Genomic DNA, 102,355 nt, shown 5'->3' on the forward strand with positions numbered 1-102,355 from the left:
TAAAGTAGTCAGAGTGATCTTTTAAAAATTTAGATCAAGTCACTCTAGCACTTAAAACCCTTCATTATATGCTTCCATCACACTTGGAAAACAAGAAAATCCAGGCCCTTATTAAGCCTACATGGCACTCAGCAGTTGCTAATTTGAATGTCTACTACCTATGAACTGATGACCACAAGCCCATTAAAGGGGGATGGGAGGGAGCAGGAGAGCATAAATGCCCTATGTTGAAATCAATTGTTATCACTCAGGATGAAGTTTTTTTAATTTTCAAGAGAAATTGCAAGTCAAGATTGTTTTTGTTTTTAATGAAATCTCAAAAAAACCATGTAGGCTGAATGTGATCCATGGGCCCCCACTTTGTGACCTATCTTCTAACTTCATCTGCTACATTCTCCGCCTTTATTCTCCATGTCCCGGTTCTCAGTGGCTAACTTTCTATTCCTCAAACATGCCATTTCAGGACCTGTACCTTGCAGTTCCCTCTGCTTGGAACCTGACTTCAAATAGCATGGCAGGGGGCCTGCCCAGTGGCATAGTGGTTAAGTTCCCGCACTCTGCTTTGGTGGCCCAGGGTTCGCAGGTTCGGATCCCAGGCAGGGACCTACGCACTGCTTATCAAGCCACACTGTGGCAGGCGTCCCACATATAAAGTAGAGGAAGATGGGCATGGATGTTAGCCCAGGGCCAATCTTCCCCAGCAAAAAAGAGGAGAATTGGCAACAGATGTTAGCTCAGGGCTAATCTTCCTCACACACACGCAAAACAATAGCATGGGGGCAGCCCCGTGGCTTAGCGGTTAAGTGTGCCCTCTCCGCTACTGGCGGCCCCGGTTCGGATCCCGGGCTTGTACGGACGCACTGCTTGTCCAGCCGTGCTGAGGCAGTGTCCCACATACAGCAACTAGAAGGATGTGCAACTATGACATACAACTATCTACTGGGGCTTTGGGGAGAAAAAGGGGAAGAAAAAGGAGGATTGGCAATAGATGTTAGCTCAGGGCCAGTCTTCCTCAGCAAAAAGAGGAGGATTGGCATGGATGTTAGCTCAGGGCTGATGTTCCTCACAAAAAAAAAAAATAGCATGGCAGTCTTCTACTCATCATTCAAGTCTCAGCCCTAATGTCCCTTTCTCAATGACAAAGCCCCACCTCCTGTCACTCTATCACATTATTCTGTGAATTCATTAAACTTATCACTATCTTAAATTAGCTTGTTTGTTTGTACATAAAGTATGTCTCTCCCCACCAGAATGTGAACTCCACAAGGGCAGGGAGCTTGCCTGTCTTGTTCACAGCTTAAAATAATTCCAGGCACATAACAGAGCTCAGTAAATATCTGTCAAATGAATAACAACAAAATAATGAGAAGTTGCTTGGAAAAGTGGTAAAAAGATCAAGCTGTCTCATGGAAGTCAGAACTAGAACAAAAGTCAGTTCTGAGGCTTAAAGGGCTAAGAAATCTTTCCCTGTGTCTCCCTTTGGCACATGAAGCCCTTACCCCTTTTGAGAGCAGCAGCGCAAGGAGGTATACACGACAGCCTACAGAGTGTAATGGGCCACCTCTGCATTAGCAGCTGATAATCCTTGATGGCACCAAACAAGCAAAGAGGGAGGTCCGTATGTCAGCGGGGGCTAGTGGGCAGCCCTGATTGCCTAGAGGCCTCTTAAGTGGAGAAAAGGAGGAATAAAGTGATTTGGTAGCAGAGTAAGATCCAAGAGTCAGAAAGTACACATTGCCTCCCAGCTGCACTCAGCCCTCAGTCCCCTTCTCTGCCATCACCATTTCGTTCAGTTCACTCCGCCTGTCACGTGGCAGTCAGAACTACTTCAGAGTGAGTCTTTGCACTCAGCCATCCTTCACTGAAAGCACTCCCAGTCTCTCAGAGGAGGAAAGGAGCTCCATCTGGCTGCACCTCCATCTTGCTAACAGCATTTGGTGGGTTTCAAGCACACTTGCGAGCCAGCGGTCACCTTTGAGGGAGTTCGAAGGACCACACTGATTGGGTAGTTGATGGTGGTGGTGATTGTTGTTTTCGTCGTGTGTGTGTGTGTTCTTTGTTGGCTTGTTATTCTGCCAAATTTGGTTATAAGAGACTATCGACCAAGCCAGGTTGTCAGGTTACTGTTAATAATAGCTACCGTTTATTGGATTCCTACCAGGTGTCTGGCGCTATGCTAGGGCTTCACATCACCATCTCTAATCCTCACAACAACCCTGTAAGGTATATAATATCTTCATTTTACAATTAAAGAAACAGACGCTCAGAAGTGAAGGAACTTGCTCAAGGCAATAATCCTAAAGTCCCTACTATTACCGTGCATTATTATTTAACATTACCTTATATTTGCATAGTGAGAGTATTGTTTACTCACCAACCTTCAAATCAGTTTTCTTCAAGCCTTAATATCCCCTAGAGAAGTAAAACAACTATTATCACTTCCATTTTAGACGTCTAATGACTTGTCCAAGATCACTTGGCAAGTTAATTGCTAAAGTAAGACTAGATGTAACTTGATTCCCAGTCCAATATTCTACTATTTAAGAACGAAATGTGGGAAATGGAAGAGGATCCCCCAAAATAGCAAGAATTAAGATTAGCGAAGTTTACTGTCAAGGTTAAGGAAACTTGGTGCTGTTCAGAGAACTTGACTGGGTTGGGAAGCCATATTTTTTGAAGTTTGTTATCAGATTCTCTCCACACTGCCCTGCCTTACCCCCATTTCACCAGCAATAAATTTTACTCCTTAGTGGTCTCTGATGAGAACAATGATGATGACTTCAGTTCCCAGATAGTCCAACTGGGAAACAACAGTTACACCGTGCCCTGTGGTCCACCACTTTTCAACTATGTGACCTTGGATAAATCACTTCACCCTTAGTTTCCTCAACGACAAACAAGGAGGGTGATAGTTTCTACCTTCTGGGATTACTGAGAGGATTAAATGAGTTAAATGCATGTAAATGCTTTTAGTGCAGACACTCAAATAGTACTAGTTGAATAAATGAAGACATGGCCTTACCTTCAAGAAAACTACCATCTGGTTGTATTGTAAACAGTATAAGAAATTGGGCAGGACCCAACTATTTATCAAACTACAGTCATGTGCTGCATAACAACACTGCGGTCAACGAGGGGCGGCATATGTGACAGTGGTCCCATAAGATTAGTACCAGATAGCCTAGGTGTGTAGTAGGCTATATCATATAGGTTTGTGTAAGTACACTCTATAATGTTCCCATGACGACGAAATCTCCTAAAGATGCATTTCTCAGAGCGTATCCCCATCGTTAAGTGATGCATGACTGTACTGGTGTAGGCAGTGGAAAGAGGGCTAATCAAAAGTCTAGGGCCACGGGACGGCCCCGTGGCTTAGTGGTTAAGTGCGCGCACTCCGCTGCTGGCGGCCTGGGTTCGGATCCCGGGCGCGCAGCCATGCATCGCTTCTCCGGCCATGCTGAGGCCGCATCCCACATACAGCAACTAGAAGGATGTGCAGCTATGACATACAACTATCTACTGGGGCTTTGGGGGAAAAATAAATAAATAAATAAAATTATAAAAAAAAAAAAAGTCTAGGGCCTGACTTCTCCCACTCACTAGCTATGTGGTATCCTCTTAGTCAGTTTACTCCCCAAGCCTTAGTTTTACCTCTCTAGGTATTATACTGTCTGGGTACTCCCTAAGGACCCTCCCACCTCTGTCTATCACTGTGATATTGTAATTTCTAATAAGAAATATGTATTTTGGCCTTCCTCCAGTTTCTGGCACAGAGCTCCTAAAACCCTTGGAATTTCCTGATTAGAGCGATAAGAGTGATAAATGTCTCATTTGTTATTCACAACTACACCAGAGTTTAAGTTAATAAGGTGACTTTTGGTAACCCCCTAAGGATGAGTGCTGGTTGCCAGGGGAACCAACCATGTGATCAGAGAGTTAGAACTTTCAGCTCCACCCACCCCCCCACCTGTGGGGAGGGGAGTGGAGGGGGCTGGAGCTTGAGTTCAATCACTAATGGCCAATGATCTAATCAATCACGCCTATGTGATGAAGTCTCCGTAAAAACTGGAAAGGATGGGGTTTGAGAGCTTCCAGGTTGATGAACACGTGGAGGTGCTGGGAGGGTGGCATGCCCAGAGGGGGCATGGAAGCTCTGCAACCCTTCCCACATACCTTGCCCTATGCATCTCTTCCATCTGGCTGTTCCTCAGCTATAGCCTTTTATAATAAACCAGTAATCTAGTAAGTAAACTGTTCTTGAGTTCTGTGAACTGCTCTAGCAAATTAATCGAACCCAAGGAGGGGGTCACGGGAAGCTCTGATCTATAGCCGGTGGGTCAGAAGCACAGGTAACAACCTGGACTGGCAATTGGCGTCTGAAGTGGTGGGGGGTGTGGGCAGTCTTGTGGGACTGAGGCTTTAACCTGTGGGATCTGATGCTACCTCCAGGTAGATAGTGTCAGAATTGAATTAAATTGTAGGACACCCAGCTGGTGTCACAGAATTGCTTGATGTGGAAAACCCACATCTGGTGTCAGAAGTTAAGTAGTATTCAGAGAGCATTGTGTGCAATGTAAATGGAAACAAAAGAGTTTTTTTCCTTTACAATCACCAAGACCAAGACAGGAGCTGAAGGCAGAGAGGGAGAGCACAGTGGGCTGCATGGTTAGAAGGCTTCAGTAAGAGGGTTTGGGTGGAAGCTCCCAGAGAAAGAGAGAGGAGGGGTAGGGGCTCTCCTAGTATAAAGGAAATGGCATGAGAAACAAAAGAGGAAGGCAGTGTTCAACACTGTCTTCAACCTCTGCCACCATACCAAAGCCAGAAAACCAACTGTCATCAATGACGCCTACCAACCAGCCCAGAGTCCAGTGGAGGAGACAGAACTTAGGTTTGCTTCCCAAACAGACTCATCTCTTTATAAAATAAATTTCCCCTTTGAAAATTATTAACTTGCCTCCTAAAAAGCATGACCACCAGGACTTCACACTAGAAAATACCACCTAGAAGTTCAAGGAAGACTTTGAGGCTCCCTCACTCCATTATCTGTGACCTCAACCCTCTTCTCAACCCTGCCCCCAAAGTCCTTGTCTCTGTGCCCTAGACCAGCTATTCCCAGAGGCACATTTGACTCAGCTCCTCTCAGCTCTATCCTACCCCAACCTGGCAGCTGCAGTACAAAGATATTCAAAGGAGAGGCCAAGAAATCCCTCTGGTTAAGAACCAATCTCCACAGCTTTATTGAGAATGAAGAACCATGAGCTGATTTGAATTATTACATCTTCCTACAGCTGTTCCCTTTAAATATTTATCCTGGCAAACACCACTATCATTTTTTACAACTTATTTTATTTTTATTTTATTTATTTATTTTTTTTGTGAGGAAGATCAGCCCTGAGCTAACATCCGTGCTAATCCTCCTCTTTTTGCTGAGGAAGACTGGCTCTGAGCTAACATCTATTGCCAATCCTCCTCCTTTTTTCCCCCAAAGCCCCAGTAGATAGTTGTATGTCATGGCTGCACAACCTTCTAGTTGCTGTGTGTGGGACGTGGCCTCAGCATGGCTGGAGAAGCGGTGCGTTGGTGCGCGCCCGGGATCCGAACCCGGGCCACCAGTAATGGAGCACATGCACTTAACCGCTAAGCCACAGGGCCAGCCCCAACTTATTTTAATTGTGTGACTATTAAGCAAACCAAACCGTAAAATCGGCTCTTGGTGCTGAGATTTATGTGATTCAAAGACCAGCGCTTATTAAAAAAGGAATCCACTGAGCTCAAACTAGCCTCACGAGTGCCCTGCACTGTCTCTAGGAAGGTGTGAAGTCTTTTCTCTGTTCCCGCCAGTGGCTGCCAAGCTTCCAGTGAGTAGCATAAAATCCGAACAGAATCCACCCATTTCCCTGTGATTTTTTTTTCCTTCTTCTTAACAATCCTAATGAGTCTAAACTGGAAGTCAAGGATGCTACAGTCTTAAAGGGAGTGGCAGAAGCTCTGAGAGGCTCACAAACACATCAGTGGCTGGAGGATTTAGGATCAAGGTCTGAGGGAAAGACTTAATCGTGGGACTTTGAATAACTGGGAACAGGCAGGAGGTATCCTGCTTATTCGTCACCAAGATAGTTCTTGATTTGGATCATGGAACTATTTTGAGACTCCAATAGATGCTCTCCCTCCAAAAATGCACTTACACACAAATATTTATATAAAATTTCAGGGAGTTCAAGGACACCCGTGAGCCCATCCACAGATTCCCTAGGGATCCAGAAACCCCAGGTTACTTCTTACTACTTTCACTGTTACCACCCAAATTGCCCACATTTCTCCCCTATATTTTTACAGTAGCTATCCTAACTCATCTCTCAGTTTCTCTACACAGCAGCCAGAGTGATAACCATCCTGTTAAAACCTAAGTCAGATATGTTACTTCTCTGCTCAGTACAATCCACTAGTTTCCCATTTCACCTGCAGTAAAAGCCAACATCTTGACTGTGGTTTACAAGGCCCTACAGGATCTGTCTCCAGACACCCTGCTGACCTCATCCCCAGCTCCTCTCAACCTTAACTCCTGCTGCTCCAGCCACACCCAGCTCCTTGCTCATCTCCCAACACGACAGACTTCCTGGCCTCTGGACCTTTGCCCGCTGCTCTCTCTACCCTAGAACTCCACGTGGCTCTCCTTCAAGTCTTTACTCAGTTGTCACCTTGTTGGTGAGGCCTTCCTGACCACTGTATTGAACACTGCAACCCCCACCCCGCCCTCCCTGGCACCTCCTATCCTCCTCCTCTGCTTTCTTTTTCTCCGTAGCACCATCATCACCTTACACACCATGCATTTTACTTACTGTTTATTATCTGTCTCCCACACTAACCTGTTAGCCCCACAAGGGCAGGGATTTTTTGTCTGCTTTGTTTCACTGCTGCATTCTGTTCCTGGCACAGTGCCTACATAGGGCAGGCACTCATAAATACTGCACTGATTGATGACTCACTGAATGGATAAACTGCAGTGGTAAGGATGTATCCAGGCTGGGGAGTGGAGGGGAATATACATTTACTGAAATTCCTCTAAATGCCAAGCAGTTTGCAAGTTAATATAAGCCATCTCATTTAACCGTCACACACAATCCTAAGAGGTATTTTTATCCCCATTTCACCATGAAAACTGAGGGCCAGAGAAGTTAAGAAAACAGAAGAAGGTTACACAGTCAGGGGTGGAATATAATTCAAACCTAAGTCCATGTGATTTCAAAGCCCTGCTATTCCCACCACCCGTTACCTCATTTTCCTCGGCAGCAGTTCCCAGTTCTCTAAGGAAACGCAACTGCCAACTTTCACACCCAGTTACATTTTACAGTGGGAGGCCTGAGTCAAAGAGATCATTAGAGGTTCCTTGGAGCTCGAATCAAGCAAAACAAACAGCGAGAGCCTGAGTCCTTTTGCATATTTACATCAAACATTGTCAAAGATACAATGTAATGAACACCCTTCTGAGGGAGCTTATCACTTTGAGAGTTTCATTCATTCATTCCATTCACTTATGGGTTTCATTCATTTATTCATAAATATTTGCTGAGTGCCTACCATCTGCCCAGTGCTGTTCTGGGCACTGAGGATAAAAAGATGCATAAGGCACAGATGTCACCCTCCACAAACAGCTCTGAAGTCTAGGGCAGTGCTGTCCAATAAAAAAAGCACAATGTGAGCCAAGTATGCAGTTTTATATTTTCTAGTCACCACATTTTTAAAAAAGTAAACAGTTGAAATTAATTTTAATAATATATTTTTATCAAACCCAACACCTCCAAAATATCAACTTCCACATGTAACATAAGTATATGTTAATGAGATATTTTACAGTGTTTTTTTTGTTTGGCAACACATCTTCAAAATCAGTGTGTATTTTACACCTCTAGCACATCTCAATTCAGACTAGCCACACTTCAAGAAAGCCACACGTGGTTCGTGATGACAGCGCAGGGCTGGGTAAAAAGACAGATACAGTCAAGAGGATTTTCAAAACAACGTAGTAAATGCCGTGATAGAGATATGTTCAGTATCGCTCAACTGCCAGAGTTAGGACTTGACCCTCCAGTGACCTTCCAATCCCAAAGACCTTGTCCATTCTGTGGCACATTAAAAACTTTCCTCACTTCACACAGGGGGACTGTGGTTGGCCGCAACCAACCAAACTTAATATATTCAAAACAAAACTCATCCTTTTACCCCAAATACATCCTCCTCCTCCCCTCTCATTTTCCTATTTCAGTTGAAGCCACCATTATCTACCTGCTCGCTCAAATCATCCTCATCTCATCTCTAAATGAGCATTTTATCAAGAAGATAATTTAACTAAATGCTTATCAAAAAATGCACCTTCCTCTCCACCCCAAATAACAGAGCTTGTCTAGGCCACTTTCATCTCTCACGTGGCTCACTACAAGAACCTTCTCCCACCCCACCCAGTTTTATTGAGATATAATTGACAGACACCACTATGCAGTATGAGTTTAAGATGTGCAGCATTATGGTCTGAGTTACATATATTGTGAAATGATTACCGCAGCAAGTTTAGTTAGCATCCATCACCTCCTACAGATACAATACAAAGAAAAAGCAAAAAATTTTTTCCTTAAAAATATGGAATGCTTCACGAATTTGCAGTCATCCTTGCGCAGAAGCCATGCTACTCTCTGTATCTTTCTAATTTTAGTATCTGTGCTCCTGCAGGAGCACCAAGAACCTTTTAATTGATTCCCTTGCCTCTCCCCGGTCTAGCTTCAACAGTAGTTACTATTCCATAAGGCCCTTCATGGCTCTCCATCCCCTCCACATTAAAGGCCAAGTTCTTTTTCACATAGCACAGAATTCCCTCCAGGATCTGATCTTTGCTTACCTAACACTGTCCAATTGTTTGCCTTTCCTAGACCCTGAACAAGTTCACTTACCTTCTCTGAGCCTGCTATTCTTTTGTAAAAATAGCCATCCTAATCTCTACACAATCAAGGGGTTACTCTCCCCATCATTCCTTTACACTTTATATCTCTCTATCCAGTACCTCTTTTCAATTCAATCATATTTACTGAATATTTACTATGAGCTGGGCACTGCGCGGGACACAAGGCAGAGGGATTACAGAAAAATAGATTGAATGACGCGGTCTTTGCCTTCCCCGTGCTTATTACAATGTAGTTTCTCAATCAGTATCTTTAAGGACTAGATAATCTCTAACGTTATGAGCAAATCAGAGGACCCTCAGAAGCTCAAGCCGGGCTGCGTCGCCGGGCGCCACCACGTCCCCGCAACTCCACGGCGATCGCAGATAAGCAACCACCCCCACGCTCCCAGACCCAGCCCACAGGCTCACTCCGCCCCACCGGACCACAGCCCACGTGGCAGGCGAGGGGCGGGGAGAAGCGTGGCGCGGCGGGGGGTGGGGGTGTGTGTGGGGGGGGGGGGGTGGCCTGGACCTTTGCGCCTGCGCGCTGCGCCAGCTCTAGGACCCGGATTTAAAGAGACAGGCGCTACAACCGTCGTGGCTGCGCGCGGCCTGCGGGCGGCGGGTCAGAGGCCTGCGGTGTGCGCCGGAGCCAGGAAAGCAGGTGAGGGGCGGCGCGGCGGGACCGGGCAGCGGGGAGAGAGGCGGCCGGGGATCCGGGGCTCGGCGCGGCCCGGAGCCGCTCCTCGGTTCCTCCCCCGCCCGCGGAGCCCCGGGCACACCCTCCGTGACGTGGCGGCCCCCCGGGAGCCCACGGGGGTTGGCTCGCCGCTCCCCGGGACCCCCACGGGCCGCGCAGGGAGGGTGCCCCCGCCCACCGCTCGGGCCGCGCCGGAGTCGGGGCGCTTCGGGAGGCGTTCGGGAGCCTTTACCTTCCCGCCGCGTCCCGTTCCCCGGCCCCGGGCTGTGTCCTCGGCCCCCGGCCGGCCCGAAGCGAGGGACGCGCTTCCCCGCCTCCCTAGCGGCCAGTAACGCTGCCCACTCCGCCGAAAGCGGTCAGGCCCTCCAGGAAAGGCGGCCGCCGGGCTGTCACTTCCCGGCCCGGCGCGGCTCGCCGGGCCTGCGTTCAGGCCTCAGCGGTTCCTAGAACTCGCCTCCCTTTGAGGAAATGCAGACCGCAGCCGTTGGGGGTTGTGGGACAGATGGTTTCCTCAAAGCAGCGTTGTGCCTCCGCGCCCCAGCGCCTCCCGGGCCGGCCTGCGGAGGGTGGGGCGCCGCGAGGGCGCTCCGCTCGGCTCCTAGGATCACGGGGGCGGGTGGCTCCTCCGAGGAAGGTGTGGAGACCTGAAGTGTTCTGAGCTCCCCTTACGGGCCTGCCATACTCGCACCTACCTCACCTCTCTGGTTCTTGAACTTCTGCGGGTTATAGAACCCCTTTGTGAATTTCATGAAAACCATGGACCTTGTCTCCGAAAAAATGTACATATATGAATGTGCACATTTTGTATGCGTTCTCAGGGAGTCAGAGCCCCCCCACCAGCCCATCATCCATGGATTCATTTTAATTTTCCCAGCCATCCGTGAGGTAGGTATTATTTTCCGTTTTAGAAATAAGAAAACTGAGACTCGGAGGGGGTAATGTAGTCCCTACACTGGACGGTCACCCTTGCACTCCCATCGGTGATTCCCATCCACGCGCTCTCCTCTGCATGGTGTTGCGCTGCAGTAGATAAAGCCTGCTTTTCGTTGTAACCCAGTAGCGATTTCACGACAAAGCGGTGTGCATGCTGAGAATAATTTCCAGTATATTTCAATTTGGAACTGTGAAGATACTTTGGAAAATATAAGAAGGTGAGGGGAGACCATGCAGATATGATCCCTATTTCCATTTGGGTTGATTTATCAGTTTCTTTGATTCTTGCCATCCAGTTACTTCAGCATTCCCTGATTCAAGGTGCTGAATTATAAACAGGCTAATTGCACATAGGGAGCCTCTGCTTAAAGGATAGCTGCTTCACTGATTATAATAGGAGCCAGTATTTACTGAGCTCCTGTGTGTGCGCAGCTCTGTTCTAAGGGCTTTACCCTTAGAATGACAACCCCTTGAGTTAGGTACTAATATCATCCACATTTTACAGTTGAGGAAACTGAGGAACAGAGAGGTTAAGTAACCTACCAAGGTCACGTAGCTAATGAGCTAGTATTTGAACCCAAGCAGTCTGTTCTAGGCTCTGTTTAGTTGCTTCTCAAAATAGGGCTTCTGATTAAGTCACAAATCTATATAGTGGCTTATTTATTTTCTGAGGATGGCATGTATGTTATACTTCACGTTAAAAACTTCATGAACATAATGTCATTTTTATTGGTGATTAAAAAGAAACTTCAGGATCTTGTAATACTTAAGGATCATCATCCATTATGATTATCAGATATTGCTGATGGCTGGAGAAAAGCTTTTACGTTATTTGGATTCTCTTGATTGTGATTTACTAGATATACATGTGTACATTAGATCATTGAACATTCTTTTTGCAAACTGAATTTCCCTGTATCGGAACTCTTCTTCATCCTGTAGGCAATAAATCTTTAATACTTTGGTATGCGTTTGATTAGTCAGCATGGACTGTATTAGGACTTTGACCTTTGAGAAAATTGGAAGCCTAGCTCCTTGTTTGTATCTCACCTTTTCTGACTCACCCTTTCATGCAGCTGTATGACTTTGGCTTTCAAGATCCTCTTCCCACCAACCCTCCGAGCACTCAGCCGAAAAGAACTGTGCCTAATCCGAGAACAACATCACTGGCCTGACATCAGACAATTCAGCCATTGGTCGAAAACAGATCTGCTTCATGGGCGCTGCTTCCTCCAGAGAAGAAAGCCATTTCTGTCATTTCAGGAAGGCAGTCTAAGACCGCGTGCCACCTGCCTTGTTTACTTGCCAAGGTTGCATGTGGGACTCTGCAGTGGCCCCTGTGAGATGGCTGAGCAACGGTTCTGTGTGGACTATGCCAAGCGTGGCACAGCTGGCTGCAAAAAATGCAAGGAAAAGATTGTGAAGGGGGTGTGCCGAATCGGCAAAGTAGTACCCAATCCCTTCTCAGATTCCGGGGGTGATATGAAAGAGTGGTACCACATTAAATGCATGTTTGAGAAACTGGAGCGGGCCCGGGCCACCACGAAAAAAATTGAGGACCTCACGGAGCTGGAAGGTTGGGAAGAACTGGAAGATAATGAGAAGGAACAGATAAGCCAGCACATTGCAGGTGGGGTAGAGAACACTTTCTCATCTTAAGTGCTGAGAGAAAAAGGGATAAGGAGAGTCGAGGCCAATTTTTTTTCTTTCTTGTTTTTTTTTTGTTTAACTTTTTATTTGGAAATAATTTTAAACTCACAGAAGAGTTGTAAGAATAAAAATAATACAAAGAATGCTCATATTCCCTTTACCCAGATTTACCTATTGTTAACATTTTCTCTCTTTGCTTTGTCTTTTGTGTTCATGTGCACTCTGTTACTCTCCCCTTTCACACAGAGGTTTTTTTTCCTGAACCATTTGAGAGTAGGTTGCATACATCATGGCCCTTTGCCTTTAAATAGTAAATGTACATATCTTAAGAATAAGAATATTCTAGGGGGCTGGCCCTGTGGCGCAAGCGGTTAAGTGTGCACGCTCCGCTGCGGCGGCCCTGGGTTCGCCGGTTCGGATCCCGGGCGCGCACCAAGGCACTGCTTGGCAAGCCATGCTGTAGCGGCGTCCCATATAAAGTAGAGGAAGATGGGCACGGATGTTAGCCCAGGGCCAGTCTTCCTCAGCAAAAAAAGAGGAGGATTGGTGGATGTTAACACAGGGCTGATCTCCTTACAAAAAGAAAAAAAAAAGAATAGGAATATTCTCTTACATGACTATAATACAGCTATCAACTTCAGTAAATTTATCCTTGATGTAATACTTTAATCTACCATCTGTATTCCAGTTTGGTCAATTGATAAAATAATATTTTTTACAGCTTTTTTCCCCCTCCAGTATAGAATCCCAATCTAGAATCAGGTATTGCGTTTAGTTGTCATATCTTTTTGGCCTGCTTTGATCTGGAACATTTCCATAGTCTTTCTTTTTCTTTTATGACATTGACATTTTTGGAGACTCGAGTACCTACCACCACCCCCTTTAATCTATCAATTTATTATCTGTATGGACTCATAGATTACTAGTTTTTCTTGGTGGCTTATAATTTTACTGTACTTTATTAATTTGGTACTTAATTGTCCCATATTTGGCCAGTTGGGAGCCCTTTTAAGCTGGTTTATCTGTCCTGGATGCCCTCATCACTTTTTTTAAAAATGTGTTAAAAGTACCTCCTTACTTTCTGGCATAATAGTCTGCTCTTAGGTTTACCTTGTATGTATCCTACCCTAGCCCTAGAATCAGCCATTTCTCTGAAGGATCCTAGTTCCTGTTAATGGAGAATGGCATTAGAAACCAAAATCTGGATGCTGCGTTTCCTTTTTGCCATGAGGTGTCTTTACTTTTAAGCCCTTTCAGCAGATAGAACTAGAAAATACGTAACAGATACATAATAGTTCACATGTATGCATAGTTTAGAAATCTTACACTGATACTTTCAAATCCAGTTAGTCCTTTATGACCTTTAGTGTCCTCATCTTTAAAGTAATATTTGTATCTTTGATTAAGTATGGTCTGGTCACTGTAGGAGGGCTCTAACAGTGGTTCTAAAATTGGGCATCTATCCTTGTTCTTTGAGAGGAAAAAAGACTTCCAGGAGAGAAAACTACTTCTGTATTCCTTTCTCAAGCTCCCTATTCTGCCCTGCCCTGCCTTAGCCAATGGCCTCAGCCTTTGTTACTTTTTGTCCTGTCTCATTCAAGGAAGAGAAATAGAAGGTAGAGTTAAACTGTCAAATAACTCAGTAGCTGGAAGTGTTCCTTCCTGTGCCAAACTGACATGCTCTGTTATCCATCTTCATTTTACTTTCTTATTCATCTATAAATTGGGGCTAATTCTATGGAGCTGAGGTCCCCAAGTTTTATCTATTGAGATGTGATTTCTGATTTCCTCCAGATAATCTGGAAATTATTATATGTGGGATAAGAGGTAGAGAGTTAAATGAAAATTTCAGTTACTAATAGAATAAAAGGGTAACTGGGTCTTTTGTCCCCAGAACACCTGACCTCCCAATAGTCTGTTACCTGCTACCTTCACTCAAAAAGACTGGCCAGCCAGCAGCCAGCAGCCAGCCTTGGGGGTAATGCCATGGTGGTAACTTGCCAAGCAGGGCTGTAAGAGCAGTTGGTAGATTCTTTGGAAGCTTTCTCAGAGATCTTTCACTGAAGGATATGTTCCCTTCTTTTGGGGTCCTACAGATCTGTCTTCTAAGGCAGCAAGCACACCAAAGAAGAAAGCTGTTGTCCAGGCTAAGCTGACAGCCACTGGCCAGGTGACATCTCCAGTGAAAGGTGCCTCATTTGTCACCAATACCAATCCCCGGAAATTTTCTGGCTTTTCAGGTAAGATAGGTTAGGGCTACTTTAGCTGTTACAGTCTTCCTTTTAATTTGGTAGGCTATTTGGGACTCTGGCTAAGAGTGAGGATGCTGTGCTACCTAGTCTCATTAATAATTTGCTTCCATCTGAGCAGAGATGTATGGCTAATTCTCAACACTCCACTTGTATAGGATTTCTTTGTGTACTTTAATCTCTGTTGCGGCAAAAAGATGTTTCTTTTGTCAAGACTTTTCCCCCTTGAAGTAGTTACCTGGGTCAGACAGAGATTGTTATAACCTGCCCTTTACTTCGTTGTTTTTTTGTTAATGAAAGAGTTTTGAGAAATTGCATCCCTAAACTTGCCCAACTGGAGATGAGAGTAAGAAGAAGGGAGATGTCATGCGTGGCCTAATGTAACAGATAGCATTGAGCCAGAGCCTTTTACTATGTAGTTTCATTTGTTCTTCCTTTATCCTTAGGAAGTATTTTATTGGGCCCATTTTATGAATGAGAAAGCTGATGTTCAGGTTCACTATGGGGTTAGTATTTACACTGAAGTCTAACAACTCTGACATCTGTGCACTTTTACCCTACACCCTGCTACCTCTTTTATTTGGAGACATTCTTGTGACTGACTCAGGTAGAAAAAAAGAAAGCTAAAACACATGGACTCAGAAGTTGTTTGGAGAGGTAGCTTTATGTGAGTGAAAGAAGCCTAGACTTGAGGTCAGAAGACCTGGGTCGTGGTTCCCGCACTGTCGCCTGACAGCTTGCTCGGGGAAGCAAGTCCCTTCGCCTCTGGCCTCATCTGTGAAGTGGGAGTGGCAATACCTGCCCCGTTTGCCCCACACTGTTCTCACGAGGACTAAAGGATCTAAGGTCGCAAAAACGGTGTCTGACTCTATGGGATTTTTATTATTTTAAAACTCTGAAGTTTGTTTTTTGTTTAATGGTAGGCCAAAGATAAAAACACAGGAGAGTGCAGGTGACAAAAAGGACAGCGTGTTTCTGGAAGGGACTTTGGGAGGAGTCGAGAGAAACAGGGTGTTCTCATTCTCGCGACCTGCTGAACATCGATGCTTTGGAGATTTTGCCCCCTAAAATCCTCTTTAGACTTCAGGTCCGAAATGAGGATGGGTTTATAATTTACAAAGCCCAGACAAGAAGCTTATAGCAGCAGCCTACTTGTAACGGCTCTGCTACAAGCTTGCAGAATGAAATTTGCTTTGGAAATGGTCACAAGGAGGTAAGAGGGGATCTCTCAAGAGTTGTACAGTTATTTTGGAGTGTCTGGAGGAAAGCTCTGCTCATTGACCACCTTTTATTTTGACAGAAAAGAGAGTGGTGATGGAGGCGGGTGGGAGTGGCGAGAGGCTGGGAATGTCTTCGCTTCTCAGGCTTTTGTCTCCTCATCAGTAAGAAGAGATTGAACTGGATAATCTTGGAGGTCTCTTCCAGCTCCTGCAATCTGCGATAGCTGTGATTTCACATTGACTAACATGTCCCTTGACTTCTTGTCTCTTCCTCAATCCAATTTGTCAGGGGTCAGCTTTACAATTGCTCTGAGATCCTCCTGATCACTCCTGGCATGAAGGCAGCCTTTGTTCTTCTGTGCAGCACTCATATAAAGACATGCACATCAGCTGATCTCCTGCTTTGATGTGAGGCCACTGTTTCTTTACCATTAATTGCCGTGAGATTTGGAGAAATTACTTGACCTCCATTTCTTTACCTGGAAGATGGGTATAATGATATCTACCCTAAAGGACTATTTTGAGAGATTAAGTGAAGCTACATATAGAGCACCAGCAGAGTGTCTAATTTCCCTTTCTTCCTTCTCAGCAAGGCAAAATGTATCATCTCTGCTATTTCTCTCTCCTTTTTCCTCTGTCCAACAGCCAAGCCCAACAACTCTGGGGAAGCCCGCTCAAGCCCTACCCGTAAGACAAGTCTGTCCTCAAGCAAATGTGACCCCAAGCACAAGGATTGTCTGCTACGCGAGTTTCGGAAGTTGTGTGCCATGGTGGCTGAAAATCCTAGCTACAACACAAAGACCCAGATCATCCAGGACTTCCTTCAGAAAGGCTCAGCAGGAGGTGGGGCCTAGAGCATCCTGGATGGGCTTTTCCTCTGCAGAGTTCAGAGCCATGGCCAGCTTCATGGGCATGTGAACTATACAGTTGAGCAGGGCCCCATGCTTGGTTTAATGCTTTTCTATTGCTGTCTTGAAATTCTTAATTTTTTTTTTTTTTTTTTGTGAGAAGGATCAGCCCTGAGCTAACATCTGCCAATCCTCCTCTTTTTGCTGAGGAAGACTGGCCCTGAGCTAGCATCCATGCCCATCTTCCTCCACTTTATGTGGGACGCCGCCACAGCATGGCCTGACAAGCGGTGCATCAGTGCGTGCCCGGGATCCGAACCTGGGCTGCCAGCAGTGGAGCACGAGCACTTAACCGCTATGCCACGGGGGCGGCCCCTGAAATTCTTAATTTTGAACAAAGAGCCCTACATTTTCATTTTGTGCTGGGCCCTGCAAAGTATGTAGCCAGTTCTGCTCAGAGCATATTGGCATCTTTCTTCCTCTGCCCTTATTCTGTCCCCAGGAGGCCAGAAGAACCTATCCCATTTGACCAACAGGAAAATTCACTATCCTGCATGTTTGATTAGGTTTTTGTAAACCACAGGCACGGCTTGGAATAGAATCTTCCCATTCTTGTTTCTTTCATTCATCTAACGGATCATCATTGGCATCTGTAATGTGCTCATCACTAGGGACACTGAAGTGCAAGTCAGGGCTCTGCCCTGCAGGAGTTCCTCCAGGGACTAAAGGGGAGGCAGACACATAAACTACCAACCACCAAATGCTGTGACCTGTACTATAGTGAAATGCACAGGGTACTGTGGCAGCAGAGGTAGCGATGGAGATGTCTTTTGGTTCCTTGAGTTTATGTGTTTATTTGTTTAAGCTCCATTTCTGAAGAAAGGTTCCTTCCTTCTGTCTTCAGATGGTTTCCACGGTGACGTGTACCTAACAGTGAAGCTGCTGCTGCCAGGTGTTATTAAGAGTGTTTACAACTTGAATGATAAGCAGATTGTGAAGCTTTTCAGCCGCATTTTTAACTGCAACCCAGATGATATGGCACGAGACCTAGAGCAGGTCAGAGGAAGGAGAGGGTGGGTGGCATTCCAGGTGGGGTTCTGCCAAGCCAAGCACCTGTAACCTCTTTTCTCTGGTTGGGGCATATACTGTTTTAGGAGACTGAAACCCCTTTGAGCAAGCTTCTGTTATGAGAGGAGCTGATATGTGAGTCTTTAGCTGTAAGTTTCACCAGGTTCTGAGGACTGAGATCATACTACTGCTGAGCCACGAGAGGCCTAGATCTTGAGGGTCAGGATTTGAGACTTCCTGCTGTCTCTCCTGGGACTGTCATCCTGGATCCTATTTTTTCTTGCTCTTCTTTTTCCCCTGTAACTTGGTAAGCCCCTATAATGGGCTTACCATTCAGCTTTGGTTTGTTCCTAACTCTGGCCTTGGCACCATGGAAAGTTTCTATCCAAGCACCCCCGTTATCTGATGACCATATTGGTCTCTTAGTTTAAATTCTAACAGGAATCCAGTTGGCTCAGCCCTGGATTAGTTCTTGGGTCATTTTTCAGCTAAGGCAGGTGACCAGATCCTATGCCACATGGAGGTGCCCTTTCCAGGAACTGTGGGTGGGATAGGTTCTCTAAGAAGTGAGGTCGATATGTGTGAGCGATGGTTAAAATCTCTGATTCACCTTTAGCCCTGGGAGCCTGGGGGATACCCTTGGCCACTCGGGTTTCTGCAGTGGCATTTTGGTTTTTGGAGACAGGGTGACGTGTCAGAGACAATCAGAGTCTTCTTTGAGCAGAGCAAGTCTTTCCCCCCAGCTGCCAAGAGCCTCCTTACCATCCAAGAGGTGGATGAATTCCTCCTGCGGCTCTCCAGGCTCACCAAGGAGGATGAGCAGCAACAGGCCCTGCAGGACATCGCCTCCAGGTCAGGGAGCTGCCCAATGGGGTGGGGCCTGGGGAGATGGAATCAATAGGGAAGGAAGGTTTAGGGGTTCAGAGATCGTCAAAGACCAAGTCGAATGTGCCTCATGCTCCTAGGTGTACAGCCAATGACCTTAAGTGCATCATCAGGTTGATCAAACATGATCTGAAGATGAACTCAGGTGCAAAACATGTGTAAGTACCAGCTCCTCTGACAGACTAAGTGGCCAGCTTCCTTTGTTGCCTGCTGGTGTCAGGACTTTAGAGTCCTGACCTGGGTTTGAATCCTGATTCTACCCTCTTCCTTGCTGTGGGACCCATCACTTGACCTAGCTCAGCCTCCATTTTCTCATGTGTAAAATGGAGATAAGAGTACCTTTCTCACAGTGCTGTTAGGATTGAAAGTATGGAATATGTTCAGTAAGTATAGTGTGAGTCTTTTGCCCACTCCAGCCCCGTCTTTGCTAAGGTGGCATCCATGCAGGCACAGTATCGCAAAAGAGCTGAGTTTTCCAAGAGGTTTTTTTTCTGTGGAAGTCTTTAGACAGTAAGACATAACCCCTCCCCTATATATTGGGATCCCCCCTCTCTCTAGAAAACAGACTGCTATCCAAAGCAATAAGGTCAAAAGCAGTGGTTTTTGTTTCCTTGCTCCTGTCTGCCTCGGCAGGTTAGATGCTCTTGACCCTAATGCCTATGAAGCCTTCAAAGCTTCACGCAACCTGCAGGACGTGGTGGAGCGGGTCCTCCACAATGAGCAGGAGGTGGAGAAGGAGCCCGGCCAGAGACGAGCTCTGAGTGTCCAGGCCTCACTGATGACCCCGGTGCAGCCCATGCTGGTAAGGATGCTGCTCTGGCCCTGCTTTCTGCTCCTTTCCAAGTATCCTATTCCGTGTGAGATCTGATAGGGTACAAAGGCAATAGATAGCCCTTGCAAGTTGACTGGAGGAGTTTGGGGAAGGAAGAGTGGCGATGCAGAGGGGTGTTCTCAATGGGGAAGAGAAGACAAAGGAGAAGCCAGCATGATCTAGTGGGAATACCTGAACAGGCCCAGCTCTGCCACCAACATGCTGTGAAATCTTGGATGAGTTACTTAGCCTCTCTGGGTCTTTAGTTTCCTTGTGCGAATGACATGTGAAACCCTTGGAAGCATATACCTAGAATGGTTCATCTGTCTTCTGTCCTGAAGATGGGGGTATATTATGTAACCCCTGAGGTTCTGCGACCTGCTCCAGAGTAGCTCTGAGAGTGGCAGAGCCAGGCTTCCTATGACAGGGTGACTTGGGCTTCCTTTTCTTCTGGAAAGAGGAATCTTAAGGAATGAGGACCAGCCTTGACAGAGATCTTCTTGGGCCTCTGTTCATGAATCCCATTTCCTGAGAAATGGATTTCCTTCCTGACATCAGTTTTCCTGTGCAACAAGACCCTCCACGGATGTTGCCATGCCTACTGTGAGAGCCTTTGGGTTGTTCCAGTGGTGTGCAGTGCTTTTTATGAAACTGTCTTGTGTGTTACACCCAAGCCTTGGTTTAGGGTTCTGTGTTTGGGATAGGGAAGTGTTCTCTCCCTCCTAGGAATGTGGGACAGCCAGCACCAAAATAGTGAGATCTCCATCCCAGGGACAGGACCCTGGTCACCTGTAGGAGTGACCTTTCTGACTTTTATAAAAATTCTTTCTGGAGTCTCTTCTACAACCTGTCATTTGACGAGTGGCATTTATATAGTTTAGTGGCTACTCACACAGGCTTTGGAGTTGGGCCTAGATTCAAACCTCATTCCTGCCATTTACTACCTATGTAACCTTAAGTACTTAATCTCTTTGAACTTGAGTTTTCTCATCCATAAAATGAAAACAGTATCTATCATGTAAGATACCACATCGAGGATGAAATGAAATTGTGTATATAATCTGACACACATAAATACCCCCAAAATGGTAGTCATTGTTGTTTGAGTCAGGATGGCACAGGTACGTGAATAAGCACTCCCGTGTCGTGTCTTGTCCTAGGGATCCCTGATCACTGCCACTCTGCCAGCCTCACTGTCACCTGCACTCTTGAATCTTACCTCTACATACCTCCTGTGCTGAGATAACTGATAGGTTTAGTAAGACAGAGGCCCTGCAAGATCCTAAATTATTGACCAAAAAAATGAAATGCTGTGTCCGTGAAATTTTATCTGCTCTACAATGAATTGCATTTATATTCCTCAAAATGCGAGTTCCTACATCAACTCCGGTGATGCTTTTATTGTCAGAGTATGACACTGCACAGCCTTTCCCATTTCCCTCACCTCTTCAACAGCCTGCCCTGAGGGTATGCTCTGGCAGTCAGTCCCTGGGACCTGGGCTCTTGGGCTGTCTCTGCTGAGCAGCCCCTCATTGGAAGAGCGCCTGTAAGTCTCCAGGCTTTTCTTTCCCCACCCCAAGGCCGAGGCCTGCAAGTCCATTGAGTATGCGATGAAGAAGTGTCCTAACGGCATGTTCTCTGAGATCAAGTATGATGGGGAGCGAGTCCAGGTGCATAAGAACGGGAACCACTTCAGCTATTTCAGCCGCAGTCTCAAGCCCGTCCTGCCTCACAAGGTATAGGTCCTTTCCTTTCTGCTGGGACTGTCTTTTCTTTCCTGCCTCTAAGAATCTCAGGGTCAGAGTTCCATAACCATTCCAGCTTTGGTACACAATAGGGTTTGTTTTGTATTTGTTGAATGGATGAATGAATTCATTTATTCATTTTTGGAGTCTTCTAATAATGAGGGGCTGCTCAGTAGGGACAGCCCAAGAGCCCAGGCTTGGGTTAATCAGCACGGAGCCCCAAGGACAGGGAAGCATCACTGGTGAGTGACCTACAGTGCTTGTCTTTTGCGTTTCCATGTCCTGTGTGCCCCCCCCGCCCGAGCTAAATTACGACTCATGTACAAAGGACTGTTGAGCTGTCAGTCATGAATTTGTTCAACAAATATTTATCAAGCATAGTCTGACAAGCAGTGCATAGTCTGTAATAGGCACTGTTCTAGGTAGTGGACATACAGCAGTAAAAAAATGGACAAAAATTCTGGCCCTCTGGAAGCTTACATTCTGATGTAAACAAAATCCCATGGAGCCATCTGGGAACCCAGACTCCTGCCCTTAATCAGGGAGCATTGAGAACCTCACTCCTAAGCCCTTCTCAGCTCTCAGGGCCTCTGAGCCTTTAGGGGTGTCTTCAGGGAAAAGCAGCTGGAACATCTGGCTCCAGTAGCTTGTGAGGAGATAGACTTCCTGTCCTTGCTACCCCTTCTTTCCTAGCTCAGACTCCATTTTTCAGAGCCCCAGGGGCGAAGGGGGTGTGTTATATGGCTCACATGCTTACCTCAGCCTTGCCTTCCTGCTGGAGCGCGGAGCAGTCAGGCCATTTGTTTCAGGTGTTCCAGAGAACTAAGCAGTGGCCTCCCCGTGGAGCGTTAGTGCAGGCTCACTTGCTCTGTGGGGCATAGTGAAACTGCCGAGGGACCTCTCCTGTTACCCAGGAAGAAGTTTGAGCACAGCTTTCCAGAACTAGAGCCCTTTCCCTGCTCTCCCTTACCCAAGTTTCATCCATCCCTGGGCTCCCCTGTGCTTTTGGTTCGGTGGAGTGGGATGGATGTGCAGGCCTTTCCTGTCCCACTTCAAGCTTCATAGCTAATGATGGCCTGTGTGCCCTGCCCGGGGGAGGACTTGGACCATAGTCATGCTATCTGGACCTCATTGCTGGCGTCACTTGACGGGGGCTACCATGGGTTACAGTGGGACTTCTCCCTATCTGAAACTGTCAGAGACTAGGGCTCTGCCTTTTTCAGGAAAACAATCCAATTCCAAACCTCTTTTCTTACTCATTCTGAAGATGACTGTGAGTTCAGAGCTCCCACTCAGAGAAGACGCTCCTCGTGTTTCCTTGCTGCTCCTGAGTGGGTTCATTTTTTCCTTTCCATTTTTTATACCACCAGTCTGTGCTCCCCCACAAATCTCTGCCTGCCTGCCTTTTCTCCCTCCCTTCCATGTTTGTCTACCCCACTTCTTCCCCCACATTCTATCTGTTTCTTCCTTTTTCTTCCAAACTCTCCTTCTCTGCAGCCCATATAAGGTGACTCAGCATGGGCCGACCTCTTCCTGGGTCCGGACAGAGGTCCTGAAACATACCCTATTCCTCTTGTCTCGGTAGCTGACAAGGTCTATGTTTTGCACATTAGCTGGGCTTCCACATGTTGGTGTTCTCTGTGCCTTCTGGGGCCTGGGTTTTGCTTTCCGTGGCCCTGCTTTAAGTTTCTCCTCCCTCACCTAAGTGACCCTTTTGCCTCCAGGTGGCCCACTTTAAGGACCACATCCCCCAGGCTTTCCCTGGAGGCCACAGCATGATCTTGGACTCTGAGGTGCTCCTGATTGACAACAAGACAGGCAAACCACTGCCCTTTGGGACTCTGGGAGTGCACAAGGTACTGGCTCAGGGCCAAATGTGCAAGAAAGAGTATGCTGTGTGCATGTATGTGTATGTGCTATTGGTCTGAATGGGGAGGACTATATCTGGTACTTAGGGTTGGGCTTCTTCTTCGTTTCTAAACTTTCTGAATTTAGCCCTGAGTTTCGATGTGTTTTGTTTTTGTTTTCTTGCATTAAAAGGAGCTGGTATTGGGAACTTATAATTGGGTTGGTTTCCATTCAGGACCATCTGCTCAGTGCTCTATGGCCCATGGGCTTCAAAGCACAAATAGGACTTTTCTGTCAGGTGCTTCAGAGGGTCTCCAGAGGTGGACTGGTAATCCCCATTTTTCACGCCCACTTATTTTTGTCCCTCATGTACCTACTACCTCATTTTCCCTTACAGAAAGCTGCCTTCCAGGATGCTAATGTCTGCCTGTTTGTTTTTGATTGTATCTACTTCAATGATGTCAGCTTGATGGACAGGTGAGGAATCTATTTTCGGTTCCTGGGTGGGGAGGTGGAGGGTTCAGATTGGAAAGGAGGGAGGGGAAGGGGCTGGAGCATATGCCTCTTTGTGCCCAGGAGCTGGGCAGCGGCAGGAGGAAGCTGAGAGGTAGCATACTTGCCATGCAGTCAACTCCCCATTCAGTGTTAAAAAGAGGCGATGTGTGGACTAGATCTCATCTCTGAGAGCCTGAGTCACAGAGGAAACCCAAACCCCCAGGGAAGTTTCTCTGCTACAGCAAAATGGACTGTTGACAAGAAATAGACTGTGAGCAAAGTAAGGTTTCAGTTTATTTCTCCAACAGTACCCACAGGGACACACAGGCAGATGGTTTTCAGCTTAGAGGTTTTGCTTTCAGAAGAGGCCGACAACAGGAAACTCATGATTGTAGGGGAACTGTGGGTGGGACCGTTTTAGGGAGAACTAGCAGGCTTGACTTAGCTGCATCCAAATTCTTGGGCCCGAGAAACCAGTATTGGCCCCTCCACACTTAGAAATGTATCCCTGCCCCCATCCTTCCCACACCAGCCCTCATCCTTGAGTGTGGAAGGGGAAGGAAATTGAAGGGACAAAAAATTGTTGCGGGTAGGAGTTGGGATTTGGGCTTCAGGTCCTGAAGCGTGTCAGCCTGCTGACCCAAGAACCAGCCAGCCTTGGGCCTGGGGTGAGGCAGGGTGCAGGGGATGAAAAAGAGAGTCAGAGTCGTTTTTCAAGTGGGACCAGAATTTATACAATCTGGTTGGGCCAGAGGCCAGTTCTTCCATGGCTCAATGACGTAGAAACAGGAACTACAATGATGACATAGCTCTATACCACAGCTCACAATTGTCCATCCTTGGTCACGATGGAGCCCTTGACAGGCAGAACTGTTAGACACGAGAGCTTTAAACCATGGCAAACACTCTCATGAAGCAGCAGTTTATCATTGTGTCTCTTCCCTCCTCAGAACTTCTAATGGGGCTGGGAGGATCCTGGCCTGACCTCAGCTCTCCTGTCCTGTCCCCCGTAGGCCTCTGTGTGAGCGGCGGAAGTTTCTTCATGATAACATGGTTGAAATTCCCAACCGGATCATGTTCTCAGAAATGAAGCGAGTCATGGTGAGCAAAGACCCCACCATGCTAGGCAGCATCCTAGTGGTCTGAAAGCAGGGTAGAGAATCCCTTGGGTCAGGTGTGACTGGGAGAATGAGTCTTAATTATTTTCTCATGGGGGCTGCAGGTGTGATGTTGTCTACTAGTCTCCACCTAGAAGGGCAGGGCATGAGACAGCTTCCTAAGTGGACTCCCTGTGTCTCAAAGCCACAGCAGCTCTCTGGTTGGGAAGGTCCCTGTTTTGCAACCCTATTGTTCCTTATATTCAGGTGGGCACTTTACTAGTGTGCCAAAAGGAACAACCTACACCTCACTCCCACAGCACCCTCTCTATTCTCACACCAACCTCAATATCTCTCTTGTTATCCCTCAGAAAGCTTCAGACTTGGCCGACATGATAAACCGGGTGATCCGAGAGGGCTTGGAAGGGCTGGTGCTGAAGGACGTGAAGGTAAAACAGTCACATCCTTTGCTTTCTCCTGTAGACTCTAAGCTGTTCCCCTGAGCCTTTCCAGCCCTGGCCAGGAGATGGCGGTGGCGGTCTAAGGTGGTTGTGGGTGGGTGCAGAGGGGCGCCTCTCCAGGGTTTGGACAGGTCTGTTCTGGATCAGAAGATAGGTTTGTGTATGTCTCCTTAGTGCCTGGAGTCTAAGGGCTCTTCCCCAGAGCGGGCTGGGCACTGTGACAGATCCGATATGTTATGCTAAGAGGTAAATCCCACCCTCATGGAGTTTTCATTCTAGTTCGTGGTCTCTCTCGTTTCCCCTTAGGGTACATATGAGCCTGGAAAGCGGCATTGGCTGAAAGTGAAGAAAGACTATTTGAATGAGGGGGCCATGGCTGACACAGCTGACCTGGTGGTCCTTGGGGCCTTCTATGGGCAAGGGAGCAAAGGTCAGGGTGACATCTGGCCCCTGGGATGGTATTTCTTTGAGAAGTTCCACTCGGGGTACAGACTGGGCTTTTTATTGGCTTGATTTGCCAGCATGGCCAGTCATGGCTTCCAAAGTTCTGGGTTCTGGGGCCCCAGCTGGCCCATGTCATCTCAGGCAGGGACATCTGAGAGCTACAGACTTGGGCAGGGGAGAGGTCAGGCAAGAATACCCTGTACTAGCCTGGCACAAAGAAGTTCACCTCCAACTGTTTCTTCAGGGCCTGGCAGCTTTTTTCTTAGGGAAAATCAGAATTTCCTGACTGGAGGGGAAGTTGGGTTCTGAGGAACCAGTACTTTTGGGCAGTCTGCTATGCCAGGCACTATTTAATTCTTTTTACTACTCACCAGAGCCCAACAAGTTTATGCGTGATTATCCGTAATTTACTGAAGAGGAAATTGTTATACAGCTAGTAAGAGGTAGATCCAAGAGGTGGACTCTGGCACTTTGATGCCAAGGCCCAGGCCCTTTCCCCTCCAGCAGGCTGCCTCTCACTGGGCACGTGGGGCTCGCAGACTTGGCTCCCTCCACCCACAACTTAGCCCATCCCCCCTCCCAGGTGGCATGATGTCCATCTTCCTCATGGGCTGCTATGACCCAAGCAGCCAGAAGTGGTGCACAGTCACCAAGTGTTCAGGAGGCCATGATGACGCGACACTTGCCCGCCTGCAGAAGGAACTGGACATGGTGAAGATCAGCAAGGTGAGGAAGGGTCCTAGTTGGCCCTGGCCTCTGGACTGGCCATCATTACTGAGACGCAGCACTTGGGACTGCAGGTATCATTTATCTGTCTCCACAGAAAGGAGAGCTGCTGCTTGGCCATGGGAGCACTATTAGGCCTTCAAAGTCTCTGAGTACCTACCTTGTGGAAACTGGCCTGCGTGCCCTCTAGACCACACCCTCTCTGCGCAGGGAGGCTCCCATTGCGTTAGGCTGCCTTTTGTGATAAGTCATCTCTTGTCACAAGCCCATGACCAAGAGGGGGTCTAAGTCTTGTTTTGGCTTGGAAACAGCCCAGGACAACATCTTTTCTCCTCCAGGATCCCAGCAAGATACCCAGCTGGCTGAAAATCAATAAGATCTACTATCCTGACTTCATCGTCCCAGACCCAAAGGTATCAGCCCGGTGGCCTGGGGTCCTCCAGCCCACAGAATGAGCTTGTGAATTCTCTAGTGACACAGAGATGTCAACTCAGCCTCACTGACAGTCCACTCAGGCATGGGGATCTGGACTGTTCAGCCAAGTGACAGGCACAGGGACGGCCAGTCAACACTGAGGAATCATCCTCAATAGCAAGAGGAAGAGATTACCCATCCCCTAGTCACAGAAGGTCTGCTCTAGAAGTGACCAAGAAGGCCTAATCCCCTCTTGGACTGACAAGAGAAATGGAGGCCCAGAGAAGGGACTTCCCTAAGGTCACATAGCATCAGTAGCCACAGTGGGACTAGAACCCATCTCCCACCTGTTAGCCAGTGCTTTTTTGGTTTTAAGTGTTCTGTATTGCCTCTAACTGGTTGGGAGATGTTTTCTTCTCAACCAGTAAGTGACCTGACTTACTCCTGACAGAAAGCTGCCGTGTGGGAGATCACAGGGGCTGAATTCTCCAAATCTGAGGCTCACACTGCCGATGGGATCTCCATCCGATTCCCTCGCTGCACCCGAATCCGTGAAGATAAGGACTGGAAATCTGCCACTAACCTCCCCCAACTCAAGGTGCCAGCTCTTAGGCAGCATGTGTGTCCTGTATCCCACTGTCCCAGCCTTGGAACCTTGGGCCTCTGGCCTTTTCTCATGTCCTGTGTCTTCTCCTTCCTCCCATTCCGCTGAGACAGGGCAAAGCAGGCAGTCAGAAAGGGAGACCAAGCTGTTGGCGGGCCAGGCACTAGGCCTCCGCCCACATCTCCAAGTAGGGAACCCTGCCTTCATCAGCCCACTGGGCAGCCCTGGGTCCTGCTGAGGACTTGGCCCCAGGCTACAGTCTCTGTGTTGCTGATAAGAACTGGGGAACAGAAGAGTGATTTGCACCAATTACTCAAGAAATAGGGCTGAAGTTTAGAAAAGCACCAAGGAAGCCAGCTTCTTTTCCCTGCTATTTATCTTTCTCCCCTTTGTTCCCCAGGGCCACATGTGCCTGAAACATTCCACACAGAGCATCTCTGAGGCCAGTGGCTGGGATGATACCACCTGACCTTCTCCCTCCCCCCTCCTCAGGAACTGTACCAACTGTCCAAGGAGAGGGCTGACTTCACTGTAGTGGCTGGAGATGAGGGGAGCTCCACTATAGGGGGCAGCAACGGAGAGAATGAGGGCACCTCGGGGCCTGCTGTGTCTTGCAAGGCCCCCCGAGCGTCCCCTAAGCAGCCGTCCACCAGTGCCAAGAAGGCAGGAGGGAAGCTGAGTAGCCCCAACAGCAAAGGCGGTAAGGAGAAGGGAGGGGCTGGGGTGATGAAGAGGGTGGTGTGAGGGCAGAGATGGAAGGACAGGGACCCATTCTCCGATTCCAGCTCTGAGCTCATGTGATTCTGTCCACCGCAGCTGACAGTGACTGCATTCCTGTTGCATGTCCAGCCATGGAACAGAAGCTGTTCTGGGCACTCTCCATCTGCTCAGTAAACGACAGGACCTGGGATAGCCACTCTGTTCCAGGGATAAGCCACCTCTGAGCTCAAGGGCTTAGCTTACAGCTCTTCCCTCCCATCTCACCCATGCTCATAGCAGACGAAGGGCCTGGCCCTTTGCTGCCCTGACTTCAGGGACCGTTATCAGCTCCCCTTACCCTCTTCTTAGTTTTTATCCTGAGCTCTCTCCTGCAGGCAGCAAGCTGACTGCAAAGCCATCCCCTGTGAAAGCGGGAGAGAAGCTGGTTACAGAGTCTTCTCCCGTGAAAACGGGGGAGAAGCGGAAGGCTCCCGATGAGACCCCATGCCAAACAAAGGTGAGGGTAAGAATGGCAGTGCACCAGGGGGCCGCTTTGGGCCTCACATTCGCAACCCTCTGCACATGAACTTTGAGAGATGAAGCAAGGTGTTTTTGGGACTAATGGCCAAACCCCCTCCCCGCCTGCAGCTGCTCCTCTGTCGTGGGCAGGGCCAGCAGTGCCGCTGCTCCATCCGGTGCCTTCTTGTTGCCTTGCAGAGGCGGCTGGCCAGTGAGCAGAGAGGAAGGAGAGCTGTGCCAGCAGGCAGGCGATAGAACAGCCCAGCCTAGCCAAGAGGCTGCAGGGACCCACCCGGCTGTTGGTCCCAAGTCACAAATTACATTAAAGGGGAGAAAGCCCAATCTGGGTGTGGGAGTGCAGCAGTGTGAGTTTGTGCACAGGGCGGGGCAGGGCCAGCCAGCCAGGATGGGGAGAGGGCACTGGCTTGGTGACTGTCCTCCCACCTGAGGAACCTTTTCCCTTTGTACTCCTTTGTCACTCTTTGGTTTGACAAGAGCTATCGAGCACTTACTGAGGCTAGTAACTGGGCTCAACCCTGGGGGGAGCTGATGACCCAAAGGGCAGATAGACAAACATTTGATCACTATACGATGTGACTGCACCACCCCACACCCCACCCCCAGCCAAGAGTAAGCCCAGAAGTCTGGCAACTCAAACCCTGAACCCAGTCCCCAGCAGACCTGTGGAACCTTACCCATCTTTTCCCTAAAGCCCTTGAATTCATCCACAGTAACGAGCAGGGCTCTTGGCTCCCCAAGTCTAGCTCCTTGTGCAGGTAGACTGCTTGATCCAGCAACATCACTGAATCTGAGAGCCACTGGCCCTGCCTGCCAGCCACTGGATGATCCTTAGAGACACATACTTTTCCCTTCTCCAGGTCCCTGATGTCAGGACCCATCTGTGCTCCCTCCTTTTCCTCCAGGCAGGGATGGAGGGATGTCAGTGCTGCGTAATCTGGAGTGCTTGGAGGAAGAGGGTTTTGATGCCTGTGCCTTTTCTCCAGTAAACTCTGCTTGTGTCCTGACCATTAGGCTCTCTCTGTCTCCGGCTCTTGTTCTAACTTCCATACCCTCTGGCCTGTGCTCATCGGGGTGGAGACCCATCTCCCCCAGCACAGGTCCGGCCCTACTTGTGACCCCTGTGCATTTGCAGGTGCTGCTGGACATCTTCACTGGGGTGCGGCTCTACCTGCCGCCCTCCACACCAGACTTCAGCCGTCTCAGACGCTACTTTGTGGCATTTGATGGGGACCTGGTGCAGGAATTTGACATGGCTTCAGCCACACATGTGCTGGGTAGCAGGGACAAGAACCCTGAGGCCCAGCAGGTCTCCCCGGAATGGATTTGGGCATGTATCCGGAAACGGAGACTGGTAGCTCCCTGCTAGGACTGCCACCTTCCCTCTCCCTCATGCCTTACTCTTTCCTACCACACTGCTGTACTGGGCTCTGGCTGGGACAGGCAGGCGAGGGGCAGAACAGGGTGGGGATGGGCTTTCTTCTCCAAGCAGTGCATCTTCCCAAACCCACCAGCCGTGCATGGTCTCTTCCCGACCAGGAGTTAGTTGCAGTGGGTGCCACCAATCAAGTCACTTTCTCCTGCTGGTTTCCATAGATCTTTCAGATCTGGGTGCTGGTTTTTCCGTCTTTAAAAAGCTTTTTTTTTTAATAAATAAAATATCTTGCAGTTATTTCTGTCCTTTTCCCCCCAACACCTCCGAAAATTTCCCTAGCAATTAAGCAGAGAAATCTTGGCTGTTGAACTGTCCATAAAGCCATTCCTGATGGCAATCACCTCTCCCTCCTTGCCTGCCCCTTTTGCTTCCAGGCTCATTTTAAAGTTGTATTTAAAAGACTGCTCTCAGAAATGCCTCTTATAGTTGGCAAAACTTGTATTCAGCCTGGCCTGTTTTGCCAGGAATGAAGCCTCATTTGAAAGAAGAAAAAATTAATTTTATGACTTAATTCTCCATGTTGTTCTCCTATTACAGAGTGTGGGTCCCAGTTTAAAGGGAGGGAACCAGGATCAGGTAGGAAAATGGGGCCTCTATGAAGAAAAGGGAGGTTGTTTGGGCTATTTCTCTGTGGGATACAGGGCTCCAGGAGGCTCTGCCTCCCCAAAATCGGAAACAAGACTGCTCTTTAAGAGAAAAACCCGCCTGAGAACAAATCTATACAATCTGCTTACAAAGAACAGCTCCTGTGCCACCGAGGCTGATCTATTTAAATAAAAGGAAAACAATTTAGTATAGACGAGTGCTTGTTCCATAGAACTTTCTGCGGCAATGGAAATATCCTGTAAATCCTCAGTGGCTGCTTTGAACTAGCCACATTCAGCTGTTGAGCACTTGAAATGTGTCTAACACAACGGAGGAACTGAAGTTTTCGTTTTAATTCAACTTTAAATGGTCACATGTGGCTAGTGACTACCACATTGGACAGTGTGGGTGTAGACAGACCTGGTTCAAATCTGAGCCCTGAAACTTAAGAGCTGTAACCTTAGCAAGTTGTTTAACATCTGAGCTTCCATTCTTCCAAGAGGAATGGGGATAGGAATTGCACCTGAATCACAGAGTTGCTGTAAAGAATAAATGAACTCAAGATACCTTCTATGAAGCACTTAGCACAGAGCTGGCACAGAGTTATCTAGAGTTGGGAAAATCAACATTGGCATGCATGGCCAGACCCTACCCAGGAGGAGGGCGCCCTGGCTTCTAATTTCAGAACTCTTGTCAGACCCCTTCCACAGCCTCACGTCTGCACGTTACAGCTTACGTTGTGGGCTGAGAGCACACTTGTCAGGTTGCCATCTGGTTCTAGACTGGCTTCCGTGTTCTTAGTTCTGCTGACTCCTGAGGGTCAGTTCTCTTTTTCTCTTAGTCACAAATCAGCAGGCTTGTTTGTCCTTCCTCTGTGAGTTAGGTTAATGCGATTCAGCCTCTGGAACATACTTGAGTGGGCCTATAAGATTGAGGACCACTACCTCCCCCAGCCCTCCTCCAGGGTGCTCAACTAAGGTAATACTCTGCTGGGAGGCTGCTTGCCAGTCAGCTTGGAGGCCAACTTGAACCTCACTGAACTGAGTTTCCACCTGCTGGATAAAATGTGTTGGGAGGAAGGTGCAGGAGGGGGAAGTACTGCCCTGACTAGCCCAGGACATTGGGTGTTTTCAGATAGGCACCATTCAGTCTGGCTTCAGTATCAAGAATAAGACACTCTTTATTCTGTGTCCTGTGGAGACAAAAGCTGCTGCTCCTCTGAGCACTGACCTACATAAATTTTCATCCCCGTCTCCAGCCTCCCCAGGCCAAGCAACTGGACAGGGCGGCAGAACAAGGCTCTCCCCTTGGGATTCTGCCACTGACACTGCCCTTGGGCCCAGCTGATCTAGACTCAGCCCCACCGGCCTTTACTGGCCGCTTACACTCAGGGTGCACCCTCACAGCAAAGCGGCCCTGCCAGCTGCAGGGCATCATCTCAGTAATGAGCTTGGCCCTTTGGCCCTTCCCTGTCTTGCTGGGTGTCATCTCCAATTCACTGTTGAAGGTGTTTTGTCTGTTTCCTTCCAGTCTTTCTGACACACGGTTTTCTGTGCAGCTGAGATTATACTGTATATACGGTTTTGTATCCTTGCATGTATTTCCACAGACCCTAAGCAACATCATCTTAAACCTCCCCAGAATGTTGGAGGCCCTCCTTTGGGTCTTTGTTTACATGCTGCTGGTTGGCAGCAGACAAGAGGTCATCCTGGGCGCTCAATGGGTCAGCCACCCTGAACAATGAGGACAAAGTGCTGTGGCTCAGCCTCGAGCCTTTACGCACTTTAGGCAAGATTCCTTCCTCTTCTCTTCTCAGTCACAGGCAGATCTGCACATAACCTAGTTTTCCCAAAGGCTGCCTTCTTGGGAGCCCCCTCCCCTGGGCACCTGGTCAGAAAGGTATATACAGGCCTGTGCACACACAGCAGTATGCCCATGAGGATGGGCCAACCTCTGAGCCATACTCCAGCTACCCCAGCTGTATCCAAAAGCTACCATCCATCTCCCAGGGTCACCCAAAGACTTAACTGGGCACACTGGCTGTCCTCAGATCCCTCTCTACCCACATCCTTAAGGCCCATCTCTACCAAATCAGCATCAATGTCTGAACTCACTTGGTACTTCTTCCTATTTGGTCATAGGATTGGTCCTTTTTCTACCCAGCTCCCATCCTCTTCTAGGCAGTTCCATACTAGTTGTGAGATCTTGAACACGTCACTCCACCACCAAGCTTCAGGTTCTTTGTCTGTTGAACAGGGATATCTTGATCAAGGCCACAGAGCCCAAGCATGTTCAAAAAGAATGCAGTCTTGAGCAGGCCTGTGTGCTCATGGCCTGGGATTAGCCTGTGGTTTATCACCTCCTTAACTATCAGACCTCTGGCATCCTCACACCAGATCGGACAGGCATCTATATTGAAACTTTATTACAAAATTATAAAGCAGAGCTCTGTAACAAAAAATACACATTTGGGTTTGCTTTAACACCCAAGTAAGTCTGAAAGAATCTTAATATAAGCCACATGAAGTAACACATTCACATCCAAAAGATTTCAACAAATTTATACAATATGTATTGAGCACTGATTTCTGTACAGTTTATTCTTATTTGCATCCAACTAGTCCAATGTATTCTGAACCAGTCAGCTCCCCAAGTCTTTGAAAACAAGTCTCAACTGAAATCTCAGAACAATCACAGCAAGAGCCATGGAATAATTGGAAGAATTAGATGTTTCCATGATAATTAAGACCAAGGATCCAGGAGGGGCGGGAGGGAGCAGTCAAGGATAAAAATCACGTTTTCTATAAGGTTAGATAGTAATTGAAATGGAATTTTGGAATTCTCAACTTTTATTTGGTGTAATAATAAAGAAAATACAAAAAAAAAAATGAGGGTTGTTTGACACCTTTTTTCCTAAATGGAAACCTTCACCAAAAGAGGTTAGAAGACCTAAGGGCAAGTTCTTTCTCTAAAATGAGTGAGTGACATCAGTTCTAATTCTTACTGACGTTACTAACCAACCATCAGGATGTTATTTTTTAACTTATGTCTAGGAGAGAAATTGGGAGATAGGGAGAGGTAAGGCCTCAACAGAGAAAGCAAGTTTTAAGTAGGGAGAGAGCCAGCTTCTGCCCTGAAGTTACTGTTAGATCTTAACTGAGTTGCATATATATAGACCTGCCTCACAGTGGAATCAAGGAGTAGCTGAATCCTTTGCAAACGGGCAGGCATTGTAAACTATAGTATTTACTGTCCAGCAGAAAGGTGAAACATGATGTCTTCACAGGGAAATCTCGTTTTCCCCAATTCCTACAAAGGCTGTGGCCCAGAATCAAATCATCCAGGACTTGGTATAATGTCGAGGTAAGTGGCCCAGTGTTCAGCTGACGACTACTTTATGAAATTATTCCATTCTCCTAAAGGGGATTAGTGGTTCATAATGGAGGGAAAGCATAAGTATGTCTGTACCAATAAATAGGTCCCCTTAGAGGTTTCCTACTGGTTTCCAAAGTCATGATTGGTTCTTCTAGTCTGAGATCTTGGCGGGGGTGGGGGGGGGGGGTGGAACTCTGCCAAGGCCCTCAGGTGTTTAGGGTTTGCATAGTTCATCTATTTTGGTAATGGCAGCACACACAGCTCTTCTGATAGCCATGTATGTTTGTGCTTGGCTAAGCTTCTCCAGCAAACCTTTAAGCCCTTTGGCTCTTCCAGTGGTGTAAAGACCCTAAGAGGGGTCAAGAATGTCACCTACTCATTGTATGGTCCTTGCTAAAGGGCCTAGAGAATGCTCCTTCCTGACGTGCCCCCAAATCAGCAGGCTGAGAAAGGAAATGGGAGTAGGGAGTCCCCACCAACCTGGGAAATTAAGACTTCCAGCTGTCTGCTCAAGAGCTGAATGTAGCCTCATTCAGTACCTTCTAATACCTCTTAGCTGCTCTGTCTTACGTGTTTGGTCCCCAGGAACTTCATGAGAAGTCTGGCTACAGAAGAGCAAGGCTCTTTGCCTAAGTCTCTATAGCTTCAGTGAGACCATGTTTAAAACCTCTGTGGAAAAGAGAGGGCCTTCATTCTCAGGGGAGAGTGGTTTAAGACTTCTGTCTGTTGGAGAAGTCAAAGTTAAACAGAAAGCACTGCTTCCACCCAACACTTTCCCTTTTTCTCATAAACTAAAATCAATGATGGCACAAGTGAGGCCCCAAAAGCAGCAGCAGAGATGCTCCATGCACCATGTCTCACACACAGAGACCGGAGTTTCCCAGCAGTCTGGGACCAGACGCTTCTCTTGGCTCCCAAGGTCAGGTCAGGAAACTGATAGCTTCTAATCCCAGCACTTAAGGAAGCAACTCTTAACGACTTTGAAATTTTTCAATAGCATTTGTGCTTCACTTCTTACCAGAGAGAGGCTTACTGGTCCAAATTCTGTCCTAAGGAGGATCACTATTGGTCTGGTAAGCTAACATCTTTTTGGTCTGAAGAAACAAACGGATTTTAGGCAATGTAGCAAGACACTTGAGCAAAGGGAGGTTAAAGCACAGGAAGCCAGAGAGACCAGAAATAAACGGAGGTGTGCTGGGGAGGAAGAGAACCATTTCTATCAGGCCTTCTGATAGGTGAAACAGAGGCAAGCAGCTCGGGGGGTAGGTGGGGTACAGGAGGAAGGCTGAAACTGTGTTCAGGTTCTCAGAGTAAGAAAGATACGGTCCAAATTCTGGAAAGTCCTCTCTTCATCAATTACCATCATCACCCCAAGATCATTGAAACAGACTTGCCCATGCAATCTGTACCACTTCCCACTGGCCCCGGGCTCTGCCAGCCAAGAGGTGCATCTCTATGGCAAGACCGGTATGCCCAGAGGTGACACAGCATCTTTGTTTGCTCTGGTCTTGGGAACACTGCAAATTTTCTTGTTAGCCTGCCCCTCTGCAAGCTGGCCAACCCTGAGCCCAGACACCTTGAGCTATGTCCCTATAAGGCACTGAAGAAGCCGGTACAAGCCCTCAGGATCGGAAGACATGCACGGCTCGGATCACGTACTGCCGGCAGATGGGACACTCATTCATGCGCTTGCCACACTTGGTACAGGTTACCATGTGGCCACACTCCAGCAGAACACAGTCAATGGGCGAGTCCATGCAGATCCTACACAGGTTCTCCTCCAGGCTGGACGGCACTGCTCCGCCTGTACAAACACAGGGCAGAAAAGGGGCAGAGGGGAAAGTAAAGAGATTGTCTAAGCGTATGGGGCAGTGGGGGGAATGGTGAGGGAGAGAACAGACACACTGTGAGCAAACCCCTAAATCCACACACTTCCCTCAAATAGAGCTCCAAGAAAACATTTCCCCAGTAACCAATTCCAGGTGCTTATTGAATCCGCACCTCTGTAGGTCAGGCTAGGGCCGGCCCCGTGGCTTAGCGGTTAAGTGCGCGCACTCCGCTGCTGGCGGCCCAGGTTCAGATCCCGGGCGCGCACCGACGCACCGCTTCTCCGGCCATGCTGAGGCTGTGTCCCACATACAGCAACAGGAAGGATGTGCAGCTATGACATACAACTATCTACTGGGGCTTTGGGGGGAAATAAATAAATAAATAAATAAAAATCTATAGGTCAGGCTATAGATCTGAAGAGTAGAGTACTTGTAGACGAAGTACATCCCAGAACATGAGAACTAAATAAGGCAAAGTCCTCAAAGCTTAAAAGAAATAATTTTCAGACAATGAGGCTGTAATATACTGAGTGAGTGGCACTTAGGGACTTATTATCCCCTGAGGCAGAACATGCTGAAAAGATAAAACTGGTTCAGAAAAGTTTAGATATAAAAGGAGCTGTAATGAATGGTTCATTAAGGATCACAAGGCTTATCTGTAAACATATCCCCAATTTAATAAAGCCAAGGATGGTGGGGGCCCCCTGTGCTATCCCACAAACTAAGCCCAGGTTTCCTCTGAGGAGACTTCCTGGTAGAAGAGCGCAGCAGAGACTACAGCTCCCTCTTCTGTGCTACCCCCACATAACTTTACTCATACTCCCATGACTGCTTATCACACTCGATTAGAATTTTTGAGTTTGCCTACTTATCTCCCCCAATACCTTATGAGCTGCTCAATTCAACAAATTCAATTTCTACAATTATATACTTAGCATTTGCTATGTGCTCTGAGGTCAGATATTCATCTTTGAATCCCTAAAATACCAGTCATGTGGAAGGTGTTCTCTAAATGTCTGATAAATGAACGTCTCCCAGGGGAATGATAACAGCTCATATTTACTGAATGCGTACAGGTGCCAGGCAGGGTCCTAAGAGCTTTGCATGTTTTAACTCATTGAATCTTCACAAAAACTATGAAGTAGGGACTCTTGTTACTCATTTCATAGATGAGGCAACTGAGGCCAAAGAATTAAGTGGCTTGCTCAAGGGCACACAACTGCTAAGGAGAGGAGCCAGGATTCAAATGTGCCCAGAGGGCCTTCTGGGCATGTGGCCTGAGGGCAGGGACTATCATGATAGACTTAACTGGGCAGTGCACAGAGTTCTCAATAACAGCTAACTGGCTTGGACGAGCGGTGAGATACACTGGGCATAGCCAGTAACCTCCTAGTTTACCTGCACAAACAAGAAAAGCCTTCATGTCCAAAACCCCAGCCATCCCCAGCGTGTTTTAAATGGTAGCCTGAACCAGGTAGTCATAAATAGAGCTGAAAGGTACCTGTGAAAGGTAGTGAAACCTATTTACCCCTTTGAGGAGCTGTTGGCGGTACAGGGAAGGTTTGCAAAGGACTAAACTATACAAATACCTGAGGTGAGCTGGAATACTTTATAGAATTTCATTACTATTTCTCTCAGGAATCACAACAGACTCATCAACTCAGTTGCCAGCATTCTCCCAGGGAATCAGAAAAAGAAAGGAAGACACGAAGTGGATTAGCCTGATCGTGGTATCAGGTAAGGGAGTGGGTCCAGAACTCCAAATGGTTTTGGGGAACTGAGAAGAGCTCAGCTCTGGGGCCGGGCCGGTGGTGTAGTGGTTAAGTCTGCATGCTCCGCTTCAGCGGCCTGTGGTTTGAGGGTTCGGATCCCGGGTGCAGTCCTACACACTGCTTATCAAGCCATGCTGTGCTGGTGTCCCACATACAAAATAGAGGAAGACTGGCACAAACGTTAGCTCAGGGACAATCTTCCTCAAGCAAAAAGAGGAAGGTCGGCAACAGATGTTAGCTCAGGGACAATCTTCCTCACCAAAAAAAAAAAAAAAAAAAAAAGAGCTCAGCTCTTGAGAATTTATCAGCCAGAAGACTCTGCCCCATTCTGGGCAAAAGGCTATTTTACTAAACAACAAATGTGGAGAGTCTTCTGAAAAAGTTTTAAAATGCTTTGCAGGCCGCTAGAGTACTCTGAGAACATTCTCTCTTGGGGAAGAGCTCACAACCTTATAGCCTTGAGGCTTTCAAAAAGGTATAACATATGTTAGAATGATGCCCAGATCCAGATTCCTGCAGTGTGTTCTGAGGGTACCGGAAGGCCAGTGGTGGTCTTTAACACACAGGTGGGTGTGTGGCAGCTGAGGTGGGATATGCATCTTGTGCCCAGAGAGCACCCTATGTGACACCTTTCCTAATCTGTCCCCAGAGCAGCTCTAACCACTGCCTTGCCCTGTACAAACAAAGCTCTCTCAGGTCATCACCCTCTCTTTTTGGTTGGTACCAGAAGCTGTTAAATATCCCAAGTGATTTCCCTGAAGGTGCACCCAGAGACCCCCACTTGCCGCCCCACTCACACCAGAACTGAGTGAAAACTGTAGAAGGGGTGCCTTAGCACCAGGAGCATGAGAAATGAACCGAATGTGACACATGCCACCATGCACTTTGTTAAATATTTTACAGATGCTGGCTTCTGAGCTCTGGCAACCCAGAGACTTGCAAGTCAGTCTGCCCCTAGGTACACTTCCCAGGGAGGGGAGTGTAAGAATCTCTAATGGTGAATTTCTCCCATACCCTCTCTTTGGATGCTGATATACACTCAGAATTCTTAGACTGTAAAGAGGAATCAGGGTTGAAGGAGGGGAAGGACAGAAGAGCTAGGAGCCTAAGCCTGTTCCCAAACAGGAACAACTACATACCGTTTTGGTCCTCAGCACTGCACACTGAAAAGGAAAGAGAGAGATGATGTCTGAATATGTGCTGGCACGAGGAAAGTCTCTAGCCACCTGCCTTCATTTCTGGTTGCCTGCTGGCAACCAGGCTGGCAGGACCCTCACTCACTCTGCATGCTGAGAACTCACACACAGCTTCTGCTGGTGTCTGGTCTCATCTAAGAAAAAGGGATTCCACTGGTTTGCGTGAACAAAACTGCCATGTAGGAAGGATACTGCACAAGCACACTATCCTTTTCTATTGCTTTTGAAGACAGCATTAAAGACAAGAAAGAAGAACAGTGTGTTCCAGTCAGCCAGGGAGTCTGGATAAAGTTCCTAGGTGGAGCCATCTCTCCTATTCCCCAGGTCCTCATAACTCTAGGGCGAGTCTGGGGACAGTCCCAAAGGGAAGAGTGAGTCTGTGATCAGGGGACTAGTCAGATGTCTCCGAACTCGGATGAATCTGAGCTACTGGGAGAGGAGAGCCTGAAACCTGACTTCAACCACTGCCAGCATGCAAGGAATCAAACGGTGATCTGCACAAGCTCCGTTGGCTGGGGATGGGGGGGCGGGCACTGGATGAAATCATTTCAGGAAATGCAGAGTTTAAAACAGCTAAACACACTTCTCTTCTGCAGGACTTGTCTGCCTTTACTATTACAGCATCCACCATGAATCAGGAACAGGGGGACATAATATCAAGTATTTTTTCCCAAACTCGTTTGACCACATTGCCTGAAAATGACACCATGTAGACTGCTTTGGAAATGAATGAAAGGAAAAGCCCAAATGCAGGCAGAACAGATATATTCTCCTTGCATCATGTGTGTGAAGATTCATTTCCTCATCTCGCAACTGTTTGGAATAATTGTTGGAGGTGGTAGTGAGTACAGCACATGGTGGGAAAGGCCGTGGACTTAGACCAGGAAATCCTCAGTTGAAATCTGGGCTCTACTATAAAAGGGGGTTGCTAATAATGCCTACTTCATAGGCTGCTCTGAGGACTAAATAAATGTATACGATGCCTAACCCAGTCCTGGCACTTGACTCCAAATGACAGCTATTATTAGATAGTGCAAATATGTGTAAGGTGACTCTTTCTCTGGCTAAAAGCATGGAAATTTAGTCAAGTCGATGCTGTCATGCTTTAGAGTGACAGCAGGCACTCCAGAACTCTGTGCAGCTGCCACCCAGACAGCCCCTCACCCAGGTGCTGGAGTCCTTTCTGATCCTTGTACAGCCGCGTCACCCTCTCCATCAGCTCCCACTTCTCACAGCAGCCCTTGTAGTTGACGAAGTTGCGAGCCAGAATCTCTTTCAGCTGCCGCACAGTCAGACCTTCAATGTCCTCCAGGTCGGTCAAGTCAGACAGAGAGGCCCTCCGGCCCGGGACAAAGCTGTCCTCTGAGTCGACAGACTGCAAAGGCAAAGATGAGATCGGTGGGCTCAGCTCTTACCTCCCCAAGCTCTCTCTCCAAGGGCCCCAGAGTACTCATCACACCCTACTTTTCGTGACTGACCTCAAGAAGAGTAGGAACAGAGGCAGGAAGAGTACCTGGCATAGTGCTTTGCATTGCAAAATAGACCGGTCTCTTCCGGACCCACAGTTCTGAGCTCAGGCACAGTCAGCCACAAACCAAGTAATCAATGTGATACAGTAGAAGGAGAGCACCAGTTTGAGTCAGATGGCCCTAATTTTGAATCCCCACTCCTCCACTGATTAATGCTAAATATTATCAGGCAAGTTGCTCACTTCTCTGAGCCTGTCTTCCCTTCCATAAAGGGGAGATAGCAGTCCTGCCACACAGGCTTCCTGTGAAGATTAAATGTGGCAGCACAAGAAACCACCAAGCATGGTGCTGGTCTGTCTTTCTCTCCCCTGGCAAGCACTCCTCTGTAGGCAGCCTCGACCACAGCTCCGTGGCCCTAATGGCTGTGCTCTCTAGACTGGCCTGGCCATGGCTGAGGCCTGAACTTCCTCTCCTCTCTCCTCCTGATTATCTGACCTCCTTCCCCTGACACCAGCTACTGTGTGCTAGAAGCAGAAGAAAAGAACAAGATTTGCGGGGCCGGCCCCGTGGCTTAGCGGTTAAGTGCGTGCGCTCCGCTGCTGGCGGCCCGGGTTCGGATCCCGGGTGCGCACCGACGCACCGCTTCTCCAGCCATGCTGAGGCTGCGTCCCACATACAGCAACTAGAAGGATGTGCAGCTATGACGTACAACTATCTACTGGGGCTTTGGGGGAAAAAATAAATAAATAAATAAAAATTATTTAAAAAAATTAAAAAAAAAGAAAAGAACAAGATTTGCATAGGCAGCACCAAGAGCCTGCTTTCTGGCAGCTCTCAGCAAGTCAAAGATTGGACACTAATGGGGCGACGAGGCTCCCCAGTCTCCACTGTGACCTCACAACTCCGCAGTAACACTGCAACTTCGAAGGGTAATCTGGAACGCTAACATTAAACTCTACTGCTGAAAACAGAATTTCAGAAGAACTGTCATCAGACCGATTCTTCTCACTCCACTTCTCAGTCTACTGAGAGGTTCCTAATACAGCCTGAGAACACCAGTGAAAGAGCAGGGGCAACGGCCCAGACCCGAGCAGAAGCCCCACCTGGGTCTCATCCTCAGCAGGTGCTCTGGCTGTGCTCTCCAGGAAGACAGGTTCCTCTTGGTCCTGAGACACACGGCCACTGGCCTGTGGGAAAAGAAAGGTGCCATCACATCCACAGAGATGTCCCAGGGATTTGCATAGCATGGGCCTCTTCCCAGCGCACACCATGTCCAGAATGCATTCCCATCTCCCCCAGAAATCTGCAGTCTCCACAACAGTGTTACAAAAGCCTGCTCTCTTATAATGACTTCATCAGGCAGGCAAACAATATAGATTTCAACTCTAGAACAAAAGTGCATTAATCCTGCTCACCACGAGGATGGCCTTAGCCACCACTCACCATCAATTTAGTCTCAGCTTGAACACTCCGAGGGAAAGGAAGATCACATGTCCATTCCACCGCTGGACTGCCCTCTAACTGCCATCGAGCTTTTTCTTGACACTGACCCCAACTGCCCTCCCTGTAACTTCTACCAACCATCCCTAGTTCTATCCCTCGGACCAATGTCCACTATTTTTCCTTTCCAACTGTTCATATCATGTCTTCCCTTCCTCCACACTAAATCTCCCTGGCTTCCTCATGTGGCCCACATGAGACAGGTTCCAGACCCTCACCACCCTATTCCCTCTCTTCTGGCCAGTCACTGCTCTCACATTCTAGAAATGTGCTCCAACCAGCAGGGCACACTATTACTAAGAGCTGTCTTGAAACCTAGTCAAAAATTATTTTAATGCATCTAAGAATCTATTAGCCTAAGACTATTTAAGACAAATGCCTATGCTTAAGGAGTTTCATTCTGCTTAGAATTCTAACTTCTCAAAAGGCTCCTGCTAGGTACTCCTTCAGATTTTGCCAAAGAGTAGTCAGAACTGTGAGCCTCCTAATCCCATCGCCATTTAAGCCACAAACCTCTTAACCAGATCCTCTTAACCTACTGCTCCCTCCAGGCAAAGGGCCTGGGGACAGCCCAGAGCAAAGAGGTGTCTGAGCTCACAGGCCTTTTGGATTATACCCTCAGAGCACCAGGAAAGGGAAGCCTGCATAATATGGAGCTCATTAAGAAGAGGCAAGCAACTACAATGGAAATGAAAAGCAGTAATAACCACCACCACCAAAAACGCCAAGTGATGATAAGATCACACAATGGCACACACGTATGTGGGTGCATCCAAAACACTGTCTTCATCAACACCTCTAGTGTCCTCTTGGCTTTAGGGAGGTGTGGTACCCACAGGCCTCCTGGTGTCAGCTGGGTGTTACAAAAAGTCTGTCAGAACCAAATCTGTTCCTAAGAAGATAGCTTTTGTATGTCCTTTTTTCCCTAGAAAAGAGAAACTAAATCTCATGCTGCAAAGCATGCTCTTGTTTTTTCAGTTTGCCCACTGGCTGAATCAAAATCTACAACTAGTATCTGTCCACAGTTCTGCTTATTCCATACACCTCCTTCCCTAGCAACTATTGCTAGGGCATTAAGGGTAAAGGAAAGAACCAGAACAAACACTATGAGCAGATTTGCATTCCAGGTGCAGCTCACTTGTGGAATTGTCAGGTAGCCTTGCGTAAGTTACTTCCTCCCCATGTTTTTCTGGCTTGCAAAACGCAGATCTCACCAGAACAGGGGATGTGAGCTGACACGAAGGCCCTCTGAAAACAGCAGAGAAGTACTCAATGAGATCTGGTACATAGTGTGACCTGTAGGTACAGTCTGAAAATTTGTGGTTAACAACAGGAAACTTTAAACCTACTCCTTTCATTGAAAAACCCACCTGCAGGTTCTTTAGGGAAAAACAATTTCCTCAAGTTACTCTCCTGGCTCCCCATAAACAGGAGTGCTCAAAGTGAGGAAGTCTTAGTGGGAGGTAAAACCTGTCCAGCAGACAGAAAGCCAGAGCCTAAGAAAGTCAAACTCCAGCTGGGGAGAAAGGATGCTCAAGCCAACAAGGAGCTAAGTGAGTTTAGTGCAGGTAAAGTACGCTAACACACTGGCCTTTATGCCTCAGTGCCCATCAGAGCTGAATCAGGGGGCCCAGTGCTGGCAAAGGAAGTGATCATCAACAAGAGACAGCAGCTACCCACATCCTGTGTGAGAACCGACAACACTAGTACTATGCCAACTCTAAGTAGCTCAAAGCTCTTTAGATGTGATATCACGCTAGTCAATCCTCCCAACAGCCCGGCAAGAGCAAAAATGGTCTGGAATTACTAACCCCATTTCATTGTTGAAGGCTCAAAGTTTGCCCAAGGTGACCAGAGAGTCACTGACAAATTGGATTTGGAAACCCAATTTTCTAGGTCCTAATCCCCCCACTATTGCCCAAGCCATATAAATAATAGGGTCACGAAGAGACTTAAGTATATCTATGGGACACCATCACTCCTTACACAATGGTTAAGTCCACTGGCTTCTCTAATCCAATAGTTGGTTTGGGTGTCTACTTTCCCTCTTAGAGGGGCTTTCTGGGGGCAGAGGCAATGTATTACTCATCTCTGTACTTCCCATGACTGCTTCATAATTCACTCAACGTGCTGCTCTTAGCTTACCATTTCCAGGCCCCCTGGGATGATAAGGCAGCTTACCTAGTATGCCAACCATTCCCCTGCCCAAACAGTGACTGGCGAGAGAAGCAGTGTCCTTGTCTTGGGCACAGTGTTTCTCCAGTCTCCCTTCCCTCTACATGTTCTTCTTTTCCCTACGTGTCTTGTGATGGTTACTAAGGAACCGAGTTCCCCATCCAGCTAAGGAAGATCACAACAAAGGTGAGTAAGTAGGAGGACAATTTGAACAGAACTAAATTTGCAGAGTTAACAGTGAGTTTTCTCAAAATATTTCTATAACAATGAATTTTTAAAAATATCTAAGTGGGATATGTATGTATTGAAAACAAACAAAAAGGGGCTAGCCACTGGCGTAGCAGTTAAATTCGCATGCTCCGCTTCGGCAGCCTGGGGTTTGCGGTTCGGATCCCGGGTGTGGACTAACGCACCACTTGGCAAGCCATGCTGTGGCGGCATCCCATATAAAGTAGAGGAAGATGGGCATGGATGTTAGCCCAGGGCTAATCTTCCTCACAAAAAACAAACAACCTGGTACCATGCATTATCATCTGGTACCATGCATTACCATCTCTGAAAAAAGCCAAAACATGTGTCTGATATCCAGAAAACCTCATTCATGCGTCAGTAGGCAGAAAGGCTTCACATAATCAAGACACTTCACCTCTCGCCCTACTCCACAATGCAGGCGGGAGAGGAAAAGGAGCCCTCCAATTGGCAGAGATCGGCAGAGACTACAAAGAGCGCATACCTGCTGATTTTCCTGAGCCTGCGCTGGGGGCACAGAGGTGACTTGTGTGGGTGAAGAAGGGATGCTGGGTGAGGTAGGAGGTACTGTGCTGGTATGAGGCTGGATCAGGAAGGCCTGCTGCTCGGGGAAGTCCGGGGACAAGGTGGGGGCACGAGTCCTGCCCTCCTGGGAGATTACAGGCTGCTGGCCAAGCACCAAGAACACCAGCTCCTCTTTCTCCCGGCACATTTCGGTAGAGATGTCATGGAGGCTGAGATAGTCCCTCAGGTCCTTCACCTTCATCTTCATGAGCTCCTCCCGCTGAAAGGCTGTGGCTCGGAATCGTTGGCAGAGAAGGCAAAGGCGGGGCCCATTACCCACTTGGCTTGAACAGGTCATGCAGAAATTTTTCTTACAGTCCAAGCAGGTCTGCTGCAAGAGGCAGAGGAAACCACTAGATTGTGAGAACAAGATAGTGGAATGGGAACTTAGGGCTGCCAAGCCTAGCGAGACCTCCTCCAGTCACTCTTACTTTTACTAAGCTACCTCCTACACCTAACGATGCAAGCTACCTTGCAGAGTTCAGGTGAAAAGCCACTCAGAGGTGGCAGACCCCCGTGTACAACTGTGTATCCATGTATAGGATACTACATTTATTATTCCATTTCAGGCTTACTTTATTCATTTTACTGACAGAGAAATGGAGGCTAAGACTACTAGCTTTAGTATCAAAAAGCCCTGCATTTTATTAAATCTCCCTCCTCCACTTCTTGTGGTGTCACCTTGAGTGTGTAACTTAGCCTCTCTAGCCCTCAGTTTCCTCACCTGTAAAATGGGGATGATAACAGTATCTACCTCATAGGATGGTTGTAAAGTTAAGAGATAATGCATTTAGCATGTCTGGCACATGACTCTTCAATAAGTGTTAACTGTTTTAATTATTACGGCTAGGGAATACGAGCTAATGAGAGCCAGGATTCAAATCCTGAACTATGATTCTCTCTACTTTATTGGTGAGATAAGAAAGCAAATGCATAAATGGTGGTGGTGGCTGTTACTATTAATATTATTAATTAAATTTATTGAGGGATTACTATGTGGGAGAGCTCTACCTAGCTTGTCATTTACTTCTCAAAGCAACCCCACAAAGCAGGTATTCGTGTACCTCCCTGTTTCACAGACAAAGCATAGAGGCCTAGAGAGATTAAGTATTGTATTCAAGGGCAGGCGTCAACAGCAGAGCTGGGCTTCATACTCAAGGTCTGTCTGAGTTTAATGCCCACAATCATGCTCTTTCCACCAGGCCATGTTGCCTAACTCAGTCCCATTCACGCCTACAGCAGTACTGAGTCAAGGGCCTGGCTCTCCATCTCCAAACTCCCAACCCAGTGCTGCATCCACAGAGGCTGGTGCCTAGGCTCCCCCACCCCAGAAAGGCCCACTCAGAGTGCTGGGAATTCAGTGAGGTGTAAGAGCGTATCCAAGACAAATATTTAGACAGCTACAGGAGGTCCTCTGCACATGATTAAAGAGTTCTCGTTTGTGAAAGTACAGAGTGTCTCAGACAGGCAACCGAGAGAGCCTGGCAGGCAAGCTGGTACTGCCTGGCAGCAGCTACTCCCACAATTGCAGACAACACAACACACAAAGGCTTGCTCAACTCACAGGAGCAAATCCTCAGCCTCTCACCCCACAGGCTGAGTGAGCACAGTGACATCGGACCGAGCTCTGTTCCAACCAAGAGCAGGGGCCCACAGGAGAGGAAGTTCCCGGGCACATTGGGACAGCCCTGGAGGGCACATTCGCCAATCTGTTAAAGAAACTAAAAACTTCATCCTATGGTGACTTAGGTATTAATCTAAATATTTCTGCTCCCTCTTTTCTAAGTATAGAAAGCTATTCAAGCTAACAAGAATGCCCAAGAGACTTAGATTCTCATAGTCAGAATCAGACACTCTAATGTGGGGCTGAAGTAAGTCTGCATGGCTGAGATAGTTATATTTAGTTTTGTCTAAGTGTCACTCACGTAGTAAAGGGAAATGAGGGCCGGCTCCGTGGCTTAGCGGTTAAGTGTGCGTGCTCCACTGCTGGCGGCCCGGGTTCGGATCCCGGGCGCGCACCGACGCACCGCTTCTCCAGCCATGCTGAGGCCGCGTCCCACATACAGCAACTAGAAGGATGTGCAACTAAGACATACAACTATCTACTGGGGCTTTGGGGGGAAAATAAATAAATAAAATCTTAAAAAAAAAAAAAAGAAAGATGGCTTAGGCCGGCCCCGTGGCTTAGCGGTTAAGTGCGCGCGCTCCGCTGCTGGTGGCCCAGGTTCGGATCCCGGGCGCGCACCAACTCACCGCTTCGCCGGCCATGCTGAGGCCGCGTCCCACATACAGCAACTAGAAGGATGTGCAACTATGACATACAACTATCTACTGGGGCTTTGGGGGAAAAAATAAATAAATAAAATTGTAAAGGGAAACGAGGATAATGTTTACGATCCAGTTTTGACTATTAATACTTAGAAGGCATTGCGAAAGGAAACATAACAAGCTCCCTTATTCTCTACACAGTTATAACCAGACAATAGATTGTTCAGAGATTGACTTAAAAGGACTCCTGGTTGCACTAGCATCATAACGGTTCTGGGACCAGTAGCCACTCAGGTAGAAAATGGATGTTTTGGGGTATGGGGGTTCATTCATATCTAAAGCTTTTCTACTGGGAAATGAAATGTGCTTAGGATGACTGATAGTGAAATGAAGAGGCTTCAGTGTCATAAAGCTCTAGGTCTTGACACGGAACATTACTTAAGTCAGTGCAGTTTGACAAGACCTAGCTTGACACAATTAAAAAGCCCTTAGTCGCTCAATCACCCAGATCTAAACAACTCTCTAGTCTTTCTTCAAATGTGTGTGGCTTATTGGATGCAAGATCAGAATGCAAAGACAGCAACCCAGCTTCTGTGTACCCCCTGCTCACCAGGGACTCTAAAGTCAGCCTACATGTAAAACATACCCTAAAGGAGTAAGATAGCATTCAAGGCCAAAATCCCAGTTTGCAGAGGCAGGAGAGAACAAGGAAAAGGAAAAAACACTGTCAACAAATGTGGGCAGAATGAGCAAAGGAAAAACGTATGTATAAACTCTATGCAAATGGTGCAAACCAACTGAGTAACAAGGTAGCATGAGAGATGAATTAGTGGAGCCAACGTGCCTGCAAAAATGCCAAGAGTGCATGCAAACATCCAGCATCAAACAGCTGGCGGTAGGGGCGGGCCCCGTGGCCTAGTGGTTAAGTTCGGCACACTCCACTTTGGCGGCCTGGGTTTGCGGGTTCAGATCCCAGGCGCAGACCTACACCACTCATCAGTCATACTGTTGCAGCGGCCCACATACAAAATAGAGGAAGACTGGCACAGATGTTAGCTCAGGGACAATCTTCCTCAAGCAAAAAGAGGAAGCTTGGCAACAGATGTTAGCTCAGGACAAATCTGCCTCAGCAAAAAACAAAAAAACGCTGGCAGTGGCACTTCAGGCAGGCACCGACCTTCAAGGATGCCACGTGGGTTGCTCCCCTTTGCTAATCCGCCCTTCTCTTATTCCTACTCCCTCCCCACCCATATTCCCTGGTACAGGCCAGGCCCACTTTCTCACCCTCCTCCTCACCATCCTTCCTATAGGCATTCCTTCCTGCAGTCCACTGAGGAAAAAGGGCAGCCTGAGAAGTGACAAAAGTAGGATTAAGTCCTGCCTGGCCACATCCTAACTAAGGGAACTTGTGCAGAACAGACAACCTCCCAGAGCATCATGCTCCTCTCCTGTAAGGTCAGATGGTCAGCCTACCTCTAAGGACTACTGGAAGTGTCTCATGAGATAATGCATATAAAACCTTAGCATGAGATAGGCACTCACAAAAAGCTAACAGTCACCTCTTACTCCCTTTCCCCTGTGCCTCATCTCCGAGCTTTTGCCAGTCCCTAGGAACCACCCCCACTCTTTCTACTTGAGATTTGAATATCTCCTCCATGTTTCTAAGGAAGGACAACCTCCTCTTCCTCATCCTTCCTCCTCGAACTGGTCCAACTAAAGAGGCTGGGTGCCAAACTCCCTCCAAAACTGTCAGGGCTGCTGCTCAACCACATGTAGGTATTACCAATACAGATGGGGTATTTGGCTTGTGGCAAAATTACAGCCTGCCGTTTCTCTCCAACACTGGAAACTCTAGGAAGGCAGGGGATACATCTTACTTATGTTCTCTCTATAAAGTCCTTAATGTTATCTGTGCTTTGTACCCAGTGAGCATTCAGAAAATACTGACCCCAATGAAGAAAAGAAAAAAAGACAGTAGGATCCATGTAATCACTTCAATTCAACCACTTCTGGAAAAGACTTTTTAAAAGCCTGTAGCTGTTAAATGCCAAACTCTTAAGATAAGAAGGCTGAGCCACTTAAGCATTAAATTACAAATGAAAAATTCTCATAGGAGAAAACATCCTTAATATTCACAAAATTCAGTGTGAATTACACAAAATTAATTCATACTTCTGTGGCAAGAAAATACTGTACCAATAACCATCTTTTACCATCCAAATTGGAACTTTACTTCTCACAAAAGCTCTTCTTGCTACAGAAGCTTTCTTCTGTCTGTGTGTGTGGCTATGTATTTGCTCCCATCCTCCTGTCAGACTGCATGCTCCTTCTTAAGCAGGGATGACTTTCTTCATCTCTGCCTTCCTAGCACAGGCAATGCCTGATACACGGTAGATATTCAATAATTTATTTTCCAGTGAATAAAGTTCCTTATTTTAATCATTGCCATGCTCCTAGGCACCCAGACCAATATCCTGTCACCTTCAATTTGACCTTCTCCTCCTACATTTCATCTGTCTTCATCTGCTGCATGCCCATGTATCTTAGTAGCTAAGTACCTTAGTGTCTCTGAGTCTCATATTTTCCATCTGTAAAATGGGTTAACAACCACTCCGTCACAGGGTCTGACTAAGAGGAAGAGTTGCTCACTAAATGGTAGCTATATCCATCAGTCTCAGCCACCCCCCCGACCAGGCTCTGATGACTTCTCACCAGGTGTAACAGAGCCTCCTAAGCTCTACTCCTAGCACTCCATCAAACCACCCTCCTAATGAAGCCACATCTGCTGCCTGAAATAGGACTCACCAGGTCATTCCTTTGTTCAGAATCTTTTTTTTTTTTTTTTTTGGTGAGGAAGATCAGCCCTGAGCTAACATCTGATGCCAATCCTCCGCTTTTTTGCTGAGGAAGATTGGCCCTGGGCTAACATCCATGCCCATCTTCCTCTACTTTACATAGGACGCTGCCACAGCATGGCTTGACAAGCCGTGTGTCAGTGTGCGCCCGGGATCCAAACCTGGGCCGTCAGCAGCGGAGCCTGTGCACTTAACCGCTACCCCACGAGGCCGGCCCTCAGAATCTTTCTGATGGTTCCTTGTTGTCTGGTGGCTACAAGCCCCTTACTATGGTAGTCTTGGCCCTTCCCCACCTGATCCCAACTTTGTTCCACCCTAACTTCCCAAGTATTCTGCATTCTGGCCAAACAGGCCACTCACAGTTCCTAAATACACCTTGCACTTGCCCCACATCTGGTGCCTTTACTTCAGCCACTGCTTTGCAGATCAATAAACCTTCCTTTATCCAGCTAGAATTAGCAATTCACCAACAATGCCTGATTCCTTAGTACTTAACTTATGCAGCTGACTGCTACTAGTTCTTGATAAATGTGGGCCTCCTTAAACCAGACAGAAAGCTCCCTGAGGAAAAGGCCTATGTCTTACTCAGCTCTGTCTCCACAAAGTTATAACCTCCAGCTGCTAGCACACTGCTGGTACAGAACTGGGCCCTCAGTGAAAATCTTCAGCATGGAACTGTCAGCCATAAGGTAATGACAATAGAAACTCTCTGGTCATCTTCCTCTTTTTCAAATTGTTCTCAACTCAATTGTCGATTCATTCGTTTATGTAAAAAAACTTTACTGCCTACCTACTGTGTGTCAGTCACTATTCTAGACACTGGGGATAAAGTTGTGAACAAAATGGACAAAATCTCTGTTCCTATGTACCATCTGAGAAGACAGGCAATCCACAAACATATTGATGTCAGGTAGTGATAACCACTATAAAGAAAGATCAAGCATTTTCTCACCCTCACCTAACCGTCCTTCTCCCTTCTCTGGGGGCAGCTTCCTCAGTCATTCACACTCTCCCTTCTGGCTGAGCAATGTCAAGAACCAACTGGATCGCCTGGTTCTCTCAGCTTTTCAACACGCTTGACATGCTGACCTCTGAGCCTGGATCACCACCAGTAACCTCTCTGCTCTTTCTCTCTCCATTTCCACTCCATAGAGGATAAGTGATGTTTAAAAAAAGGTTCAAGCAAACCTCTTGCAAATTCATGCTGCTTCATTTAAATGGGTTTTCCCTATACCTTTCTTGCCAACTATTTTGCCACTTCTATGAGCAGTTGTTCCTAGCATTCCTCACTGTGTAATAATGAAAACAGCAAGATCTCTGCTATCCAACAGACTCTGATGTACCTGAGGAGTCCTTGAAACTACTACCTAAAGTAACAAACAATTTCTTCATCTGTAAAATGGGAACAAATAATAGTGCATACTTCATAGGCTGTTGTAAGGTTCAATGAGATAACGCATTTGAAATGCCAAACTCAGTGCCAGGCAGGTGACAGTACCCAACAGTCCTCCTTCCATCCCATCTCAGATCCCAATTCCACTCACCATCTCCATCACTGAGAACACTGAGGCCACGTGGCGCCAAGTTCCTTCGACTCTGCACTCCAGTCTCAATCCATTGACTCAACCTTTCAGTCTAAGTACAAAAGGCGGGCATAACTTCCCGAGTCACAGCTCCCCGGCCGCCTGCAGCAGCCTCCCTGGTTGACTTCTCACAATGACTGGGGTAGCCAAGCAAACTACAAAGCTCTGCTCTGGACCCACCTTCACTGCACCACAGCGAAGTACAGGCCCATCCTTCCTCATCTTACAGGCATCAACACTCCAAGCTGCAGAAATACTGACTTGTTGAATGTCTTCTGGGAGACAGCTTGAGAGTCAAAGACCTGGGTTTAAATCCTGGCTCTGTCATTTAATAGCTATGTGATCTTGGGGCGCTACCTAAGTAGAGGGAAAAGAACAAGTATTTTAATGTCTCTTATGCCATTTGTCAGGAACTTGACATGTAAAGTTTCCTTTTTTAAACTCTAAGCCTTGGTTTCTCATATGTAAACTGGAAGTGTAGGGACCCTAAAACCTACGTCACAGTTATGGTAAGGATTAAATGAAACAAAAAAATCTAAATTGCTTAAAACAGTTCCTGGCATATAAACAGATGGTTTAAAAAGTATTTTTTCCTCTCAAATTTCCCATTATCACAATTTTGGGCTGCAAACCTCTCATTCTGCATAAGAATGCAGAATGTAGTTCTTTCTTTCTCCAGGTCAGGGTTCACCTTCAGCCCCAGCTGTGCTTGACCATAGAGAACATGCTGCCTCTGGGCACTGACGAAGGGACGGCCCTCACCCGTGCACCATTACCCAGCCAATAATTTTACTTCCTGCTTGCTAGTCTGGAAAACACGGCTACCATGCATTTCAAATGAAATCGCTACAGTAAATAAGCTCAGCCTTTGTCTTGTTAGGGTCTTGATGTACCTGAGACGTCCCTGACATTGCTTTCAATAAAAAGAACAAGTTAATCCTCAGTCAGGCTTTTTATGATGGCAGCTAATGAAGGACATAACATCGAGTGCCTGCTACATTCCAAGATCATGCTGGGCACCCTCTGTAGCTTATCTCATTTTAGTCTCACAACCCTGTGAGACAGGTACAACTGTTAGATCCCCATATTATAGAGGGGGAAAACGAATCTCAAGAAAGGTTAAGTCATACAGCTGCTAAGTGGCAAAGCTGATACCTGAATCAGGTTTAACTGGCTCCAGATCTATGCTGAGATGCTTTGATTTTACTTGGCTTGTTGTTCTTTAATACTTTTGTGAAAGGAATGGGGCTGGGTTACCAGGATTGCAAAGGCAAGGCGGCAGGCATTATGGAAGGGTCAGGGGCTTCCCGAGGGCCCGAGGCCGTAGCTGCCAAGCAGGCAGAGCAGTCAACACTCACCTTCCTGGCCATGTTTGCGAAGTGGGCCCCACAGGCCTTGCAGCTTGGTTCCAAGCCTGTTGGGGAAGGGAAGGAGCTGTACCCAGGGTTAGAATAGGCCTGCGTCCTGGCTCCCTGGGGCGGTGGGGCCTCCTCAGGCTGTCCATCCAGGCAGAACCAGTTGCAGCAGGTTGCCCACATGATAAAATCTGGTGCAAGGGAGAAAGGGGGAAAAGATGAGAGTTAAGACACACCTCTACTGCGTTTCCATTCCTGAGGGCACAGGTGAGCAGGGATACTCAACCCACACCTGCCACCAGAGTCAAGGTGGGGACATGCTTAAGAGCCACGAATTTCTTGCCACCTCCTCTAAATACACAGTTGCCATTGCACATAAGAGGTGAGTATAGACACCTGATCCGCCAGGACAGCAGGGACTGCCAAGATGGTGCGCTACCTTTGAAAGATTGCTGAGCCCTGTCTGGGTGTAATCTGAGATCTAACTTGAGATAAAATCTTTTGCCTTAGCAATTACAAGTGGCCTAACACACACTTTATTCAGGAACATGACCTTGCCCCTAGAGCTCAGATAGATAGAACTTTATCATACACACACACACACACACACACACACACGTATAATTCCACACTCACATTGACCATGCGGAGGAGGTTTTATTATTTCCTTTGCATAGATGAGGCAACCCAGGCTCAAAGAAGTCGGGTCACACAGCATATATATAGAGAATGGAGATTCTGAACACCCAGGTCTTCTGACTCCAAACCTAACATTCTTTTCCCTTTACCATGCTGTCCCCCTTGATGTCCTCTTCCACCAGCCAGCAGAACTAATTACTTGTACATTTGTACCTCCAATCCTACATAAACTTCTATCACAGCACCTAATGGTTTGTCGCACAGATATATGCTTACCCTTTGTTTTCTACCACTAAACCATAAATTCCTTGAGGGCAGGGTCTGCTTCTTATTCCATGCCTGTATTGTACCCTGGGAGTGTCTTCATATAGCAGATGCTCAACACATGTTCGCTTCCCTGCTGAATCAGTGCCTCTGGGGGTTTATTAAGAAGTTTGGGATTATTATTCCCATTTCACATCTCAAATTCAAAGACAAGGGCGTTGATGATTTTTTAAGATTACAGAACAAAAAGGATCCAATCCCTCAATGTCAGAATAACCTAAAGATTGCAAGAGAGTCCCCTAAAATACCAAGCACTGCTGTGATAGGTAAGAGTGTGCTTTTCTCAGTAGACCAACTCAGTCAATATGGATATTTTGACCCTGACTCTGTTTACAGAGATAATAAATGAAACATTTAGTGTTATTACTCAATAATCAGTTAACACAAAAGAATGGTACTTTCTGCTCTGCCTCCTTACTCATTGAAAGTGCCTTTGTTAAATCATAGTTCAAACATGTGGTAAGCTGGAAGGAACTAAGAAGTCAGCTGGTTCAACCTTGGTCATTTTACAGAGGAAAAGAAAGAGGCCCAGCAAGGGAAAGTAACTTCCCGGGTCACACAGCTTCTGGAGGCCTCTTAACTACTCTAGGGACTTTTTAGCTTCCCAACACTGCTCCCAGTACACCTGTGACATAATTCATCCACTTTTGTGGGCGTGTCCGATTAACACCTGTCTCTGCCACTTGCCTGTGACCTCCATGAAACAGTGATGAGAGTCATACAGCGCCCAGCAGAGAGGCGGCTCAACAGGAACTGGTGATGAGTGCAGCACATGCAATATTTAAATCTTAACTAACCACATATTCGTTCCATTTCCTACAAATCACAAACATGTCTGACTCACTGTTACTTGCCGGAAGACTCTTAAGTTCCCAGGAGACAGGGACCTAATCTGCCTTACTTGCAACTAATAGTTAACACGGAATAATGAAGTAAAGAGCAGTTAAATAAATGAGTTCTCTGTTGGCAAGAGAATGGAGACAAAGTGGAGTAGTAGCCCTCTGAAAGAGGAATTCCATAATTCTTTAAATCACCTGTTGAGAGAAGCGTCTGGACAGTGTGTAAAATACACAGAGCAAAGGATCTGGAATCAGAAGACCCGGGTTCCAAGCCCTGCTTTACTACTTATGATCTGTGTTACACCTCTAATAAGCCGTAACCTTTCTCTACTCTCGGGACATTCTCCAGGCTGTGAAGCACTAAATAAACATTAGTGGTTGCTACTAGCATTATAACAACACTTTAACTATAATTTCTCTGGGAAGGCACAAGTAAAAGAACACCTAGACATTTCACCACAATTACCATTTAGCCTCCTGAGCTTATCCCCAAAAGGGACAGACAGACCTCTGACAGATTTAGCAGGGTGTGTTAATTAACTGAATAAGATGAGGGTAGGGGAGAAGTAGAGCAGCTTTGGGACAAGGCTGTGGGTGATTCACTAACTTCTGTCAAAATCTCCCCCATGCATGCACCTTTACTGAAGCCAGTGCCTTGCGGTGTGTTTCCAGTGCTAGGTGAGTAAGGCAGAGTACCTACTCTCAAGGAGTTCATGGTCCAGCGGGGAACTAGAAATGTAAAACCCAAAACCGAAATTTCAGGGTGCTCAGTGCTTCAACAGAGGTCTGTACAGTGTAGGGGTAGTTACAAAGATGGAAATAATCAGCTCCTCAGGAGTGGAGCGGTGACCACAGAAGACCTCTCAAATGATGTGCCACACATATCCTGATGTGGGAGTAAATGGGAATTTACCAGAAAGCCAAGAGTAAAAAAATTTTTCAAGAAAAAAACAGCAGGCACCATGGCATTAAAGAAACTACAAAATGCTTGGTTGGGTCCAGGATAAGGGTACAGCAAGTAAACTGGCAGCCACTAAAAACCTTATATTCCATGGAAAGGAATCTGGACTTTATCCTATAGGTAATGGGACACAATTAGGGGTTCAGGCAATCAGGTTTTGTGATCTTATTTGCATTCTGGAGTGGGCACTAGAGCAGTGACCAGTGGAGAACAAGTCTGCAAGGGTGGGGTGGAAGCAGGAAGCTGCTGCAGTAGTAGAGGCAAGATGTGAGAATATGGGTGTAAGAGAAAGGGATAGATAGGTCTCTGACAGAATTAGCAGGATGTGTCAATGTACTGAAGAGGTGGGGGAAGGGGGAGAGATGACAGAGCCTTGGACGAATCTCAGGGTCTCTGACTTACACAAGAAGATAGACAGTGGAATCACTGACTGGGATAAAACTCTCTGGAAGAGGCATGTGTCTGTGTGTGAAGAGGGGGCAGGTTAAGACGACCAGTTGAGTTTTGTACCTATGGGACATGCTGAGGTATACAGAGACACAGGGGGATGGTCTCGGTTGAAGACAAAGGTTTGGGAATCCTCAGCCTACTGAAGTATGTAAAGGTGGAGTGAGGCAGAAGACTGATTAGACAGTCTGAGTCAAAGAGAAGACGGCCTGGGAGAACCCTTGGGAACACCTGATCTAAAAGGCAAGCAGAGAGGCGGCCAGGTGGCGCAAGTGGTTAGGTGCGCACGCTCTGCCGTGGCAGCCCAGGGTTTGCTGGTTCGGATCACGGGCGCGCACCGATGCACTGCTTGGCGGGCCATGCTGTGGCGGCATCCTATATAAAAAGTGGAGGAAGGATGGGCATGGGTGTTGGCCCAGGGCCAGTCTTCCTCAGCAAAAAGGGGAGGATTGGCAGATGTTAGCTCAGGGCCGATCTTTCCCACAAAAAATAAATAAATAAAATAAAATAAAATAAAAAAATAAAAGGCAAGCAGAGGGGCCAGTCCCATGACTTAGCGGTTAAGTGCGCGCGCTCCGCTACTGGTGGCCCGGGTTCGGATCCCGGGAGCGCACCGACGCACTGCTTGTCCAGCCATGCTGAGGCGGCATCCCACATACGGCAACTAGAAGGATGTGCAACTATGACGTACAACTATTACTGGGGCTTTGGGGGGAAAAAAAAGGAGGAGGATTGGCAATAGATGTTAGCTCAGGGCCGGTCTTCCTCAGGAAAAAGAGGAGGATTGGCATGGATGTTAGCTCAGGGCTGATCTTCCTCACAAAAAATAAAAAAATAAATAAAAGGCAAGCAGAGGAAAACCAACCAGCAGAACAGAGATAGGAAGAACGCTCAGAGATGGGTGAACTCGAAGAGTGTCTTTGAGTTTCAAGAAGAAATTATCAATGCTGTCAAATAACCCAGAGAGTAGAATACAACGAGGAATGCAATAATGCCCGATGGACCTAGTTTTAGGAAAATGTGAGTGTGCTCTGTGCCTGAGCAGTTTAGGAAGAGAGAAGCTGACTGATAACCATAGGTTGGAAATCGAATGAGAAGTGAGGATGTGCCAGACTCTAAGGATAAATCACTCTTCAAGAAACTTGACTGTGAAGGGAAAAGAGAAGGCAGTAGCTGAAGAGGATCCAGGTCACTAAGAGAAATGCAGACATATTCATAGACGGCAGAGAAATCCCCCAAAGACTAAGAGATTCTAAAGGAAGGGAAGCTGGCAATACATTATGGGAGTAAGGGCCAGAAATAGAAAGAAAAGTGACCATGTGATCAGATTCAGGGGTGAACTACTCCTGGGCAGGAGGAAGGTCACCCTCTTTCACCAGAGAGTGGAACAGAGATGAAGACAAATGTAACCAAAGATAACTTTACAGCATTAGCAGAGAAAGGTAGAAAGAATGAAATAAAAAGGGGCGGATGTATTTAACCACAAGAAGAAAAACTTTCCTTTCACCCAAGGAAATCTACATGTTACAATTTTTCCCTAAGAGGTAAAGACTTTGCCACATAACGGGTAAGACCCAGTTGGTAAGGCACAATCAATAGGAAAAAACTGGAAAGCTGCCCAGCTGTACACTGTTTAAATTCATGTGCTTTAACAAGCACTCAGGAAGCACCAGCTATGTGCTGGGCACTGCGGATGCCAAAAGGATTTCCACAAGGTCCTTGCCCCCAGGGGACTTCAGGCCCAGTAAGGCACTATAGATAGCTCAGCTCAGGCCATCCTGATACAAGAGTTAAGAAAGCTCTTAGCTGGGTGTCAAGAGAACCTATCTTCCTCAGCACTATTTTCATTCTCTCAGTTTTGGTTCTAATCTTAGCTGCCTCTTCTGAACAGCTCTGAAAGAAAAACCGTCAGCCTGTTCAAGTATTTGGCTACTCTGAGAAGGATTTGGCTGTGTGAGAAGACTTGAAATCTGCTGCTCTGTTATTCCACGAGCTCCATGTTTAGGTGGAGAACAGAGTCTTATCCTGGGGACCCGTACACGTGGGGAAGAGGTTATTATGGGAAGGGTTAGGTGGAAAGAGTCTCCGGTGCTAAAATACCTTAGACCTGCTCGGCCTCCAGAACAGGTTCACCAAAGTCAGCAGACTAGGCTTTTACTCTTCTTGACATATATTTAAATACCAAAAAGACACATTTCCTAACATGGGCAGTTAAAAGTATTCTCTTGCCAAACTGGAAAGCCCTAGGTCGAAATGACAGCTATATTCAGGGTTATTTCAGGAAGTGAAAGGAAAGAGTTTATAATGTTAACATTGCCATACAAACTAAACACTTTTCTCTTGGGAATATTTTTTCATCCCTCAGCCCTAAATAGATACACACACGGCATCTGAATATGTTACTAAAGGACTGAAAGTGGACCCAACTGTGGGTCCCAGGGGCCCGCCCGGTGGCGCAAGCGGTTAAGTGTGCGTGCTCCGCTGCGGTGGCCCGGGGTTCGCCAGTTCGGATCCCAGGCGCGCACCCACGCACCGCTTGGCAAGCCATGCTGTGGCAGTGTCCCATATAAAGTAGAGGAAGATGGGCACGGATGTTAGCCCAGAGTCAGTCTTCCTCAGCAAAAAAAGAGGAGGATTGGCAGATGTTAGCTCAGGGCCGATCTTCCTCACAAAAAAAATAAATAAAGAATTCTCCCAGGGGCCAGCCTGGTGGGTGTAGTGGTTAAGTTTGCACGCTCCGCTTTGGCAGCCCAGGGTTCACTGGTTCAGATCCTGGGCATGGACCTACACACCACTCATCAAGCCATGCTGTGGCAGCATCCCACATACAAAAAATAGAAGATTGGCACAGATTAGCTCAGCAACAATCTTCCTCAAGCAAAAAGAGGAAGATTGGCAACAGAGGTTAGCTCAGGGCCAATCTTCCTCACGAAAAAAAAACAATTCTCCCTATGTTGACATCTTTGAAAAACTTCCCTCTCTGATCTACAAACCTCCTTCTGATCTTGAAAGAAAATTATTATCAAATCTTTACTGAGGGCTTGAAAATTCCTTCTCCAATTCTTCTCACCCTCTTCAGAAAAGGTGGACTTGGCAATTTAATCTTCAAATACAGTCTCTGACTGATTTCTTACTGAGTTTATTTGAAACCTGCCAGGCTCTCCTCTTGCACTTTGCCTAAAGGAGAGCAAGATGGGAGATGAGGGCTGGGGTAAACAAGAAAATTGACTATTCCCTGTGGAAGAACCCTGTGGTATGAGACAAGAATGGCTACCTAGCACATGGGATTTTGTCAGCTTGGTAAGTATACTGGTATTTCTTGAGAGACTGAGTCCTGGTGAACAGGAAAATTACAGTGTGAATAACAGGGAAAGATAAATGACCTAACCCAGGTAGGCTGAGTACACTCATTTTTAGACACAAGAGGGGAGATAAGGTGATTTCTCCCTAGTAAGTCCTAGAATCCTAAGTAATTTTAAAATAATCACTTCTCCACTTGTTCACCTGCCCAAGGCAAACAGTTTTAAGTGGATCAGTGGTTGTCATGGGCTTTCCCATGGAGGAGAGTGGGCTCAGAATGGACCCACAGAGTAGAAGGGTCAGAATGTCAGTGTCCTAGTAAAATTAGTGCTAGTTTGCAATGCAACTCCAAAACCACCTTGCTAACCACCAAAATCTAAGGCAGTAAAGTCAAATCCCCAAGGTTCTCATCCAATCTGTTCTGATTTTAATTAACTGTTCTGTGTGCCAAGGTACTTTTGCAACAACAGGCTTTACACAGATGCATAAACAGCAACATCTCGGAACTGTAACATACAGCGAACCCACTGTATAAGACTTTACAAAAATCCTTTAAAAATACCTAATTAAAATGCCTCCAATCCTCAAAGAAGTACCTTTCTGGCAGGGCAAATCAGAAAATGGCAAGGTGGCAAACCTTATAGAATAGTCTCCAGTTTTTTGAGGGTGGCTTGCCTACTATCACTACCATATTCCTGGAATTGTTAAAAGCATCTATGCTTTAAGTGCGTAAACAAAAGTATCCCACATTATGGATGATTAATACAGAATGGGCTTTGCTTCATTTTGTATATTATGCTTAAAAAGCAATTAAAGTACAATTACAAAGGCTTTGAAAGGAAATGCTATGAAAAGCCTATCAATATGGCTTAGCTATGCCTCTTTGAAATAACTGATAAGTAATTACATATTTTGAGAAGTAAAGAAGACAGTAGCCATTCTCCACTGGAAGAATGCTTTTTACCTGCCAGGCACTGAGCTACTACCTAGAGTTACCTCATGTGATCCTCACCATTCTGGCAAGGCAGATTAGTTCTTCCCATTTTCAGGTGAGAAAACCAAAGTTCAGAGAAGTTAAGTAACTTGCTAAAGGTCATGGCTCGAGTGTAGTAAAGCCAGGATTTGAACCTAAGTTGCTTAGACTCTGAAGCATATGCTCTGTAAGCTACAAGAGATGTGTTCCCCATTCCGCCAAAAAAAAATCAGCCTGTCTACCCTGCAGCCCATTCCCCTCTGAGCTTTTGCTTTCTACCTCTACCACAGCCTTCCCATCAGCACACAGGCATGCTCCAGGACCTCCCAGATTTAAAAACTCTTCCTCATCATAAGGGAAGTACAAATTACAACCACAATGTGTTACCACCAAACACCCACTGGAATGGCTAAAATGGAACAGACAGACACTAGCAAGTATTGACAAGGATATAGAGTAACTGGAACTCTAAAATTGAAGTGTAAACTGGTACAACCACTTTGGAAATACACATACACACACACCCCCCATGGCTTTGCAGTTCCACTTCCAAGAATATACCTAACAGAAATACATGCACCAAAAGGAGTAGACAAGAATGTTCACAGCAGTACTACAGTAATAGCCCCAAGCTAGAAACAATCCAAATGCCCATCAGCAGTAGAATAGAGAAATAAATTACCATATGTTCAGACAGCAATGAGAATAAACAAACTACTGATATATGCAACAGTACAGATGAATCATAAATATAATGTTGAGTGAAAGAAAATAGGCACAAATGCATACTAAATGATTCCATTTATATAAAATTCAAACACAGGCAAACTAATCTACGGTGTTAGAAATCAGGATCGTGGTTACTCTTTGGGGGTAGGATAGAAATGAAGGGAGCACAGGGGGGATCCTGGTAATGTTCTATCTCTATCTCTTAATCTGAATACTGGTTATACAGATAATGTTTACTTGTGAAAATTCATCAAAGCGGACACTTACAATTTGTGTACTTCTCTAGTTATATTTCAATTAAAAGTTTATATAAGAGGGGCCGGCGTGGTGGTGTAGTGGTTAAGTTCGTGGGCTCCACTTTAGCGGCCCGGGGTTCACGGGTTCAGATCCCTGGTGCAGACCTGTGCACTGCTTGTCAAGCCATGCTGTGGCAGCATCCCATATAAAGTAGAGGAAGATAGGCACAGATGTTAGCCCAGGGCTGATCTTCCTCAGCAAAAAAAAAAAAAAAAAAAAGACTGGCAACAGATGTTAGCTCAGGGCTAATCTTCCCCACCAAAATAAATAAACAATAAATAAATATTTATATAAGAGAGTTTTAAAAAGCACCTAGTAGAATATTTGTAACTTGTAAAAAATAATAACCAAAAAACCCCCTTTTGACCCCATATCTCCCTCTCCTCAGTGAAGGTCCTTGTCTCTGCTCTCCTCTACATCAAAACTTCTCCAAATATTTGACTCCACTTCCTCAACCTCTAATTCACTCTTCAACCTTCTCCAGTCTAGCTTGACCAACCACTCCACTTAATCTCTTCTTTTCAAGGTCACCAAGGAGTTCCAAGGGCCAGGTCCAAGCGACACTTCTCTATCTTCATCTTACTCAACCTCCCAGGGGTGCTGGACGCAGTGACCCTTCCCTCCTCCTTGACACTTTCCCCTCCAATCATCTCTCAGCGTCCAGAACTCTGCACCCTTGGTTTTCCCACCTCAAAGCCTCTCTGCTGGTTCTTACCCTCCCTCTGTCCTTAAATATTGGGAGCGCCTGGGCTGTCTTCGGTGTCCTCTTCATCCACGCTCTCTCCCCCGAGGGGACCCCAATCAGGTGGCTTTAACACCATTCTTAAGCTGAAGATTCACAAATTCCTATCTCCATCTCCCCTGCCCTGACAGTGGTCCAAATCGCCATCTCTCATCTGTTACTCACATTTCCCTCTTTAAGCCTTTTGAATGTGCTGTTTGTTCCTTCTGCCTGGACTCTTCTCCCCAGAACATCACATGCTTGGCTCCTTCTTGTCATTTACCCCTCAGTCTAAATGTCACATTCTAATCTCATGCATAACGCTTAGTACTAGAGCTGGTATTATCTGCTTCCTTGTTAGTTGCCTTCCCTAACTAGAATAAAAAATCCATGAGGGCAGGGGCTTTGTGCTCTACTCTATTTCTAGAGTCTAGAATCGCTTCTCAGATGAAAGAACAGCCTCCTAACTAGTTGCCCGACTTCAGTTCTTGCCTCTCTCCACTTCTTTCTCCATGAGGCACCATCCACTTCCCTCCTCCCCCTGTACACATACTGAGAGCTCTTCAGTGGATTCCCATCGCATTTCAGAATGAAAATCCCAACTCCTTACACGGTCAAAAGACCCTGCATGCGCCACCAGCCCCTGCCCACGTCTCCAATTCACGTCGTGCTCCTTTTCCCACCACTCACAAGGCTTCAAGCCACAGTGACCTCTGGGTTCTTCAAGCACACCAAGCTCCTTCCTGCCTCAGGCTCTCTGCACTCGAGCTCCCGGCTGCTACTGCTCCTTCTCGTCCTTCAGGTCTCAACTCAAATATCTCCTCTTTAGAGGAGTCCTCTTCAGCCATGTACACTGGATCATTACCCTTTTAGTTTCCTTCATGGGAAGTATCATAATCTGTAACTATATTTCTTTGTTCCTTTACAGTCTATCTACCCAGAGACCGTAAACTCTAAGGGCAGGAACCTCACCTGTCTTCACTTTTTTATCCACATCATCTAGCACAGTGCCGCTTCAGAGCAGGCACCCAAATAATTTGTGGAATGAACAAACTGAGGTCAGAGGAACATTCAGCTTTTTATCAATATAGCCAATGAGGCAAGCCCTAGTTATCTCTCCTTAGGGCCCAAAGGATTTTATCAATATTTATAGTGACATAAGTGACTATGGAAAAGAAAAAGCCCCTTATCAAAAACAAAGGGTAGCTAACCTTGGACAGGTCACTTAAGCTTTTTGAGTCTGTCTCCTCACCTGTATAAGAGGGATAATACCTCCCCTGTTGGCAGGTAGCTGCAGGGATGAGAAGTAACACAAAGTGCCTAACCTAGAGTAGGTGCTCCATAAATAGCACATTAAAATAAATTATCGTTTAACTATAAGCTGCAATTCTAAAATGGCAACAGCCTAGATGTTCAACCATGACCACTGGCTGGAAAGTCCAGCATCCCTCTCACTCTCTCCAGTCACGCAAATCTCGCAAATCTCGAGTTTCCTACCACCCAAGGGACTGGGTGGGGTGGGGCCTCTGGCACAGCTGATCACATCACCCATCCAATGAAGAATCAATCATTATCTTGAGAACTCACCTGAAATTTAAAATCATCTCTAAACTTGGAAGGCTGCTCACTTTTAAAAAATAAGTTAGTCTGAAAAAAAACATGAACTCTCTTGAAACTGTTTAAAACATAATCTCAGAGTCACAACTGGAATTTTCCAGTACACCTGCCAGAGGTGTCCACCTCAGAAGGGGAAGATTTAAAACGCTGGTGACAACACAATGAACATAAAAGGGCAACTGCTGCATTTGTGAGTAAGCAACCCACAGAGCAACCACCTCTCAGGCTGGCCTCACTTCCTGGGTGTGCGACGAGGAAGCGTGTTCTCTAAGATATGGAGATGATTTCTGAGATATTTACTTTAGAATACAGAATTCAGAACACCTAAGTCACAGAGGAGACAAGTATATTGCGGAACTTTGGAACCCAAGGCCTGAATTCGATCGACAGCCCTGCTGAAGTGGTACACGGGCTGGATGTAAACAAGGATTCGTCCACAAGGTGGGACACAGTGAGGAAAACAACATTTCCAAAGGCTTTAAAACCCAACAGACATTTTCCATCCTGCAAGGTAGTCCTTTGGATGTGGGTAATGGATAAAGCCTATTTTCTAAATAAGATTTTATTTTAGGGCTAAATTTTTAGGAAACAGAACAGTAAAAAAAAAAAAAAAAGTTCCCAAATATGTTTTACTTTGGTTTTAGACTCAGTTAGACCTGACCTTAAATCGTGGCTCTAACACTGAGTAACTGAATGAGCTTGAGAAAGTTGCCTTTCGGAGCTTCAGTATAACAGGAATAAACTTACCTACACCTCACAGGCTGGACAAAGGGTAGGTGTCCAGCATAAAGAGGGAGCATACCTTTACCGGCTGTCAATCTTATGTGAAGAGCAGAAGGCAGTACTAGACACTCAGTAAATGGTAGGCATTACAGTGTGGCAGTAATTAGGATTAAATGTCTTGCCTCTCTCCAAACCCACTTCCAGAGGATCTCTTCACCCTGAGATGTCCAAGACTTCAGACACTAGGGGTCGGTCTCCTCTCTCCTCCAGTTCCCAAGTTATACTTTAACATAAATGACCAAAGCTTGGGGTGAGAGAATCTCCTGTGCTGTTATTTCAGGCGGCAGACAAGGGGAAATCTGGGGGAGTTATTCAGACTCAGGGGTCCTGAAGACCCTTCTCAGATGATCCTAGAAAATTTTATTTCTTAAGTAAAAACACTACAAAACACTTAACGTGTGCCAAGTGAGTTGTTACATTTGCATCTATTGTCTCACTTAATACAATAATCCTGCAAAATTCAGAATTAAAGTGTTCATTTTGTAAATGAAAAGGCTGGGCCCTGAGGATTGGGTAATTGGACCAGGGTCACACAGGTGGAGGTGACGGAATGTAAGTCCAAGTTCTTTGATTAACTGTGGTCCTCCAGACAGAGGGGACTGCTTTCACCGCCCACACTCCCGACCCTAGCACTAGTAATCAAGGGCCTATGTACTGGGAGAGAGAGGTTAACGGACTGACTGTGGGAGAAGACAATGGAAATCACCCAAAGCAGCCAGCAGGGAGGAAGTATTTAATACTAGCTTCTACTCCCTGCTAGGGACACCAAAAAGGGGCACCCACCCATCAAGCCAATCTTTTCAACACTTGAGGACCTTGTAAAAGGTATAGTAGACAGAAAAACCATCCCTGGGAATCCAGAATTTTAATTTATACATCCAGTAAGTCATTTGCATTTCCTACTGACCACGACCTCAGGGCCCTAGTGCTACAGATAACACACTCAGCTTTCTAAAGATAAAGCCCGTAACAGACATTTAAGATGCGTTTCAGTTTCTATTCTAGCCCACCTTTGTTCCAACTGAGGAGGGGTTTTGACTTAACAGTCTCAACTACAACTAATGCTCTATTATCTTCCTTTTAACAAGCGTTCTCACTGGTAACCATTAAATAAAATGAAAGTAAATCCTCTGGGCCGGCCCCGTGGCTTAGCTGTTGGGTGTGCGCGCTCCGCTGCTGGCTGCCCCGGTTCGGATCCCAGGTGCGCACCGATGCACCGCTTGTCCGGCCATGCTGAGGCCGCGTCCCACATACAGCAACTGGAAGGATGTGCAGCTATGACATACAACTATCTACTGGGGCTTTGGGGGAAAAAAATAAATAAAATTAAAAAAAAAAGAAAGTAAATCCTTAGAGCTCATTCCTTGCTCTTAGCTCCAGCTCCCCTACATTCTTTCAGTCCCTCAAATGCCAAGCTTATTTTGGCTTTAGGAACCTCCCTCAAGCTATTCTTTCAGCCTCGACCGCTGCTCCCCCACCACCACTCTCACACGGTATTTATTTCCTCAGGGAAAGCTTCTCTGACCCTGTCTGTGCTCTCATAGCATCATGTACACCTCCCAATAACTTTCATTCATTCATCTGATTATCTATTTAGCACTAGTCTCTGCCAAGCCCTCTTGTAGTCACTGGGGATTCCATGAGGAAGAAAACCAGGCAAGGTCCATGCATGGCATGGTGACTACATTCTGAGGGGATGAGCATTCTAGCAGCACTGTATTTAATCAATTGGCTAATAATTTGAATAATTCTTTTTGAAGTATTCTTCTCCCGTGGTTAGTGTGGAAAGTGAAACAAGAGACAAGAGCAAGTCTACTTTAGAGCTTTACTGCCAGCCTTAGTGCCAGGTAAATATGATCACCAGGTATTTGCTGAAGCATTACTAAGATAACAGCATTAGAGCTTTTTGTGTGTGTGTGTGTGTGTGTGTGTGTGTGTGAGGAAGATTGGCTCTGAGCTAGCATCTGTGCCCATCTTCCTCTATTTTTTATATGGGATGCCTCCACAGCATGGCTTGATGAACGGTGCATTGGTCCACACCCAGGATCTGAATCTGCGAACCCCGGGCCACCAAGTTGGAGTGCGCAAACTTAACTGCTACACCACCGGGCCAGCCCCACAGCGTTAGAGCTTTAAAAGAAAAAGGGGACAGAAATTCATGCTTGAAAATTCCACAATCATGATTCCAGAGTGATCAACAAATTTTAAACCCATATAACCATGGCAATACCTTTAACGAAAGGCCTAATAGTACCATGGCTACCTAACACATGATGAAGATAATCTAAGTGTCTGCTAAGATTACTTGAGCAAGAAAAGAATGGTAACAGACTGACCTTCTAAAAGAAACAAAAAATGTTAAAATTGTCAGTTATTATAGCATTAGAAAACCAGAAGGGGAGAGCCTCGAAGATGAACAAGATCGTCACTTCCATCCCTTCCCTGCATCAAAAGGCACAGAGGGCTTCAGAGCCCTCCCCGAGGCTTTGGTTTGGAATGGTGCTGCGATGAGAATTGCTAAGAATACAAATAAAAATGAAAACAATTGGGGAAGTAAAATAGAAGAAAGAAACGCTAGCAATCAAAGAGACAGACCTCTATCAGCACACCCAGGTCCAGGCAGAGCTTGGCCTGTTGCTACAACTGACACTCCAGGCAGAGTGGAAGGACAAGCATGACAAAGGATGCAAGAAACAGAACAGCAGAGGGTCCTGGAGCATAAAGTGTTAGAATGACAATACGAAAAAGGGAAAAAGGAGAGAGATTTCACTTTCCCCTACTAATAAATTATCTCTTTTCCTGAAGTGGTAACTGCTGTAAACAACTGGAAAACATACATAATAATCACAAGTCATAAATGTTCTTGGAAACTCTCTGGTTTCAACTAGTCTATGACAAATATCTGCAGAGGGACCTCGGCATCTGCTAGGAAGTTCAGGGAAAAGTAATTCTAACCAGTGGAGTTGTGCCAAAATATCACCCTCGGGGGCTGACCAATTAAATGGCTGCTTCTTAGTGTGGTGTTTACGAGAGATGACAGATTGAATACTGCAGCAGAGAAACCTACACATTTAATTTCAGCCCAGGCATTCTGCCCCAAAGGGGGAGTCAATCAGGAAAGAAAGCAGTTCAGAGTCAAGTCTTCTAACCATGCAGAAAACAGAATAAACGGACCTGTAGTTTAACTACCACAGGATCCTTCTTCCATCAAAACTGATGACAAAGCTCATCAAGAATAAAGAGACTCTGATCCCCCTCGTACTCTTGTGCAGGAAATAGGATTTACCACATACGCTTTTCTGGACCCTCTGACTGAAGAAGCTGCTTTCAGGAGATATTATCACAGTGACCGACTAATGAGTAAAAACGTTCACGAAGCCAGGGATGCGGTGAGAGGGTTTCTGGCACTCCTGTGCCCTGGGAAAAGGCAGCGCTTCAGGACAGGAATTCTGCCTAGGATCAAAATTATAATTATGCACTTTACCTTTCCAAAGTGGACTATACCGAAGTCACTGCAGCCAAATGTACCGCGGTGTGGGATGAACAAGGACTCAGATTCTGGTGCTCTCTAATCCCCTTAAACCTTAATTTCCTCAAAAACAATGGAACCTGCCACACTGAAAGGGTATTTTGAAGGGTTTAAAATAATGCATGTGCAGCATTTATTCCAGAGCCTGGCAAAGAATAGATGCTCAATAAGAGTTGGCTATAGACAATTCAAAGAAAATCTTTTTTAGGGCCGGCCCCGTGGCTTAGTGGTTAAGTGCGCGCACTCCACTACTGGTGGCCCGGGTCCGGATCCCGGGCGTGCACCGACACACCGCTTCTGCGGCCATGCTGAGGCCGCGTCCCACATACAGCAACTAGAAGGATGTGCAACTATGACATACAACTATCCACTGGGGCTATGGGGGAAAAAAAGGAGGAGGATTGGCAATACATGTTAGCTCAGAGCAGGTCTTCCTCAGCAAAAAGAGAGGAGGATTAGCACGAAGGTTAGCTCAGGGCTGATCTTCCTCACAAAAATAAAAAAAAAAAAAAGAAAATCTTTTTTAAGGTTGTTTAAAGGGACAAAATTTATCTGCTCTGTCTCCTATCTACTTTTTGTTTTTAAAGACATGCTGATACCTTTAATCAGACTCAATCTAGTTTTCCAATGATCCTCGAAGAACTAAAGGACTCCAGGCCCCTGCCACCAGCTCTTCATTTTACAATCCCTGAAGAACTTCTCAGAGGTGGTTTGTCCTCCATGCAGCCCTAGGCTGTTAACATTTTTTCCTGATTCTCCCCCATTGCTAATGCTTTTGTCACTTTTCCCACAGTCCAGCCGGTTTCAACTTTCTCCCTTAGCTCTCCAACCTCTCTTGTCTACCAAATTCTTAGAACCGAACACATACACCTCCAGCCTCCACCTAGTGCTCATACCTGCTTGCACTGCACTAAAGTCAGATGGGATTTTGTGATAAATCCAGGATGAATTCAGACTAACCGCCCCCCGTCCTCCCACACACCTTTGGCTTGGTTTGATGTTTGATCTCAATCTGAAAATTATGCTGACTCTCTGAAATGTTTTCTGCTCCTGCCGGGATGTGATATGCCCAGTAGCTATCCCGAGGAGCAGAAATGGAGATTTCTACTTTGCCTAGAACCACAAAGGAAACCTTTGTAGTCTCATGTGTTCTCTCCTTGTGAAAATACCTGTGCTTAACCTGGTCGCAGGTTTGACTCTTTGCCTATATCCCACAACAAAGTGCAAACCACCTCATATTCACTACTCCGTCACAGATTCAAGAAAAAAGACACCTGTGCTGACACCAGGAAGTAATGCTGTTCTCATTGATGCTGAGATGTGCTGCTACTTCACCCACGTGCTCCTGGAATTACAAATGGAAGGACAGTCTTCTTTGCAATGTGGCAGGGATACGGAATGCACAAAAACACATTCCCTAGAGCTTTATCTGTCCCATATTAAGGTTTGACACCATCAGAACAGACCTATTCTGAAATAACTCAAGTGGTTATAATAATCCACAAGATCCCAAGATTACTCCCCACGGTAGTTACTCTGCAGCCAAGCCAGCCCCCCTGGTGAACATGATATACAGCAGATTTCACAGTGGGAAGCAATGAGGAATGGGAGAGGGGTTCAGAAAACAGGAGTTCCTAAGACTGTTTACCAGCTGAGTGACCAAGCCCAGGAAATCACTTCTTTAATCTCTTCTCCAGAAACTTGCCTAGGAGTAAATCAGTTCAGCAGTTAGCATTAAATCCAGCCTTCAACATGGTAAGGAAATTTTCAATTCCAAGACTGAAAAGGCCCTGGGGTAATTTGTAAACTACTACACTCAGGAAACACTCAAAAGGTGTGCTAGAAATCCTGGATCCAACAAAAGGAACCTTTAATGTAAAAGGGTGGTGAATTATAGGCTAAGATTTCCCATTGTTATTAAAAAATAAATAGCCAAGCACGGCGTGAATCCTACATCTACTGAAAGTACCAGGTCAGCAGTCAATTCAGTGGTTTCACGGTATAAAACATATGGATGCAATATGGTGTAAGCCAGGAAAACCCACCATGCACCAGGAAGAATGACCTGACCCCTAGAAGATGTGCACCTGTATAAAGGCAAGGGCAGTATAGGACTAGTTACCTTAGCTCCTTTCCAAGCCAGAACCAGGGACTTCTCCAGCCAAGCTCAAATATTAGAAGTCTTGCCTTTTTAACCACACCAAGTTTCAAGCACACAAGTTACAGTGAAGACAAGCACATCCTGTTTGCACTTGACTTCCTGTTCCGGACTGGCTGATCTCTTCACACTGCTGCTCCCTACTCACAAATAGGAACCTCTCATATCTGCCGACAACTGGCTCACTGGACTGTATTTCAATGACAATAAAATACATTATTCTATGAATCGGAAAAAAGATTCAGCTAAAAAGCACAAAAAACAATCATGAGCCTCTAAGAGGCTTTCTGGATTTCCCATGCTTCGTACTGACATCTGACCTAAAGTAAACAATGAAAACTCAACACAAACCGTGCTGAGATAAGAAAATTAAGCCTGAACCAAAACTTGGAATATGAGGGCTGGGAAAAAGAGCAAGAAAAATTGGAAATGTTTTTATTATTAAACACTGGCCTCTTTTCAAATGTGGAAGCCACAGACTTCTGTCGGCCAGTCCCCACTGAGCCGATTCCCAGAAGGGAACCACCCCAAGTGATCGTGACAACTAAAAGGGCCTTCTGGTGAACACTGCCCCCAGTCCAACCTGAGCCTACTGTTCAGCACTGCAAAAGCCTTCAGTTGTAGAGACCTGAAGACTTCACTTCAAGTGAAACTTCCATTGCTTTCAAAGAGCCAGCGGTTCCTCCAAGCCACATTCAGTGTTGGGAGTAAATTTTGGGCAACTAATATCCCAGTTTTTATGGACATGTCATTTAGCCTCTTTGGGTCTGTTTTCTCATCTGGAAAATAGGAGGGTTGGACTATACTAATCTCTAATGTTTATTCCAACTGCAGAAAAAATTCAGAGATTCAACACTAACAGCAGAAGCTTCTGTGGCTTCCTGCATTATTTCTTTGGTCAAATAAGATACCTCTAACATCCCACAGCCCACAGGATGAATCTATGCCTTGGTTTACCTCCCAAGTACCCAAGGATTTTTTTCCCTTTCCCTTGAAATGTCGATCAGAAAGTTTTCCTCTTGCAAGCAATACACTAACAAACCTTAAGGACCGTTCTTTACATATGGTCTTTTTATTAAGATCTTAATGTAATCACCACTCAGTTCCCATGCTGGTCATATGATTCCTGAAGAGACTAGAGGCACGAAAGGATGGAGAAAATCTGACCAGCAGCATGTGGCACTCCCACACAGTGACTGCTCATGGGGAAAGAATGAGGCAAAATCTGAGTAAGAAAAGGGAGTAGTGAAGACAAGTGTGGTGAATCAGGACAAGGGAAAACACAGCAAGTTTAGTAGAAAAGGAAATGGGAAAGGAAAAAGAAAAGCAAAGAAGGGGGAAAATCTAAACCAATGAGCAGAAACTTTAATCTGAAATTCTGCTCATCCATTCATTCATTCATCCAACAGATATCAAACGCCTAGTATGTGCAGAGAACTGAACAAGACACTAGAGGAGATACAGAGGTCAATCAGATCTGCTCAACGAGGTTATAGTCTTGTAGGAGAGAGAAAGGCACGTACACTAACAATTGAAATATGTGGCAGAAAGTGTATTGTGCCATAAAGGAGACGTAAAAGAGAATCCTCTACTATGAGACCCAGAGGAGGAAGTGATTACATCTGGTGAGGGATCAGACAAGGAGACTTCATAGGAAGAACGACATTCCAAGCTGAAAACACAACAGAAACAAGGACACCCTAGTAGGAAATCAAGGACATACAGGTACAGTGAGTAACTGGATTTGATTGGGACATAAGTGGACATGAAGGGAGCGATGGTAATAATAATAACTAGCAATCCAGAGAGCCATGGCTAAATTGGATAGCTGGATTGGTGCCAGAATGAGTATTCCAAAATCAGACTCAGAATTTGAATTTAAATCCAGTGGAGAAGAAGGAAGGGGAGGGAGAGGTTGACTAGTCAGGAGCTAGAAGAATCTCATAACCAACAAAATTAAGATAATGAAATCAACACAAAATCAATGTGTGCAGATATGAAAAGTCCTTCCAAAGAGATACAATGTCTTCAAACCAAAGCAAGAAGAGAGGAGGACAAAAAGGCTTGGATGATGGTATTAATATATTTAAACAAAGAATGTGACCACATCAAAGTATGGTCAACAAAGAAACTTAGAAAAATAGAGGGGGCCATTCTGACTCCAGAATCACCCAAGGCAGAAAATATTGGCGGTAGTTAACACACCCTCTTCTCTGCAGTAGGACAAGGTTCTTTTATGAAGCCTAAATGGGAACAACATATAGTAGCAGTTAGGGGTATGGGCTCTTAAGAGTCAGAGGGACTTGGTTTCACTTTCAGTTCAGCCTCTTACCAGCCTGGACAGAGCTTTGGTTTGCTCATTTGTAAACTGAGGATAATTGTGCCCACTTTGCAAGAGGACCACTGGGAGAATTAAATGTCCTACTGTATGCAAAGCACTTGGTATAAAACCTGGCATATAGTAAGCAATCAATAATCTTAGCTTTTTTGTAACTGTATTCTCCCTCACAAACTATTCTATCGTATTATTCCATGCTCACCAAGCAAACTTGATATTATTAAATTTCATTTCTCAGATCTCTTGGTATTGAAAAGCAATATCCTAGCAAAATCCAGAATCCTGTTAACAGAAAAGGAATCCTGCACTCAAATAAATTGGCATTCCGTTCTGAGCAGTCACTCAAGTCTGAATACAATCCTGTCTCCATAAGACTGATCATTTCCAAGCACAAAACAAAATACATTTTGTCACCTGAGAACCAGACCTAAAACACAGTAACCAAAACCCTGAGGAGGCTTCCTGAGAAGCTAGATGGTACTCACCAGGCCAGCCCTACCTAATGCCACCCTCAATCTACAACAAGCCAACTTGGATAATACCTTCCCATACTTGTCCTCCGCCTTCCACCTCTCTCATACCCTTCAATTACGCACTATGATGAAGCACTTTATCTCCCTCTCTAACCTTCTAGAGGTCAAAGATCCCATCTTTGCATTCTTTCCTTCATATCCCAGTATACTTTGCATCAAAGGGAACCATGATATTTACTGTAAGAATGAATTTCAAACACAACTTTTCTTAACACAATCCACTGCAATCTGCCATTCCTGCACCCTGAAGCCCTCTTCTAATTTACTGAACTCTTATTCTATGTGTTTCTTCCCCTCCCCTCCCCAACTTGTCCACACCTGAGCTACCAAGTATTACAGAAAAGTCAAAAGACTTTATTCACTGGGTTCCCAACAAATTCATACAACTGGGATCAAGCCATCATTGGGCTCAGACATGTTTTATTAACCTCTAGTTGATGTCTCCATAGCGACTTCCCAAAGAGCAGTGTTGTGTGGGGTTTAGGACATGGGGCCTGGAGCCAGACATAACTCAGTCTTCCAGTGTGACCTCAGTCAAGGTGCTTCATTTCCCTAAATTTCATTTTCCGCATCTGTAAAATGGAGTATCTAAATGAAGAAATTAACGCAAACCCTTAACACCACAGAGTAAGTGCTCAAAAAATGAGAACTGTTTTCCACTTTGTTTAAGTAATCTTCCTTATCCCCTCTTCTACTCCTTTGTCAGATAACTAGAAACCTCCTCACCTACTTTACCAAAACAATTCAACCGAGTTCCGTCCATTTATTTTGGGAGGTATGGTGGTACAGTGGAAAGAACACTGGAGGCAGGAGTCTAGCTGCTGCTATATACTAGGTATGTGACCGTGCACTAACGTTTCATCTGTGCTGCAGATTCCTCAACTGCAAAATGGGCATTTTAATATGTTCCTTACAGAATCACTGTGAGAATTAAATGGAAAACTCCGGAAAAGCACTAAGCAGATGAAGAGAGGAAGAGTCAGTGAGGTGATAAGGCTTTCAAGTAAAACAGACCTGGCTTCAAATTCCAGTTCTACCACTTATCAGCTGCGTGACCTCGCACAACTTAAATTCTCCAGTCTTCAGTTTCCTGTCTGTAAAATGGGGAAAATAAGTTCAAGGGGTTCTTAAGAGATTTATTTACTTATTTATATTTTTGTGTGTGTGAGGAAGACCGGCCCTGAGCCAACATCTATTGCCAATCCTCCTCCTTTTTTTCCCTTTTTCTCCCCAAAGCCCCAGTAGATAGTTGTATGTCATAGTTGCACATCCTTCCAGTTGCTGTATGTGGGACGCAGCCTCAGCATGGCCGGACAAGCGGTGCATCGGTGCACACCTGGGATCCGAACCCGGGCCGCCAGTAGCGGAGGTGCGCCCTTTAACAGCTAAGCCACGAGGCTGGCCCCCTTAAGAGACTTAAAACAATGTGCCGACTACTTGGCATGTTGATTTCCCGTGCTTCTCTGTGCCTCATCTTTTCTCTCCATCTCAAAAACTCCCCTTTATGCACTAGATCAGTAGAGTCTACCATTTTTGACCATAAGTTAAAAAAAAAAATTAGCACATCTATAATACATCTATATTTAAGAGCAAATTAGACAATTACTACTATACAAATATACTCTGTTCTTTCTAAAACATAACATTATCTAAAAGAAATTTCAAAGGGTAAGATAAAAATATAGAAAAACTTAGTTCTAATATTTCCTTCCCATACCCCAAAGGAAGGTCTCATATACCCGTAGAATTTGGAAATTCATTTTGGAGGTCACTACACTATTAGGCAAACTGTTTAAAGACAAAGATACCTAGGAGCTCCTAGCACAGTAACTGGCAAGAGTAAATATTGGTCCGTTACAATTTTTAAAAACCTGCCTCCACACACGTGCTTCTCTGTGCAAGTCTACACAAAGTGAGCTCTCTGCTCAGTCTCCATTCTCTTCATTTCCCAACTTCCCCAACCGAGTAGCTGGTACTCTGCTTCACTTCCATGTCACACACTTATTCATTAGCTCCACTCCACTCTACTGAAAGCCCTTTCTCCAAGGGCACCAATGATCTTCTGATATCTAAATGCCTGGCTTTTTCCTTCATGACCTCCCTGCAGCCCCATACACCAATGACCTACGCATTTCCTTCCTTCAGCCTCTCTCACAGGCTCCTTCTTCCCCTTTGGCTCCCACTGAAAGTGCAGTAGCTCGATTCTCCTGTGATTTCAAAAGTCAGTCTTTCTCCCTCTCCTCCCCTGGCTCCTCCTTTTGCCCTCTAAATAACCTGTAGGGCTCTGTACTAACCATTCTTCCTTTCCTTCTCTAGTGAATTTTGGTTCCACTTTTTAAATATATTCTGTAAATATCCTGTTCTATGTCCACTACCATACCCTGCCTTATATATCATTATCTTTCTCAAGAACTAGAGCAAACGTCTCCTTATTGGTCCCATCCTTGTCACTCTCTTTTCTCCATACAAGGTAACCTTTTATTTAAAAAAAAACATACTCTGCTTGTTACTCTCCTGCTGTAAAGCCTTCAGTGGTTTCCCATCATGCTTTTTTGTAAAGCCTAGACTCCCTATATGGCCCACAAAGGCCCCAAGTGATGTGGGCGCTGCCTACCTCTCCTACTTTACTTCACTTTGTTCCTGCCCCCGACCCCCCATACACCTCACTCTAGGTCCTTTGTGGTCTCCTTTCAGTTCCTCAAAAATAATAAATTATTTCTTGCCTCAAGGCCTGCACACTTGTGGTTCCATTCCTGCCTGGAACATTCTCCACAGCTGGCTTCTCATCAGTCAGACTTCAGCTCACCTTCCCTACAATGCGGTTGTCTGGCGCACAGTGGAAGCTCAGCAAGTACCTGTTGAATGAATAGATTCCATAGTCTTCAGTCAGATGACTCCAAATCTAAATATTGAGAATCAATCTCACCCTTCAGTTTCAGTACCTCATTTCTAAATGCCTGCTGGATACCTAGACCTCAAATTTAGCATACCAAGTACACTCAAAACCAAACCCTTCATCTTTTCTCAAACCAGTTCCTCCAATCTGCTGAAATTATATGAGCAATATAATCTACACTTTCCGCTTCAGAACTATGAATTTTCCATTCATTTGCTCCACCTGTCCAAAATTCTAATCACCCTTTAAAACTGAATTTCAAATATCGCTTCATTCATTCATGCATTCAATCAACCACTTACTCATTCAACAAATACTTGCTGAGTACATTTTATGAGGCAGGGACTATGTTAGATACGGAAAAGCAAAGCAGACATATTTTTGTTTATTATACATCAGCCAAATAATCATACCAATATTTAATTATAAACCAAAAAATGCTAGGAAGGAAAAAGAGCTAGAAACTATGAGAAAAAAATAAGTGAGGCATCAAGAAACACTCCTTCGATGATGTGCTGACTGAATGAGATATAACCTATCCTCGGCAGACTGGAAGGTAGAGCGTGCCAGGCAGAGGGTTCAGCCAGGTCCTGGAAGCAGCAGACCAGCAGGCCTATCTTAAGGCGCCTACCATGCAGCCCTATATGTTATACCTATCTGGATCTGTCTTGTTCCCACTCCCCACCCCCATCCTCATTTTACTGATAGTTACCTGAGAAAAAGGACAAATGTTCTGTGCCAATATCCCCAGGAGATACTGATTCACATGTCTGGTACCTAAGGAGTCTATGCTTGTAAAAAAGCTCCCAGATGGCTCTGACACACAGCCAAGTTTGTAAATCATATGCCCATACTACCTACTCAATAAACATGAATTGATTATTCTCTCATTAAAAATCTCTAAGGTCAGTGAGGTAAATTGTTTCTAAAACTGGCCACAATAATCCCAACCATACTGCATGTCTTTCTGCAGTGTGACTTTGACACTTTACCCTTCAAGAGGTGGAGTCCATGTCCCCTCCTCTTGGATATGAGCTACACTTGTGACTTACTTTAACCAAAAGAATGGGGCAAATGTGATGATGTATGACTCCCAGGCCTAGGCCTTAAGAGACCCTGTAGCTTCCATTATGGCCCACTTGGAAACCAACGACCCGTAAAAAAGAGCCCGATCTAGGTTAATGAATGATGAGAGGCCTAGAGAGAGATGGACCTCATGGAGGAGAACCAAGATGTCCCAGCCAACAGCTAGCACCAAGGCCTCAGAGATGTGATGGAGATATATTGGATCCTCCAGTCCAGTCAACACCACATGGAGCAAAGCAATATGTCCCTCTTCCCTGAATTACTAACCCACAGAATCATGAGCAATAAAATGGTTGTCATCTGAAGCCACTAAAAGTTTTAAGGTGACTTCTTACACAGGAATAGATAACCGAAACAGTCAGAAATTCAACACTCTCTTTTAGGGGTCATTCAAATGTTTCCCAACTTTGATGATCAAGAAACTGTTCCTCATATTCATTAAAATTACTCCTCCTTCAATTTAAGCCCATTTCCTCCTAAATCTTTGAAGTACATGAAAAACAATTAATCAAAATCCCCCTGGCAAAAACTATTCTTGTACTTGAAGATGTACCCAAAGGCTAAAATCTTTCCTATTTTTTTTTAAACTTATAATGATAAGTTTTTTTTTTTAATTTTTTAATCATCTTTATCCTCTCTTAAGTATGGGGGGAACCAATTGGATGCCACATGCCAATATCTAACAGAGATTATTTCTCAGCCCTTTATGGTTCACCTTTCTATAATCAAATTACACATAGTCCCAAATATGAAATCTTGGCACCCCAAAAGTTGTGAACTACCCTACAAACTTAATCACTTACTAGAATTACCATGAAACCTTTTCTGCTCTTAACACTCAGCTTGCTCCATTTTGTGATGACTCCTTTCACTCATCAACCTGGTTTGACACTCCACTACTGCAGTAGGTTTTAACAAATTCTAGATATTTAAGGCATAGTAGAAAAGCTTGAGAGGTTGGAGTGGGCACAACATTAATTTCAGTGAAGGTCTCTAACCACGGCCTGGGTACCTCCTCCTCCTACCTCGAAGATAAAGTAGTCTTGTAAAAGGCAAGATCTTTAGCACTTGCCTATTGAGCAAAGGCACCTATTCTAATAGAACCCAACAGGACATATTTAACCACAAAGAGACAAACCAGTTGCTTAACACAGTGTGAAAACATGTTTTTTTTCTCTGAGTCTTATCTGAATGTATGCTTCAATCTCAGAAGTACCCTTATAATTCCCAGTAAAATAGGGAAAATAAAGCCTACCCAACACAAAGTATTGTAGGTATCAAATAAAATGACATAAGGGAATAATTTTCTGAAGTACTATAGTTTTTAATTTTTTTTTTTTTGAGGCAGGTTGGCCCTGCGCTAACACCTGTTACCAATCTTCCTCTTTTTCTTTTTTCTCCCCACATACGTAGTTGCATATTATAGTCGTAGAGTTGTAGCTCTTCTGTATGGGATGCTGCCTCAGCATGGCTTGATGAGCAGTGAGTAGGTCCGCCCCTAGGATCCGAAACAGCGAACCCCGGACCACAGAAGCAGAACGCACAAACTTAACTGCTACGCCACTGGGCTGGTTATAGTACTGGAAAGTACTATAAAAATGTTAGGTGAGGGTCGGCCCCATGGCTTAGCAGTTGAGTGGCGCGCTCCGCTGCTGGCGGCCCGGGTTCAGATCCCGGGCGCGCACTGGACGCACTGCTTCTCCGGCTATGCTGAGGCCGTGTCCCACGTACAGCAACTGGAAGAATGTGCATCTATGACATACAACTATCTACTGGGGCTTTGGGGAAAAAAAATAAATAAATAAAATTTAAAAAAAAAGGTGATATTGTGGAACTAAGTTTTAGCAAGCCCTATAAATCTTCAAATTAACTCTGAATGATTACTCATGGTTTCAGGTGACATACGGAATAGGTACCATGGACTCAAGTTCATCAAATAGGAACCAAAAACATGCCATCTAACAAGAGAGCTTATGAATTTTGTAATACTGCCAAGACTAATAAAGACATTTAGACTAGCGGTTTGACCCTAGGGACCGACTTCAGCCATTGCCTGATGGTACCAGCCATTGGCTGATGGTACCCTCTACGTCAGGGACCAGGTTCAGTCAAAAAACTTAACAGTCTAGTGAAAAGACAGACAGTGCTGTGGAAGTCCAAATAAGGACTTATTTAAAAAAGTAAAAAAAGTAAAAAAAAGTACTTTTTAAAAAAGTAAAAAGCATTACTACTTGAGGAAGTCAGGGAAGGTTTAACATACGAACTAAGTCTCCTGGGGGATGGGTACTTTGCCAGGCAGAGAAGAGGAAGCCAATAGGAAAAGGCAGAGTCCTAAAGGAATATGGTATAACCGGGGACTGGAAAAATGAGAAGTTTAGTGAAGATGGAGAGGAGAGAAACAGCTGGAGAAAGGAGAGAGAGCAAAGACGGGTAACAGTAAGAGGCAGGATAGCGTCAAAGTGTGAAGGACTTGATATATCAAGCTAAGTAGGAAACAGGGCACCAGTGGCACTCTGAAAACTCGAGAATGAAAAGATTAGTTTTGGCCTTTAGGAAGGTAACTGTGGCAACAATATGGAGAAACAGGAGCAGAGAAAGACTTTTGGTGGAGTCAAGATTTGATAAAAGTCTGAACCAGAAGTTACAAACCCAAATTCCTGGAGACAAAGTAGGTAAAATGTGACATCTTTAGTGTGTAAGATCTGGGAGAACAGCGGTATCCGTAATCTTTGAAGAGTGCAGGCCCTGCCTAAAAGTATTCACACACAAAATTTTAAGTCATTGGGCTGGTTAAACAAAAAGTCTAGCTTTTGACCTCTGGTAAATTAAGGCAATAAGGTGGGAATAAAGAAAAGACACACATCAAATAGTACTCCAATATAACCAAAAGGGTTTAGCAACCATAGATGTAGCCTATTTAGAGGACGTGAGGCATAAAAAGAATGAACAGGAAGATTTGGTGAATATAATTAACAGAGTTCAAGCATACAGCAAATCAAGCAGATAACAGGTACTGGGTAGGGGAGATAATGAGTCGTTCTGTGTTGAATTTAAGATGCCTTCTGAACACCCTGGTAGGTGAAGTTGGACAAAGCTTGTCAAGATCTGTCTAGTTGGAAACAAGGATCTGAGGTTTGGGAGAGATAGCTGGGCTGCTAGGACACACTGAGGCTAGCTGAATTTATGGGCATGTCTGAGATCCTTAGAGGAAGGAGGTGGGGAAAAAGGGAAAAGATAGCCAAGGCAAAGCTTTGGAGCATCTCAACGTTGATGGGATAGTCAAAAGAGAACGGCAATAACGGAAGGATACTTGAGAAATTCAGAAGAGAGAAGGTGGCCTCAAAGCCAAATGAAGAGAGTTCCTGGGAAAAAAGGAATGGTTCAATAAAGATTGGTTCTCAAACAATAAAGAATGGTTCAAGACAAATGCTAGGCAGAGATTAAATAAAATGGAGGCTGAAACCAGGACATCAGGTTTGGTAGCTAGGGGTTTACTTGTGATCTTCAGGAAAACGTGAGTAGGGTAATGGAGGGTAGAAGCAAAAATAACAAAGGGTTGCTAAGAGGATCCGAGTTGAGGAAGTACAGTACAGGCTCTTCCTCATTCTACCCATGAGAACTGACTATGTGCCAAGTACCATGGACATAAATAATCCTAACAAAACAGAGTGGAGTAAATCCAGGGTTCTCCTGAGTACTCATTCTGTCCTAGTGAGTAAGAAGAGACCTCATGGGAGAAGTGACTTCTAGGCTAAAGCCAAGTGGCTAGGTTGAGTTGGGGCAGGGTGTTTCAGAGAAGGCTTGTCTATGCAAAGGCCTGAAGTAAAACACAATATGGACCATTTAGGGGTAATTGTAAACCGCAGAAGTAAACTCCGAGGGGGGCAACTACCTAGAGATGAGGCTGAAGATTTAAAAGGATTAGGGGTGGGCCGGCCCCGTGGCTTAGTGGTTAAGTGTGCGCGCTCCGCTGCTGGCGGCCCCGGGTTCGGACCCCGGGTGCGCACCGACGCACCGCTTCTCCGGCCATGCTGAGGCCGCGTCCCACATACAGCAACTAGAAGGATATGCAGCTATGACATACAACTATCTAATGGGGCTTTGGGAGGAAAATAAATAAATAAATAAATGATAATAATAAAATAAAATAATTAAAAAAAAATAAAAGGATTAGGGGTGAAGAGCAGGAGGGAAATAGGGCAGTAGCCTGAATAGAATTAGGGATGGGGGGGCTCTTCATAACACCTCAGAAAGGAATATGGAAACTCACCTGTAAGACAGTGTTCTCTACAATTCAATATTCACAGTTATTAGGTAGATAAGCAAATATGTTTGCCTTTCTCTCTTCCTTTAACAATGGTTTAGTTTGACTAAACTACTTCTCACAAGACACAAAAAGAACAGAAAACACAAGAGCAAAAGATGGATAAAGCGTAAAACTAACATGTTTGCCTTCTCTAAGGTTTATATAATAAATGGTCTAATTAGGCCCCAAACCACATCCAGATCCCAAATGAAATGAAACTTCCCTTTAAGACCCCCTCGAAAGAGTTGAAGGCTAACTTTAAGATATCCAAATTGATAAGGCGTTGACTCATTTCTGAAGACTACAGATTTTCCCAGTTTCTCCTGTAGCTCAGTTTAGCTAATGAAACTAAGAGAAAAACAGTCTGGGGTTACCTGATTTTGCCTGTTTCAAAACATTGCCACGGCAGAAAGCAAGCTGCCTCCTGTTCCTGCCGCTGAGGTCCTTGGAGCCACGTTCAGATGAGATCATCCCAGGAACCAACAGCAGCGGCTTTCAGGCAAAGTGAATGGTGCCGCCTGGGGACGTGTCTTTGGTAAGCAAGATTGCAACAGAGCAGGCAGTTTACCCAGGGCAGTGCTGACTCACGCTGGGCAAAACTCGTATTTCCCAAACAACTCGGCCTGAGCCGACCACAATCAACTGCAACCTAGGGAAGGAGAGGTGCCCCACTGCTTTTTTTAAATCGAGTGCTGATTACTGGGGGCAGGTAAACCTCATTCCCCCACTGCTGGTCACTCGGCGGCCTCTGGAGCCCTTACCTGGAAAGCTCCAGTGGTCACTTTCTGAAATTTCATCTGAGAACAGCCTAGAGCTCAGGACAAGATTACTCAAGGTAGCAGGTTCACAGCTCTGAAGATTTCCCCAAAAGGCTGATAAAGAAATCACTTTGCATTTACAAATTAGAGCATCTGGGTCAGAGGCCTCGGGAACTTGCCCAGTCATCGCTAGCTGGTCAAATCATGAGGGTGAACTTTTATCAGCTCTAACCGGGCTTGCACTTCTTTTTCCCACTGGGCCTTCTCTGACCTCTCCATTTCCTTAGACAACGCAAGTTCTCTAATTAAGACAGACATACCGGAGGCTTTTCTGTTTAATCAGCTGCCACATTCTCTATGCTAAAGCTAAATTATCCACCATCATACCTACCAGCTGCTTAAGGAATACAGGAGTCTGTGAAAATCACATTAACGCTTGCTTTTAAAAGAATAATCCCTAAATGTACGTCAATTCTCATTTATTGGCCAGCTTATTAAAAAATCAATTCTAGAATGACTGGCTCATCAAGAGCTATTAATTGTTATTGAATTTGCCCTGACAGGCTAGAATTGGCATTGGTGCTACACCAAAAAAAAAACAAAAGATTAAGTCCTTGCTTTCTATGTGTTTTCATTTGACAAGAAAGAAACTAAAGTTCACATCAGATCCTTCTGTTCTCTGCTCACAATTTCCCATGGTCATCAGCCATTCCTTAGCATGGGCATTCGAGGTCCTCACTCGTAGCCTCGTCCATCCTTCAAGGTAGGTCTCATACGGCATGAACTGTGGACACAGCTGCCAACTCGGCTTGTCATTCAATAAATATTAGATTAACTAAAATGTACGTGTAGACCATCAGAATTTTGGTTTAAGAAACTATGCTACTTAGGGCCGGCCCCATGGCTTAGCGGTTAAGTGCTCGCACTCCGCTGCTGGCAGCCCGGGTTCGGATCCCGGGTGCGCACCGATGCACCGCTTCTCCGGCCATGCTGATGCCGCGTCCCACATACAGCAACTAGAAGGATGTGCAACTATGACATACAACTATCTCCTGGGGATTCGGGGGAAAAAAATAAATAAATAAAATTAAAAAAAAAAAAGAAACTATGCTACTTAATTCTATTACTTTTCAAGGGGTTAAGTTAAAAAAAAAGGTTATTTATCCAATTCATTTAATTCCCCTTAATTAAATTATTCCAGTAGGATAGCCACACTGAGCTTTTACAAGTTTCGTAAAACGTTTCCTCTTTTATTTCCTCCCCTTCAGTGTTTTTCTTTTCAGAAAATGGCTGTTTAAAGAAGTTTTCCTACAGTACATGTTAATTAGTCCTTTTCAAATGATAAAAGCATCTTTACAGCAGTTGAAAACCATTATCTCATGGACCACACTTTAAAAAATATTTCTGTAGTTGATGATAAGTCACAAACGTTCTAATATAAAGCAACTCTCAAAGCACATACAGTATAAACTAACATGGAACCTCTTTTGGAAAAAACACAGTATTGTTAGAAGCTTCTGACTCATTCTATAATAGTAAACTTAAAATAAGGAAGAGAAAATCCAGACGGTACTCTGCCCAGGAAGTAAATGTAAATTATATGAAGAGCAACTTCAGGGCCAGAAGCATCAGAACTTCCTAACTCTGCTAAGAAAAGCACCATTGAGCAGGTGAGGAGAGCTATGGCAGATTATCATTTCCCTGTTTGGGATTCTGTACAGTTCCAATCAGTTTCCCCAAAATATAACCATACTCCATCCTAGTTCCTTCTTTTAGACCAGAAAGGCTGAGTAATACAAATTTAGAGCTTTAAAAAGATGCTAAATTGGAACTAATGGCTTTAGGCACTTGAGGTTTAATGAGGTTATATGAAAACTATGAGAATATATGAGAAATAAGAAAAATAACTGTGGCTTTGTGCTTCCGTTCTTTCAATGCATTATCTTAAAACTCAGACAAGTAATTCACAACCCAAAGCTATACAGGTTTACTTTTTATGGGTGGTCACAACAGATATTTAATGTGTGTGTGTGTATGAAATTTGCACACACCCATACCCCCATTTTACTTTTTGAACAAAAATATGTAATGCCATTTATAGCCCACATTTGGTTTTTTTCTTTCTGCAATAGATCTTAACATTATAAACAGTAAGCAGGGCCGGCCCCATGGCTTGGCGGTTAAGTGCGCACGCTCCGCTGCTGGCGGCCCGGGTTCGGATCCTGGGCGCACACTGACGCACCGCTTCTCCGGCCATGCTGAGGCCGAGTCCCACATACAGCAACTAGAAGGATGTGCAGTTATGACATGCAACTATCTACTGGGGCTTTGGGGGAAAAAAATAAATAAATAAACATTTAAAACTAACTAAATAAATAAACAGTAAGCAGGTGTCAAAAGAGAAACAAAGATATTCACTTCACAGGATTCTTGTAGTCTTCCAAATCCAGAGGAGATTACCAAATCCGTACAGAAAGGTATGGAAGGATACACATGTTGGGGGGACTGCAATGGGAGCAGATCAAGGAGGTATCTTTAGCTTTATCAGTATTCGAAATTTTTTTAACAAGAAGCATATATTCAAATATCACTTGGTAATTTAAAATTCAGTTAAAGTTTAAAACTGTTTACCATTTATGAACTACTTTAACCTTTTCCCCTGCTCATTCTTTCCTCTCAAGACCTCCCTTTCACTACTTTCTCATTCCCAACATCCTAAACGATACTGCACATTTCTTCTTCTTAACAATTTATCTTACTTATGTCCACATCCTTTTTCTGATTGAGAAGACAGTGAATTGATAGACCCAAACTTCCAGGAACCAGCGGCAGTCTCACTTTGTTAAGAATTAGGGACAGCGCCAAATTCTAATCTTAGGTGTTCTGGGATCTTACAACATTTTTTTTTAAGCCAGAGTACCTCCTCTTCAAAAAAGACAATATGAATGTCAAGCAAATATCTATCATCTAATAAATCACAGAAATTAAACATGAAAAATGAAGTAAATTTTAGGATACTTGAGAATCAACTCTAGGGGTACTTAAGAATCAACAGGGTGTTTACTGAAAATGATCATTTCTCATCCCAGTTCCAGACACTGAATTAGCAGAAGTGCAGGGAGGCCCTGATTCGGAATTTTTAATAAGCATCCCCCTCTCCCAAGTGATTCTGATGCAGACAGGCCCTGGATCATGTTTTGACGGACAGGTCACAGCTATGTTTCCTAAGCACTGTTCCCAGTAAAATGAAAAGTTTCTATTCAAAGACCACCGAACCGAACACTAGCCTCACTGAGCAGGTCTCAAACATTAGTACCGGGCTGGCCCCGTGGCTTAGCGGTTAAGTGCACACGCTCCGCTACTGGCGGCCCGGGTTCGGATCCCGGGTGCGCACCAACACACGGCTTCTCCGGCCATACTGAGGCCATGTCCCACACACAGCAACTAGAAGGATGTGCAACTATGACATACAACTATCTTCTGGGGCTTTGGGGAAGAAAAAAGGAGGAGGATTGGCAATAGATGTTAGCTCAGAGCCAATCTTCCTCCGCAGAAAGAGGAGGATTAGCACGGATATTAGCTCAGGGCTGATCTTCCTCACAAAAACAAAACAAAACAAAACAAAACAAAACACATTAGTCCCCTCACCCACAAGAACCACCAAGAAAATAACAAGTGAATTGCATTTATTTTGTCGATTGGACCATTATTTTCTTCAAGCCTCCAGAGACAATTATCCTAACTACGCTTAAGGATTTTAGCTGTCACCCACAGTCGTGTTATACTGAGACATTTTCACACCTGGGATGCAGTACAACGGGCTTAATGGAATTTTTATGGCTGTGAAAATTAAAGTTCACTTGACTCAACAGAATAGTCAAATAAAACAAAGGAGAAAACCTCCCCAAAGAAACGGGCTGAAAGTAGCAGCTTTGACTTCCTGATAAGGCAGTTGTGCCCAGAAATTCAAACCACGGGATGCTATATAGCTCATATGTCTTGAGAGTACCCGAATGCCAACTTATCACCAGAGCATCAGCCAACGCAGACTGATTGTAGCATTTGGAAGCACAGACCTGCTGTATAAAATGGCCTCTCCTGGGAGACAAAGGCTGTCGCCATGGCGGGGATCATTCCATCTTGGGGCCAGAAGGACCAGTCAATCCCCTTAATCTTTAACGAACCACTTTCATTTTCAGATATAGGAACTGGCACTGCGTGAGGTTCAACCCGCTTCACAGCACTTTGCAGCAAAACATCCCCCGAGCTGCAGGAGGGCACCTGAACTGAGTCTGTCCTCGCTGGCGCAGTTATGAGAATCTGTTCCATAATGTGACTGTGGGCCCTTTATTATCCACTGTGGTATAACACTTCATAGTTCAGAGAGGTATCCAATATCTTGGGTATAGAAGTGCCTACCTCAGGCACAATGAAATACCAGGTTCCTAAATGTCAGGAATTGACCAAGTAGCAAGCCTGCAGGAAAAAGAAGAATCCAAAGCTACAAGACACAGTCTGAGGACCTGACAAGACTGGGAGAAAGGAAGTCAGCGACGTGACCAAACTGCTATCTTGAGCAGCTTACTTTAGAAACCTGGCAACAGAAATCTTGGAACCATATGATAGGTGTAATTTTCTACACAAAGCTATTTCTTCCTTTTTTCTTGAGTTGCTAATACAGAAGAAGGGCAGGAAAAGGCCCCTGTCAAACTCCATCACCTAAACAACTCCACTAGCTTCACAATGAAGTGACTGGTAACCTCCTGCCCTATTCCCCAATAACTACCCTCTCAAAGCAAAGATTCTGTAATTCGACTTTGAAGATTTCCTGAATTCATAATTCTTCTTTATTGTATACCTCTGGATTCTTCTCCTCCTCAAATACACACACACTCCTCCCCCTCTCCCACCCCCATCCCCTCCTCATACTCATGCCCTGCCTCCAATAAGTTGAACTCCCTAAATTTTCACCCTAGTTTCCTCTAAAGAATGCCACAAGATTAAGTTACCTTCGTTCAGGTCCCCAAGTCTAGGAGGCCTTTGTTGACGTGTTTCATCTTGATGGGTGATTTCTAGCCAAGTAGATAAGATTACCTGTTCACCTATAGTTAATCTTCAAACAGGCTTTTGTAGGCTAAGAAAATAAAAGGATGAGACCGCACAGCTTGAATGTCCCATCGAGGTAATCAAAGTAATGGAAGAGGGAGAGAATACAGAAGAAGAGATTTCAAAATAAAGACTGAACTATGCATTTCAGTAGCACTTAAGAAAACACTCCATCTGACTAAGCACCTGATGAGTAGACAAATACCCCAAGGACTGTACATTTGCTAAAGATTACTGTGCTCCCAGTTCTTGCTTCCCTCAAGGTTCTGCAAGAGATCACATCATAAAATCAGACTGGCATTACTAAGTGGATAGATGGATCCTAACATCCAGAATTCTACTGATTTACTTGCAAATAAAGCTACAATCTTATTTCAACCCAAACCCATGTAACAAGGAATAAAATATATTTTGTTTATGTGTTTCAAAGGTATCTCTCTCTTGGGCCGGCCCGGTGGCTTAGCAGTAAAGTGCGCGCACTCCGCTACTGGCGGCCTGGGTTCGGATCCCGGACGTGCACCGAAGCACCGCTTCTCCAGCCATGCTGAGGCCGCGTCCCACATACAGCAACTAGAAGGATGTGCAACTATGACATGCAACTATCTACTGGGGGGCTTTGGGGAAGAAAGGAGGATTGGCAATGGATGTTAGCTCAGAGCCAGTCTTCCTCAGCAAAAAGAGAAGGATTAGCACGGATGTTAGGTCAGGGCTGATCTCCCTCACAAAAAAAAAAAAAGGTATCTCTCTCATCCCTTTTATAAGAAAACAAAAAAAGGTTAGAGAAAGGAACACAAAGCTCTGCCCAGGTATTAAGTGCTAGGGGGGAAAAAAAAAATCACAAGGAAAAATGCCCACAATACATTATCCACTGGGAAAAAAAAAAGCACTACAGAACAGCAGGTGGTGAATAAACATACACACACACACAGAACACATACATACATATATACATAGAGAAAGATACAAAACGTATACAGTTAAAAAGTCTAGAACCATTTAACAGTAGCTACTTCTGGTAGGGATGGGGGTTCACCTTCTGCTTTACATATATACTTTTGTGCTATTTTAGTATTTTAAAATTAGCAGTGTACACTAATTAATATTACCAGAAATAAAGTACCTAAGATCACTTGATAAATAAAATGAAACAGAACAATTTGAACAAGTTGTTAGAGCCATTCTGAGCCAAATTTTCAGCATATTTAAGGCTATACTCACTGAGGCAAACTTATAAAAAATTAACCAGAAATTCATAGTTTGGGGATGGCACCATTCATTTGTTCACCATCGCTGGCAGTACTGTGCTAGAAACAGTGCTGCACTAGGTACTGCTGGGTAAACGGAGCGAGTTAGTCTCGTGTTCACAGTTCTTGCTTCCCCCAAGGTTAGTCTTGGTTAGTCTTTCCTCTCTCAAGGAAACTATGGCAGGGGGATTAAATAGCAAGTTAGCAGACCACTGAACATTATGGAGGTAGAGCAACACAGACAGCTAACAACACACAATTCAAAAATCTTTGCTCTTTGTCAGTCAAATCGGTTTTACTAAGTAATCTGATGAACTTAAAAAACAAATATGCTACCTATTAGAAAAGCTAAAATAAAAAATGGTGACAATACCAAATGCTGGCAAGGATGCAGAGAAACTGGATCTCATACACTGCTGGTGGGACTGTAAAATTGTACAGTCACTCTGGAAAATAGTTTGACAGTTTCTTTAAACAACTAACCATACACTTATCATTAAGACTCATTCCTGGGCACTTAACCCAGAAAAATTAAAACTTGTGTCCACATAAACACCTGTACACAAACGTTCATAATGGCTTTATCTGTAATTGCCAAAAACTGGAAAGAACCAAAATGCCCTTCAATAAGTAAATGGTTAAAAAACTGTGGTACATTCATACCATGGAATACTACTTAGCAAGAAAAAGAAATGAAGCACTGTTAAACACAACAACTTGGATGGAGGGCATCACGCTAAGCGAAAAATGCCAATCTCAGAAGGTCACATAATGCTATGATTCCATTCCACAACATTTCAGAAGTGACAAAATTATAGAGATAGAGGGAAAATTACTGGCTGCCAAGTAACAGGGATGATAGGGGGAAGACGATGTGTGAGACGATCAAGTGCAATTATTCATTCAACTGTCCAACCTCTATGGGGAACTTAGAATTAGAAAGGAAGGTGAAAAGTTTGTAAAGCAAAGCACATTGCATATTATTTTGCAGTCTCTACTATGCTGAGGAAAAAAAGATTCTTGAAGCATGGATCAGTTGCTCGCCCAACCACCTGAAACACATTTCAGGCAATACCTGTGCTGTATCCCACCAGGTATTTTTATGTGAGCTCCCCCAGAGCCGTGAGCAATGAGCCAGAAGGCAGCAGAAGTAACTCAGGCAGAAAGAACTCTCACTGTGATTTCAGCTCAGCGTTCAGCCAAAGTGTCCTGCCTGAAATCAAAAGCATCAGAAAACTGCAGCAATTAGACAAATTGTGAAAGATGTGGTTACAGGGAAGGGCCCCTCACATGTGACAAGCTTCCTACTGCAACTGGCTCTCTTACATAAGTCTCAGCAGCAGCCTCCAAAATGTGGGGGAGAGGTTGGTAGGAAAAATTAAAATGATGCTCCCTGTGATTCTCCAAGCCAGTCCTCATAGGACCTCACATGTACCGAAAGTAGTACCGAAACATGTCTCAAGTCCAGATAACAAAGGTTTACTTTCTATACTGATCAGGGCTTCTTACTGAAAGTGGTCTACCACCATTTATTCCACTATCGCTCACAACATGAGGCCCCGAGGAGCACCATCTATATATCTTATATAGAAGTCAATTTATTGGGAAGGCCTATTGACAAACAGGAAGACATCCCCCAAAAAATTGAAAAATGAAAAACCACCAATAAATTCTCCTCTGACTCAATGCTTTAGCTGTTTATACAAATTATCATTTTAGAATTAGGAATAAACTATAAAACAATCCTTCAGTACTAAGAGAACTAAAACTAGTAAAACATGTAACAAGTATTGCTAATATTTTTAAATCATGTTCCAGACAAGGAGGCCCATGTGTAAAAGGATAATTACAAGCCCACATTACATGAAATGGAACCTATTTCTAAAGACCTACTCTGAATAATCATCCTAAGAGATGAGCTGATGGAATGTGAGGCAGCTATAGGATAGGGGTTGAGAGCTCTGCCTTCACAGCCAGACTACTTGGGTTCAAACCCTGTGTGGCCTTAGGCCCACTGCTTAACTTCTCTGTGCCGCTTGGAACACAGATAACGGTACCTACACCTCATAGGATTGTTGGGAGGATGAAATGAGTTCATGGAGTAATGTCCCTGGCACATGGTAAACACACAATAACTATTGGTAATTTTTATACAGGTAAAATGTGGCACGAAGAGAAGTATCACATAGCAAAAGCAATGTAAGTCTTTTGATCAGTCTTACACAAAATTCTCTCATACTTTTAGACAAGAAGCCTTCCCCTAACTCCCACCAAAGAACGCATACAATTTCATTCAGAAAAAAGTGTCATCTTACACAATGGAATGAACAAAATAACCCTGCTGGCTCTCTCTTCCCAAGCTCTCGGGGGCAACATATGATTTCAATAGGAAAGGGCCTGGTTTTGTAAAGACAGTTTTATAACATCCTTCACCAAATGAAATGTTCAAAGTGAAAATTCAAGACTTCAGATAGCAGGCAGAGAGACTTGCAAACACCTCTGTACCCTCACTCACGTGCCCCGGCCTTCTCTCCTATCAAGGTGATAATTACCAAAGTCCCCTGCAGGCTGATACACAGCCTGACAACTTGCTATCCTACTGAATAGTCACTAACTCAGAAAGAAAGGCTCAGGGAGTCAAGTCTCATAACAGCCCCCACCCCTACCCTGCCCCAGTTAAAAAGATGGAGTTTATTCTAGAGATGCTTAAAGAAAAAAGGCTTGGGCCGGCCCCGTGGCTTAGCGGTTAAGTGCGCGCACTCTGCTACTGGCGGCCGGGGTATCCCGGGTGTGCATCGAGGCACCACTTCTCCGGCCATGCTGAGGCCGCGTCTCACATACAGCAACTAGAAGGATGTGCAGCTATGACATACAACTATCTACTGGGGCTTTGGGGGAAAAATAAATAAATAAAATTATTTAAAAAAAAAAAAGGCTTGGGGCTGGCCCCGTGGCTTAGTGGTTAAGTGTGTACGCTCCACTGCTGGCGACCCGGGTTCGGATCCTGGGCGCGCACTGACGCACCGCTTCTCTGGCCATGCTGAGGCCGTGTCCCACATACAGCAACTAGAAGGATGTGCAGCTATGACATACAACTATATACTGGGGCTCTGGGGGAAAAATAAATAAATAAAAATTATTAAAAAAAAAAAAAAAAAGGCTTGACTTGAATAACCTAGAAACAAGCCATACCTTTCTCCATTGCTAGGTTTCCCAACCATTCAGGGAACAAGCATAGACATTTTGGAATCAGAAACATAAATTGTTTCCCAAGCGTTAAACAATGCTTGTCCAAAGGCCCCAATACAGCTAGTAATTTAGACAGCTGTGCTAGGAGCCACAGAAGCTGCATTTTCTAACTAGTATCCCTTCTGAACAATTGAAACTTTCTCCAGTGCAAAGTCCAGACACAGGGAGCAGTGTTCCTTGCAAACATCCAAACAGTTTCATTATTGTTTAACCACCAAAATAACAGTGCTCCAATAATCTATCAAGTTTGACATTTCATCCAACTAAGCAATTACACCAGAACACAAAGCATGCAGGGAGAGATTTTTTTTCCTCTGCTCCAAATCAACACTCATTTTGACATTATAGCCACACAAACTAATAATATTTGTTCCTAGACTACCTATAAAAGGCTTCTAAAAAGCAAACACACATGGAAGTGCCTCAAAGAAACCACACACCCCCAAATTTGATTTTCTGTCTCCCATCTTTAAGCATCTTTATTAACTGTGAGTAAAGTTACAGGCCAAGAAGTTAGAAACTCCTTTCTAGCGTTCAGTCACGAGGTAAATCTCTCTCCTGATACAGGCACCAAATGCAAGTCCTAGCAATTTATTCTTAAATACATTAAAGGTAAGTGATCCTCACCTAATCCCCAAGCATGAAAATTGTGGTTCTGATCCAGCAAATCATCAAATAATGAAACTTCTTTTCTAGGCAGCAATGGGAGTTCTCAGTTGGTTGCTTCAGTTACAGGCAGCATAAGAAAAAAATGATCAATGACCTCTGATGTCAAGTTTCTAAGTGTGCAGTCGCACACCCTCCATAGAGCTCCACATCAATATAAACACAAAAGATCATAGTAAGTACACACTGCTGTTCATCCAAGTGCATACTCTTTCTGGTAATTTATTTTTCTTGTACTTTTTATAAAAACATTAGTTGGCAGGGAAAAAACTTTACAAAGCTGGTCCTTCATTACAGATAGTTTGAGAAGCACTAACTTTCACACTATTAAGTGCCAATTCAGTCATTTATTGTTCTGAAGGAATCAAAGCACCCTTGCCCTCACTATCCTTTAGCTAGCTTCTGATTTGCAGGCAATGAGAAAAACCAATAAGGAGATACACCATGGTGTAATCTAATGCAAAGAGCACTGAACTAGGAGTCAAAAGACCTCACTGCTGGTCTGCAAGAGCCAACAAACTTGTAGGAGACCCTGGGTGCGTCTGAATCCCTTTACTTCTCTGTGCCTCCTCTGCGGAATAAAGGTAGCCCACTAACATCAGCGTTTCTCAGCCTTATTATTATTTTCTAAATGTGTGGTTCCTTTTCACAGCAATACTTTCTCCAAGTGTGGTCTGCAGATAAACTACGTTAGAATTCCCAGCTTCATTCGCAAACACTGATCCTGTAGGTCTGGGCGAGGAACCAGGAATCTGCATTTTTTACAAGCACCGAGGAGATTCTGATGCTCACTAAAATCTGAGATCAGGGGCAGTAATATATAATCTTACTAATGCCTTTAGGAATATAAAAAAGGTCACAATTTGTGTGTAATCCCTAACAAAGAAATTATTTTAGGTAAAAAATATTTTTAAATCAGTATATTAAAACTTACGGAAAGCATGTTTTAATATGCTTTTATAATATTTGTAATATGTAACAACAAATTTCAACTTTTCCTCATTTTAAAAAATGATGTCTTGGGGGGCTGGCCCAGTGGCGTAGTGGTTAAGTTCACGCCATCCGCTTCAGCGGCCCGGGATTTGCAGGTTCAGATCCCAGGTGTGGACCAACACACTGCTCATCAAGCCATGCTGTGGAGGCATCCCATATACAAAATAGAGGAAGATGGGCACAGGTGTTAGCTCAGGGCCACTCTTCCTCAGCAGAAAGAGGAAGATTGGCAACGGATGTTAGCTCATGGCCAAGCTTCCTCACACACAAAAAAAGACGTTTCGTTGGGAAGATCAGATGTATATTAAAATATATGTAAACATTTACATGCTGTGGCATCAAAAACTGCTTTCTTGACATGATATTTAGAACTCTTGAATTTTGCATCAATCCCTCCCAAACAAAACTAGTGGCTTACTTTACACATGTGTTGCTTCTAAAAAGAAGAGACAAAGGGAAAGATTTCAGGTTGCTATGTGTGAGCATTTCCACAAATAACAGTGCAGGTGTGGATAGCCTGTATCTCAGAAAAAACCGAATTAGATAAAATTGTCAACATATTTTCACTTTTAATATTAGTTTTGGTAGAACAACAACAAGAGTCATGTTGATGTGCTCTATAAAAAACTGTATCAAATAAATAAAATTTAGGAATTCAACGAAGATCATCTGGAAGTAAAGCTGCAGAATTTCTATCATTTTTATGCCCCCCATTAATCGGTTGGTTCCCTGTCACTATTCATCAAGCTGCTGGTCTGCAACTGTGTCAACAGTCCAGAGAGTTGGGAAACACTGAGCTAGATCAATGGGCGTGGGGGTGATGACTCAGAGTCACCTCGAGTGCTGGGTCCAACCATATGGTGAGGGTAGTAGGGAAGGTGGAGTGCCCTTTGTCAACCTCTCTGGAAATATTCTGCCGCGGCCCTCCCTCCCCACCTGCTCTGTAGCGAACATTGGTTAAGGTAAACTTCAACTCCGACACAGAATGATTAACTAACTCCTCATCAGTATATGATAAAATGACCAAGAATGGTACCTGAATCTAGTCACGCCCGAAAGGTAGAAATAGAAGCAGACAAACCTGAGAGAACCTGAAGGACTAAGAATTTTCCCCTGTGGACTGGGTAAATCCTAGCTCCTGCAGTTCTTCCCTCCCACCCCACACTCCCTACACAAAATTTTAGCCCCTAACTGTTCCTCTTCACTCCCATAAAATCCATTGCCCAAACAATGGCTGCTAATCTGCAAAAACAATTCCTCCCTCTTCCGAGAACCACCCTTGACTAAGGATTCCTCAAACTAACTGAACTTCAGCTGACCCACTCCTGCTAAAGCCCTAGAAAACATTCCGCCCTCTTTCCCCAAATTAGAACGTTCCTTTTGTCCAGCATTTTCAAATAAAGGCTTATGATCTGGTAAATCTTCTTCCACACCATGTAAAATAATAATTTAGCATGGTCAAGACCCACTTGATTAATTGGCTGTGGACCCACTGACTCAAGACCTAGGAAAATGTTGGAAGTCAACAGAGGACGAGGCTTGGTTATTTCTAAAGCAGACATCTTAATCATTATGAAAGCAAAAAAACATGGAAGATTCATAGGAATTGCTGGAGGGACAACATGCTTTCGTATATATTTTAGCATAAAATATATTGATTCACGTGCCACTAAGTATGTACACGTGTGATCAGGACTAAGACTAGAAAGATTTTCCAAAGCAAATGAAGAGTAAAACAAGAAGAGGACGGGGTAGGAGAGGAGGACACTTCATTTACTTAAGAAAAGCTTTTTTTTTTAAAGTCTTTTAACATAATCCAGCAGTTGCAAATAAACAATGGCGTTGATTACTAACGAATTACATTCAACCACTCAGACAGAGGCCAGCAGAGCCTCCAGTTGGCCTAACTTCCTGTAAATTTCAGGATGACTAGGCAGCATTTCTTTCAACAGGATGAAGACAGTTAAGACATTTCAGCAAATCACCCTGGCTCTAAGGCTTGCAAATGGCGGGGGGCTTCTGTTAGTCTTAGACCAGGCCTGGTCGAAACAAAAGGCTGTCCCGGGGAGATGTGACCACTACACAACCCAGAGATAATGAAACCATATCTTTATATGCAATTCTAGAAAAGGCATGTGAATGTTAAACTAGGAGACATGAGCTTAACCTGTAGCATTGGAGACGGGCAGCTTTACAAGTCAAATTAATACTAGCTCAACAAAATTTTTTAAAAGTTCAAATTCAGCACATGGGGGGTAGCTGCTAAAAAAAGGCTGCTGAGAGAGCAAGAAGGTTTTGCTGTATCTTTTTATAGGAGAGGACAATGGAGAAATTACCAGACCAAGGTCACTTTCCATTTTAGGAAAAAAAGGTTAGCAGCCTTAATAGAGATAAAACCTGTGTAGGTCAGAACTCCATGAAATCAGCAGCCTGCTGAGAATCTCTCCAAGAATCCTGTAGGAAATTAAGTGCGGATTAGAGTAATTAAACATAGAGTCTTCTTGAGAGCAACTTCTGTCCCTGAAAACTAGAGCCATTTCTGTGGAATGTATCATAGAAAAATTGTCAAGAGGATTTGCCAAGCATGACGGCCTTTCCACTTTCACATCTCGTCTGCAAACGCTATGATCTAAAAAGAACAGAGCAGCGATTTGGGGAGGGAATTAAATAATACAGCTTATCAGAGAAAGCCATTTCATTCTCTAGTCTTTGCAAAAGTTCATGTGCTCATGTAACTGTAATATACTTAGCAGTTTCCAAAAATTACATACATTTCCTCAAAAGAGATGGAGAAAAAAATATAACCATGGGGTAAAGGCCAAACACTGTCTCTTCTGAATGCTTCAACAGCCAATTATGGTTCTTAATGCATTAATTCGACAGGGGGAGAGAGAGAGAGAGAGACTATTACAGGAAAGTTGAATAAGTCATTTTAAAAAATGTACCCTGGGGCCTAAGTCCATTCAACTGACAGTAAAATCACCCCTCAAAAAAAAGCAGTTTTATGCAACATCTAGTATTTTAATTTCCCAGCTGCCAACAGAAACATATAAAGAGCAGAAATTAAACTAATTATGTCAGCAGTGCAGTGAACAAAACTTTAATTGTATTACACACTAGTTAGACATTTGCCGAACAATACAAAAGCCCTTAAGGGTAGAAACTTCTTTAACATACAAATGATTCCCAATCAGTATGACAGAAATTAGTCTGTTTGGGCAATAAACAGATTCATGGTTTAGATGTAAAAATTCAACCAACATCATAATTCAACTTAAAAAATAAATATGTACTATAAGAAACAAATCTCTAAAATGGCTTTAAATCACTCCGTGATTTACATATGCTGTATCATTAATAGGTCCTTTAAGCCAGTATTGTACTAATCAGCTTTTTTAACATCCTGCCCACAAAAGAGCCTATTCATTTAGCTGGGAGACAGGTGTTAGCAACCAGCAACCTCTTTTAGCCTCGAGTTCCAGGGGCCTGGCCTGTGATTTTTGTGGCATGATGGGCAAGTCGAAAGGAAAGGCAGTGTGAAAGGAGGAGGAGAGAGGGAAAGAGAAACAAAAGAGAACAAAAGGGAGAAAGGAAGATGGGAAGGAAATGGACGTCAGGTGCTACATAACGGGGCCACCCTCAAAGCTTCCTAGCCTGATCTGAGCTCCCGGGCTAGCACTCGGATACATGAGGCAGCATCTGTATTAATTTATCCCTGTAGACAGTAACTCGGGATATATGCCTACACTCCACTCATTCTAAACAAAAAAAATTTTTAAGTGTCCTATGACTCATTCTTCTTACCCATATTCTCTAGTTCTTTACTTTAATCTTCATTCTTTCATACATTTCTAAAAGAGCTGAGTAGATATTCCTGGAAAGAGATATAGAGGAGGCCGGATTTACAAAGACATCTCTAGCCTACGGAATAAAAATCCTATAGGAAAGTGGGAGAAAAGAACATTCATTTAGTTGCCTACAATGTACAAAGAACATATTTTCTCTCTTTTAATGCACATAACGATCCCACCAAGCACTATTTTCATCCTGCAGATGAAGAAAATGAAGCTCACAGAGGTTAAGTAACGTGTCTAAAGCAGCACCACCAGGAGGTGGAAGAGAGGGGATTCAAAACCAGGTTTGTCCATTTCCTAAATTGTTAGGCTTTCCCCAAGTTTAATTCCCCAACTGACAAATTTAATGCCCCGATTCTGTTTTAACTCTGATGGTTATGTACTTCAGCAATTTTCGTTTCTTCCATGAGCTCAGCAAAGGACCTGTGACTAAATTTTATTGACTATTAAGCATCCATTATTTTCAATTAGCGCTTCAGCTATGTAGAAACGGAACATCTGGCAAGTTGGCTTCATTTTTAAAGCCTACCTACAGAGAATTCCCAGGAATCTCTCCTACCAACACTGAGCATAACTAGATTCGACTACCTATTCAGACTTCCAGCTGTTTCCACATTATCATCCATTCGCCCACTCAGGAAATAAAGGACGCTACTTTTACCAACCCTCCCTCATGACTCCTGATAGATAATACAGCAGAGGGGGCCTCTCTGTAAAGTAATTTACATAAAAGTTATAGAAGCTCTGTTATCTGTCATGACTCGGAAATGGGCTATTCTAGCAAATCAAACATCCTGGATAACATAATGATGCTTTTAAAGGGACTAGCAATTTATAAAGAATTTCAAAGCAATGCAACAGTGGCTCCCAAAACTGGCTGCACATCAGAATCACTTGGGGAGCTTTTTTGGAAACAGATGCCAGAGTGGTTTTTAAAATGTAGATTCTGAGTCATCATTTATCCACTCAATCAAAATCTCCAGGAGGTGGGGTTGGGAAATCTGTATTTTTAAAGAACCCCTCTGTGACTCAGTTGCAAACTGCTAGGTACTGAATCTTTCAAGGAGTGGCTGGCTTTTGGAAACTCTTTGCAATAAAACGCTAAAAAGGCTAAAGCTGCATTGAAGACAATGTGACCTTCTTTTGATGATTCAGGAGCCTTCAGCATCTCCCAATGCCTCCAGTTCCTCATTCACAACTAGTCACTAGTCACTGTACTGGCAAAACCAGAAAGTAAGAAAAGGTTAGGAAGATTTCGTATTGGTAGACAGCTGGAAAAACCAGCTTCTATTTTTCTATCAGATTCAAAGAGCTGGTTTTACCCCCAGAGGAAATGCAGATTTTATGCTTGCTCTGAAAAAGGAAAAAACACAGAGGATTCTCTTAAACTCAGCTCCAATTCAGAACATTAACAGGCCCAAATGCATCAAAAATGTGGAATATTCAACCTGAACAAGAGAAAGCAGAGAAACTTCATGAGTCTTAATGAAGAGAAAGGAGGATAATGGGTTTAAACTAAGGATGGCATTATAGGATTAGATAAAACCACTGTCCTGACCATGGCAACTGATAAATCCTGGAAACTGGGAGAGCTGAGGTCTTGCAACACATAAGGCCAATGATTCCTACCTATTTGGGATGCCTTTCATGTGAGACATAATAGGATATCCTATTAAGAGCACAACTGGTTTTAGGATTTTAAAACTCCGTGAAAAATATAAAGTCACAAAATAAGAAAGTGACCACGCCATTCCCCTACCGAAGGAATGGGAGTTTATGTATTTGGATATAAAAAAAATTGCCCTTACAACTGTCAAAATCTTTCTTACATAAACACAAGCAACCACTACCAATAACCAGTAACCAAACAAAAATAATAACCAGTAACCATTACCAAACAATAATGATGAAGCAGTTCGTCCCTTGAGACTTCACCAACAGCAATTTAAACTATGTATTCTCATTGAACCCTAAATTATAACTTACCTCTGTACTGCAGGGGTTATGAGATTCCAAGGTGCAGAGGTTAAATCTTTTCTCCCAAAACATAAACACTACAGCCAGTACAAGTTTGCTATAAAAGTCTCTGATCTACCATTAAAACAACAGCAGTATTAAAGATTCTATTATAAGAATAAAAAATGAAGGTGGAATTAGTCCCCCTAACACTCCTTAGGTTTATGTAGGTGTTTTCAGCAAGTCCTAGGCACAACACTTATAGATGGGTGTGGCTGTTTTAAAACCTCACAATGAATATGTAATTAGGAAAGAAATTGGGCCCTTTTTTGTTATTGCTGCTGTTTGTTTTGTCTTTTTAAATGCTGGTAACTGAAAATGCCTTTTCCACTGCTATTTTAAGAGCCCTTAAAGAGGCATTCCTATCAGATGGTGCTAAGCAGAATTATGTCAACTGGCTTGGCCATGAGAAAGTTTGAAAACAAATTAACTTCTAACCTTTCCGAGAACAGCTCTCTCTTTTTGTGCGTGTTATTTTAGCAGTTGGTTAAATTAAGTCAATTCAGAGGTTTACAACCCTGATCCCAATGTAAACAGTCAGGATAACAGCTGCCTACCTGTTCAATACAACAGTTTTTAGTGGACTGATCCTGGTAATTAGATACAGACATTAAAGTGTGTGTGCGTCTTAGATTACATGGAAATTTTCTTCAAGCACAATCAAGTTATTAGCTAGCCCTGCCACATCAATCTGCAACTATTATATATAATTTTCAAACTTTAGAAAATAACACATCTGAATTGTACACTGAGGTCCCGAATTATTCGGAAATATGCCATCAAGTTTCAGAAATGCTTGCCATCCTCTATTTCCTTGAATGTGAAAGAGAATGCAATCAGGAACAAAGGATCAAGAAGTTGTCAGACCTGAAATCCCCTGAATAAAAAGGAAGTATCACTGCCAGCTCCCAACCCTAGAACTCTGTATACGGACTCAGCCCAGCACCATGTCCCCTGCCTACTCCCATTCCTTAGAAAATGGTTGAATAAATGGACAGCCTTGGCCACATTTCAGTAACTTGAACGGTCACTGGGAAACCCACAAGGCTCCCAAACAGTTGTAGCAACAGGGGTGACAGGAAGTCTTCTCTGCCCTCCAAACCACCTGTAAAAGGGACTCACTGCTTTCTAAGAAGGCCACAAGCACCTGGGGATGTTTGTTCATCACGTCACTGTGGCCTTTAGCCAGAGTGCAAAGTGACAGTTCTGGGTAAAACTCTATTTCCAAGCTGACAATAATTCTTCCCTAGGGCAGACTGGGAGGAGCATGGTACACTCTTAATCACACAAGCAGCTTTTCCCCCCAGAACCAACGACAGGCCAACCAAAAGCAGAAAATATGCCGTTGTTTATATCTTCTGCCAGCCTGAAATCAAGCTCTGGGCAGACAGATGCCTGCAAGGCTCTGGCTCCCCTGGTCCAGCCATAATTCCCCATGCCTCGTCAAATGTCTCCTGGGCGGCCAGCTGGAGAGAGGCCGCACCTCCCTCTCCGTCTTAGCCATTGGCGACCTCACACACATCACCGCAAATTAACAGAGGACAACTCCCAAAAGAGGGAACAGTGGACGGCGGGGGAGAACCACGTTCCCAAACTTCTCCATCAAGCCTCTGAACTCCAGCCGCCGCCTTCTTCCAAGAAGCCCGCAGGGCTCCTCCACTAGGAAGCAGGGACGCAGGCCGCCGCGTACCTGACTCCGTTTCCTCTGCCGGAAGCGGCATCTTTCCCCCACAAGCCACTGAACCTGCCGGTCTGTAGGGCGTCTGGAGACATTTGAGAATACACGTCTCCTCTTACTGTCCCCACAGGTAAAAAGCGTTCTTTGAGAGGACTTTTCATGGGACAGGTGCGGGCTAGCCTGAATGCGGAGACTTTCAGCGAGACACCGGCTTCCCCATCCCAGTAAGCAAGGGGAGTCCCAGGCCGCGTCCCGCAGAGGAGGCGCCCCCAGACCACGGCGAGACCCGAGGCCGAGCAGCGCCCCCCACCCCGGCCTCCGCCAGGACCCACCCCGGGCCAGGTGCTCTACGGCTCCCAGCGCCCCGCCGCCGCCGCCTCACCTGCCGCGGCCGCCTGCCCAGCCCGCACCTGGGAGGGGAGGGGCCGGATCCGGGCCGCGGATGCCTCAGGCGGGGGGTCTCCGGGCTCCGCCGCGGCAGCGTCTCCGGGGCTGAGGGGCACCGGGGGGTGGCCGCGACATCCTCACGGGCGGCCCCAGGAAGTTGGCCCCCCCCCAACCCATCCACCCATCCCCAGCCGCCCAGCCGGGCCACTCCCGCCCCTCGCGCGGCCCCGCCCCCTCGCGAGAGCGCGCCTCCGCTCCCGCCGCGCCCGAGCCACCATAGAGAGGGGCCAGGCGCGCGCGGAGACCAGGCTCCAGCCGCGCGCGCCCCCTGGCGGAGCCGAGGCCGCCAGAAGCGCGGCCCGCCCAACTTGAGTCCCGGCGAGGCGTCGATTCCCGGGTGTCAGGGAGCCCGCTGCTCCCCGTTGCCTTGGTCACCGAAGTCAGCGCGAGGAGCTGAAGGGTCCACGTCCCAGTCTTAGCTGGGTCGTGGTCCAGTTTAGTGACCTTGAGCGAGTCCCTTAACATCCCTGAACTCGTTTCGCAATAACAGTTTGAAAGTTGCCTCACTTGCGTATCTCGTTCCTCACAACAAGCTGTAAGCAGGTTATGGTTCCCCAGAATACCATGGAGGAAACCCAGGCCCAACAGGGTTCACTAGCTTGTTCAGGGTCCCGTAGCTGGGCGGTATAGCTGGGAGCCAGATCTATAGGACATCAAAACCCCTGTTTGTCCCACTCGCTCTGTGGCGCGCCCCTCCTCTAGCTTTTCCCAGTCTAAATTCCCGGGGTTAGCTAGTATCACCTCAGGAAGGTGAGGAAACAGCTCAGAGGAAGACCCTAGTAGAATGAAAATGACTCTGTGCGGAGGAGCCCACCTTAGCCATCGTCAGCTGTGTACCATTCAGCAGGTACCTAATCTCCCTGAACTCCGGTTTCCTCATCCCTGAAGGAACTGGTGTGGTTGCTCTGAGGATTAAATGAGCTAATGCACCTAAAGTGCCTAGTAAACTAGGAACTACCAGGGTTGCATGGGGAATCATTAGCCAGCATGGGCTAAGAAAATGCCTAGGCATGAAAATAGTATACATTCGAATCCTTCTTCTGGCGGTGTCTAGTGATACTTAATTTTCTTATGCTTTAGGTTCCTATGGAGACCTCCCAGAGTTGTTTTGAGCAATTCGTATTTTAAAATAAGGAATATCACAAGGAAAAGTGAGGTAAAAATAATGTCATTTATACATGCAAACTCTGTCACTTTACAAGTGTTATTTCCTATCTTTGCAACCCAGCAAACTGAGTAGTATTATTCCCACATTATTAATGAAGATCTACAGATTAAGTAATTTACCCAAA

The 102,355-nt window shown here is 45.2% G+C and overlaps 2 protein-coding genes and 1 non-coding gene across 22 annotated transcripts; 1 reads left to right on the top strand and 2 right to left on the bottom strand.

Moving 5' to 3' along the window:
• Positions 1–8,628: 8,628 nt before the first annotated feature.
• LOC131418031 (U6 spliceosomal RNA) lies at positions 8,629–8,730 on the bottom strand. The gene has a single exon (XR_009222827.1). It is a non-coding gene; the product is annotated as a U6 spliceosomal RNA (small nuclear RNA).
• A 774-nt stretch (positions 8,731–9,504) lies between these two features.
• On the top strand, positions 9,505–33,274 carry LIG3 (DNA ligase 3). Of its 5 annotated transcripts, XM_058560362.1 has the most exons (21): positions 9,521–9,596; positions 10,451–10,517; positions 11,642–12,195; positions 14,312–14,455; positions 16,330–16,527; positions 17,437–17,588; positions 18,286–18,452; positions 18,566–18,643; positions 19,119–19,287; positions 20,877–21,032; positions 22,766–22,897; positions 23,287–23,366; positions 24,398–24,485; positions 24,853–24,930; positions 25,249–25,372; positions 25,970–26,112; positions 26,451–26,525; positions 26,978–27,124; positions 27,623–27,830; positions 28,225–28,346; positions 29,502–33,274. In XM_058560362.1, the coding sequence occupies exons 3-21, from the start codon at positions 11,646–11,648 to the stop codon at positions 29,733–29,735; spliced, it is 3,045 nt and encodes a 1,014-aa protein (XP_058416345.1). In that variant the 5' UTR covers positions 9,521–9,596; positions 10,451–10,517; positions 11,642–11,645; the 3' UTR covers positions 29,736–33,274. The 5 variants fall into 5 exon arrangements, with proteins under 5 accessions (XP_058416343.1, XP_058416346.1, XP_058416347.1 ...); XM_058560360.1 differs by lacking the exon at positions 10,451–10,517 and having other exon boundaries at positions 9,505–9,596; XM_058560363.1 differs by lacking the exons at positions 10,451–10,517; positions 29,502–33,274 and adding an exon at positions 29,227–29,493 and having other exon boundaries at positions 9,505–9,596.
• Positions 33,275–34,955: 1,681 nt separating this feature from the next.
• On the bottom strand, positions 34,956–101,132 carry RFFL (ring finger and FYVE like domain containing E3 ubiquitin protein ligase). Of its 16 annotated transcripts, none has more exons than XM_058560375.1 (8): positions 100,999–101,014; positions 75,488–75,619; positions 52,580–52,767; positions 44,436–44,846; positions 41,131–41,214; positions 39,723–39,933; positions 38,502–38,525; positions 34,956–35,565 (listed from the first exon to the last, which is right to left on the bottom strand). In XM_058560375.1, the coding sequence occupies exons 3-8, from the start codon at positions 52,757–52,759 to the stop codon at positions 35,384–35,386; spliced, it is 1,092 nt and encodes a 363-aa protein (XP_058416358.1). In that variant the 5' UTR covers positions 52,760–52,767; positions 75,488–75,619; positions 100,999–101,014; the 3' UTR covers positions 34,956–35,383. The 16 variants fall into 16 exon arrangements, with proteins under 16 accessions (XP_058416358.1, XP_058416360.1, XP_058416361.1 ...); XM_058560377.1 differs by lacking the exon at positions 100,999–101,014 and adding an exon at positions 81,427–81,490; XM_058560378.1 differs by lacking the exons at positions 75,488–75,619; positions 100,999–101,014 and adding an exon at positions 101,027–101,132.
• Positions 101,133–102,355: the final 1,223 nt, after the last annotated feature.

Source organism: Diceros bicornis, chromosome 18 (assembly GCF_020826845.1).
Source record: "Diceros bicornis minor isolate mBicDic1 chromosome 18, mDicBic1.mat.cur, whole genome shotgun sequence".
Classification (NCBI taxonomy): domain Eukaryota; kingdom Metazoa; phylum Chordata; class Mammalia; order Perissodactyla; family Rhinocerotidae; genus Diceros; species Diceros bicornis.

What these genes read in the sequence shown, in the direction of transcription:
- LIG3 (XM_058560360.1), top strand. Translation starts at nt 11,646, where the DNA reads ATGACTTTGGCTTTCAAGATCCTCTTCCCACCAACCCTCCGAGCACTC. An exon ending in AACTCAGGTGCAAAACATGT is followed by an intron (nt 18,644 to 19,118) that starts GTAAGTACCAGC and finishes CTGCCTCGGCAG; the next exon opens with GTTAGATGCTCTTGACCCTA. An exon ending in ACATGGTGAAGATCAGCAAG is followed by an intron (nt 26,113 to 26,450) that starts GTGAGGAAGGGT and finishes TTTCTCCTCCAG; the next exon opens with GATCCCAGCAAGATACCCAG.
- RFFL (XM_058560367.1), bottom strand. Translation starts at nt 81,523, where the DNA reads ATGATCTCATCTGAACGTGGCTCCAAGGACCTCAGCGGCAGGAACAGG. An exon ending in TCGCAAACATGGCCAGGAAG is followed by an intron (nt 44,847 to 52,579) that starts GTGAGTGTTGAC and finishes TGCCTCTTGCAG; the next exon opens with CAGACCTGCTTGGACTGTAA. An exon ending in CTGCTGAGGATGAGACCCAG is followed by an intron (nt 39,934 to 41,130) that starts GTGGGGCTTCTG and finishes TTGCCTTTGCAG; the next exon opens with TCTGTCGACTCAGAGGACAG.